This window comes from Glycine soja, chromosome 10 (genome assembly GCF_004193775.1).
Source record: "Glycine soja cultivar W05 chromosome 10, ASM419377v2, whole genome shotgun sequence".
In the NCBI taxonomy this organism is placed as follows: domain Eukaryota; kingdom Viridiplantae; phylum Streptophyta; class Magnoliopsida; order Fabales; family Fabaceae; genus Glycine; species Glycine soja.
In genome coordinates, this window is record NC_041011.1 from 46,988,568 (window position 1) to 47,132,746 (window position 144,179).

General features: G+C 31.3%; 14 protein-coding genes and 1 long non-coding RNA gene across 19 annotated transcripts; 7 read left to right on the forward strand and 8 right to left on the reverse strand.

The window, feature by feature from the left end:
- Window positions 1-1,164: 1,164 nt before the first annotated feature.
- Window positions 1,165-7,432, reverse strand: LOC114372041 (cellulose synthase A catalytic subunit 2 [UDP-forming]-like). 2 transcript variants are annotated; one of them, XM_028329425.1, is made up of 14 exons: window positions 6,918-7,432; window positions 6,180-6,375; window positions 5,849-6,084; window positions 5,667-5,766; window positions 5,347-5,530; window positions 4,925-5,191; window positions 4,503-4,848; window positions 4,264-4,401; window positions 4,055-4,180; window positions 3,740-3,952; window positions 3,378-3,648; window positions 2,959-3,155; window positions 2,512-2,862; window positions 1,165-2,142 (listed from the first exon to the last, which is right to left on the reverse strand). In XM_028329425.1, the coding sequence occupies exons 1-14, from the start codon at window positions 6,996-6,998 to the stop codon at window positions 1,561-1,563; spliced, it is 3,288 nt and encodes a 1,095-aa protein (XP_028185226.1). In that variant the 5' UTR covers window positions 6,999-7,432; the 3' UTR covers window positions 1,165-1,560. The 2 variants fall into 2 exon arrangements, with proteins under 2 accessions (XP_028185226.1, XP_028185227.1); XM_028329426.1 differs by lacking the exons at window positions 6,180-6,375; window positions 6,918-7,432 and having other exon boundaries at window positions 5,347-5,546; window positions 5,849-5,979.
- Window positions 7,433-15,680: 8,248 nt separating this feature from the next.
- LOC114370268 lies at window positions 15,681-18,038 on the reverse strand. The gene is made up of 4 exons (XM_028327567.1): window positions 17,704-18,038; window positions 17,497-17,600; window positions 16,971-17,354; window positions 15,681-15,985 (listed from the first exon to the last, which is right to left on the reverse strand). The coding sequence occupies exons 1-4, from the start codon at window positions 17,828-17,830 to the stop codon at window positions 15,923-15,925; spliced, it is 678 nt and encodes a 225-aa protein (XP_028183368.1). The 5' UTR covers window positions 17,831-18,038; the 3' UTR covers window positions 15,681-15,922.
- A 2,831-nt stretch (window positions 18,039-20,869) lies between these two features.
- LOC114372504 (G-box-binding factor 4-like) lies at window positions 20,870-24,153 on the reverse strand. Of its 2 annotated transcripts, XR_003658218.1 has the most exons (5): window positions 23,445-24,153; window positions 23,263-23,334; window positions 21,923-21,952; window positions 21,765-21,839; window positions 20,870-21,446 (listed from the first exon to the last, which is right to left on the reverse strand). XR_003658218.1 is itself a non-coding variant. In XM_028330089.1 (4 exons), the coding sequence occupies exons 1-4, from the start codon at window positions 24,003-24,005 to the stop codon at window positions 21,366-21,368; spliced, it is 744 nt and encodes a 247-aa protein (XP_028185890.1). In that variant the 5' UTR covers window positions 24,006-24,153; the 3' UTR covers window positions 20,876-21,365. The 2 variants fall into 2 exon arrangements, 1 of the variants encoding a protein (XP_028185890.1); XM_028330089.1 differs by lacking the exon at window positions 21,765-21,839 and having other exon boundaries at window positions 20,876-21,446.
- An 856-nt stretch (window positions 24,154-25,009) lies between these two features.
- LOC114371812 (UPF0496 protein At1g20180-like) lies at window positions 25,010-35,558 on the forward strand. Its single transcript, XM_028329141.1, has 4 exons — window positions 25,010-25,060; window positions 25,240-25,312; window positions 31,027-32,027; window positions 35,481-35,558. Exons 1-4 carry the CDS (start codon window positions 25,010-25,012, stop codon window positions 35,556-35,558), a joined length of 1,203 nt encoding a protein of 400 aa, XP_028184942.1.
- LOC114369468 (sterol 3-beta-glucosyltransferase UGT80B1-like) lies at window positions 35,453-44,637 on the forward strand. The gene is made up of 14 exons (XM_028326700.1): window positions 35,453-36,051; window positions 36,913-37,061; window positions 37,393-37,629; window positions 38,175-38,286; window positions 39,296-39,466; window positions 40,279-40,342; window positions 40,592-40,649; window positions 40,760-40,937; window positions 41,473-41,603; window positions 42,283-42,385; window positions 43,247-43,323; window positions 43,587-43,634; window positions 43,807-43,956; window positions 44,111-44,637. The coding sequence occupies exons 1-14, from the start codon at window positions 35,856-35,858 to the stop codon at window positions 44,312-44,314; spliced, it is 1,878 nt and encodes a 625-aa protein (XP_028182501.1). The 5' UTR covers window positions 35,453-35,855; the 3' UTR covers window positions 44,315-44,637.
- A 1,944-nt stretch (window positions 44,638-46,581) lies between these two features.
- Window positions 46,582-49,536, forward strand: LOC114372147. The gene is made up of 4 exons (XM_028329574.1): window positions 46,582-46,983; window positions 47,532-47,926; window positions 48,645-48,838; window positions 48,932-49,536. Exons 1-4 carry the CDS (start codon window positions 46,694-46,696, stop codon window positions 49,328-49,330), a joined length of 1,278 nt encoding a protein of 425 aa, XP_028185375.1. The 5' UTR covers window positions 46,582-46,693; the 3' UTR covers window positions 49,331-49,536.
- A 733-nt stretch (window positions 49,537-50,269) lies between these two features.
- Window positions 50,270-52,822, forward strand: LOC114369654 (thioredoxin Y1, chloroplastic-like). 2 transcript variants are annotated; one of them, XM_028326894.1, is made up of 5 exons: window positions 50,270-50,680; window positions 51,120-51,208; window positions 51,364-51,541; window positions 52,330-52,383; window positions 52,506-52,822. In XM_028326894.1, the coding sequence occupies exons 1-5, from the start codon at window positions 50,486-50,488 to the stop codon at window positions 52,509-52,511; spliced, it is 522 nt and encodes a 173-aa protein (XP_028182695.1). In that variant the 5' UTR covers window positions 50,270-50,485; the 3' UTR covers window positions 52,512-52,822. The 2 variants fall into 2 exon arrangements, with proteins under 2 accessions (XP_028182695.1, XP_028182694.1); XM_028326893.1 differs by having other exon boundaries at window positions 50,273-50,680; window positions 52,330-52,400.
- A 1,539-nt stretch (window positions 52,823-54,361) lies between these two features.
- Window positions 54,362-56,209, reverse strand: LOC114372648 (40S ribosomal protein S18-like). The gene is made up of 4 exons (XM_028330328.1): window positions 56,087-56,209; window positions 55,808-55,968; window positions 55,532-55,720; window positions 54,362-54,644 (listed from the first exon to the last, which is right to left on the reverse strand). Exons 1-4 carry the CDS (start codon window positions 56,087-56,089, stop codon window positions 54,539-54,541), a joined length of 459 nt encoding a protein of 152 aa, XP_028186129.1. The 5' UTR covers window positions 56,090-56,209; the 3' UTR covers window positions 54,362-54,538.
- Window positions 56,210-59,606: 3,397 nt separating this feature from the next.
- LOC114370696 (abscisic stress-ripening protein 5-like) lies at window positions 59,607-61,236 on the forward strand. The gene is made up of 2 exons (XM_028328089.1): window positions 59,607-60,204; window positions 60,920-61,236. The coding sequence occupies exons 1-2, from the start codon at window positions 59,749-59,751 to the stop codon at window positions 61,103-61,105; spliced, it is 642 nt and encodes a 213-aa protein (XP_028183890.1). The 5' UTR covers window positions 59,607-59,748; the 3' UTR covers window positions 61,106-61,236.
- A 4,171-nt stretch (window positions 61,237-65,407) lies between these two features.
- LOC114371009 lies at window positions 65,408-66,517 on the forward strand. Its single transcript, XM_028328410.1, has 2 exons — window positions 65,408-65,711; window positions 65,914-66,517. Exons 1-2 carry the CDS (start codon window positions 65,564-65,566, stop codon window positions 66,396-66,398), a joined length of 633 nt encoding a protein of 210 aa, XP_028184211.1. The 5' UTR covers window positions 65,408-65,563; the 3' UTR covers window positions 66,399-66,517.
- Window positions 66,518-70,532: 4,015 nt separating this feature from the next.
- On the reverse strand, window positions 70,533-72,781 carry LOC114372065. The gene has a single exon (XM_028329456.1). The coding sequence runs from the start codon at window positions 72,147-72,149 to the stop codon at window positions 70,923-70,925; it is 1,227 nt and encodes a 408-aa protein (XP_028185257.1). The 5' UTR covers window positions 72,150-72,781; the 3' UTR covers window positions 70,533-70,922.
- Window positions 72,782-89,650: 16,869 nt separating this feature from the next.
- Window positions 89,651-91,191, reverse strand: LOC114369936. The gene is made up of 2 exons (XR_003657739.1): window positions 90,749-91,191; window positions 89,651-89,930 (listed from the first exon to the last, which is right to left on the reverse strand). It is a non-coding gene; the product is annotated as an uncharacterized LOC114369936 (long non-coding RNA).
- Window positions 91,192-96,886: 5,695 nt separating this feature from the next.
- LOC114371279 (tubby-like F-box protein 8) lies at window positions 96,887-100,951 on the reverse strand. 2 transcript variants are annotated; one of them, XM_028328762.1, is made up of 6 exons: window positions 100,820-100,947; window positions 100,648-100,682; window positions 99,385-99,852; window positions 99,183-99,270; window positions 98,118-98,250; window positions 96,887-97,922 (listed from the first exon to the last, which is right to left on the reverse strand). In XM_028328762.1, the coding sequence occupies exons 3-6, from the start codon at window positions 99,730-99,732 to the stop codon at window positions 97,199-97,201; spliced, it is 1,293 nt and encodes a 430-aa protein (XP_028184563.1). In that variant the 5' UTR covers window positions 99,733-99,852; window positions 100,648-100,682; window positions 100,820-100,947; the 3' UTR covers window positions 96,887-97,198. The 2 variants fall into 2 exon arrangements, with proteins under 2 accessions (XP_028184563.1, XP_028184562.1); XM_028328761.1 differs by lacking the exon at window positions 100,648-100,682 and having other exon boundaries at window positions 100,820-100,951.
- A 16,658-nt stretch (window positions 100,952-117,609) lies between these two features.
- On the forward strand, window positions 117,610-121,154 carry LOC114370603 (trihelix transcription factor GT-2-like). The gene is made up of 2 exons (XM_028328001.1): window positions 117,610-118,037; window positions 118,829-121,154. The coding sequence occupies exons 1-2, from the start codon at window positions 117,727-117,729 to the stop codon at window positions 120,468-120,470; spliced, it is 1,953 nt and encodes a 650-aa protein (XP_028183802.1). The 5' UTR covers window positions 117,610-117,726; the 3' UTR covers window positions 120,471-121,154.
- A 13,980-nt stretch (window positions 121,155-135,134) lies between these two features.
- Window positions 135,135-138,658, reverse strand: LOC114370640 (trihelix transcription factor GT-2-like). The gene is made up of 2 exons (XM_028328031.1): window positions 138,140-138,658; window positions 135,135-137,308 (listed from the first exon to the last, which is right to left on the reverse strand). Exons 1-2 carry the CDS (start codon window positions 138,463-138,465, stop codon window positions 135,631-135,633), a joined length of 2,004 nt encoding a protein of 667 aa, XP_028183832.1. The 5' UTR covers window positions 138,466-138,658; the 3' UTR covers window positions 135,135-135,630.
- Between the last annotated feature and the right edge of the window lie 5,521 nt (window positions 138,659-144,179).

Consider the following 144,179-nt stretch of genomic DNA (forward strand, 5'->3'; position numbering starts at 1 on the left):
TATTTTTTAAAATGTAAACAAGTCAATTATCCATGCATATACACGAATCGGTCCGCTACATTCTTTTTTTTTAGTATTGAAATTGTACTTAGTTTAAAAAGAACAATATGCCAAAAAGTATAAAAATTGTAAAAAAAATATAAAAAATCATTTGTATTTTTTTCAAACTACTTTTTGATGAATAAAAGAGTTGCATCCTTTCTGTTACTGAAAAACATGGACATCTCCATTTTTACTTTCCTTCACATAACGCGTGGTTACTACACTTACCTGATTCGCCATGTCCCATGTATCCCTGCTGCTATTTTCTCTCTCTTTTCAATTTTCAAAATTTCCAACTTGCGGCCTGTCAACAATATAGGACAACTTATTTATTTAAAAAATAAATGAAAATGACATAAACTTTGATAGTTTTACCTTATCCAACTATAATTTTATTCATGCATCTAGCATGCACTTTATTTTCTTGGAATCACTCCATGTACAAAAATAAGATGGACACTCAAGCATTCAATAAATCAATTATTTGGTCATTGGACAATGACAGATTCCAGAAAGTATTATCAATGATATCTTGACTATTAAACTCATGGTACTGAATAGCAGGATCTATACTTTAAAATAAAATCTAACGAATTAACATTAACATAAAATTAACTCATAGTATTAATTTAACTATTAATTTAAAAACAAAATATTTGTCTTTCCCTCCCACTTCCTTAAAAACCCAACTCCTAATCAATCTTATAAAACGAATATTGCATATATTTTTAAATAATAAAATATACTTTCTTTTCTAATAAACCTTTTTAATTTTGCATTTTCAATAACTTTTGAATGTTGAATACCATTTTATTATGTATTCATAGAGGCACAATAAAAAGCCTCAGTAATGGAATAAGCCTTATAAATAAATCTTTTCCTTTCCTATCTCCATTTCACTCTAACAATGCACTATCTAATGACTAATGAGCAGTAATAGGAGTAGCATAAAAATGACTTGAAATTAATTATGCAACCGAATAACTGACGTGTGTGGTTGCACATCTTCTACAAGTGCATAGCAAATTTTACGTGTCAAAATTTTGAAACTTAGAAGCTAAACGATGTTGTTTCTGAATTAACGCGAATCATCTTACATCAAACATTATAGACAAAACATGCTGCAAGAACAAAACCACCACAGATCCCATTTTTTCTATTTGGATTTCAAACACAAGGAACTAAATTTTATTACAAAGATGATACACTTCATTCAGAAGGAAATTATAAATTACAACACCTCACTGATCTCCAAATTCAATCTTCTAAAGTCTTAAACTCACAGAATGCACACGTAACAAAGAATAATGCTCTAAAAACAAATGTTTATGTGTCAGACCATAGCCATCTGTATCTACACACACACCCTCTACACTACAATTGCCCTTTTGGCAGCAATGCCTATCACCAATAGACACTCTACTGCATGCACGGATGTCTTTGACCAAAAACTGTGCATATTGCAGTCATTTTCTGTATAAAATAAAAATATATCTAACCATCTAGGACTTGAATTTCCTAGTCACAATTCAAGCCACAAAGTTCCAACACAATGCCACCTTTTGACAAAAATGGGTTGATCCTCACCCACAGAAGTGAGAAGATTGAAGCCAGAAGAATAGCCCAAACCAAAATGATGGTGGGAACACCTTCCTGTTTTCCCATGACTCCCTTGAGGAAGGGGTAAAGATGGACAATGACCCAAAGAGCAAAAAATAGCTTACCAAATAGGGGACCCCATGAATCATAGCCGTTGTTTATTGCATCTGAAACACCTACAATAACTCCTATTATGTTTATGATGAGCAAGGTCAAAGGAGGGATCAACAATGATGTCCACTTGAAGAGGTAGAGTTCAGCAAAGTCTCCGCCGTCCGCAGCTTTTGATGTGACTGTGAAGTTTGTGTTAACTCCTGCCAGAACCTTGAGCAAACCCTGGAAGAGAGCAAAGAGGTGTGAGGAGGCACCACCAATGACCCAGAACTGCTCATTCCTCCACCAGTCATGTATGCCAACACCTCCCCACTGCATTTCAAGGATGCTAGTCACAGCTATGGAGATGAAGAGTGCCATGAAAATGATACTGGCATAGTTGCTAATCTGGTAACAAGAACACAAAGCATCAGCTAAAAGTTCTACACAATGCATCAAAAACATTCTATATTTATGGATTCCTAGAATATAAAATTGCTCAAATGGCATGAAATGTAATTGATTAAAGTTTCTATTTCATAGTTTGGGAAGTGAATGGAATGATAAGGAAACTATTAAACAATAAATTTATTCCATCCTGCATTGGATGGAATAGAATGGAATACATTCCACATTGTTTGATTTCATTTCATCCTATTTCAAGCAATCTAAGCAATAACAACTAATATCATTCCATTCCGTTTCATTTCATCTCTTTCCATTAATTCAAAACATAAAGGGTAAATGAAATAGAACTGATAGTGGATTTGATCCTACCTCAGGGACTATGAACTTTCCAGTGAGAAGACAGACAGCCGGCAAGGTGCAATAGGCAATTAAGGGAAGTGATGTCAAAGGATAAATGACCGAGTTTATGTAAGAAAAACGCTCCAGCCATTTCAAGCCACAACCATATCCATACCATATAGGACAATGCTTACTCAACAGGATCTCAACAGATCCAAGTGCCCAACGGAGAACTTGATGCAGACGATCTGAAAGATTTATGGGAGCAGAACCCTTAAAAGCAGGCCTTTTAGGCATGCAGTACACGGATCGCCAACCATGACAGTGCATCTTGAAACCTGTTAATATATCTTCTGTAACAGAACCATATATCCATCCAACCTGAAAGGAAATTGGAATTTAGTACAGTTATACAAACATTTGCATATAAATATAATAAACTCCAGCTTAAATAAGTAGCCAAGGGATATGTCACACCTCTTTCCCCCACTCTGTCTTATCTTCATAACCACAACTGATGACATGAATGGCTTCTTTCAAGAGTGATGCAGAAGTTGCTCCTTTTAGAATACCCCCATCTTCCATAAGTGTTGAGGCTATGAAAACAGCTGATTGCCCAAATTTTTTCTCAAATTTTAGTTGTGACATTAACCATGACTTCTCACTGTCAATTCCTGTGATTGGGATTTCAAGAGGAACGCAATAAGTCTCACCTACTAAGAAAATTAAAGTATGCAGCATATATATATATATATATATATATATATATATATATATATATATATATATATATATTAATAGTAGCAAATAATGCAATCACCTATAAAGAGAGTATTTTAGAATAATTTAGAAATGTTCCCAAATGAAAGGCAATGCCAATTTGAGGAATTGTGTACCTTCAATTCCCTCTTCAATATTTTCTAGTGCATGTATTTGCTTTGTAGCATCCTTGTTTTTTATTTTCTTTCTTGGACCTGACTTCACTTTCCTATTCTTGTTCCTAGATCCACAACACAGGCAGCACCATTTGGGCCAACAGTTACAGGTTTTCCTTGGTGGTTTCTTCGTAGCAGGGGCATCATATCCATAGAGCGCCTGCCGCCTAAAGACACACCCAGTTCCCACATATATTGGTCCTTGGATGCCATCTAAACCTTTCATGTTTATCTATATAAATATAATGAAACACAGATTAGCCTTTCCTCCAAAGCACAGTAAAATATATGCAAGTATAAATCCACTACAAATTTTTACTTACATCAAAGAATACAACATTTCTATTTGAGTATCTATCATGACGATCAATCCCATCAAATCTTTGAGGAAATTGTACATAGCATATTTTTTTCCCTGATGTAGGATCCATCATGAAGCACATGGCTTCACGAAGTGCTTTGCTGTTGTTTATGTAGTGATCACAATCAACATTGAGTAGGTAAGGAGCATTTGATATGACTGCTGAGACTCGCACCTTGACAATTAATCAGCCAACACATCATAAAAATTGGTCAGTAAAATGGAAAGACACAAGAAATATTAGAAGTTTATGTAAGCAAGAGGGAAGGGACTCTACTAAGGCATTCATAGCACCAGCTTTTTTGTGGTGTTCATATCCTGGTCTTTTCTCACGTGACACATAGACAAGACGAGGTAACTCATTCCCTTCAATATTATGAATACCATTTTGACCAAGGAAAACCTGTGCAAGTGCATCACAGTTGAACTTATCAAAACTGGCACAACATTTTCACAACCTAGAATTCAGACCAAAATGGTACTCACCTGAATCATTCCAGGATGATCTCTGACACTGTTCCCGGGCCACGGAGTCCCATCCTGCATTGTCCAGCCATCCTCAGGAACCTTTTGTGCCATTGCAACCAATGCATTGATACGCACTTTGAACTCTTCATACTCCCTCTGCCAACATTGAAACCACGAAGTAAAATTTATCATTGGCTTTGAGATGATAGCAACAAAGTAAAACAAAACCATAATGAGAATTGGTTCAAAGTTCAAACCTTAATAGCACGACGCTCCCTGATGAATGTTGCATCCACTTTGTCTTTCAGATAGTCAACCTTTTGAGCAAAATACCACTCAGGAGCCCGAGGTTCAATGTTGAACTTCTTACAGAACGGAACCCACTTTCTTGCAAACTCTGAAGTCTCTGAAATGGCTTCAAATGTCAGCATAGCTGCACCATCATCTGAGACATAACATGAAACTTTCTCCACTGGATAATCTACAGCAAGGATGGATAGTACTGTATTTGCAGTTATAAGTGGAGGTTCTTTCATAGGATCTACTGTACTAACAAAAACGTCTATATCAGCTAATTCAGATGGCTTTCCTTCTTTCTCATACCTGTTAAGTTTTTGCAAAGAATTAGCTGTTGAATAATTAAGTAAAAAAACTCCAAGGCACACAGAAAGATGCATACCTCGATGACAAACGATCAAGGTATGTTTCTCTCTCAATTGGGCACCATTTGGGAAACTGATCCAAAATCCAAGACACAGCAAACCAGATTTCACATATTACTGATGTTAGCCACAATGCATATGCATCATTGACCGGGTGGAGAATTCTATAATGGAAAAAGAGACCAAGAACAGCAATCCGGAGTACTATTATAATTCGATAGGGATTAATCTTGCTTGGGCTAATTGGCAACTTCCTCCACAGTGGCTGTCTGCCTTCATCCATTCTGTTAACACAGTTTCAAATCAAATATTTTTAAACCAAACAGAAGGAAAGGATATGATACAATAGAAATTGATGCATATTTAGTTGCAGATTAAGTAATCTAAAAGATATAAGTTCATGGAATAGCAATGATAAGAATTACATAATAGCACTTACTTTGGCAAATCTGGATCATCAAGCTCATCACCATTTTTCCCACCATCATTACCCCCTTCATGCTTAACCACCTCAATTTTTTCATTCTGCCTTTTCTTCCATTCCTCCATTCGTTCCTTCCATGCGACACTTCCATATCCATAAACTGCTAAATCTTTTTTAGGATCCATAGGTCTGGGTTGAACTGCATCACCACCAGCCTTATTTGTAAAAAAAGGAAAAAGATATAGAAACTAGGTTGAACATAAAACAAGTTATAATAAGGCACATCACATAAACTGTTGTGCACAAGCAAACCAAAACAAAATAAAACGACTTACCTGGCACAGATGAATCAGGAGGCATTGGATGAACCCGTTTCCCATGATGCATGAATGGGGGAATAATTAAAGCATGTTTATCAGCAGAAATCCCAACATCCTTAATAGACAAAAATCATAATTAGACATCCAGAACCCAGAAATGTCATTTACAACCATGAGATTTGAAAAATTCAATTAACCTCGTGATCATATGTCAGGAGAGGAATATCAGCCGCCACAGAAGCTGCATCAAACTCTGATGGTGTGGTGATCCCTGGAGCGTTCATTTGTGAACCACGGGCAGCATTGAGGCGAGCCGAGAGCAAGGCCTCAGCAACGTGATGAGGGTCATGCCTGATATTGCTTCCAATGTCAAACTCATTTTCCAAATCATCAATGTCCTCTTCTTCCTCATCACCCTCAACTCTAGGACTACCTGATGTTGGTTCCATTGTTACTAAAAGTATATGTCCCCAGGATATATAATATATATAACAAAGAGATCAAAGTAAAAGTTGGTTGAAACCTCACCCTTTAGGCGCTTGTATATGGTTTTGCACTGAGGGCAAATTTTGTTTCCCTCTCTCCTTTCATACTCATAGCAAGGTCTACACACAGGGAATGCACATTCATTGCAAGCAACAAATGGTTCACCATCAACAGTAACCTCTATCTCATCCCCACAGATCTGACAAATTTGTCCACTCAATTCTGTAACAGCATTCACCTGCAAATAAGGTGCACAATGTTAGCCTCGAGCAGATCATGCAAATTAGACAGTTGAGTTCACTAATAGAAGATGGAAGGTGCACATGATAGGATTTTCATTCATGCAGTTAATTATGAGCTCTGAAATTGAGAAAAAAGTAGCAGAACATAAAAGGAGCAAGAAACAAGAGGAGAAAAATAGGGACCTAATTGACCCTCGGATACCCAATTGGGTGAAACAGTTTTTCCTGTTTCTTTCACCATGAAGCTGGAGGAAAACTAAAAAGCAAATGGAAGATTCTTCGAATATCAATACATTTTATCGCAGCTTGAAACTCTCATTGTGAATAGAAAGAAAAAAAAACACATAAGAAACTATTTCCACCAAAACAACAGAAAACTCATTATGAGAATAAAATGAAGTACTTCAGAAAGGAAATCCATGAGAAAGAAAAGAGATTTCCTTCTTTTTTTTTCAAACTCTTGAGGTGGCTTTGTGTAATGAGTTACAGAGCAAAGACAAAAGCAGAAAAAGTAACACATTTAGAAGGCTACACCCACTCTTGCAGTTTCATCAGCATTGATGAGAACAAACTCATTCCTGTTATGTGACCCTGCAACCAGTCTCCCCTTGGTATCCATTGAAATCACCACTCACCACCACCTGAATCTTCAAATAGCACAGCTTCACATTAAAACACACACCCTCGGGTACCCATCACATTCACAGGGAACACCCATCCCCACACTACTATTAAGCATAGTACCCAAACAATGGCACGGAGAGAGAGAAGCAAAGATAGAAATTTAAAGGCGTGGGGCGTTGGATAGTAATTAAAGGCAGCAGGTTAATCAGGAAAGCGATTTACTTTGGTGGGTGTAATGAATGAAGTAACGAGTGAGTGAATGATTCTTTTCTTGAAAAACTGAGTTTTACAAATGGGTGTGGAACTGTGACAGACACGACACGAGCTTCTTGTTGCACACTGCAGGTTGCAACAACCAAAAACAAGGTAAAAATTTGAGTGTGAGAAAAAAAAAGGAAGAAGAGAATCTAGGCACGGGTTGGAAGTTCAACGGATAACCAAACATGGCGGGATGGGATATAAATAGTGTGTGAGACACTTCTGTTTGTGTCAGCCACTTTGTCCTTCGAGTAATTAGGTCCATTTTATTTATTATTTTGTCATATAATTCTATTATAATAATAGATAAAATTGTATTTTTGATCTTTCAATTTAACTCCAATTTCAGATTTAGTCTCTCATTAATTTAAAGTACAAATTGAGTCCTTTTATTTATATAAAATTATTTTCATTGATCAATCAAAACATGAAACATGACCGTCATCATCTAATAAAATTATGACACATGTATAATGATCAACGTCAAATTATGATCCAAAAATATTGTATAATTTTATAAAATAAGAAGACCTAATTCATAAATTAAATTATAGCATCAAATTCGATTTTCAATTTGGCCATAATAATACGGGGGAAACGTGTCATGTCTGGATTAAACTCTCTCCACGCTTTTTAGTAAATGTTAGACTAGGTAAACTGAATATTAATATGCCTCTAAATTGTATTTGACATTACTGCATTAAGTATGGTTCTTTTTATAACCCATTGCTTACTATTAATAATAGTAGTATTAAGCAATATAAACCATGCCTTCTAAATTGTATAAACTGCATTAATGTGCTTCTTTCTGGGACGTTAACGAACACATACAATAAATAAAAGGTAAAATTATAATTTTCGACAATGAAATTTCTTTCAAGTTTTAGTTGGGTGCTATGAATATTTTTTATACAATTTAGTTCTCCAACTTATTTTTTATGTCAAATATTTGTAATTATTGTTATTTAATTTGGTTTTTCAAGTAATATTTTATTTCCAATTTAATTAAAATTTCCTAAATAACAATATTTTGAGTTTGGTTTTTTTCTCTTCCTTTAGGTATGGTTCTCTATACCTAAGATATTTTACAATTATTACACTTTAGTCTAAAGTGATAAGACATAAATTTATAAGTCTTATTTTCATTTTATATTATATTATGTTTAATTTTTTTATTTATATATAATGTGAGACTTCATTTTATATTTACTTTAACTATTTTTTATAATATTTATTTTTATTTTGATGTAGGCCTAATAAGGTCATGGATAGTACAAGGCAATTCAATAGGCCTCTTAATTTTATTTTATTTTACTTGTTGTTATGTAAGCTTTTACTTGAATCCGTTCTTATTTTTCAAATTGCAATGTGTTCTATGATTGGAAAATTGCCCAAAAGTTAACTACTTGTCTTAATTAACAATTAAAGGTGAAAAAGCTAAATACCAAAATCATATATATAATTGAAAATTGAATTTGTAGCTTATTATAATAAATTATGCCGTTTATTAGGAGCGTGATTATTAATGTTAGAGATAATTTTTTTACATTAAAGACTAGAAATATTGATGCATGACTTATCAGTTGTTTTACTTAAAAATAACATTTATTCAACATTTTCATTGTTTCTGTATCTTTTTTTCATATTTTTTAATACCTTAATTGATATCAGATTTTTAAAAAATATTTTATTTATATTATGTAGTGCTTCTTTATTTTATTTACATTTTGTAGTAATAGGAAAAAAATCAAATAGAAAGTAGGAACTTGATTTTTAAAACTTAAAATAAAAAATAAAAAATAAAAATTAATTCAATCTCAATATACAGTACTCTTGATAAATGTCTTAATATTCATAAAAAAAACATATAAAAATGAGTTTAATTGATAAAAAAAGTTATAATTTAAAAAAAATAAAAATTTGAGAAATAATTTATATAATATTATGTTTCTTTAAAAGTTTGTCTAAGGCCCTAAAGTTCCTAAACAAGGCCCCGAGGCCTAATTTGCATTTTTCATAGGGCTCCTGTCGATGAGAATCATGATCGCTGTGAAAAAATAAAAAGCTTAGAATACAAACGGAATATCCAGTTATATAACTTAAAGTGACATTATAAGTATTATTAGAATAAATCTGGTGATACTTTTTTAGCTTTTATACTAAGGTTAGCCCTATTAAAGTAAATATTGCCATGATCTTGATAAGCTCATAAGCCTCAAGTTTTCTATGTCCAACAATATGTGGCCTCAAGCACAGCAGGGTCTGCAATTAACTGAGACTTTTTAATTAAACGAGTTTAATTTAAGAATAATTTATCTGCATTATAATTACTTTCATTGGTAAAATTATCTGGGTTTTTTCCCTTTCTAATTTTATAATACGAAATCTAATCTCTGTACATTCCATGAGGGACTTTAATTGTTGTTTTTGCAAAGCTAATTAATTAATTTCGTTCTCATGACTGAATTATTCAATGTGGAGACCGACAGCAAGAATAATGTTCACTAATGTACAAAAGAAGAAAAGAGATGGAAGAGAAAAGAAAAGATAAAACACATACAAATAACTGCATAGTATTTCTGTTTTGACTTGACTATGGCTTGTGAAAGTGATTGACCAACCACAACAATAAACAAGATCTTGTTCCTTTTATATTTTTCCTGAGAAACAGGCAAAACATTATTTTTAACATCATCTGACAAACCTTTGACTTGAATGTGCTAGAACAGTATAACATTAACACTATCGCTTTCTATATACCAAATATCTAAATACCTAATAATATCCTTCTTTCCACAAAACATGCACCTTGCATAACATTACCCTCTTAGAAGTAGTATATCTTTTGAAAAACAAAATGTACTTTATTTTTATATTTCTTTTGAATGAAAAAAATATAATTAGTCGGTTCTCTAACAAAAATCAATTATTAACAAAATTAATAAATATTTTTTTAAGATATCACGGTGACAACAAAATACAAACTTAGAGAATAAAAGGGGGAATTTCACATATATTTTCAACTACGAGGGTACGTCCCTAAGACATAAGTTAGGGCAAGTGGGCCAATTTAGATGACCCCTTTATCCTATAGCAGGTTGTACCCATCTATTGATGTCTTGGATATTTATTAGCATCAGACGTATGGGACATTGCCACTATCTTGAGAAGGAAAACTGTGGAATAAATTATGAAAGACCCAACAAATCTTCTAAACTAATCAAATTTCATTGTTTGAGCTCTACATTGATTTCAGTTAAGCTTTTTTTTTTTTTTAATGGTTGAGATCAGTTTTGGTATATATATATATATATTATTGCTTAAAGTGCACCTACCACCCACAAAAATTTTGGACTTAGTTAACTACTTATATGTGCTCATAATAATACTATAATAGTATATATTAACGAAAGAACTATATATTCTAATGTAGATAGCTTAACTAATAAGTTTTTGGTGTAACATACGCAAAGTAATTATTTTGATAAGCATTAGCTGATGAGTGAGTTTGGTTAAAAGACAAAGCAGGGGGACCATATGGTCTTTAATGTTGGGATAGGTCACCTTCTCCTAGTCTATGATTGCCTTTCTTAATTAGGTGGTAAATGCAGAACAAAGCTTTCGGATGGGGCACCATTGAATTATGTCATATAAGTTACACGTATGGTCCCTTTCGTGGAGATATATATGTAAACTTAGAAGTATGAAATAGACTAGCATTCTTTCAATTTTCTATATTCATGAAATGACGGGACATTTTGTCTGCAATATCATGCTCTGAACTTAGATTTCATGCGGCTTTGGTTTTCATAGTGATTACGTAAATCAGAAATTGAAGTACTCACTCTTTTTATTTTAACTACATCATAAGCGAAGAGAACACTTTTATAATGCTAGCTAGTAACCAGGGCTAGGAACGTGAAACGAAACACGCATATACACTTATTAGGCCAACGGTATAATTAGCAATTACAAAAGAGTTTAATTTTCAGTAATCTTCTAATCCTCCCATCCAAGATAAATACATGTGAAAAACTATCAATTCCATCTAATTTTCTTTTTTCCCATATCGATCTTTCTAATCCTAGCCTCCACTTATAACTTGGATTTAATATTAAAGTAATTACTAAAGAAAGTCATATGAGAAGTACGATTTCACTTTTGAAATTCACCAATCACATATAAGGTTTTCCCCACCCATAATTTACTTTTCAACCTATTATAGTCCAGTAAAGTTAAAATCAAATTGCTGAATCAAAAAACCGGCCTAGGAATTCCAAGTCACACGTTAAAAGTTAATTTCGATATATTGAAAGTATAGTAAACAAGGGCCACTCAATATTCCCTTCTTTTACCGCCCCCTGCTTAATTAGATATACTCACTTGTTGCATACAAAAAGAGACTACTTCTCTGTATCAGAAAGTTATTTCTCATAAATCATAATTTTCCTTTTGTAATTGTTCCCTCTAGGAAGTCAATTTTCAGGTGTATATATAATATACTATATGCATGTGCAACAATGCATATGAAAAACGCGTTTCCATGATCGCGGCTCTGGCTATATTTTTATTGAAGCACTTGCACTTGGTAGAAAAGGCAAAGGTGGAAAAATAAAGGTTTAAAGAAGCAAAGGCCAAAGGAACAATAATTGTATAGTATGTTCACGATGACCATGAGAATGTGGATTGGCTTTTTGGTTTCTTTTCTGCGACTCAATTCATCTAGCTTTGTTTTTCAAGGAAGTTTCAAGTGCATAGGGGAATATGAGAGAGTGAGCAAGTTTCCACTGAAAGGCAAGGGTTCAGTTGTTGGACGTCCAAAGAGAGAATCAGTTGTAAGCTTTTCACAATCAAATTAATAATAATCTGCTTTTAATTGTAGAAAATCATCAAATGGGATTGCACTAGCAAGGATCTTATTATAAGTCAATATTTATTTATGGTAATGCACTTAATCTCAATCCCAACCCATAAAATTGCAAGTGGTTAAACTTGGTAAGATGATTTAAGTTTTATTTTACACAATAATCAATGAGTGATTGAACAATTGGCCTCACCTAATCAAAAGGATGAAGAAATTGTGATAATTTTAGAACATCATCATATTAATTCTGGTACTCCTCATTATGCTATTGTCCACGTGGCAAGCATCAAATTCATATGGTAATCTTCTCCACGGGGTTAGTCCAAATTAAGTAACCAACCATGTTTTCAATAATAATAATAATAATAAAAACCAATTGCCTTCAAGGATTTTCCTAACAAAAAAATTTATACACCTGGAACGAGACCCTGTCTCACCCCAAGGTTATCCTACATTAGTCTTTATTACGGTTAACTAGTTTATTCCTTTTATTTCATTTTATTTGTTTAAAATATTTGATTATATCAATTTTATGATAAAATAATATTATTTAATTTCAATATTTTTATTCTGTAAATGATTAAACTCACTACATAGTTATAACCAAACTATACATTTATTAGTGTATTTTCTTCTTGAGTGTACTATTGAAGAAAAAATAATTCTCTGTCAATATTTTAACGTGATAAATAATCTCTGACAAAAATAATAAATGAAAAAAAATCATAAAAGTCAGAGCCCATGTTTCAGGCACCTGCACACACCACGTGGCTTGAAGGAAACAAGTTTCACACTGTTGACTGTGGAATGCTTTTCCAGTGAATTAGGTCATTACTCAATACTTAAACTAAATAGAATCCGTATGATGATTAATAAGTCTGATCAAATACTAGTTAATTAAAAAGATAATGATTGATAGTTATGAGTAGCATTTGTTTTGCAGGGGCAAGATATGCCACCTATGTTAAATGTAGAAACAGGTACCTGGTGGTGGGTCCCATTTAGAATTGTGAGTGAGGACGTGATGTGCATTAAGGCTTCATTCACAAGACATTTCTGAAATAATAAGATAGTGTGTATGAGTTGTAACAAGTATGGAGAAGCCTTCTGTTTTCGTCGGTAGAAAGGCAAACTTGTTATCATCATCGTGTAAGAGTAGAAGAAAGAACGAATTTTTTTATAACTAAAACCAGCCTAAAAATTGAAATATTTATTATATGTGTGAAAGACTTTTATTAAAAAGACAAATCTCACTTTAATTATTAATAATTTTTTTTTTCTGAAATTTAGTATTTTTTTATTTTCATTCCTACAAATTTTTTATAGTCCTTATAAAATATGATTATTTTATTTTTCATCGATAAACTTTTTTATTATTTAAAATATTTTTTTATGATTTAAAATGATATCTAAAATACTTTAAGAATAAAAAATAAAATAAATATATATTGCGAGGAATAAAAAAAATTACAGAAACAAAAATAAAAAATGATTAAATTGAAAAAATAAAAAATATATTTAACCCATAATTCTATGTAGCCAACTAAATTAGCTTCACTCTCAGCTGGGAATATGGTCGTGCACTGGAAAAAAAAAATGAGTGTGCAGTGCTTTATGTGATTTTTTGCTGATCCATGTCTTATAGTTTTCGGCTGCGCAATGCAACACAAGTTGGGCCGAGGTACTGGGTCTTTTTATTATTATGTTTGTTCTAGGATCTTTGGACAAAGAAAAAAAAATGACCACCGAGTAACTAATGAAGCCAATGTCATAAATGCCAAAGCACATTATAAACAAAACGGTTTAATTAATATTTAGCATTATGATTTATGAATATGAAATAGCCACTAAGTGAGCCGTGTTGAGTCTTCTCTGTTTCTTGATCTTTCTTTGCCCAAATGCTCTTAATTCACATTTAGCCATTAATATTTAGATACATAACTTTGGTCTTTTACACTGACTCTTCTCTTGCCTAGCTAGCTCTATATAATATACAAGGCCAATCTGCATATATAAAGCCTATCCATAAGAAATGTGTTCCACTCAAAAGAGTCATTGCTGTGACAATTCTTCTTCTTGCTGTGATCATGGCTTCACCATCATCATCCAATACGAGCCTTGTTGCACGGTTGAAGCTAGATGTTGAGTCAGAAAAATGTTGGTGAGGTCGTAATGTTCTTCCTCAACGGTGAGACGTACTTGGGCCCAAGTTGCTGCCAGGCCATAAAGATTTCGGGCCATGATTGTTGGCCCAACATGCTTGCCTCAGTGGGTTTCACCTCTGAAGAGGGTGATATTCTTCAGGGCTATTGTGACACTGAACAGGAACAACTCCATTCTCCTCCATCTCCCACGTCACCAACCACTGTTGTTCATGGTTTTGATGATGCAACGACCAAAGTCCTGCCTCCTTAATTAATGAATAGAGCTAGTCTTGTGCCTTGGTTTGGACTTTGGTCAATAAAAGATATGTACATGAAAAAAGAACTGGGATACTTCAATTCTCTGCTTTGTTAATAAAGATATAGTTTTGATCTGAAAATCTGTCTTTATGCTCTGTGAGTATTTCAAAAGTTTTAGTGTTCACTATTTCACATTGAATAAATGAGAAGTAACAAAAAAGACAGAAGAGAAGTACTTGTATTAAAAATGATTTTATTTTTTAATTAAATAAAAAACCATGATGTAGTATTTTTTTTTTATGAGATTCGTCTAGACTTGGTCAGACACTTATAATTTGATTGGATCTATTGGTGTTATTTTCTTGGTCAAATATTATCCATGATATACAACGTGATTCTCTCAAGTCTCAACTAATTTTACTTTTATTTCTTTCTACAAGTCTCCTCTACATTATTAAAAATCCATGACAGTGTTATCACTCTCCAGTCTGCACACACTACATTCATGTATAAACATTGCTTGATGTTGATGGAAAAGGCTTAGAAGTTAAATATAAGAATAAAGTACATGGTCCCTAATTTTTTTTAATTTTCGAGCACGATTTTTATCTTCTTTTTTTTTGTTTAAAAATATGACATGCTATTGTTTGTTAAAAAGATCAATAATCATTTTGTATGATATAATAATCACAACAGAATTACAGAAGTGTATATATTTCGTTTATTATTATTGAAACTGATATTCTATTTAGATAGTTGTTATCTAATCTAATTAGCAAAACACAATATTTAATTACAATTATAATTGTTTTATTTAAAAAGAAAAATTCATCAAAACAATAACAAATAGAAAATTTTCAATTTTTTTAACTTAAATAATTTGTCGCCACACCTTTCCCCAAGTTCTTTTAACAGTTTCACATTTCACAGTTTTGAAAACTACTTGCATAAAGAACCAAGCAAGCTGCCCCAACATATATAATATAAATAGGTCCAATGGAATTTTTATCTGTCATATACTTTAGAAACTGGGATGACATCAGAGCTCCCCCACCATATGGGTGTGATGTTTGATGCAGTGGTCATGTTATTGTTAGTGACCCCATATTGTACCAACAATATGAAAAGCAATGGGGAATTAGAGAGTGGAAAAGAGAAAAGTAAATGAAGCAATCGATTGCTTTCTTAACCCAAGGAACAAAAAGTGCCAACCATTCCAAAGTAGAATGTAAGAGCATCTTAATACATGGTATAATCATCACTCTTAAAGCTACTTTAGATCCAATCCACAGTCCATGTTGCTACCTCATTGGGTTACCCTCCCTACCCCATCCCCCTCTCTTTTTTCTCTACATAATTTGCGCTCCAACTCTCCCTCTCTTTTTCTCTTCATCCTTATAATAGCAGTAAAGCCATGGCGTGCAATGCAATATGAAGTCCAAATGACCCAATCATCACCTGCACCACAACCACAATAGAATCCAACTCCCAATCAGTAACGCGTCAATCCCCACTACTTGTGTCAAATAAACACATTTATGACACGTGTGCATGTTTCTGGCTAATGAATCACATTTAGGTACACACATAGATACATCAATTAAAAGACAACATAACACTTAGGATATGTGCATGTTTCTACTTTCTAGCTAATAAACCACATTTAGGTACGCCCACAGATACAAACTTTAGCTACACTAACATCAATTAGAAGACAACATAACATTTATGATTTATATGCACCTTTGTAGCTAATAAGCCACATTTAGGTACACACATAGACACACACGTAGGTGCACTGGCATAAATTAAAAGATAACATAACATTTATGATTCATGTGCATGTTTCTTTCTAGCAAATAAATCACATTAAGGCATTTTAGCACCAAAACACACACATACACCAAAATATACACACACATTTAGGTGCACTAACACCAATTAATAGATAACCAAGGCTAAAAAAAAGTCTGTCACCACAATTTTAGCCACTGCCAGATTTTTTTGAATCATTGCAACCACATTATAACCGTAAGCGTGTCTACATTAGCATTTTTGTCCGCAATTTCCTGCAATATTAAAGATTGCAAGTTTACAACAAAATTGTAACTGCCACCACAATTTAAAGCCTCAGATAACATATGGTCAAAGTTTTAAATTGCGGTCGAAGTTGTAGTTTCGCTGTGTTTCATGATATTGCAAAAAATTGTAGATAAATGTAGTGTATCCACAATTATGGTCAAGTTGCAGTTGTAGACACTCTAAAAACCGTGACATTGCGGTCGGGACTTAAAACCTTGCACATGTTCTACAATTTCTTGTTTGGGTAATCTGAGGAAAAGTGCATAACAGCATAACAAAAACAGAAACACCACATTAAATGAGTGCATGCTTTTGGAGAGAGAGAGAGAGAGAGAGTAAAGGGTATGGTAAAAATGGGAACCTGTCCTTGATGGCCAGAGGTGATGGGTAAGGGGCGTATGGTAGCAGAGTCAACTTCACCAGTAGGTAGAGGAACTGCAGGGTTGCTGTTAATGAAGGGCATGCCACCACCTTTATCCGGCACTAACGGAATTGTCACCGGCGAACTTGCTTGTGCTTGTGCTTGTGGTGCAGGACCAGGTGAAGAAGCTTCTTGTCCTGGATGAAAAGGCCATGGAAACGAAGGAGAAGATGGTACCTCTCCACCAGAAGAAGGAGCCGGAGAAACTTCTGGAGCCATTGCTGAAGAAGTTACCTCTATGGCTAGCTTTTGAGAATCTTGGCACGCTTTCAGTGACCCATTATGGAAGGTGAAGTAGAAGAAACCAGGCCGAGATGGATGCCACTGAAAGACATTAACTTTGTTAAGAAAAATTGGAAATTTTCACACTGCTGAAGATAAAGACACTGAAAAACATTAACTTTGTTAAGAAAGTTAGGAATTTTAACACTGCTGAAGATAAAGGATGAGGCTTTAAGGGACTTACCGTGTAGGGGTTGGTGAGAAGAGTGGCTTGAGTGATGTTGCAGAGCTTGAAGGCTTTCTCGTTCTTGAAAATGTAGAGGTTGTAGTGTTGCTTGTGCTTGAAAACTGAAAACAGAGGAGAGGCAGAGTAATGTTAGATGCTAGCTAGCGTTACCTATTTTGTTAAGCATTGTCTATGGAGATCCCAAATCTGGGAATTAGTACTTACTGATGGAGTCACCGATGGAAACAGTGGGGTTCTTCCACTCTGAAGATCCGTCTACTAGAATTGTGGCTGAATATGAAAACTTGAAGAGTGAAGGTAGAAGGAAGAGAAAGAGAATGGGGAAGTGCATTGTGATGAATGTGGTTTTGTTTTTTTGAAGGGAAATTGCAGAGAGAAGGGTGAAGAATTAGAGGAGGGTTTGTAGGCTTTGTGTTGTATTTATGTCTGGCCTTGCTCTCTGGGCAATTATGGAATAGCAAAAAGAAAAAAAGGATTTTGAAAACTGTGTTTGTTTGTTTGGTGTGGGCAAGAGAAAGAGAGAGAGAGTGTGTGTGGGGAAGGAGACTGTCAAATTGTCAGGTGAGTTTGGCTTTTTGATAAGAAAGAGTTTGAATGGGTGCCAGACATGGGTGTTGGGGATGGTGTGCTGATATTATTATTTTACACAGCAAAAGGTGGTGTGATTTTGTTTCTGAAAAATCTATCCTCAAAATTGTGACAAAAGAGGTTGAAAAAAATGGGCAGTGGCACAATCACAAGGGAAAATTTTTGGGGCACGAAGTATGATGATGGGGATTATAATTCTAAAATGATTAGTGCTGTGATTATATATCCCTGCCGTCAATATACTGAATGCTGATTTCATTTTTCAATTCAAAAAAACCTTTCTTCTTGGGTGGTGACAGATACAAATTTATCTTTCTATTATTTTGAATGAAGTCTTGCTTCCTACTTTGTACAATGCAATGTTGCTCACACTTTAATGCAAGCGGCAATAAATTTTTCAAGCTATCCTATTATTTTCCCCTGCTTGATAGGTAACAAAATTTTATTTAATGTGACTACTAATAGTTTTTTATTTCTTGGATTAGGGTACTTCATTTTTATTTTTTTTGTGGATGTTTAACTTCTTTGTATTACATTAAGCTTTCAATAAGAGATATGATGTATGGTCAGTTCATATAATTCTTCTCTTACGTTTTTTCTTATATTCATAATACTTACTTTTTGTCCATACGTGTGATATCATCTCAATAAAAAAAATTAACGAGTAACGACTAAACGAAATCCTGCATGCCAAAATTAGTTGGAGAATCAAATGCCAATATACGATATTAAATTTATGCAAAGAATACATAGCTCTCGTAAAGCAATATAATATGCGTTCCATTCTCTCTATCTTCGTTCATCTTACGCTAAACACTTTATCATTAATTTTATTTCTCCTTTTTTTTTGTGAGAAGACTTAAATCATGAACCTTTTGAGTAAATTTTTGGACAGCACATTTGATTCATCAAGATTTGGATTTATTTTTCTTTTGATAAATGATCTTCAGTCCATAAGATTTTAATCAAATAATGGAGTTACAATACTATTTAAGCTGCAGCTATTAACGAAGCTGGCATAAAGTTGAAAATTGGATAATAATATAAGCATTTCTTTGTTTCCGTATCTTGCTAATCTTAAAGACAACCTTGGTATGATTTCAAATATAGCATAATAACAGGATTTTGCTTCAAATCTAATCACACCGGTAGTAGGTAGTTTAAACAAGAACAATGTTTTGTGGATATTCCAGTGCCCATATACACCACGAGAGAGAGAAAAAATGAAAAGTAATAACAAATAATACTGTATGAAAAATTAAAAAAATGGAGAATATCAAATAGTTGTTTATAATATTCTTTGAACTAATAGAAGGATGATCAGAAAAAAAAAACGATCAATCTGAACTCAAGCCATGTAAAGTCGATTTTGAAAGAAATGGGCGGATTCGAACAACTCAACAGGTATTCAGGTTGGGAAAACAATTTGGGATGGGTTACAAAGGTTGGGTGTGCATTTGTATTTTTTTTTTTTCACCGGTTGAAATCTAACCTGACCGGGTTAAATGTTGGAATGGTCGGTTTGATTCAAATTGAACTTTTTGGACTTGAAATCGATCGAACCCGATCTTTGCTCGGCAAAAATATCAAATGGGGTTTCTTTTACAAATTATTTACTTAGATAAGTCTGTTTTGAAGTTATTTACCTCGTGGGTCTCTTTTTATACTACAATGCGCCTATCCGAGGGGCGTGTTCCACATAAAGCTGACACGTTGCATGGTGGGACGGGGAGTCAAAGCGGCGCTGACAGGAATTGGACGTGCCAAAGGCAAGGCGCCACGTGTCGCACTGGGCCTGCAGGCGCTACGGGTCGCGCCCTGCGTGCAGGCGCGTTGACCCACGCCCTTGCCCGAGGCGTCTTGGTTCGCATCATGGCCCTAGACACGTCCAAGCGCCCTTAAAAACGCGGTCCCCCCCCCCCCCCAAATCTCTTCTCTAAGCGTAAACTACAATTATTTATGTGTGCAAATGGAAGGAAGGAGGAGGAGGGATTTTACAGGGAAGCGCATGGAAGGAAATGCCTGACCGGCGCGTCTGGTCGCGCCTGGCAAACCAACGTGTCTGGTCGTGCCTGCAACAGCACCACTTCCTAAAATGCCAGCGTCAGCGGCACGTCCCACAACCCCTGTCACCTAGTCACGTCATGCCATGCGTCGCGATTACAATGAACGCGCCCAACAGAGAAACGCTTTGTAGTAAAAAAATAAACCTATAAAATAAATAATTTCATAACAGACCCATTTAGATAAATAATTTGTAAAAGAAACCCCAATTGATATTTTTGCCTTCTTTGCCTAGTCCAACTTTGAACAACATTCAGCCACATGATTCATTAATTTTCCTTTTAACTGATAGGTGTCCCTCATTTAACAGTCTATCCTTTTACCGTTAAAGCTCTGAACTACAGTGTCCTAAACATTTAACATAAGATTAATTTTTAAATTGACACTTGGTGACTAGTGTTATTGCTGTAGAATGTACAACCCTACGGAGGTAGGGACAGTCAAAATATAAGGCTCGATGTCTTTCCCTAAGGTAGCAGCTTTGCCCTCATTTGTTAGTCTCAGCATGCGGTCCAACTTACAGATAACGAAACCACAAGGATTGCAACGACAAAGAGGAAGCATCATATTTATTGTCTTTAGTCTATTTAATTATTTTCTCCTCCTTTGCCCCTCACTTCTCAAGAATTCTCCCAATTTATAAAATCATTATTAACTTCGATTTTCTAGAAGAGGCCTATGGATAAAACAAAAAAATAAAATAATAACAATATGATAGTAAGACTGAAACAGCGACGCATCTCCAGACATCAGTAAATTATCTTTCACATGCACAGCAGTTTAGACGCATTGACAAGATCGCTTTAGCAATTTCTATATACTTTTATCTCCAAATAAATATAGGTCTAAGCCATGACTACATTATATACTAGTCTACAAATTCCCTTTGCTCTCTACTATTACACATTGACATTCTGCGCACGGGAGATACCAGGATGTTTAATTTGTATCTAAACTTACATGGTCCAACTCCATACTTCCGCTTTTTACCTCCTAAGAATAAGCAAATGTTGTTTCTTCAGTAATAAGAAATTTTCCTTATTACTCAGGTTCCAATTCCATCAATCTCTTCACATTTTTAACCATGATTGCCCTCGAGACTAACCATTAGGCTGAGAACTATGATTTTTAAGAGATGATGATTAATTTGCTCATTTCCCACCACTGATGTGGTTAATATTCAATTCCTGTCCTGCACCCCTAGCAATTTTGATCTACCATTGCAAGGAGCGAGCCCTACGGAGTATACATGGTGGCTTTTGCTTCTGCGCAATAGGGAGTACTTTTTCCATTAGCTGCCAAAATAACACCCAGGTCAGTCGTAATCAAATTATTGTCTATAGCTAACATCTATTCTATAAACCACACTTTATTATAGTGAATAGTGATAGGCTGGTAGCTCAAAATCCAATGCTAACAAGCTTCATGAAACAAAACAACTAGGTCAAATACCATACTTGGCAAACTAGTTTTTTTGCATCTCTCTTAAATCATTCAGAATTAGCACTGGGTTAATTTACCTTCAAGAATCAATAATACATCCGTGCATTCATGATTAATTGATAATTACCAGTCATGTTGCGATAGGCAAAAAATCTAGAAGAAATATTTACCGATAACAATTCTGTCAGTAGCAACTAGCAAGTAACCAGTACCCTTCAGCTAGAGTATCAACCGGGAAAGAATTTCTTCAAAGAATATGCAAATTATCATCGTAAATATTTTTACTAAATGGTCCAATGGAAACTAAGTTTTAAGAACAAATCAGTACCTGCTTGTACCTCTTCTTTTTCCTCTCAGCCTGCACAAAAAAAATATGTTCAGTAGGTCATCAACGGGTAAAATCCATAATAAACTCTAAAGCTAGAAGGGCAGCAAGAAATACGATAAACAAAAGTAGAACTTGTATTACAGGCTACACTCAAACCACTTACATCCCCTGTTTTGGGAACATTCAGTAAAAAATGTGGGTTTTTTGCAACCCAAAATGGTCGAAGAAACATTCCAAATGCAAGCATGCTAGCAATGAAAACAAGCACAGTAGCATGTGTTGAGACAATAGAAATCGGAAATGACAGATTTAGAGACTGAATTCTGAGACAAACAAAAGTTTTCTTGCTTGGTAGTGTGAAGACTCAATACTATGGCTTGAATCTTATATATAGACCCAATTCTATCAATCAAAATGGCAAATCAACTAAGTCTAAATTCACTCCCCCCACTGGAAAAAAATACAAGCAATTTCAATAATGAGCAATGGGCAGGGCAACAATTCTGTTTATAAACACCAGTGAAGTTAGCACACTAATTATAATAGTCAGTTTGCAATTATAGTAGTGATAGTAGTAGTAAGATTAAGGATTTTCTGGAAAAAAATCAGTGTTAAATCATACATAAAAGGTAACCACAATCATTACTCAAAAAATATGACAAAAGGAATCATCTGATGTATCCTCCCCTATGTAGTACCAACACACGTTCTAAAATGCGAGACCATGTAAAAGTTGCCACGTTCAAAATAAAAGCATAATCAGAATTTTCTTCATTACTATTATCAAACATGCCACAATAAGACACTTGTCTAAAATGTAAATGGGGGGGAGGGATATTAGAATTGGATCCAAAATATTAAAAGAAATTAAGAGCAGAACCACTCAGACAAACCCGATACCCATGGTTTCAGAAACATTTACTTTTACTCCAACCAGATGCTGATAAACAAGACAGGTTACACTAGAGCAAGGATAGTTATGATTGGATGAGAAACTGAGAATGATAGTGTAAAGTGTAAACTCATTTATGAAGAGAGCAATAGAAAGAGGACTTGCAAACTAGTAAAGCCATCAATGCAATCCCAAATATTAATGGATCGCATCAAGCAGCAGAGTAATGAAACCATGTCAGGGAACGAAGCCAGGCCAAAAAAACCCAATCAATGACCAGAAAAATAAAACGAAAAGTCAGCACCGGAAGGGTTTCAACTTTGAAGTTCGACACAGAGCAAAACTTATTGTCTCCTGCGATGATTACAAAAAAATAAACAAGCAGCATGGCCATGACTTATGAAAGTATTATCCTCTGGACAAAAATAAAAAAACACATTAGAAACACCTTTTCCTTCAAGAGCTTGTCATTTTCCTCCTCTAGTTTCACCGCCAAAGACTCCAATTCCACTTGGTAAGCCTGAAACAGCGAAATTCACATCATAATCAACACACAAAAAAAAGTCAAATACACCAACACAAACACACAAATCATAATGAGATTAGTGTGTATATAAGTATATAATATACCTGTTTGCGTTCCCTAGACCTAGCAGCAGATTCTCTGTTTTTGATCATCCTCCTCTGCCTCTGTTGCGCGGCCTTATCCAACTGCTCCAAAACGGGACGCGATCTTTTACCCCTTCCGCATTCGATGACCTCGACGCCGTTTCCGAACCCTATGACGGAGCCTTCGGAGGGGTCGTGAAACGGCGTCGTGGGAAGGTGGTCGAAGGAGAAGAGGGTGCCGCTGCCGAGCCTCTCGGTGAGGGGCATTGGCATCTTGACGTCGTCGTTGTGGTAGTCGGGGTCGTGGTCATGGGCATGGTCATGGTCATGGTCAGCGTCGTCCACGGCGTCGGCCTTGGCGAGGAAGTCCTCGAGAGTCATCATCTCGTTGTCGTCGTCGTCGTCGTCGTCGAGGGCCTCCTCCTTGCACTCGCGGCGGTCGCCGGTCACGATCTCCTGCCACACGTCATCGACGGTTTTAGGGGCTGCGGCGGCGGGGATGGGGATGAAGTTGGTGGTGGTGAATTGCGGGGCGGGAGAAGGGGAAGTTTCTGATTTTCGTGAATTGGAAGACGCCATCATCTTCCCTAGGGTTTTGGGATTTGGAAGACTTTAGACTTTAGAGAGTGGAAGCTGCAGAGTGGAGACCCCCAATGCCTTGTCGCCGGCTGTTTTTCCTTTTTTCTTTTCTTTTAGAATTTTTATTGGATTTAATTCAAATATATTCTGATCTATTGTAATACTAACACATATTCATATTTATAACCAAGTAAAAGACTGACATGCCATTATTTCAGTTAGAGGTTTCATGTTCAACTATTACATTTATAGTTATGTTAAATAAATAGAGGGAAAATTTTATGTTTAAAGTGATTATATTTTGACTTGGAACATGATTGTATTTTGTAAATAATACGTGTGATTTTAAAAAAAATTATATTTGTGATAATTTTTTAGCACAATTTTTAATATAATTTTTTATATTACTATAAAATTCATATATGATTTATTAAATAATTTAAATTTCACACTTTATTTTTTTAGATGAACGGAATAAGAATTTTACACTTTATCTGTAAGTTTTATACTAATTTCCCTAATAGACGCTCACACACAAGTATTGAAAATTATATTAGTTGATTATTAATTTTGTTAGTGAAAAGGATATTAAAATTATAGATTTTTTAAAATAGAAGAAAAAAATATCTTTATTTTAAAAAATATACACAAACTTGATCTGATCAGAAATAAAACATTTTGATTAAATTGGATAACTTATTTAGATCAATTGAACCAAATCCAACTTGTATGCATTTCTATCACTTTGGATATTTATCGTCTTATCTATCAGAAAAAAATCTTTTTATTTTTTATTTTTTAAGAATGTTTGATTATTAATTTTTTTTAACTTTTCCAAAAATAAAAGTTCTGAATTTCAAAATAACAAAGCAAAACCTCTTCTATGGAAACAACAACCAACGACACCAACCACTGCCGACGACACCAGCCCCAAACGACGAGGGAGAACGAGAAAGGAGATAGAGGGAGAGTGCGGGTTGTCATTGGTCTTCTCCGTCTCGATCTAGATGCCGATAGTGGTGGTGCGGGATGGTGTTGGTATTGACGGCGACGGCGTTGTCAGGCATTGCAGATCTGAAACTAGATCTTCTCATTCTTCGTTCTCGTCCTTCGCTTCTTAGGTTTTTTGGATCCCAAATTTGCAACGAGATCTCAGAACAAATTAATCGCTTCTTTGTGCCTTTTGATTAATTCCATTGATTTTGACTTTAACAATTTTGATTTTGTTGTGATTTAGTTGAAGAATTCTGATTCTGATTTTGGCTTTAACGGTTTTATGTTGTTGTTCGTGTGGGCTGTGCATATGATTCGTATGTGTCTGCACTGTGATAGTCTAAATTTTGGAGGAAGACGAAGATGAGGTCTCTGAAATTCCTCGATCTCTCTATTATGGTTCCATTTTTGTGATAATAATTAAATTATAAAATAGAATGTTACTAAAAATAATAATGTATTAATTACATTTTAAATATGAAAATTAATTACGTAGAAAGTTGTATAATTATATTTTTATGAGATATATTTATTTTATTTTTATAAAAAAAATTATTTTTTAATCAGAATTTCTAGAAAATATTTAACAATATTTTAAATATAAGGATGAAGTTAAAATATTTTTATAAATGAAATAGAAGAAAAAAGTAATTTTTATTATTTTTGATAATATTTAATTATTTAATGCATTTAATAATTATATAATAATGTTAAAATAATTAATTATTAGTTTTAATAATGTCAAAGCATATAATATCTTTTTTGGTAATTTTAATTATGCAAAAAACCTTCTATAATTTCATCCAAACACTATATTATTTTAAATAAACAGTTAAAAGTTTATCATCTGAACATTAAATTAATTTATGAAAAAGTAATTTTTGAGATAAAAGCTTCTTAAATAAATTTTTTTTCTATAAGATCTTTTATAATAATACATCCAAATAGGGCCTACTTCCATGTTTTACTTTGAAATGAGTCACATAATTACCTTATAAATAAGTTTAGATTGTGATTTTGGTTTTTGTTTTTAACTTTTATTGTTATTTGAAAAACATCACTACGTTTTAATGCATATATATTTTTTTTTTTAATTTTTTTTGTTATATTGTGCATTTCATTAATGTTAATTGAGGTTTTGTTTTTGTAAAATCAGTGAATGATTGTCATATTTAGCATTTTTTTCTTCTTTAGATTCTTAAATGCATTTTTCTTTTATGCGGTTGAGTATCCTGTTGCAAAAGGTTGCTTCTAATTTTATGCATGACTCACTGGTCATGTCATTTACTGATAGGTGATGGTAATTGGTAAGTTATTTCTTTATACGTGGGGTCCAACCCCTATGCACCGTTAACGCTTAGTTGCATACATTTCCTTTGCGTCTTCTTCCATCTCTTTTTCTCTTAAAGTTGAAGAAGTTTGACAATAGCCCAAAAGAGAAAATTGACAAATTGTACCTAGCCACCTAACTAGGTTTAATTTCATATTTTGTCCGTCTAAAATCAACCGTTATAGATAAAGAGAGAGAGAAAAAACATGTATTCAATTAATCATGTGCAAAAATAACAAAATGTATACAGTTAGTAATACACGTGTTTGCATAAAAAAAAGGGTGTTTAATTTTCATACATTCACATAATTTTTTTAACATTATCAACTAATTATAAATATTTCTCAATATAACATTTAAAATATTGATGGTAAAAGTTAACAATCTTAACCTACATGATACATGATTAGGCAACAAACAATTTAAATAAATTTTCTTAAAGATTTAATTCAGTGATGTAAAGATAGTTGAATTTCGTGAAACCGTCCCTAATTGTTAGCCGTTAAAAATATTTTAATTGAAACTTCTTACTTATAGAGAATAAAAAAATAATATAATCTCATTATTAGATGTGTAAAAGTTTCCCGTTCAAAGGAAGAAGCAATTACCATTTGAAAAGTAGCTTCTCACTTTACATAATTCCCTTGAGCAAACATTTGACGATGTTTGCGTAGTAGATTATATTTCAGAATGATAACTAATTAACGTAACAATATAATTAACATTCTTTCAGTTTCTTTTCCACTTTGGGAATAATCACAATCAACACCTATTCTGCATGCTGTTGGGTTTGCGAAACTAGCTAGTTTTATGCTTATACACCGTGACTCATTTTATTTGTATGCATGTCTCTTTCAATCGGTTAAGGCTTAACAATAGAACATGATTAGGGGGTCCATGCCTACAATAACGACGATGAGGATGAGACCAATTAATCAAGACAAAGGGCATTTTAATTTCTAACTAAAAAGGAATAAAATAATGATTGAAGATGATTGGTGCTTAACAATGACAAATGTTGACAATGATGTGTTACTTAACGGTATATTATAATAGACAATAAACAAAATATTTGAAAGGTTTGGAAAAGTCTTATGTTCAGTGATTAAGTTTGAGGCTGAGATTCGCTAATCGTTGGAGATGGGCCACACATCAATTAACAGGTAAATTAAATTGTATAGTTTTAAATGTTATCGTGTTTTTTAATTGATAGAGTTTTTTTTTTATGATTAGATATAGTTCATTTACGTGACAAACTGTGATGAGATACTAGGATAAAAATAGAAAAGATATTAAAAATTAACGTTCTCTAGTTAAGATAAAACTGTGAAGAGATAAATAAAAAAAGGTCCCACATACAAAATTTCTTCAACATTGAGTGGTATAGCGAAAAATTACACTATGAATGTGATATAGCGAAAAATTACACAATGAGTGGTGCATTTCCAAAATAAAATTTATATTATAAGTAATTCTCTCGTTGCACATAATGTTAATACTCAACACCAAGTAAATGTACGATTATTAATCAATTTTATTGTTTTTTGATTGATAATTGGTTATTTTGTAATCCTCTCGTTGCTCACAATGTCAACACTCAACACCAAGCATATGCACGAATGCCAATCAATTTTTGTTGGTTGATAATCCATGGTGATTGATAATTGGTTATGTTGTAACCCTGTGGTTGTGCACAATGTCAACACTCAACAAGTAAACGCACAAGGGTCATTGGATTTTTGTTGGTTGATAATCAATTACGATGATTAATAATTGGACAATTAATTTATTATCAACATGTGATAGTTGACTTTTTTTTCTTCCTGATAATTGGTTGTATAATTTTTTTTTGTTCTTGAATTGTTTTTGAGTCATGATAAACCTTATATATACGATAAAATATTGTTTTTATTTTTGATTTAATTCCTCTCCTATCCTTCTCTCCAAAGCTCAATTTTTCTCTCTCCAAATTTTCTTCTATTTCTCAAAGTGAATAACCAAAAAATTCTTATATTTCTTCTTCTTTTCTCTTCTCCATTTCTCTCTTTCCCATTTCCATTCACTCTATTTCTTTTCCCGTCATCAAACAAGGTGGTATAAATATGGAACAAATCTTAAACACAAACATACACTTTTGCAATAGTAGCATGATGCATCCTATGCAATATATGAGAAATGTTAGTAATATGGCTCTCCAACATGATAAATTATAAGGCGGTCGATCCTAAACTATTATGGTCCTTGTTAATATTTTAATATTTACATAACACTTAATCAAGTGTTATTAATTTTAAATGCGCTATATAAATATTTGTTGGAAGTTGGGATTTGGGCAAGTAGTGATCCGAGATCTTTCAATAATTTATCATCCAACACACTCTTTCAAACATATCTTTTATTATGGAATAAAATTTATTGAAAATTATAACTTTAAATAATCAGCACATCATATTTAATAAATCTTCATATTGATTATGTAGTTTTCAATCATTTTTAACTGATAACAGTGTGTTAGAGAGTTTGTCACTAACTCTCCTCACACTATGTTGCTCATGCTAATAAGTTTTGTATTTTAACTAACATTTCCTTCACATAATTAAGGGCATTCATTAGCATGAATTATTATAAAAAAAAGTACTAAAAGCATTTATAAAGATCAATGTGAGATAACATGATTGATAGATAATTTTACTTTTAAAGCACGTGGTCAAAGATTTGATCCTAAGTTTACGTGTGTATGAAAAAATAAGTTATGAGAAGATAATCATTTAAATGAATATTGCTACCTTAAGAGATAATCCGGGTAAAAAAAATGGTTGATTAAGAAAATAAAAATTGAATAATTTAATTAAAAAATTATTTATTGCATTATAAATTTAAGAGTTATTTAACACTTATTATTTGAAATAATTAAAAGTATTTAATAGGGTGTATTCATCTTATGAGACATGTTTCTCTTTGCACAAAATACACGCTTGTATAGATATATCATATATGTTACAAAAAAATCTAATTGATTCACATATAAGGAACTTGGAAAGGTACGTATATATACCGATAATCTGATCCCCTTTTCTAGATAGAAATATCTTGCCCTACATGGTATACTTGTAGGATAGAATGGTGTAAGCTTGCAAAATTAAGTAACCAAATTGATGACAAAACCTACGTACGTGATGCAAAGGAAAGGGATATCTCCAGATATTTCAGCCTTAAAGCTTGCAGACAACTTGGCAAAAGCAATAATTATATCATTCTTTGTGGACGAGATTGGGGGATTCTAATATCCGAGAGAATGCTTAAACTTGAAATTAACAACAGTGAGAGAGGCTTTATAAGCAAATTAAATATGTATCAACTTCAACATACCACCTAGCTGCTAGAAATTTGATCAATAGCATTATATGGATAACCAATCATTCTTTGTTGTATAAGGACTACAATGATTGGGGGTACTGAAATTGTATAATAGCTAGGCCTTTCTCCTTCTACTTTAGTGATTGATATAGCCAAGCTTGTCCATATATATTAGTTCATTTTATTAGCTTTTGCAGATCAAGTTTTTTCTTAGAATCAATAAACCAAGATGTTGGCAAAATTAAGAGCTTGGAAAACCAGTTCTCAAGGTATGTTCTTATGACTTCAGCCTTAATTTTTCATTCGGCTTCTCTATTTCTTTCAAACCTATGAAAATCTAAACCAACATGATCAGTGTAATGTACAGTGACTTATTTCATCTTTTGTTTTTTTGCAAGTTGTGACTTATTTCATCATAACAGTGAGTTGAACAAAATTTTGAAAAGATTAATCGTCTTGTATCATGTTTAGGTAATAGCTAGTGTCGGAAAAAGAAAAAGAAAATTCGTAACATGAGACGTATTTCATCACACACACACACACACACACATATATATATATATATATATATATATATATATATATATATATATATATATATATATATGATAAGCTACTGGCGAGAGGAAACGGGTGTGCGACTAACTTGTTCTCAAATAAATTTTCTGATTTAAAATAAAAATTACTTTATTCCTCCTTATTTAATCAACACGCGACTAACTTCCTTTTTTTTTTGTTGTTGAACGCGACTTGTTAAAACTTATAAAATATTCATATGAAAATTTCCTACAAGTACAACGTATCCAATAAGGAAAAAAAATCCTAATTAATTGTTTATATTAAAATTTCCTATCACCAAACGGAAATAGATAGCCTTTGCTAGACCAAAATATTTCTCTTTTTTGTAATCAATACCCTCTTTAATTACAAACAAGCAACGTAGTACTGTGTTTTAATTCAAAATAGAATTTAATAAGTCACATCTGCTTGAAAAAGGTTACATGGTAAAACTTGCTCTTTGTTGTTTGTCCAAATTTGAAGTTATCCTTTTTCTTCACACAATCCTATATGCGAGAATGTAAATTAAACCGATCAGTCCTTGTTTGCCAAGTTTCAAGTTTGTTCCCGTCTACACTCCTCACGTGCTTTCTGGTTCTTGCATCAATTCTACCAAATTCTAAGTCTAAAACCATGTGTATGCTGATCGAGTTAATTTCTTAAACCATGTGCATAGGTTTTGACAAGTCCTTTCTTTAATGTGTACCATGCCCCTTGCCATAGGGCATTTTTATTTTCATTAATATCATATTTTGATGTTTGAATGACATTTTATTTTATTTTTAGATGTGAAGGAACGTAGAGATGACCCAAAAAGCATCAACTTCCATGAGGAGTACAATAGTGTATTAAGGACAAAATCCTATGTTAATTTCTTCAATAAAGTTCAATTACTTGCAAACCAACCTTCCTCTAATGACAACCATAACAAATTTTCAGAAATCCTCCTTGAACCTTGCCAAGAAACTATAACTTCCATTCTTGATTCAGCAACCCTTTCAATGACACCAGAACTCAAAAACCTCATGCTCAGTTACTTTGACATTAGTGCAGAGGCCTCACAGATTTGCTGTCATCTTCTCAAAAGCATCAACCAACTCCACTCCAATTATCAGTTTATTCAAAGGGCACTAGACATTATGGATGGCGACTCTTTGGAAACTTTTGACCTAATCACCTTCGGGCTTAACTCATTCAATTACTCAAATAACCCTTTTTCAAACCTTAAAAACCATGACTTCAAGCTCATCACTGATAAGCTCTCATCAATATTGCACCATCTAAAGTCAATGAGAAAAAAAGTGGGAAGGAAAATTAAGCTTATGAAGTATTTGAAGAATACATCTGAGGTTTGTGTCACAGCAGCTTGTGGCATAGTGGCAATCACAGCCATGGTTATAGCAGCACATACTCTAACAGCAGTTATTATGGGACCAGCAATTCTTAGTTTTCCATTTAAGCATTTTAAGAGGAAGCTTAGAGCCTATGAATTTTCAGGAAAAGGGTCTCAGAGTAAAGTTTATGATCAGCTTGGTATAGCAGCAAAGGGAACTTATATATTGAATAGAGACTTTGACACAATGAGTAGACTTGTAGCTAGGCTTCATGATGAAATTGAGCATAGCAGGGCAATGGTGCAATTATGTTTGGACAGGAAAGAGGACAAATTCTCTTTGCAGGTGGTGAAGGAGCTTAAGAAAAGTGATGTTCGGTTCAGGAAACAAGTGGAAGAACTTGAAGAACATGCGTGCTTGTGCCTTGTAGCAATAAACCAGGCAAGGACCTTGGTAGTTAAGGAAATTAAAAGATCGATGTGATGTCGTTAAGATAAATGTGATGTCATGTAGATACTTTTAGATATAGGAAGAAGAAAAACGTGTACATATGAACTTCTAGATGATAAATTAAATGTAATGACTGTTAAAAGTTGTTAGGAGTTAGGAGTAGTTACTTCTGTCTTACGTTATTTTCTCATTTAATAAAGTTATATATATATATAATTCATAACACACCTTCATTTCAGTACCAGGATGATTTTTTTTTCTCTTGTCATATTGTATTGACTCATACTCCACTTACACTAGAAATTATTAGACAATTATCACTTAATCTATATATAATTTTGACCAATTTCTACCTAACATGCAATCAAGTGTTATTAATTATTTTATTTTATATTTTAAACTTAAATACTCATCACATAAAAATTTATTGGGATTATAGATAAATTGTAGTCTAAAATTACCTAATAATTACTTCACTTACATCCCTAATTCTAGTCTTATATTTTCATTCCATTATTGTTATTGTGGTGTCAATTATGCAAATGCATGAATATGTGTCTAGGCTCTCACAATTTTGGGGTGTTTATTAAGAGATATTTTTTACCATAAATTGTTCAATGCAATGCTCATGTATTAATCATTGTGCTGTGTTGAAAATATTCTTAACTTGGTATGGATTGAATTGCTTATTACACTATTTGTGCATATAATCTAACATAGTTTGCTTTATTAATTTTGGATCTAATAATCACTTATAGAAATTGGTTTAACTCATAATATAAATTGATTCGGAACAAACCCTGCAAACCAAAACGTCAAGTCATAATATAAAACTTCAATTTACAAATTAACAAGTACAATTAATAGCTATTTTTTTTTTTTTGAGGTACAATGAGTCAATGACCTTTTTTTTACTAGATAATGAGTCAATGACTAATTAATATAAATTGGTTAAAGTGATAAAAGTTTATTTTCTTAAATTTAAAATTTCAATCCAAAAATAAATAAAATAGACGTTATTTGTTGAGCTTTCACATAATTTTCAAGGACCGGAAGTCTAAAAACAATAAAAATTATGATAATTAAGCTCTTTTTTGGTACCTTCTCTCTCATATATTTTTTTTGGACATAATTAAGCTCTTTTTTTTAGAGAAGCATAATTAAGCTCTTCAAAACAACGTAGAAGCCGACATTACTTTTCTGTTTACATTCATCATAAGCTGCTATGATTACTTCAGATGGAACTTCCATAGCAACACATGAATCTCTGGATATGGAGAATGAGGTAGTAATAAATAATCGTCTTCATTATTATTATTAGTTTGTTAAATTTCCCATATTATTATAATAAAATTAGTGAGCAGTATTATATTTCCATTGACTGCCTTAGACATTGGACGTACGTTGCAATTTCAGCCAACAAAGTTGCCTCTCGCTGTACGTAGGCCATGTTCTATCTTGGTAGTCATTTAGAAATCCAAAGTGAAGTTAACTTAAATATATAATACAGCAATATTGATTTAATTTTTTAATCATTACAAATTAGTATTAATGTATTTTATAATTTACGTGGAAAAATTCTAATTTTAACATTATTTTATATTTAAAAACTAAATTATGATGACTTTTATTATCTTTGATGATGAAATCAAACTCATTGTCTGGATGTTTCCGTCCTTTGCATATAACAATAAAAATGGTAAAAATGTCATCTTGTTGAATGTATGAGGTTTTATGTTTTTTGATAGAAGATTGTATTGGGTTGTTAACCCACTTTTGCTATGTCTTTTCAGACAATGAAAAAAGTCGTGTCCAAAGCTACTACCATTTGGAACTCATTAATTTCTGTACCGGATGAAGCGGTGGCACTATTGGAATGGACAGAGATCATAAATGAAATGAGGCTAAAACAATAATTTTCTGGTGAGTACGTAAACATTTGCCTGTTTTGTGAATTGTGATTACGGGCAATGGCAAAGCGTGAGATTCACATATTAAGTCTAAGATAAATTATAGGAATGAATTCTTTTAAATATATTTTTTTATTAGTTGAAATTGAGTGAAAATTATAAAATGTTTTACTACGTTTTGTGTTTTATTTTATATTTTTATAGGTTTTACTAAATTTTAGTGATGTGTTGGAGAATATATTATTAATATTTCTCTTAAATGCAAATACTATATACACACAGATAATGTAAAACTTTTTTTTACATTGTTACTTAATTATATACATATATATATTCTATAAAAGTTATACTAAAGTATTAAAAGTATTTTATTAATTAAAGAGAAAAAATTATATAATAAAAATATAAAATTGTATATAGTCAATTATAATCTATTTAATTTTAAAATAATTATCTTAAAATAATTTAAATGATACTTTTTTAATTAAATAATGGTATAAAACTCTTTTATACAGTCATATTAAACTCTTTATTAATTATTTTTTAAGAATAAAATTTTAAATATGTTTTCTATCTTTTATATGGTGTGCTATAAACTCAAAAAATACTCTTAATCAAATGTTTAATTTTTTTAATGAATTAAATAATTATAAACACATTTTATGTTCGGTATTTTTTTAATGATTAAAAGAAGACAATATTTTTTGTGTGCAAATAAGTAAATATAAATACTATCAGTGTAATTTAGATCCTTTAAGCATAAGAGGTATTGAGGTTTTTTTTATTTGTTGTTGAAGTAATCTTTTTCCAATTGGTTGTTTTATTCTGAGATAGAGGGATATCCCTTTTTGTGATTTGATGTTCAAGGCAAAATCAAATTTTGATTAAGAAATTCAAATTGAATCATTTTTATCAATAATTTTTTACAACTAAATAATATTTTTAACACATATTTATCTTCAGAATTAATACAAGAATAAAACAACTAAAATCTAAGTTATAGGTCTACTAACAAAAATATATTTATTATTGGTGTTAATAAAATAAAAAAATGTCACATATGTAACAAAAATATCACATATGTTTAAAAAGATTCAAACATATAACTTTTTTTTAGAGTGTAAATTTATTTCTTTAAATTTGCTTTAAGGACCTCATATCGTTAAACCGACCATGATTGTCTTATTAAACAATTCTTATTGAATTATTGTAGTCAACTTAGTAGTAGAAGATTTAAATAATATGGATAAAGACTTAGATTAAATTCGTAATGTCTTAGTTGTTGTATGAAATAATTCTTACCATATTTATAAAAATAACAAATCAAAATCTCAGAATACATAAGAAAATAAAAAAAAAAATTAAAACTTAAATTTGAGCTTTGCCAGTGAAAGAAAGAATGTAGTTGCAGTAGAGATGGGTCCTGAAAAAATTAATCATGGAGAAAATTCTTATAAACTTTCCATTTACGATAAAAAAAAAAATTTAAAAATAAATAATTTTGACCCTATGTGGTAGTATTTCCATTACCATGGTTACATTGCAGCTTCAGCACATAGCTGGTGTTCTGGGCACCTTCTACCGACTTACAGCTTCTCGTGAGCAACGTGAACTACACCCATGAACTGGATTGGAAAAATGGTTTGAACTTTAGGTTTACCAAACGTTCTTACAGTGCTTTCATGATTGGTGGGTCTCTGTGCCAACTCTTTTTTTGTTACAAAAAAACCTATCAACTTTTCAATTCTTGCTTTGCTCCTTCAACAAGGCCCACACTTACCACCTATTTGTCATGGCTTCCTCTGCTTTATTGCAACCGTTTCCTTCTGCTCCTTCTGAGCTGCTTCTCTCATGATTGGGGCTGCTTCGGTTTTGTATCGTTTGCAACGAGTAATGGACTGAGAAAGACAGGTTTTTTTTAATGATGGGTAGTAATGAGATTGAATATTTATCTGAACAAGTGTTAGATAGGGGTTTTGAATTTGATAGTCGGCAGAATAAAGATCTCAAGCAAATGGATATAGAGTCTCGGGGTGAGAAGTTTTATGGAGCTTCTTCTGAGGAGGATGAGGATGGGAACCAGTCGTTGCCGCAAGTTGCTTCTTCATCAAGAAGAGGTTTGTGCTAGTTAGTTTTATAGTTTCTTCTGTTAAGTAGTTGATTATGACTATGACTGTCAAATAGGCATTGCTTTAGGTTCTGTTGTTATCTGATGAATGCTTTATTGATTTAGCTTGAAGGAAAGCTAGCTCCAGAGCACTGTATAATTCTAAAAAATCTTGCGAATTTAGTTGCCTTGTCTGAGGAGGGAAGAAGGGGAGATTCATATGTAGATAACAAACATGTCCTAGCTCTACAAGATTATTCACTGAGCCTCTTCTTCGAAAGCCTTTATGCATTTATTGAGTCTAAGTTAGTTGCCTTCTGTGTAAGGTCTTATCCAGATTGGCACTTTCATATTTATGAAATATGTAGTTTCCATTGTATTTTTAGTTTCTGTTAGAGATTCCCAAGCACCAACAGTTAGTTAAGCAAATAGGTAGTTAGTAAGAGAGGGTGGAAAGAAAGGGGTAGAAAGGAGTGGTGACATTCTCTTTTGTATCGATTGAAAACTGAGCATTAGCTTTGTTGTAGAAAGGGGAAACCCGAAACCCTTTGGGAAAGAGAGACTCCTCTTGGAGGAGAGATCTTTCTCCTTGCTCTATTCATTTTTGATCAGGAAATAAAAATCTGTCTTTTCTGTTCTTTGTTTTCTATCCATAGCTCCTAACAGTTTCACAAGTTTAAATCTAAAATACTGTGTTCCATTGAAATTAGTTTCAACCTTAATAGCTTTATTTCCTTTTAAAATAATTGTGTGCTCACCTCCTATCTTGGTCAAATGCTATTGGTCCTGCCCTCATGGACTACTGTTTCTAACTTGCTTCTTTTGGAAGATTAATTTTATATGTCTTGTCTGTCCAATTCTGTTCGTGAAGGTTTGGAACATTGCATCACATCCCCTGTTGGAACTGAGAGGAACCCACTTATAGTTGGTGATGAGATTTTTCTTTCTAGATCAATGACAGGAAAGAGGGAATTCCCTAGGCAGGACACAATATTGGACAGGCTGTCTGAGAGGGCGAAGGTATTGCAATTATTACTGTATGTGGAAGATCTTAAGTTCCAAAGTTGTGTTTGTTTATTTTTATTCTAGTTGGGGTAAGTTTCACCAAAAAGTTGATATTAATATTTCTTTGACTGTTCTGTTCAATCTTGTTTGAAATATGTGAATTGGAACAGTGTTATTTGTTCTTTTGGGTGTTGGACATATCTCAGGTTCTTGACATGTGGTTGGGTTATTTGAAATATGTGATTTGTAGCTTTATTCTTGAAATTGTTATCTGTATTTGTGATTTATGCATCAGAGCTTCCAAATTATTTGCATGTTCATAACACTTTATTGTTTTGCCACTCAGCAACTGATTACTAACCTAGTGAAGATACAAAATGATGGCACTGTTGAAGTTGATATAGAAATGAGTGCATATGTTGCTCCAGAATTGTTAGAGCTCCAATCTTTTGTCGAGTCAACAGTGAGTGGAAGTCTTAGTTCAGAATCAAAAAAATCTGTTCCACGGTTACAAATTGTCATACTTGTGGTTGGAACTAGAGGCGACGTACAACCTTTTCTGGCCATTGCAAGGAGACTTCAGGCATGTTTGGATATTTTCATTCAATTCATTTTGATGCACATCAGCACATGAGAATTGCATTAAATCATTGTTATCTTTGTATTGCTTTCTTGCATATCTTATGGTGTAGGAGTCCCTAATATCTTGATATTTGTGATTTACTTTAATACGAGGCCTAAATGAGAATTTGGGATTATTTTTCTTGGAAATCACATCATATATAGATTTCCTTTCAGTTGCTTTGTTCAGAAAAAAAAAATACTGTTTGTAATGTATTATTATCATGATAATTTGTCATATTGGCATTGGTGATAACAACTTGTCATTGAAGTTCTTAATAGAACTTTTAATTTTTGGGAAGGAATTATTCTGGTCTCCTGTAGTTTTAGTTGCCTTTAATTTTAAAATCCCTAGGTTTTCCTAATTATCTGATTGCTGTCACGTGATTTGCACCGCTGATCTATTTGAAAGGGTGCAAATCTTGATTTTTAACTACTGTTGATGTATTGTATGTCCCCGCAGTCAATTTTGTTGCTTCCATAGATGAACTAAATATTTACTTGCAGGAGTATGGTCATCATGTTAGGCTGGCAACTCATGATAATTTCAAAACATTTGTGAAGTCAGCTGGTGTAGATTTCTATCCTCTGGGTGGCGATCCTCGTGTATTGGCAGGATGTAAGAGGTTCCTTTTTTATACTTTCATTAATATCCAATAATTTATTTTTCAGTCTTCTGGTATTTTGTGCTTAACTTGACTATAGCAGGATGTAAGAGGTTCCTTTATATTGGTTCACCTATTAAAAATGGTATTTAGATTAGAAAAATGCTGGAATTTACTGATATTACATGGTGCTCTAGTGCAGTTACTCTGTACATCAGAACAACTTCGGAAAAGACCAACTTTTTACAATTTAAATATTTTATAAAATATTTTTCAAGTATTGGTGTAGAAGGTCCTTCTTTTATACCTGAAGTTGTTAATATATCGTAAATTGTCTAAATTTCCAAGTGTTAATAATAGATTCAACAATGTAAAATAGATACTTTAACATATCTGGCCTTTCTATAACTGTATATGAACCTAAAACAGATCTGAAATGGATAAGGATGTATCATGCATGCTAGCTATAATAATTACCAAGAAAAGAAAATATCAGTTCATGGAACAAGGATTTCAAATACAATTGGGGCATCTTAAATAACCAATTAATTGTAGGGTAAAGAGATGAGAGTTGATAGAGCTGAATAAAAATTCAGACCTAACATAAATATTCCCTTAACAAAACTTCAATCCCAAAAAGTCATAAGTCTGATCAAAATTATTGAAGCCTTATGTTCTCTATTTTTATACAGTTAATTGATAGATAGTAATTATTATACTCATAGTCATATGAAATAGCAAGCTGTAAGGTAATGAAAAATTGTCAAAAATATTCTCATCATTCTCCAATTGCTAAATTTACAAAACATTCTCTGATTCCTCCACTGTAGATTAAGTTAACTTAGGCCATGACTGTGATCTTTCAAGCTTTGGCTCTTTTATCCTCATGGCTCAGTCTCCCCTATTTTTGTTTTGAAACATGCTAAAACAATGATGTATTTTTGTTTGAATCTTATTCTGCTGCTGCTCTTATTCATTATATACACATATAATGATATACTAAAAGAGATATTTAAATTATAGACATGGCAAGGAATAAAGGTTTAATCCCTTCTGGACCAGCTGAAATATCTGTCCAACGAAAGCAGCTGAAGGCCATCATTGATTCCCTTCTTCCAGCATGCACAGCACCTGATATGGAAACTGGTGTTCCTTTCAAAGCTCAAGCTATTATTGCCAATCCTCCTGCTTATGGTGAGTGGTTAGGACTTAAGATATTAGTGTATCATGTATTTCTTTATTAAATATCTTTCTTACGATTGATTTATGTTTTAAGGTTTAATTATCCGTAGTTTTTTTTTTTATTGAAATATGATATTCATATAACACATGATTTGCAAGTATGACATTTGGCATTAACCTTGAGACTAGGATCTGTACCTGTAGAACATACTTCTAATACCTGGATGACAGTTAAAACAATATAAATGGTCTTCATATAGTAATGCCATATTACTAGACCATTCAAATGGTGACCCTGATGTTTGAGTCATACTTGGCTACTTGGTATTGACGGGTTGAAGTGCATTGGCATTTTGCACATGTTCATTCAATTAATTTTCAATGTTCATAAACACAATTTAGGGTTGGACTTATCTCCTTTGATCAGGAGCATAAATTGTTTAAGTAGAAATAAAGAAAAATTAAGCTATTTTAGGGTTTTTTTTTTTCAAATACTCATTACATGTATACCGCACTCAAAGATATAAACAAAAAGTGCTAACCATGTACGGGGTAAGGAACAGTGGGACTACAAGAGTAACTACTGATATTGAAGTAAGTTTTAAAGCCTGAAGAATAATGGATTTTCTTTTTCTCGAATCTGTTTACCAAATTCATAAGAATGTTGTTGAATTCAGTAATTTTTTCAATAAAAAAATCTTTTCATTTTAGCGGAATATTTTTGTTTGTTTATCACATCATTATTTGCAAATTTGCCTGGACTTGCATATGTTTATTTTTAGAATAAAATAGATAGAATTATATCTTTGGATCCTGGCTTGCAGGACATGTACATGTTGCTGAGGCCCTTGGGGTGCCCCTCCATATCTTCTTCACAATGCCATGGACGTGAGTTTAAATTGTTATAAAAGTTGTCACTTTTTATATGTTAGCAAGATAAAGTTTTATTAAGATATAAATAATTTTCTAATTCTTGAATTGATTTTCATTGTTCATACAGTACAGAAATGTTTTAATTAAAACCAGTAACAACTGTATTTTCAAATATTCAGATAAATGCAACATTCTTTTATCATCCCTTGTCAGTGCTTTCTTTAAATATTTGAGGTCAATTAAATATATTTTTTCAATATGCAGGCCAACATATGAGTTCCCCCACCCTTTGGCACGTGTTCCTCAAAGTGCCGGTTATTGGGTATGTCCTTTGCTGACACTATTTTTTTAATCTGATTTTGATAATTTTATAAATATTTGCTGAACTAACTTACCAACATACCTGTTTCAATATTTCCTTGCCGTCTCCAGCTGTCCTATATAATCGTGGATTTACTAATATGGTGGGGAATGCGAAGAATTATCAATAACTTCAGGAAAACAACACTGAAGCTTGCTCCTATTGCATACTTCAGTATGTACCGTGGATCAATATCTCATTTACCGACTAGCTACATGTGGAGTCCTCATGTTGTTCCCAAACCAAGTGGTATGGATAAGGATTAAATTATTAGTTACATTATCTGATGTCCTTGTGATACTTTTTTTAAACGAGTAATCATTTTAAGTCATTGAAGTAGCAGATAAGTTCAAAGCTGTTACTGTGTAGAACTGAATGCACAATAACTATTGACTTGGATTGTGAATGTATATTATAAAGTTATCTGTTGAAATTTAATAATTGAATGGATTTTATTATATTATATTATATATGACTTTGTAAAGGAAGACTTTTGTAATTGCTTTGGTCCGAATCAGATTCCAATAAAATTTTATCTAAGTTGTTTAAGCTTTGAGGAGACTTCACAGTTCACATGCATAATGTATAAACTATAAAGTACAGTTAACTTTTCTGTGTTGATAATATTACTATTTGTAAATGTTAGATATATAAAATCATGGATGGGCCTCCACTTAACATCTTAAGCTTTTAGAAGAAATGATCCTTGAGAGTAATTAGTAGCATGTTTTGCTTGGAGTCCCAAATTTGTTACTAGCACTAATGACATTTTACAAATTTGCAGACTGGGGCCCTTTAGTTGATGTTGTTGGTTATTGTTTCTTGAGCCTTGCATCAAAGTATCAACCCCAGGAAGATTTTGTCCAATGGATTCAAAAAGGACCACCTCCTTTATATTTTGGGTTTGGGAGCATGGTATGGTAATTGCATGTGAATTACAAGTCATTTTTTATGAATTGTCTTTGATAATCAGCTTTTTTTGTGAATTCAACTTCACTATTTGGATTTATGGATTGTACTACCACTACAAGCCTTAGTATTGTTACTATTGTAGATAATCATTAAATCCCCAATCATAAATCCTAATTCCCCATCAGCGTTACTAATGGCGGGTTCCCCAATCAAAATTCTGCCATATAAACACACCATTGCGCCTTATGGTGGGTTTCCCTTCACAAATTGCCTATGGTGGTTGGCAAAAAATCTGCCATAGCGCCGCCATGGCCACTATTTAACAACACTGTTCCCCATTTTTCTTGTTGAATATTTGGTGGATTAGTTTTGAGATTAATTCATTTGGTGTGTATAGAAAATAAGACACTACTTATGATGATCCTGACCTTTCTGGACTAGTTGATGCACAGATGTGACTTTGGCCAACATAATTTCCTTCATTTGGTAATCTATTATTGTACATGTCATATAAAGAGGCTTTATTGCTATCATAGAATCAGTGCAATGACATTTTCATCAATAACTGTTTCAGCGATAATCATAAGCTCATGAACTTGACATTGTATGAGTTGACACTATAAGCAATTTTTTAAAGAATTATTTTTGAAATCGTCTAAAAATACTTGTTTTACTTTTTCAGCCTCTTGAAGATCCTAAAGGAACAACAGATGTTATATTGGAGGCACTAAAAGATACAGAACAACGGGGAATTATTGACCGGGGTTGGGGCAATCTAGGGAACTGTAAGTATTTTATTCCAATTTTGTTTTGAACCTATTTGATTCCTTTTTATCAAATACTCATTGCTGTTGAGGAAGTTATAATTTTTGGTTTCATGTTCTGTTATTTGTTTGTATGTCAGTGCCAATGAATGAGTGAAATATGTGTTGTTTATTACCAAGTTTAACCTTATGACCTTATGCAAATTGTCCATCCCCTCCCCACCAACCAACTAACCCCTTGCTATTGACGTTGTGTTTGTTTAATCGTAGTTCTGATTAGCTTTTCTGAAATTGTATAGTCACATGCTCTAACTCCATTAACCGATTAAAAAGGTATCCTTATCAAAAGTATTTTCTTTTATTCTGTTTCTGGTTTACTTTCAACAAGAATATTCTTTTATTGTTTAGCAATTGATCGATTTTATTCCAAAGAAAAATCAAGGAAAAATTGAAGACCAAGATTCCAAAATAGAATTTATGGGTTTGTTTAATGGAAAAAAGGAGTTATGTGTTTTCACTCATGTCCTGGTTGGCATACATTATTTGGCTTTGCAGGAGCTAAAGGATGAATGAACTGTAAAAATCTCCATATGAATGTTCTTCCTAAAATTTCTTTGATTTAATAATTTATAAGGAGGATGAGCAGAAATGAACACTTAAAGGCTATATTACCCTGCCAATGGGCAAGTAGCCTAGACACTGACTATTTCAGTTTATTTTCATATGCTTTAACGTCTACCCACTTGAATATGTTTATATATGTTATGTCAGCTAGTTTATCTAAGACATGCCTGCAAATTTTTTCTTAATATCATCATTTTTTTCTGTGCATTTTACGTAATTAGCATTAGTTTTATTTTCATTTTGTTTTCCATTATGCAGTGGCAGAACTTTCTGACAATGTTTTCCTTCTGGAGGAATGCCCTCATGATTGGCTGTTTCCTCAATGTTCTGCTGTGGTGAGTTTTAATTTATGTTTTCTTGTGGGTTTATTTGGCCAAGAAAGAAAATGCTTTGGAGTTTGTCAGAGTGTTTTTGTCATTGCTAGTTTGAGCCTTTTTTATTTTGATTCTCAATTTCACAATTCAAATTTTAGCTGTGAGAACTGAAAAGTTCTTCCAAGAGAAAACTAACAGAAAGGGGGGCAAAGGGGTTGGTTTGGAATATCCACTCAGATCTGGGGATGAAATAACTGGAAGATATTTTTGGCACAAAATTGCAGGTGCATCATGGTGGAGCTGGAACCACGGCTACCGGATTAAAAGCTGGGGTAATTAATGTTCAATAATATCTTCTAAGATATTTTTCTTTTACATAATCCAAGGATTCGTTTGAATGTCTTTAGAGTTTTAATGACATAATTCTGGTGCTTATAAAAAAATAAATCAGTTTATTGCTTTTTAATTTTTTATTTTTTTTTAATATGAAACCATAACTTGTAGTGTCCAACAACCATAGTTCCATTCTTTGGAGATCAGTTCTTTTGGGGAGATAGAATATATGAGAAAGAATTGGGACCAGCCCCAATCCCAATATCTCAGCTCAATGTTGAGAATTTATCAAATGCCATAAGATTCATGCTCCAGCCAGAGGTGAAACTAAATTCTATTCATCCCATTCTTTTGTTTTCTCCTGCATACTCTATAAACATAATGTGTAATAGTTGTGCAATTGTTCTATGCAAACAAAGTCACGGGTCATGGTTTAGTCAATAGTATTGATAGTTAGTGGATTATAAATATTCAGGTGAAATCTCTAGCAATGGAAATTGCTAAGTTGATTGAGAATGAAGATGGTGTTGCCGCTGCGGTTGATGCATTCCATCGACATCTGCCTGATGAGCTGCCACTGCCAACTCCTATTCCAGTGGAGGAGGACCACTTGAATCCTTTGCAGTGGTTTTTTCTCCAACTTGGAAGGTTCTGTTGTGCACCTTGTGGTGGTGTGTAGGTTTTCTGCATTAATTTCTTTTTCATTTTCATTGATTCATTGTAGAATACATGTTGTAGGTTGCATAGTGTTTTGCTTTGGCATTTCATTCATTGTCAAGTCTCTAGGGTGAGGACTTGACTAACAGTTAATATTCATGTATTGTGTATATTTGAACCCTCCCCCTCCCCCCACAACAAGGTATAGGTTCTGTCATTAGTGATAGATTAAGAGATATAAAGAGCTGGGTAACATCATTCATGTAGCGGCTGCTCCAAATAGTTTGCTTCAGTATGTTTCCAAATTTGATAGTTGATAATAATTTCATGCTAGAATTTTGTGTAGATTGCCTTTTTTTTCTCCTATTAGTTTATTTTGATCTTTTAAAAGGTGGGAGATATTTTCTGTTGTATAGATGTGTAGTTCATATCACTGATCCTAATCTTAGGGTAATGACAAAAAAATAAAGTGCACTATGCCACTATGGTAGGGTAATTTACTATACCATCAATCATAGTAACAACTATTACAATCTCATTCGGAAAATTCTAAGCATGCCACTGAACCTTTTTTCCCCCATTGACACTTGACAGCATTACTTGAATTTTTAGTACTATTTGACTAGTTAATCGAGTAGAATTACTATTATTGTATGTGGCAAAACTACAAGGATCCTTTGATACTTAAATTAGTTTCCAAGCATAGTGATAGGGAATAAATGATTGTGTTTGTACAATTTGGACAGGGAGACTCTTACACCTCCTACTTTCAATTAGACACTTTCAACATTCTCTATTCTCTTCTTTGGATATATATTTTAAATCTTATTCTTAAAATTAGTAAAAAAAAAATCTTTTTTCATTGAAAAAAATATCTTTTAATCATCTAAACTCAAATTACTCTTTTTATTTATATTTTTTTAGTTGTATATTTCTTTTAAGTTATCCTTTTATTTTTATTTTATCTCTAAAGTCTAAACTAAGTTTTAATAGTTTTTAAGTTATTCTTGATCATTATAATATATATATTTTAATATATTTATGTATTAGAAATTTAAATTTTAATATATTATATATTTAAAATATTTATTTAGTATGGATTTTAATTATATAAAAAATTTATCTCATACCGCGTACATATTAAAATAGTATCAAGTATAAAGATAAATCATTTATCTCTAAGAAAATAAGTTATATAGTAAAAGTATAAAATAATTGTATATTATCATTTAATCATATGATAAATTTCATTAATGATAATAACTTTAAAAATTAAATTAATGATAATTTATAATTAGAGAACTGTCTAAAATAAATTTAGATTATCATTACCATCATTATTGAAGTCTATCTCTAAATAGTCTAATGTATAGTTCTCTTTAATTTTCTGTCACTATTTATTGGATTATCTTTTCTCTGGTCAACCTTCCTTACTAATAAGTAATAATTCTACAAGGCTTTCTCAAACATGCCTGCCCAAATAATCTAAAATGCATCGTAAAATGTTTATTAACCAAAAAAAACTTGTTTTTATCTTTCTTGTTTCTTTATAAAGATTTTCGAAAAAAGAAAAGAAAATTAATCAATTTTTTTTAGAGGATTAACATCTTTTGCTAGGCCAACTCTGGTCGATTAATTTTACAAGGTTTGATCATGTAAAGGATTATAAATAATACTATGTAATAATGGAGTGGCTTATTACAAATTAAAAAAAAAAGTGATTTGGATGTAAAATAATCTAGTAATTATATTCTAGAGATAAAAAAATATAAGTTAATGTTATTTGTTTACAATCATAAAAATTACTTTTTAAAAAATAATATTTTTTTATAAGAAACTATTCAAAATAACTTCAGATTTTAATTTAATATTATTTTTTAATCATTTTAAAAGTTGACTTTAAAATATATTTTTTTATGAAAAATCTATAACAAACAAACCCGATATATTGTCATGCTTAGAGCAGACAGATAAATTAAAGTTTATATCATATTAGGACAAAAAAACATTCATATCATAAGGTTTAGTACGAATGTGGTGCAGGAATTATTATAAATCCTCATTATAAATGTACATTTTAATTTAACTATCAAATTCTGAATTAAATATTAATTTGGTAACCAGTCGATTTAAAAAATGAAAATAAACTCAACTTATTAAGGAATGTTTTAAAAGCATGATAAGAAAAATATTGAATTCATAAACTAAATAATAATATTACTATATAGGTTTTTCAAAAATCTAAAAAAAATTATATTTAATATTTTTAAACAGCAACTTCCCAATGGTCAAAAAGACTTCCCCCAAAGGTCCGCTGCAAGAGCAAGCCCGCAACTGAATTCTACCTTCACTTGGACAGTTAGTCACTCTCCGATTCCCTCACTCGCAGTAGTCAATACGGATGCCGGCGCCGCCGGCAAACGCCGGCCTGGGCGTCGCCGCCATGTCCTACATCGCCGTCGACTACCTCCGCCACCTTTCTCCGGTGTGGCACTCGCGTCTGCAACCGGCACTGTGGTCCCTCCTCGCCCTCGCTGCCGTGGTCCGCGTCCCCTCCTACCGGCACTGGTCCGCGGAGTTCCGGTCGGCGATTCCGTTCATCGCCTCCATGTTCTTTATGCTCGCCGCCCTCCTCTACGAAATGATCTCCGTCCGCTCCGTCACCGCTGTGCTCGGCCTCGACTGGCACCTGTAACTGTCTTCCACTCCAACTCGGTTTTCTTGTTCCTTTTTATCTCGTGATTCTGTATTGATCTTGATGGGGTTTCGGGAAGTGAATTGGATCTCGTTTGAAATGTAGGTTTTAATCTGAATGCGGATCTATAGTTAGTTAAGTTTTAGATTCAAAGGCTTCACATGCTTCTAGAGAAATGCTAGTAGCACACTTAGCTGAAACTTGTTGGAAATTACAAATTTGTGTAGAATGAATCTCACTGGTGATTTTATAGTTTTCAATAAAATTTCAACAATAATATAGAAAGTGTTAGAAGGAGTGTGGCAGAGAGTGTGTTACCAGCACTCTTCATATATCATATGGTAGCAAATAGTAAGTATAAACCAGTTAACACAAGTTCAGTGGCATTGGTCATTTCAATTTGAAAATCACTATTAAAAACTGGCTATTAGGTTTTGAGTAGTTCTCTGTTAACATAAATCACAATAAAAGATCAGCCAGAGTGTGTCTTGGTTTATTTTACATATAAAAAAATGATAACTCATTTACTTTTTTTTTCTGACAGGAATACACCTCCTCTTCCAGATACGGGGCAATGGTTGCTCTTGGCGTTAAATGAGAAACTTCCTTCTCCAATTGTTGAGATATTAAGAGCTCGAATCATTGGACTGCACCATTACTTGATGCTGTTTATGATGCTGGCTTTCTCTGTGCTATTTGATTCTGTGAAAGCTCCAGGCCTCGGATTAGGTGCTAGGTACATGTTTACCATGGCAGTTGGTCGCCTTCTTCGTGCCATAACTTTTGCATCTACAATTCTGCCATCAGCTCGCCCTTGGTGTGCTGGTTCTCGGTTCAGAGTTCCGGGATATCCTCATCGTTGGGCTCAGAAATATTATGTTCCCTATGCTACAGATCATGATGCTATCAGCCGGGTGATAAAGGTCGATACAGCTTATGGTATGCAGAATATAATTTTGCTGGGTTCTAGTAACTGCTTTTATTAACTTACAAAGTTATGTTCTCGTACTATATAACGATTTAATCCGGGAGTGTTTATGTTATTGCCCATAATTTTAACAAATTTATAAGCCTTGTGATGCTGGTTAAAGATCCTCTTCATTTATTTGGCATAGACTTCGTTGGCTAGAAATATTACCTTTGAATTGAAACTGCAAAATATTAGGTTTTGAACCCAGGAATTATTTGCAGCCACTTGGTGTTTCTTAGGTGCCATTTTTATTAAAAAATCTGAACTTGCCATTCTTTGTGATTGTTGGAATTTAGATTTTCTTATTTCATGTAGCATCCATAAATATGATATTTGTTGGAAAAGTCACCTAAATTGTGGTCACCCCTAGATAAAGGGGTGCGTTGAAAGTCTCACATGATGGATAACCGTGGGCAAAATGAGACATGTTGAAGTCCCACATCGACTAAAGATAGTATGTCGAGATAAATTATATAAGTGGGGAGTAATCCTTACTTTACTAGCTGATTTTGTAGGATTGGGTTAGACTCATAACTCACTTTCTGACAATTTTTAAGGTTTTTCATCACAGCTGGGTAATGTTTATCATCAATACCTTCCTCTATGTCTATATGAACCTGTCCATCTTATAGGGACATTTTGCTTGTATGAGAAGGTCCTACAAATTAACGTACGCTTCTTTCTTAGTTGACATTGGAAAACCAGTTGGTGACTACCAGCCAAATTGGGGTTCGATGAGCTTTCTAATTGATTTTATGCGACCCACTGTCTCCGAAGGACCTTCATGGTACAGTCTGTTAAAGAAAGCTGGAGGTGGCTGCAATGACCTCCTATACAGTGGCCACATGCTTGTAGCCGTACTCACAGCCATGGCTTGGACGGTAAGATTTGAATTAAATCCAAGACTACATTGTGTTATCATCTTGTGATTGTTTGCATTTGATTTTAGAGTAGGAGCTTAATAATGATTGCAGGAAGCATATGGAGGATTCAGTTCTGCTCTTGTATGGCTTCTTGTGATGCACAGTGCCCAAAGAGAAATACGAGAACGCCATCATTACACTGTAGACTGCATTGTGGCCATCTATGTGGGGATTCTCTTATGGAAGATGACAGGTTTTATCTGGTCACGTGAAGCTACATCTAGTAATAGGAGGCTGAATAAGTTTGAGAAGATTCAAAGCAGACTAATCCAAGCTTCAAAAGACTCGGACATTGATGAAGTGAGGGAGCTTCTCAAAGAGTTTGAGTTAAGCAGTGAAGAGAGCAAGAATCAGATTGGAATTAAATATGCACGGTTGTTTCGAAGTGCCACCATTGTCTTTGCCCTCACCATTGTTGTTCTGGCTTTCACATTGACAAGTGATGGATGATCTTCTGGTGATCCGAATTTTTTAGATTGTCACGCATGGTTTTAAACTTGCAAGTTATTTTGAACGTATTCTGGTGTTGTCAGTAGTAGTTTTGGAGTCTTGCAATTATGTACATCACGTAATGAGCCTATCTGTAATGAATTTAAAAAAAATGTTATTTTTCGTTCGTGTCTCTTACATGTTATTAGTGTGTGTCAAACAAGAAATTATGAATTCTTAATTAGTTTGATCATCAAATTTTAAAATATGATTTGTAGTATTTTTAAACCGAAGGAGATGTTAAGAAAAACAAACAAAAAAACAAAAATCAAAACCCATATCTGAATAAGATGACAAAAAAATAACTAGATCTAAATAAGAAAAAAATAAAAACCAAATCCATATTTAAATAAGTAAATTCCCAAAACAGAATCTCAAATCTTAATAAGGAAAAAAAATGAAAATCAAACCCACATCAAAACCCTTAAATCTGCAGTATAAGACTCCACGTTCCCCTTTTAGTATGAGAGTCTCGACCTCGCATTCTAAATCAAAAATATCATATCTAGGTAAGAAAAAAAAACAAAAGTCAAACCCAAAACAAAACTGTAGATCTAAATAAGGAAAAAATGAAAATAAAACCCTCAAATCAGAATGGTAATAGCTCGATTGACGTTGATGAGATACTATTGTGTTTGAACCGGACTGTTAGGTCGAAGCTCTTATACAATAGTGTCATAATCAAATTATCACATTTTTTCATATTTAAAAATTAAATTTTAATTTTTTATCTTGTCGTGATTAATTATGTTTTTTTAAAGAAAAAAAATGAAGATTTACCCTAAAATACTTTTATTTATTTTAATACAAATGGTGATTTCTAATTTCTTGTACATCCTAGCATTCCAATGTCACGCGGAAAATGTTTTTGGCTATGATTTAATGAATGGAAAAGAAAAAGAGATTAGGGATTGGGAGAGAGAGTGGGAGTCAGAGAGCAAATGAAAGTAGCTGATTGGACTTTGGGTCCGTTTGTTCCTTCGCTTTGTTTGCTTCAGATATTTTTCTTTTTTACGTTTTTTCTGTTGCTTCATCCCAAACAGAGATATTTCGGTAACCAAACATTTTCTCTTCCCCACCAAAACAGAACAAACACGTTCGTCTCGTTTCGTTCCCATGGCGGTCTCCGTTTCCGCGTCCTCCGCGATTGCTTCTTTGAACTCCGAACGCTCCACGCGCTTGGCACCCTCACTCGTCTCCGCATCTTCTTCCGCCAAGCAATCCTCGCTGCAATTCACGTCGCCCACGCGCCTTCTTCGGATTAGTACTCCACGCGCTCCCGCTCCTTCGCGACCTCGATTCCTTCCTCTGGTAACAAAAACAACACTTTCTGCTTTCCTTTTCCATTGCAGCTGTTCACGGATTTTAGTAAATCAAGCAACACGCGTGATTATTTTTATTATTATTATTATTATTATTATTATTATTATTATTAAACTGATTTTGAGGATGATAAATTTCGTGTAAATAGTTAAATTAGTTTCTGGAATTATATATTAGTTGTTTAACAATGGAAAATACATTTGTCGTCCCTCAATATGTATTTAATCGTGAAATTAGTCGTTGAATGTGTATTTCATTACTCAAGTTAATCCTCGAATTTGTGAAGTGAAGACTAAATTGAATGAACAAGTAAAGAAGACTCAAGGACCTTGAACATTAATTTGACAATTAATTTAATTCTGTTAAACTGTTCAACATTTTTAGCAATTAAGATCTTATAAGCATTTGGTATATTGTTTTTCTGTAGGTTCAAGCGAAGAAACAAACCTATAACTCGTTTGAAGATTTGCTTGCCAATTCTGAAAAGCCTGTGTTGGTTGACTTCTATGCAACCTGGTAAGTTCCTCCCTCTCTGTTTTGTCTTTCCTCCGTATCTGCGTGTTGTGTGTTATGCTAGGTTTTGTTAACTGATGTTTTTTGAGGTTGAAGTTGTTTTGTTAACTAGTTATATCATATAACACCTAATGAGGAACCGAAGACCTGGTTTACAGGTGTGGTCCTTGTCAATTCATGGTTCCCATACTCAATGAAGTTAGCACTCGGCTTCAGGATAAGATACAGGTGGTGAAGATTGATACTGAGAAGTATCCAACCATTGCTGACAAATACAGAATTGAGGCGTTGCCGACTTTCATCATGTTTAAGGATGGAGATCCTTATGATCGCTTTGTAAGTTAGATCATACTTTTTTTTTTTCATTTGAATTATGCTTTCCTTGCACCTGGTGGTAAACTGTGTCTCAGCACTTTATATATATAATGTATGGAAGCTTCATCTTCTGCTTGTGCAATGAACTCCTATCCTAACACTCACACATGGCCTGAAATGGCATGACATTGTATTAACAATGTTGCAATGTTCTGAGATATACTTAACATGGATCTTACAATGCTTAATAGTCTTCTTTAATTTTGTTAGAAATTTGAATTTGTAATGTTAAGGATACGAACAATCTTAATACTTGAATTGATTACTTTACCAACTAAAAAGAAGTAGAAATCATTTCTTTATGGGAACTGCCTTAAGTTAGCTCTACTTGACAACAATTTGTGGAGGGCTTGCATCTAGAGGAATCATCTAGTTCCTAATTTTGATTAAAACTTTGATGTTTGCATCTAGAGGAATCATTTATTTATATTCACTTAGGCTTGTTGACTTTGAAAATGAAAATGAGGTTGCCTTGATTATGATGTAAAGAACCTAATTGCTAGTTTGGTACATCCGTTCAAGGATGTTTAAATAGAGACTTCTGCCTGCAGTCAATATAGCATGAGAATCTTGTAGACAGATTTTCTTGGGCTGAATCTGTTATTTACTTGTGAAGTTTTGTTGTGAAGCTATTTAGATGTTTGTTTATTTGACAAAACAAAACAAGGATGTTGACTGCTATCTTCATATTCTTAAGAATCATCTCCACCTTCTAAGCAAGAAAAACTTTTGGTCTTGATGACTTCCAGGAGGGAGCATTGACTGCAGATCAGCTCATTGAACGCATTGAAGCTGGCCTCAAGGTTAAGCAATAACCCTAGTAAGTCTTTAGTGTGTTAAAGATGCTCGAGAACATCTTAAAATTTCTTGTATATATCCCAATAATCCCTCCCTGTAAATTCCTTATTGTTTTTACCTTTTTCAGCTATAATGAAGACACAGAAGCTTGTCTATTGGAATGTTCGATCACATACATGATATGATTGACTGGAATCACTTGTTGTTTCAACATCATTCAGACATTTTTTGAAGAGATTAATGTATCTCAAAATGCATAGATTCAGCCCTAAAATATTTGTTGTTTACTTATTAGCAGTGGCATTTTTTTTTTAAAGAAATCACGACTAAACCTAGTTGTGTTTGTGAGTTCCTTGAACGAGCTAATTCTTGTCTCTTCTTTTGACTCGTTCCACTTTATCTATTTTCATTTTCTGAGGTTTAGAAGCACTGCAAGTATACAGAGATCAGTTGGTTATTGTTTGCTATGCACTGATTGAATTGCATGGGAAATGATTTAACATTAGTAACAAAAAAAATTCTCCCGTTGTGACTCTATAGTAAAAAAAAAAGTATTTTTTTCTTTTTATCCATATGAATTGAACATGGTGGATATTAGAGGTTTTATAACATTTACACATTTTATTCAATTAATTGAGTTATATCTCTTTGATAAAAAAAAAATATTATATCTTAAAATTAATTTAGATACACATCTTAATTATATTTAATGATTTTAAAATAACTTTATTTAACTTTTACCCATGCAAAAAGTTTGTTGACAATGTTGTAACATGAAAGGTTGTTACATCAAATGATCCATTATGTATGTTTGGATGAGTGTTATTAAAATTATTTTTAAATGAAATTAATTTTGTAAAATTGATGTTAGTGAAAATTTATTTTAAAATAATGTGATTTGATTAAATGTTTTTTATTATAAAAACAAGTTAAAACTAAAACTTAATATAAATTTTTTATCCAATGCAAAATTTTTATCTTGTTACATATCCATAAAAGTTATTATAAATTATTCTAACTCGTTAATTAGTTATTCAATTTTTTTTTTCAATATAAAATCAAACATGTGAAATGTTATTCAAAATCAATTTTAAACTTAAAATTAAATTTTTTTCGCGTGAATTAAATATACACTTAATGCGTGTTGTATTAGTATTGTTTTGTGCGAGTCAAGGTTAGAAGCTTGTGCAACACATGCACCTTCCAGGGTCAGTTTTGCACCTCGATGTGTTTGTTGACTTTGGAGTGCACAAAATGAACAGTCAAACTAAACTTGCAAGGTATAAATATGTGGATTTTTTTTTTTACGTTAAAGAATAATATAAATTAAAGGTGGGAAAAATTGAAAATCATTAATTGTTGCTTCATTATAAATGTGGAAACTTAATTTATTTTTTAATGTCGGCCAATTCAAATATTTGAATGATAAAAAGGCTTAATAATAATTACATAATAATATAGTATATTAAAATATATTATTTTCTCAAATATAATAATATAAATTATTGGAGGATTAAATTCATAAATAAATTTAAAAAAAATTAAAATCAAAATTAAAAATAACTAAAAAGATTAAAATATAATTTTACCTCAATTTTACATGATGTGATTTGTTTGTAATATACATTGCCGATCACACATCGCACGTTAGACAGACTATAAGTTTAATAAGTTTAAATATTCTTTTAATCCTTACAATTTAAATTTTTAAAATTTTTCGTGCATATAAAATTATTGTTTTACTTTTAGTCTTTATAAATTTATTTTAAATTATTTTTAATCTTTAAAACACTTATAATAATTTTTTTAATATAATCTTAAACTGCATATTATTTGAGCTTATAAACATTTTCACATAAGAAATATTTCACTCAAGCATTATGCTTCTAAGATAGGCCTTGGGTAGTAATCATACAATAACCTTGCTCGAGATTACTAGATTAGGGCATATTTAATGGAAATCAACATGGTCTCCAACACAAATTGGACCAAAAAGACATAGGATTAATAAGTAAAATAAATAAGATCAACCAACCCAATCAAAATCAACGTTCGAATGCAACAAAATCCAAATCCGTTCTCAATAAAATTTTGTCGACTTTAACAAAACAAAAATATATCTCCTTCAAAAAACGGGAAAAAAAGAAAGGAAGTGAGAGCTCAGCGCTTCTTGGACACACCAACAGTTTTACCCCTACGACCAGTGGTCTTGGTATGCTGGCCACGTACACGAAGACCCCAGTAGTGTCTCAAACCACGATGGTTCCTGCATGCAAGTATAAATATCAATTTCATTGGATTTAATAGAAAGTAATTTGACATGTGTTTCCATATATTTCTATACGTTTTTATGAAAACAAATGAAGAGGAAGCCACCCCCTTCTTTTTAAATGGACGATATATTGATATTGATACCAATCAAGGGAATGATGATTACTACACTTCACTGTTCAATCCTTTTCCTTCTTTTTTTCTTTTTTCAATTCCCTCCATGATACCAAACGCAGCTTAACATGCAGACAAGAGTGTTGAAGCCATACAAATCTAATTCATATGGTATTATATCTAACATCATGCCGAAAGCACAGTATTAGAAAACTAAAATGTATCAACAATTAACAGCTTCCTTTGATTTTCCATTCTTTTCAGCAATACAAGGCTTACCATTCAGCCAAGCAGAGCATATTCTGAATGTCAATACCTTTAACTGCAACTACATTTTGGCAACAACGAAGAAGAGAGAACACCGTGTATTTCCGTTCATACCCACACACATTATTTAATACTTTTGCAGTTTATGACATTTGATGAATGACCAAAAAGAAGCAAGCTATGCCATATTATGCAAGTACACATACAATAAAAGATCTATTGGAACAGCTGGACAATGTCTTGTTTAGTTTACATGAATTTTTCAGTTTTCATTTGGAAACAGTTCCAACACAAGTTAGGGAAAGAGCAGACACTCAGCGCACTCAAATTCAATATATTTGAAAGAATGTATGTTAGGGAGGTTAGCAAAAAAATGTTAAGATGAATCACAATATCATTTAAAACACAGCAAGATTAAACAGGTTGATTTTCACAAAACAGTGTATCAGTTATATCTAAACATTTTTCCATATTAATCCAGAAAACGTCAATCTTCATTACCTGATTTTCTTGAGTCTCTCGAGATCATCCCTGAGCTTCATATCAAGAGCATTAGACACAACTTGAGAGTATTTGCCATCCTTGTAATCCTTCTTTCTGTTCAAAAACCAGTTTGGGATCTTGAACTGCCTAGGGTTCGCCACCACAGTCATCACACTGTCCAACTCAGCAGCAGTCAACTCACCAGCCCTGACAAACAAAAATCCCAATTTCAACAATAACCACAAAAATGTGCGAATTAACGAGCAATTGAACTCAACCAATAAAAAAAAGCACCTTTTGTTCATGTCAACATCAGCCTTCTTGCAAGCGATGTTGGCGAATCTCCTTCCAATACCCTTGATGGAGGTCATTGCGAACATTATCTTCTGCTTCCCATCCACGTTGGTGTTCAGCACACGCAGAATGTGCTGGAAATCCTCGTTCGCCACCAGAGACTGCAACACACACAAAAAAAGAAATCAGTTATCGATTAAGGGTTCCTCAAAATAGAATCCTTTTATTGTTCAATCAACGTTGTGAAGGGAGAGGTGCAATAAAATAATGGGAGCGCACCATTTTCTGACGAGGAAGTGTTGTTGTTGGAGGGTTACGCCGCCGACGATGCTGTTGTAGCTGGCTGATTGAGGATCTGAAACTCTAATATAGTGTGCTGCGACTGCGCTAGGGTTTTGTTGTGTGCGCCACTGAGAACGACGTCGTTTAAGTTAGGGAATTTTTGGGCTTGGTCTGCTCCGTTGGCCCATTTCTGACCTGGTTTTGGGCTTTCTTTTCTTCTTTCTTAAAAAAAATAAGACAAATTTAATTTTGTTCCATTATTTTTTAAAATTTAAAATTTTGATTTCTTTAATTTTTATTTTAAATTTTCATTATTAATTTAAAAAAATCCAAAATTTTAATTCTCATAATTAAATTAAATTCTGTTTAATTTTTTTCTAAATTAATCCTAAAAACAGCTAAATAATTAAAAAAAATTGTGACATGACTAATAAAAATACATATGTTAGTCCATGTTAATCAAATACTTAGATTAATATTTGAAATTAATGAAAGATACTAAAATTATAACTTTTTTGTGGTTAAATTCCATATTTAGTCTCCTTGACTTTTCAATTTTACATTTTGATCCCTCTCATATTTTATTGTAACATTTGATTCATTGGTTTTCAGATTTTGTGATTTTGATTCTTCAATTAATTTCAAAGCATTGAAGGTTAAGTGATTATTCTTGACCGTCAATTAAATGATATGATATATTTAATATGAGTTTATTAGAAATATAAATATGATTATTGTTTAATTAAATCAAGTGAAAAAAAATAAAAAAAGGGATGGTCGAGGCCCCTTTCCACTTCCCCCATAAGGGTTCCATCGTGGTAAATTGAACTGCATAACTTTCCTCTTGGTCTTCTACGACAGTTGCATCCCAAAACTGAGTGGAACCTGCAATCACATTTCTTAAAACCAGATCAATACGATGTAATAATAAAAGGAGCTAGTTGAGATCTGGATTTCGAGGATGTGTGCTGTTGGTGTCCCATGTCACCATTGTTTCTTTGACAAATGCCAAGCTAGATTTCATGTGCTCTTTTTTCTTGTTGGGATTTTATTTATAGACAAACTTTATTTTTTAGAAAAAAAAAAATCTAACTCTGCATAGACAGTTCATATTTCTTCATATATAACTACCAGATATATCTGCGTTGGCATAAACCAGTTGAATTTAATTTAAAGTATATATATTTTTAATATTATGAATTATATTATATAAATGAAATTAAATCATTTTTATAATAGCTATTGTAAAATTAATATTCAACTTATTTAATTGGTTGATAACATATCAAAATTATATTTATCTTTTTTATAATTAATTTTCTCCTGAGAAAGAATATGCTTGAACTCATGGGATGGAATGTCCTAAGTTGCCGACACTAAGCAACAGTTCAGCTAACAACTGCCATTCAAATGGGTCCCAATCCAATCACCGCCAATCTTTTTCTTTGTAGTATTATTTTTCAACATAATCATTTTCTCTGACTTTAATGTTACTTTGTATTTTTTTATGTAAATGTTCTAAAATTAACTTTAATACCACGTATTTCTATTTTTTAATTACTGTAATCAGAATTTTTAGTTTTCAATAAGACTTTGAAGTATTCTTATAATTTTGATATTTTTGAGTGGATTGTAAAACTAATATTTGAACCATGATTTCTTAGAATACTGTAATATTAAATGAGGTGGTAAGTACGGAATTCTATCAAAGTAATTAGAATAAACATAGAAAAAACTCAAAAAGATAATAAGTAACACAAAAAAAGGATTACAAGCTAATGAGATAAGTTAGTATTATCAAATACTTTTACTTTCTTGAAAGAAATTTATAAACTAATTAAAAAGAAGAATTAAGTTATTTGAAATGACCTGTCAAATGCACACTGGAATTATTTTAAAATGTAATTAAATAAGATATAAGTTAGTTGCAGTATAATTTTATTTAATATTTAACAAAGAGAAATGAGCTAGTAACTTGTCTAAGTTATTTTCTTAAATATAATTTTTTAAAGAAGGAAATGGCATGTCAATCTAAGGTATAAGAAACATTTAAATTTAAAGAGTAAATAGATGTATTTATACTTATTTTGTCTAAATAGATGAGTAGAGTCTAGAACTTATGATTTGTTAGATAAAAAATTATGTCTTAGTTCACTTGACTAACTTTTTGAAGTTGCTAATATGTCTAATACAAGAAATTAAAAAAAATAAAATATTTATTAAAATAACAATAAAATTATATTTAGAATTCTATATATAGGACGAGTATATCACGATTTTTATAAAAACTTTTATTTCTTAATTTTTTGATCGGTATACTAAAAAAAATTATTACTAAAATTTTTTAATTGATTAATGATCTCCAAATATTAATATTTATTTAATAATATTTTTTGTATCTCAAACAACAATTTATCTACCTTAACATGCCTGGTCGCTGATCCGCTGCTGGACCTGTCTTTCTAGTATCGATTTGTCGTACTCGTACAGTGCCGTTCTTTTCAAAAACAACATTATATCATTTTCATTTTAATTTCAATTGTGCAGACACAAAAATGTCACATGGCTACGTGTTCTTCGTTGCAAACATTACAAATAATAATAATAGAAAAAAAAAGAGAAAGAGAAAAAATGGAAAAGAACAAAGAATTTGAAAATGATCATAGCAATCTTATCGACGAACAAATTACATATCACAAAATTTAGAATACGTGTTTATAACATCTTAAGTAATTGTCTGATTTAGATTTTAATAATAAAAAATGCAAATAACTGAAATAATAAAAGATGTATTTAAATTATTTTTAAAAATGAGTATTTTATATTACAATTCAAAATATAATTAAGGAAATTTATTTTGATCTTAAATCAAACCACTCTTGTTAACATTATAAACAATATAAAGAAAACACGTGAACGCAAAGATATGATAAAGTTTATAACATACTATAAAAACTGAAACACTATTGAAATTTACGTGTGGATCATATTTAAGAATGTAAAAAAGGGAGTCATGACATTATCTAATTATCACTTATTTCAATCTTTGTACCAAAATGGACTTGGGGGGAAATTTGGCAAGCAAACCCAATAATTAATAATATTGATGTTATAATATATGGAAAAAAATCATATTTTATTATATATTAATTAGAATAGTACGTACTATTTTTTAGGGATAACTTTCTCATTTCTTATCATCTCTTAAAATTTGTTAATTACCACATTTTCTTATCAAACGCATTTCTTACTTAATATATATCAATTCAATGTTTAATTCATTCTCTTTCATCTCTTATTCTCAACACCTAAAATTATACCATACTGTAACTAATTTTAACAAAAGGGTGTGTATATAAAGTATATATGATTCATCCAAAGTTAAACACTAGTAAATACACATTAGGGGAAAAAAATCATGAAAGCATAGTAGGACCCAGAATTTGCAATCTTCCACAAGATAATTTAATGCCCTACCAAAAAATCAGTAACTTAAGCAGCATGTCTAACATGATCATCGTCACCAACCCTTTATAAATAGGCAACTAGTCCTTCCCCAAATATCACATCCCACCTGCTTAAACCCATTTCCATAATAACTTTTTTCTACTTTCTTCTCCATCCATTTTGATTCGTAATTAACTTGATTCACAACCACCATGGCTGAAGAGAAACACCACAAACACCACCTCTTCCACCAGCACAAGGACGAGGATAATAAGCCCACAGAAACCGAAACTGGTTACGACAATACATCTTACTCTAAGCCTTCTGATGACTATGACTCTGGTTTCAGCAACCCATCGTATGAGACTTCTGGCGGTGCCTATGAAACTGGTCACAACAAGACATCATATTCTAGTGATGATCAGCCAGCTTCTGGTGGTGGCTACAAAAAAACAGGTTATTCTGGTGGCATTGATGAGACTTCTGGTGGCGGTGGATACGGCGGTGGCGGCGGTGTGTACTCTGACACTACCACTGATGGTGGATACACCAGAACAAGTGGTGGTCGGTATGGTGATGAGGTTGACTATAAGAAGGAGGAGAAGCACCACAAGAGTCTTGAGCACCTTGGTGAGTTAGGTGCTGCAGCTGCTGGTGCTTACGCCTTGGTAATCTTCTTTACCATTATTATTATTTTGCTTTATAATATATTTTCACTAAGTTAACATAAAAATGATTGTCATTTGTCAATTAATGTATGTATGCATGCAGTTAAACTTTTTACACAGACATAACACTTTTAGTTTTATGCTCATGCGGTTCTGAAAATTCGGAAAACTAGCTAAAGGTTTATTACAAGGACAAAAATTTAAATGCAGTTTTATAAAGTTTGATATTATTTTTCATTTTGATATGTTTTTGAAATATCATAAAATTTTCATTTTAATATGTTTTTTTAAAATAATTTTATAACTTTTGTATTCTTAAATAATTTTATGAGTTGAATCAGACAAAGAATTTACGGTTCCTCTCATTTCTAATTTAATTCAAATTTATTGAAAATATATATTTTTTAAAATTATAATATTTAGAATGATTTATGATTAATTGACATTATAAAAATATTTACATATATATGAAATTAAACAACTCATTTAAATATGTCAAGGGCATGCTAGACTTCTGTGTCTATTTCCCTTTTGATATTCATTGAATAATTAAATTTATTTAAATATTTGTGAATAGAGAGATAAATTTTTTTTATTATAATTAAACCAATTATCATCACACATATAAGTGGGTCATTGTCAATTTTCACCGTACATATGTTCGAAAAGCAAACTTAAATAATTGAAATTTTGTTTGCTGCAATTGGTTTGATAGCATGAGAAGCACAAGGCAGAGAAAGACCCAGAGCATGCTCACAGGCACAAGATAGAAGAGGAGGTTGCAGCAGCAGCTGCAGTGGGATCTGGTGGGTTTGCTTTTCATGAACATCATGAGAAAAAGGAAGCAAAGGAGCAAGATGAGGAAGCTCATGGAAAGAAGCACCACCATCTCTTTGGCTGATGAAGCATAAGCAACCAATTATGAGCATATCCTTCTACTTTAAATTGTCTTGTCTTATATATATATATATATATATATATATATATATATATATATATATATATATATATATATATATATATATATGCTTTTGGCTTATATGTGTGTGTGTCTTTAAGTTAATTATATGCCAGTTTATTTTGGGAGAGTATGGTTTGGAGAATGTTTCCGTGATATATGCTGCTGCTTTATACATGCATATGTATTGTGTTAAGTGATATATATATATATATATATATATATATATATATATATATATATAATTACTTGATATTTATCTTATCGATCAATAGATTTTTTTTTCCACACATCTTGAATTAGGAGTGTATACATTGAGAAGAAAGAAAAAAAAGAAAGAATGGTAAAGTAGTGATAATTGTGATGAATAATTTCATAAAACAAAAATAGGAGTTTGTAAAACTTTTTTCTATCTTATTCATCAAGTACACCATGCGACATGCGTGCACTTATTTTCGAAACAATTAATCAATTCGTTAAATCTGTTGTTCCTTTAATAGTTTAAGCTGAGCGATATATATATATATATATATATATATATATATATATATAATGTAAATTAAAATTAAAACCGATCATCTAATTAAAATAGCTGGGGAATTAAAATGGACCACACACACGTACCATATGAAATTTTCTTTCTGTTACAACAAGATGTGCAGTCACTATATTGATTGTGATTTAATTGTTTTATCACAAAACACTATGTCATTTAACATGAATGTTGTCTATTTAGGTTAAAGCATCTAAAGCTAGAATTCGCTTCAGATTAAGATATATTGTTGTTAATTAAAGGACTAACTAGTCAATAGTAACCGAAATTATTAGGATGTATGCTGATTTTGCAATATTACGAACGATGGCCATAAAAATTAAATGCATGTAATTCCACTTAAAAATTCACAATCACATATGCACATATCAACGCTACAAAAATTAAAAGAGGGTTCAATTAGGGCAAGAAATGGGGTCACAGGATTGAATAGCGTTGACAAAGGTATTAGTTTGTCAGAGTTCGATCAGTTTTGAAGGAAAAGAAAAGAGGATAATTTTTTATTTATTTTGAGTAAATATTTTCTATTTTTTTCTTAAAACAAACAAACAAACATATAAATAAACGATCGTGTGTGTATATATATATATAAACGAATAAATATATTAAATATAAACTTAATGTCTTAACCTTTTAGCTTTTTACAAATATTGTATCTCTTAATTGAAAAATGTATTGTTTGCTTTACCTTTGGTTTTCCTTCAAAACCCTACTTATTATTTTGCTTTATCGTTATCCAAATTACCGGTTCTCTTGAATTCTTGGTAATCGACTGGATGTGTCATTCATCACTAATCACTCATCAAAATCCCATGTTCCCATTCAGATTCACCTAGACATCAGTTTAAGAAATGCTAATTTGCACGAAATTTCGTGAAGTTTGCGCGAATCATCGTTTATTCTATCACATAGTAACATCTTTTATATATATATATATATATATATATATATATATATTTATAAATTAATGTTTACTTAATAGATGGCTGGTTTATTTTATCTCACGCACGTCTCTCATTGCAGAGATTCACATTGTCTCACCCTCCTATATTTCATGTAACTAACGCAGAGCTGCCTTCCACATCCTGTTAACAAACGTCTTCACATTCTCCCGCTGATTTCACGCCACACACTTTGATCAGCACATTGCATAAGCCTAGCTCAATATATACCGTGTATACAATAGATATAAGTTTGAATGAGTGATTAAAAAAATATATAAAATTGATTGGATGATTTAAAAAAATATGATGTAGATTTAATTTTTTCTGACAGACAAAATTAACCATTCATGACTAACATTCTCGATAAAAAAAAAAAAAACATATCCCACAAGAAACAAATGTCAACACAAATCAAACTTGCATCGAGCTTACCATGACACACCATCATTCGTGCTAAGCTTCGAATCAGATATGATGATGCCAAGAACCATCAAGCTACAGCAAGCACCATCCTCAACCAAACCCACCAAGTCACGAACCCAGAAGACACAACTCCATTTTAAATTATTATATAAACTCGACCATATATCAAATTGATCCAAACCGTTTTTAAATTGATTTCACTTAGATTACAAATCCAAAATTAACTTTAATAGATGCAACTCACTCAGTTCCAATACTTAGCCTGTTCTAGCTAGCCTCTAATGATATTATTGCTAAATCGGAGTTCATTCTATTCGTGTGCACCGGTAAATAGCTAGTTACTCACCTTAACCCAATCTCATTTGGCCCATCCGATCTATTCCATCTAATCACTAGGATCATCTCTGATCTCTATTGCCACCGAATATTCAGTTGCTTCATTCTAGAATACTTTCTCGTCAATAAAAGAAAACGTATCAAGTACTTTGTGTGCGCCCTTTAATCTTAATATTTTTAGCCATTTTTACAGACATTGGTTTTTTTAATCATTAAATAAAACAATTTCTTTTTAAGAATTTATTATATCAAGTACTAAGATCTCTTAATACATTTAAAACGAATTTTTTTTTCAAACATTATAAACCAGTATTTATTTCTAGTTCAAAAGTTCAATTATGAAAATTTCAATTTTTTTATTACTAAATGAATGAATAGTTAAAAGGAAAGCGATGGAGAAGTCATTGGCAATCACTCGTATACATTCAGCAAGTGGTGGACATGTGTGCTGCAATGAACACACCCACTGTGGGGGCAACCTGGATATTAATGAAAGTCGAAATTATCACTACAAACCTTAATAAATTGATCATAGAGACAAAGGTCCTTAATTGGGGCAATGAATTATCCATCTCATGACTCATCGACGGATGGAGATTGGGTTGGGACAAGACAACTTTCACATTTCGATCTAATAATCGCCACGCTTCTACCAAAGATGTCTTTCCCCATTTATTCGGAATGCTTGTGAGATAATGGTGCATTGTGACTTCAAAAACACGCTACTATGTCACAGTTCATTGATTTAACTAATATCAAAGTATTAATTAATAATCACAACACTTAAAAAAATTAATAATCACAAGTACACAACTATATACGAACACCAGTGCAACTGTTGTTACTGATTGTCCGGACTCCGGAATCAATTCAAGGCCATTTCCCTTCCTGAACTTGTATAATCAACCTCTGTACCATACAGCTATATACGAAACTTAAATGTTGTAACAATAAAATACTTTGTTTGGATAAGGGAAATAAATTAGTGAGGATATTTTAAGAAATTTATTGAAAAAGTAGAAGGGAGATATATTTTTTTAATTAATAAAGGGTGGTATAAATATCATTATTAGCCTAATGTTGTAACAAAAAAAATACTACACTTGAATGTTTTGCAACCCGACCGGTAGCTAGTGAATGGGCACAAAAGTAACCCAACCCATTTGGGATATAAGGCTTCATATATATTAGCCCAATAGTTAAGCTAAATTCTGTAATTGTACTACTGTTTTCGTAAAATGTAAATGAATAAAAGGTTCAATATTGCACCACTGTATAATGATTAATGAATGGTGGAATTGGGTACAAGATTTTTCTATTTGCTATTTATGAAAAATTACTCTAATAACGTTCCTTTTTCTCCTCCTTTTCAAACATTACCCTTCACTTGTTTGTTTCACCGCACTTTCTCCCTCTGGTTTCACTTTCACCATACTACCCTCACCTATGATTTCACTTCACTGATCCCATCTCGTACATCTTCTCATGAATCTTTTCCCAAAAAAACCTCATGATTAAACAAGATTTAATCGAGTGAACGGCTTCAGCAATAAGATCCACTTTGCTGATGATCAAACAAAATAACAAATTCCTCTAGTAAAGCTGCATCTATCGTGATACAACAGTTAGTCGGTGAATAGATAAATGGTTCTTTTTGTTTTGTAAGTACCCTCAGTCCCGAACAAATTTAAGGACACAGTTAGATCCTTAATTAGATGTTTTGTCTATAAGGCTTACATTCGACTATTCGAGCAATTAAGGTACGTAGGAATAACACATATTCTCAACCACGTCAGATCGAATTTTATGAAATTGTACCACTGTATAATAATATTCTAGGACAACCATGTTTTCTACGCTGTTGATGTTGCACTTAAGTGTCCAAAAGCAATAGTAGATTCCCTCGAAGGCAATAAAAAATAGGAATAGTGGCAGTGAAGCAACTCACCAACGCTATAGCAGCTATGCCCATATACACAATATAGTGAAGAAATGAATATGTGCTTTACTTGCACATTTTCTTCTTAGTGCCACAAAACTATACTGGGATACTCTAAAAATTGCTGGCATCATGTCTATTCAAATAAATACAAAAAACTGAAACATTTGACAAGGTTCCATTGTTTTCAGGAAAAAATAAGGATCATGGAGGTTGAGTTGGGGCTGAAAATCACAACGACCAGAGATGATACCACTTCCGTTTCCGATTTTCAATTTGCCAAAGACAGATCAGGACCTGTCTTCTTGTCTAAAGAAACTGATGCAAAGCTCATCCTCACTGCACATCTTAAAGGTTTTTTCACTCAAATTTTAGTTATTCTTTGTTAGTCACTGTTAAGAAAAATAAGAAGGAAAAATGGAGTTTTCATAGAAGCTCTTTCATATAATTTCTCTAAAAGTTGAAATGTATAAGTTGATTTTAATTTATGCAAAAAATTAATTCAATTTACCTTCTTACGTAACATATACAATATTATGTTAACGTGCAAATGCAGGATATAAGAAGGAGAACATTGACATCAATATCAATAAAGATGGTAGTGAGATTTCGGTGAGTGGAGAGAAGGAGGTGCAGGAAATGCAAATGATACCGTTCAAGAAAGTGCTAAAAACCATAGGGTTTGAGAAGAAGTTTAGTATTCCTGATGGGGTGGTTTTGGATCAGATCAAGGCTAAGTATAACGAAGGGGATGAAGTTTTGACAATTGTGATGCCAAAAACGGAAGTGGGAAAAGGAAGTAGAGAAATTGAGGAGGTGAAAGAAGAAGTACCCGAGTCAAGTGTACAAGAAAATGTTGTTGATAGCGTGACACCAGAGCCACAGGAAAGTGTGCCAGAAAAGATTGAAGAGGAAACACCTGCAGTGAAGAAGCCCCAAAAACCATGGACACCTTGTCCTCCTTTGGTTTTTGGAGGATCAACTTTGCTTGTAACTCTAATATTTCTTGTAATAAACTATATTAGAGCGAGAAAGAGATAATTTTGTTTTTATTTGTGATGCACTATAGTGCTTGGGGACCCGATGTTAGTAGAGAAAGAGTTAATTTTTAAGTTTGGTTCAAAGATGTTTTTTTTTTAAAAAAAAAATTATTTTTGGGTGTCTCCACCAATATAAAGTATACTATATAGATTTTTCCTATACTAATACTGCATCTCTCTACTCTCCAGGTATCGCAATTTGATAATTGTACTGAATTATTATGATTTTAATTAAAGGACAAAATAAAAAATATTGGCACATTATTAGATGATGAATAGCTGACCACGACCACAAGGCAAACTTCCGAAAATACTCTTTTAGAATATCTTGCATACTAACACTAGTGAAAGTGGGGCTTAATCTCAAATCTCAATATTCAAATCATATAGTGAGAAGTCACATGTGCTCAAAGAACACAATCATATAGTGTATACAATTGGCAGACGTCATTGATGTAAAATTAACAAATATGAACTTCAAGAAATCAGGTGGAAACCAATTTTGAATAATCACAATTCCAGAAGCATGTCAGCTATGTCATGATGTTGGAAATTCCACATCGTGATAAAAATAAAAATAGAAACATCACGATCCGATCTTCAACGAATAAGTTTTTGTTCAATGGGTTGTATTGCCTTAAGTAAAACAGGCCGAATAATTGATCTAGAACTCTCTTGTAACCCATTAAATATTTGCTAACCATCTACAACAACTAGGACTATAGGTTTGCACTGTAAAATGACCAAAAAAGAAAAGGCTGGTACTCAAATGGGCAACAGAATTGGCCTCCCTGCTTTGGAAGCACAGCAAAGCAGCATGCTTATTTCTTGGAGACACAGTTCCCTTCTGAAGCATCTCAATAATATGCAGATTATCCATTTGGCAAACGACATAGTTCCTATGGCCTCTGTCCCACGGAAAATGTAAGCCATGAGCTCAGCCACTGGTACTCAAATGACAAAGCTAGTTCATCTCGCTCAAGTTTGGTTCATTTTTTTTAATGGGCATTTTGAGAACGCTGGTTAAAATTAAGAATTTCATGTGAATATTTTTTTTGGATTAATTATATTTTTTGTTTCTAAACTTTTTTAAATTCTTATTTTTAGTCCCTCTATGAATATTTGACCCATCAAAATCCCTAAACATTACTTTCGTTACTTTTGGTCATGATAACTTGCATTATTTTTATTTTTTTTATGTTTTATTACAGTAATTTTTTTATTGTTCAAAATCACTAAGAAAAATGCTTTGTGGTATCACTCTTTGTTTGGAAAGAAATTTTAAAGAAGCAATTTCTAACGGTTTTGCTTTTCAAAATTCCTTTGCAAACCAAGAATAGATTAATATATATATATATATTTGAGTTAGACAATGACATAACAAAAAGGTGTATCTTGAAAGAAGCATTTTCATTAATTAACACGTGTTAAGGTTCTAATCAGTGTTGCTTTATCATAGAAAAGACTTTGGTATATATAATTTTTAGGATATTAATTAAAAAATAAATAAAACTAAATATTAAAAATATATTTAGTTTTATCAATATATTCTTACCGTAATTTTTAATACTATTTTTTTATTTATTAATTACGCATGGTTAATAAAGTGAAATAGAAATAGGTTGTTTTGGACGTACAAAAATAATTAGTGTTGAATAGTTCTATTTTTTGGGCTTTTTTATCAAGGGGTAAATTTTTTTTACAATTTTTCAACGGGGTATATTTTAAAAAATTATTTAAAATGGGATTTAAATCTGCTTTTTTTACTATTTGTAACCATGTGTTTGTTATGTTAACCTACTTTTTTTTCGTAAATCTATTTTTTCTTTTAAATTTAATATTTTTTACGGTTTGATTTTTATTTTAAATAAAAAATTTAAAAAATATATATTTAAAAATGTAATAAATAATATTAAGTTGATTTTATTTTATATGTTATTATTTTATTTTAATTTTTTATTATTTAAAACATGTTATATATATTTTTAATATAGTTTACTTTAAATGTTTTTTATTTAAAGTTTAAATAATGTATCAATAAAATTAAAAAAACAACATAATTAATACATTGATATAAAACACACAATACAAATGAAAGAAAAATATAAAAATTACAAATTATTTTAGTCATGTACTTGTTTGTATAGACAGTTAGCCCGATTATGTCCTTCACTTCTACATAATGAGCATTTCTTAGGCCTAATTGAAATTTGTTCATTCATCTCATTAAAAATATATATAACATGTTTTAAATAATAAAACATTAAAATAAAATAATAACATATCAAATAAAATCACAATAAATATACTAATAAAATCAACTTAATATTATTTTACATTTTTACATATATTTTTGTTAATTTTTTATTTAAAATAAAAATCAAACCGTAAAAAATATTAAATTTAAAAGAAAAAATAGATTTACGAAAAGAAAAAAATAAATTAACATAACAAAAACATGGCTACAAATAATAAAAAAACAGATTTAAAAAAAAAAACTATTTAAGACTTTGAAGTCGTGAACCTTTAAAATATTAAAAAAAAGTATTTACGACTTTAAAGTCGTATTTTAAAAATAAAAAAAAATACGACTTTAAAGTCGTAAAATAAAATAAGCTTTGTACTGAAGTCATAAATATTTTTACAACTTCAGTTAAAAAAATTAAAAAATAATAAGTCGTAACAAGTGTTATGACTTCTGAGTTATAAGTCGTAACACTTGTTACGACTTATCCCATTTTGGATAATTTTTTAAAATATACCCCCAATTAAAAAATTACAAATTTTTTTACCCCGATTGGTAAAAAAGCCTTTTTTGAGCAACTTGTTGAGTAGACTAATTCATCAATCAATTGCCAGAGTTGAGTGGACCTTGTCCAACCACCATATACGTAACAAACTCTAAGGTGGGCACTAAGCTATTTTCAAAGAACAGAGATTTTTACTTTATTAGCCAGATACAACATCAACTTGCTAGAAATAAAGGGCCATACCTTCAACTTTAGTCCTTCTATATCCCATATAAATTTATTCTTTTATTTAAGACTACATAACATAATCAAGAGCAAACCATTTCCTTGCTTAATGTATTCACATTGTATTGAGCTGGAAAGACAATAGTTTGCTACTGAAACAAAAATCATAAGTTCTTCTAAACCTACGCATAAGTTGCAGACATAGCACGTGCATACAGATGGATAAAGATACTATACTTATAGAAATCATCATGAAGGCACTGTCCACATATAAATTGCATGCCTTAACGGTTGAATAAAATTGTTTCAGTGACACTTAAAAGACATAAAAATAGATTGTAATTATTCAGATAACATGAGAAAAAAAATTGATGTTCAATCAAATAATAATAACAATATATTATAGCATTACCTTAGCCGCTGAACCAAAACTATGACATTTTAATGCAGAAAATGAGAGAGACGCCGTCAGAAAAACCTTGCAAACACTTCCAAGTTCTAGCACAAATGTTACCCCAAAGCCAAATCTTTGATGACTTTATGAGATGTTATAAAGAATAAAAAATAATGCATTGACATCTGGTCAACAAATTTTACCTTGACCAGGAACTAGTGTCACATTGCCAAGAAATTCAATTCTGGATGGCAATAAGCCAGGTCAAAGTCCACCCACTTCAATGACTTGACTGCAAACTCAAAACGTATTTAAAGATTCATCTACAACACTAAACAATTGCGGTAGTATTTTCAATACCCAAATACATAAGACCAAAAAAACAGATTTACTCTCTGACAACGAATGATTCAAGGGTGAGTGAGACACTGGTCTGTGGTATATTTTGATTTGCCTTGAAAATTTGATTTTGATTGTATTAAACCCACATGCTACAGCAATATCTTTGTAAGACCATATTTTCTTAAGAAAGGTTGTAAGGACGGAACAGAAAAATATACTTGACCATCGTCAATGTCATTAACAATTCAAGTTTGGAAAAGATAATGAAAGAAAAATATAAAACAAGCAGTCTAATGGAGACAGAATCAATATGTCCTTTTTTGATAGTTAGGTCTTTAGAGTTTAATGAAAATTAAACAATCCCAAGCTCCAACGGAAGTCAAGATTTTACAATAATCTGCTCTTCCAAACACAAATGTAAGTATATGAACAAAAAGGAGATTTATCTAACACATATTCATAAACAAAATCAGCTACAATGAGGATGCAGCAAGTTACAGAGAAAATTGAACATCACGAGACAAAATCAAGGGGAGAGGAAAACAAAACAGACCACAAGGATCCACGTCATTGTGATTTTTAGGTACAAGAATCCCCCCCCCCCCCCCCCCCCCCCCCTTACCACTTCATTGTTGGTATCATCTTCATTTCAAATCACCAGCCTTTCTAATTCTTCCACTTTTTATCTCCATTGATCGTTCGCTTCTTCATTTTGTAATCTTCCATTTCTATAGAAGCATAATTAGGCTATGATATCATCTCAGCTTCTATTTTCATTACACAGCACCCACAAATAGAGGATGGGGGCAACAATTTACTCAGCATTGCTTGGCCTGCCAATAGAGTCAAGCCCTTCTGTACGGCTGCGCACAATTATATGGAACACATCCCTCACTTGGCGCTCCAAAGGGTCTAGTCCACCTTTCAAAGCATCACAGACTAGTGAAACCTCCTGCACTATCTGTCTAACCTCCCGTTCTTTCTCCTCTGTCAAAGGAAAGTGGACAGAATCAGCCAAATCATTCATCACTCTAGCACATTTCTCAATCTGATGAATCTCCTTAAGCAAGCCACAAGAATTCTTCCGCTCCCGCTTCTTCGACTCCTCCATGATCCTTTCGTGAAGCGAGAGGATTGCAGCAGCCCAGGAGTAATTCCTGGGAATGGTAAAATGGACATGTAATCCGCGGTCCTGGCATGGAATTGCAGCCACAAGAGCCCACATCACAAACAACAGGATCGAATTCATGATGAACACAGGCATTGCAAGGCCACCAGAAGCCATAAGCTCATTTGCCTTAGGTGGATAAATGTTGTTCCCAATTGCTTGGAGCTGCCTAGCAGCAGACCAAGTTCGAGAGACACTCCACGAAAGTGATCGAAAATGCCCCAAAGACCGATGGTGATAGGTATTATTACTGCTATTATTGTGACCATGGCTATGGCCATGACTATGATGGTCCCTGCTACCAGTGCTGCGGCCAAAGGACCGGTTTCGATGTGCAATCGAGGCGTTGGGATCCTTATCATCAAGCATCCCGATGTGCAAATCAATGAGAGCCTTCTTGGCTCTACGAAATTGGCCCTCACCAATGCTCCTCTGATGCCCCAATGCATAGGGCACAATCTCCAATAGCTTCTGCCATTGGCGAATCTGCTCAATACCATCACGAATGGCATTGCAAACATCCAAAGCCTTCACACTTCGCTCAAAGTAATCAGACACCATGCGATCCAAAGGGGGTCTCAACACCTGAGCCCTGTGGCTATGGAGAATGGCCTTGAATTCCTCTTGGCAACACAAGAAGCAATGAAGGAGCTTCCCAACCCACGAGAGCGAAAGCAAATCATCATGAACAACCGAAGTGAGTTCAAGGAACCGGTTAGTGACGTGTTGCTGAAAGGATTCTAACTCAGCCTCCAAGCTTGACCCTTCCATGGAAATGGAGTGAACCTGTTCTCGACGAAGACTCAGAATTGAACGGCCAAAATGGATTAACGATGAAGGAGAAGACGAACCTTGGTAGTCCGTCGCGGGCATTCTCACACACAACGCAACTTATACAAAACCTCACTCTCTCTTCCCCCAATACCTATCTCGTAGACCCAGTGGTACCCAGAATTTAAAAAAAAAAAAAAAACCCGAATTACTCTCCAAGTTGACAACTTTTTCACCTCAATTACAAAACCCAGAAATCAAAAATCAAATTTCACACACCCATTTCCCAAAATCCAATTTTGAAAAAACAAACCTTGAAAACAACAACAATAATAATCTCAAGGTTTAAGACTTTTACAACTGCAACTTGACGTCCCGAGAATCGAAAACCCAAAATTTTCCTGAAACCAAAAAATTCCCCTCCAAATTGAAATCACTCCAATTGGAAAACCTAGAAGTGAGAACCAAAATTGGGCTTGAATTTGAACCCAGTGAACCAAAAACAACAACAAATTGAGAATGAGAATTGAGAATCTAAAATAGAATTGATAGAATTTCAAAGGGTGAGAGAGAGAATCAGAAAAGGAAGTGAGAGAAGAAGAGAGAAATGTTGGGAGAAGTGAGGTATGGAACCCTAGTAGGAAGAGAGGGATTATATTGGGGACAATTGGACCGCGTATTATGGTGGTTGAAAAATATAAACAGCGAAATACGCAGAAACAAAAACACGAACCCAGACAAAAAAAGGAAATTTATTTTCCTTAATTCGGAGTAATATTGAAGTTTAGGTTCTTAATCTGTGGTTAATTAGTGAAAAAATTAAGGTTGAAAGAGAAGCTTTAACGCGGACCGAACACGTATCGGACACGGTGGCAAGAACCAAGATTCTCAGGTTTAGTGGCGTAGATCCCAATGAATGCGTACGGATGATATTGCACCGTTGATTTTGAAACAGTGATTTTTCGGTTGTCCCCCCTGTACGACACAACCCGAAGCCAGGGAAGGGAGTTTAAACGTACTGTGTCACCTTCATGCTGATTTTTTTTATACCTGAAAAAATATGTTTGGATAGAGAATTTTAACTAAGAAAAATAATTTATAAGAGAATTTAAATTTCTATAATCTAGAATTCATTATTTGGATGTTCTTTTGTGAAGAATTTAAAATTTTGGAATTTTAAAACAGAATTTTAAACAACTAAAAATCTGAAATTTCAATTTTCTTGTGAGAAATTGAAATTCTCTTCTTACCGTCTTCCTTAAGAAACATTGAGGTTGTGGAACATCAATCCGGCCTGAGAACGTAGAGGAACACGTACAACTAGCACACTAATCATATCTTTTCTTTTTTTTCATTCATTTTTTTTTTCACCCTCATAATTTTAAATTTTTTTATCCAAACACAAAATTTTGAAAATAAAAGAATTTCAATTGAAGTATTTGAAATTCGAATTTAAAATTTCTCAAAATTTTAAATTCCTCCATCCAAACACACTCTAAGGGAAATTAAGAAAAAATAAAGTTAACTTTACATTTTTTTTAAGTATTTATTATAAATTATATTATTATTAATTTTTATAATAAATATTTTAAGAAAATCATGTCAAAACAATATGATAACATAAAAATTTCTTATAAACTCATTTTAAAATATTCTTTCTTTTTCAGTTTTTTTTAGTAATATTATGTATTATGAGCCTAATATTCTAAAAAAAATTGAATAAAAATATATTTAATGTATTTAAAATATAAAAAACATTAAATATTTAATAAGCAAAGAAGTATAAAAAATAGACTTAATATCACTTTTTTTTATCAATTATGTTTTTAGTTATTTCATTCTAGTAAATTAAATTTTAAAAAATTTATTTTTATCTTTTATGTTTTTGAAATATAATGTTTTAATCTTTTAATGGTCCGTTACAAATAATAATATTCTGTTAAATTTTAAATTTTAAAATAATTTAGTATTACTGATTTATATATTTCATAGTTGTTTTTATTTTAATGTGTAAAATTAATTATTTTAAAAAAACTTAATGCTATTTTTTCATTATTATTTTGTTTTATACATTAAATTTTAAAAATTTTATTATGGTATTTTATGTTTTGTAAATGCATAATTTTGATTTTAAAAAAATTAAAAGTTAAAAAACTAACATTTTTAATGAAAAATTAAAAAATGATATATTTAAAAAGTATGAAAAAATTAGAATAGCTTTTTTAAATTTTAATATATTAAAATAAAATAATTGTGAAATATAGTGAATAAAAAATAATATTAAACCTGGAAAATAATCTTAAAATATTATGATAAGGTTTAGAATTATTATTATTATTATTTTATTCAATGATGTGAGGGTTGGAATTTTGGAACAGCCATACATGCGGCACCACGTGGTGGAATGATGTGATTTGGTGTCACGTTGGGTCCGGGTACGGCACGTGGAAAAATGTGGCTCGATCGGGGGCTATTGGGATGTGGGGGTATGTTAAGAAAAGGGAGAAAATTAAGAGAAATTTTTTTTAAAATAATATAAGTCCAAGACCTTTATCTTTTTTATTTAACTTAAATATTTTTTTCTCTTTTCTTCTATTCTCTTCTTCTCTCCCAAATAGATCTTAATGTGTAAAAAAGAAGAAAAATAAGAAAAAAAAATAATATAATAGTATTTTGTTTTTTACAATCCAAGATTTGAAAAAAATAAAAAAAAAGGATCAAAATCAAGCAAAGTATAAAAAAGTATGGGTTGAGAGAGAGAGAGTCTTTGTTGGGTCACACGTGGCTGATACAACCAAGTCTACGCTCGCACGTGAGGGACTGGGTCGCCGCTTTCTTTCAAGAAAAAATGAAATCACAAGCGTGATGCTCTTTAATGTTTAATGGAAATGACGAAAATAAATCCGTGGGAGCAAGACGGAATTTCAAAAAAAAAAGTTGTGTATAATAATTATACTGAGATTTAAATTTAAATTTAAGATTTCATGCCTATTATTATAAACCATTACTCACTGGGGCGAGTCGACTTTAATGATTTCAATCTCCATTAGTTTTAAAGATTAGTTTTTTTATTTAATCCAAAGATAAGGTATATTTAAGTAGTCTTGAAAGCATTCTTTTAGTCCAAATGATTTTCTTGTTATAATTTATAATTAATTTATTAGCAATAATAATTCAATGGTCCAAAAGTGCAATGTATCTCTCTCTTGATATTGGGATTGCTCAAGCAACCAATGGGTAGGGTAGGGTTGGACCATTTCATTCATAAACGTTTTGTCATATTATTGTTTGTATTGGTAATATGATGTGACACTAAACTCTCATCGTTCATGACTTTTTCTTTTTTTATATATCTCTTTCTTTACAGATAATGGATTTTAAGTGATGACTTAGGTAACGACATGTTGCATCAGCTTTAATATATCACTATCTCTTTATAATAATAGTGCCAATTAGCTATAATCTTCTTATGTTTTAAAAACTATGTTGACTTAAAAAATATATAAATATATCAAAATTGTCCTTTTTAAAAAATATTATTTAAACGAATCGGATTAATTTATTTCTTTAAAATTATTGTAAAATGATTTACATAAAATTATTGTAAAATGATTTACATATGTAACTTTTTCTGGTGTATGTAACTTTGGAACGATGTACCCTAGGATATCTTATTATGTAGTAAAGAAATTAAAGTATTATTTATAAATTTTGATAATATATGTAACATGATTTCGCGCAGGATATTTATACTTACAACGTAGATGCTGCACTGTTCAATGACTTCCGTTGTCTTGGTTGTGGCTGCTGTATAATTGCATTCGTGATGGCTATCAGGATGGATTCCGGAGTATATTAAAAAAGGAATCAATTTTTTATATAATTATTTAAATATTTAGTTTTTAATAAATAATTATTTAATAAATAATAATAATAAATTAAAAATATTTATTATTAATTTTATGTGTAAAATTATATATATATATATATATATATATATATAATCTACTACTAAAAGAAAATTAAATATATATCAACTTAAAATATATTTTTCTTATATATTTTCTTTATTAATATTTTTAAATTTTAATTTTTTTTTCAACTACAGTATAAGCTTATACTTCTTTTTTTTTTTTAATTTTTCTTCATTAGTTTACTTGAAATTCTCTTTTATTCTTTTTATTTTAAAAATGTTTTTTTAGACCATCCTACTCGGGGAGGATTAATCAAATCTTCATCATTTTATATACATACCTAGTTATAGTAATTAAAAAATTAAATATGTTATGTTATTATCTAGCATTTATCAACTAGTTTATTAATAATTTAATATCTTTTATGTTATTTAACATTTATTAACTAGATTTCCTTCCCTGTATATAAAAAAAAAATCCATCAACAAAATAAATATTTCCTTTCCTACGAACATCAGTTGCGCTTTAGTGCATGGTAAACTTTTTTTTTAAGAGGCGCATGATAAACTTTTAAGGGTTATGCACTTATACTATTTATACAATTTATTTTTTTTAGTATTTTAGTATATACTCTTTTCTCTTATTATTCATCTTTTTTGTATTTTTTTTGTAAAAAATGTATAAATACATTTTCTCCACTTTTAATTTTAATTTACGTTTCTCAACTTCCTACCATTAATTTTTTGTAATTTTGTAGGAAACTCTTTTTACTTTTTTTGGGTACGGTAAGTACTTTAACTGTATGTATTTTGGTTTTTAAGACTAGGAGAAAATTTTAGGCGGATAGTATATTTATATACGTCAATGGTTTAGATATGGTTTGAGTATATAGTAGACTTTATAAAAACATTTATTTAGTCCATCATCTACACAAAGTATCTAGCCCGATCGAGTTAAATATATCTTTTAAAGTTGATAGAGTACATGCACCAATGAACTTCACTAAAACTAGGTGATTAGGAATAGCAATTAATTAGTAGAACTAACCCAAGCAAGCAACAGGACCTAATGAATTTGTGTAATATTGTTATTCAGATCAATTTTAAGCAATCGCCAGACATATTTTAATGCTAAATTGATCCGAGAAACATAAGCTACTTAACAAGCAAAACAAGTACCCGAAGTAATATGTCATATGTATTACTGCTTTCTTAAGCACTTTGTTGAAAATGGTGACGAAGTGAACCCTAATTAAGCTAAATTGGATAACAAGACGATCAATAATCTTTAATCTCGCCACCATTACAACAGTGATTCTAATTGTCTCTCAAGATTTGTGTAGCAATTAAATATTTGCCCCTCTCATATTTTTAATTTGTGCGAAAGGTTGTAGAGGGTAAAGATACATACTTAACCTATGATTTTATAAAGAAAACGAAGATATATACTTTAATCCATATTAGTTGCCCGTTAAATAATTATATATGCATACATGCCTGGGGTATCAACTGGCAACCTTAAAATAATAACGAAAACTAAAACAGACGAAATAGCCAGCAATGATTAAGCCGAATGTCACACCATTTTTCTTCCGGCAAGATGTGTCTCCTCCACTAATTAATATTCTTCTTTAGAATGGGAAATTTTAATGCAACTTTAAGTTCCTTTCAGTGACGTTCTAGAAGTGAAGTTCTTCCATGGATCTTATCGACACAGACAAACTAGGGTCTAACTAATAATGTTTGGCACTTTATGAGTAGCTTTAAGGTCAAGAAATTAATTAAAGGCTTTTTTATCCTATTAAATTAAATGGGTAATGTTGACATAATATGTGAGGTTGGCTGGCAAGTGGCAACCGGTTCTTTTGGTTTTTTTTTTTATCAATAATTAAATTCAACAGGCCAGACATTAATTTTTGTTATTCATATATCTTAAGGACTTACGGAGGGGTTGCTGTGATGGATTCATACAGTCATTTTTTCTTCCATCTAATTCTTATGTCATTTTTCTTCCTACATTTCTATCATTTTTTTTAGCATCATTTATTGCATCTGTCAATTTCTTTATTTTATTTCTCTATCTCTTCTTCTCATAAAAATGAGGTATATAAATATAATTATCTGAGTTTTCATGCAATCTTATTGTGATATTATATCAAGTTATTTTAGAGACGTGATACGTAACATATAAAATTTAATTACAATATATTAATAGTATAAAAATTATTAATTTTATAATAATTATTTTAAAAGTTTATTTATAGTTATTTTTAATTAATTCTTAATATAAAAGACTTATATTCACAGTCAAAGAAAACTAAATTCTAATATATTATTTGATGGGCCTGTAAAAGAAAATACATTGAACCATTTGTATATAATGCATACAAGTAATTATATAGTACTGCTAGCTTTTTTTTATGCTCGAGTGTTAACGTGCATTTCATGCTGAAATACACTTTGGTCAAACCCTCTTTCTTTCTTATTAAAAGAGAAAACTGATCTATAAGTTGCCACTTGCCAGTGGAAAGTGGAAACTAGAACACAACTTTCATTGTCTGAGGAATTGAGTTTCATTCAATTTTTTTTTTTCTGAGAGGGACATTCAGCTCTTCTGACTATTACATCTTCCAGCAAGCTCTTAGTTGGTGTTGAATGGCACCATATCTTTATATTTATTTATGCTATTAGAAAAATATAAATAAAAAAATAGAGAAGAAAAGGATTAAAGAACAGAATGGAGCCCCACAATTGTAAGATGGAGGAATAAATTAGAGCATTCAATTCAAAAGGGAACCTCAGTCTTTCTCTTAATTTTCATGGTCTAATAAGAAAACCACATTATTAGTAAACAATCTCACGTGTGGGTTGCTCTTCCAGTCTTTCCTTAGGTTACGGTATCGATAGACATATGGCTTGTTCCTTGAACTAGATGTGCCTTTTCTTGTTTAAGCTATGGACAAATCACACTTATATGTGTGTGTGTGTCATGTGATTTCCAAATATTAATTAAGTATAAATTGATATGTCCACATTTCTATTCTCAAGGTTTTCTATACGACAAATGAAGGTGTATTTAAGACATTGACTCACTGGAGTAAGGCTGGCAAGTTCATCTCATTTTGTTAGACGCCAAAGTAACCCAAAGTTTATGTCTTGCACATGTATTAAAAACAAAAAGGTTGGCTCCCCAAGTATTTTTAACTTGCCATTGTTTTCCATCTTATGAACCTATATAGAGTAAGAAACATGACGGATAGTTTTTGTGGATTGTTTATATCTACTTGGAAACCTGCGTTGTTTGACATATGTGCATGATTCTATAATACTTTATGCACAAATTAGATACATGAAGATCCCTTAAAATTAATCATGTGATGCATACCAAATTAATTGTGTACTCTAATGAGAAAGGCCAGCAACAATTTTTTTCTAACCCTATATATATATATATATAAACTCTTTAGTATTAACCGAAATATATTGAAACTTACAATAACATTAACTGAGTCAACTCCTTATTTAATAAATTCTCATAATTTCAAGATTTCCAATAAATTTTAATACAGTAAGTATTAAAAGGTAAATTAAAAATACATTAATATATTTATTATTAACTTATTATATACTTGGACGCTAAGCATTAAGTTGAAGTCCAAAAAATAATAATTAATGGGCACTTGATGAGATATATGAACATTATTTTTTTGTCTTTTTCTCGAGAAACTTTTTTTCTGTATTTAAGTTTAATTCAATTTCAAAAGCTAGTTCAAGTAAGAATGTGAGTTTAGGATTAATTCAACCCCAAAAATTAACTCAAGGAGTGAGGATTGTCTTTCATTCTTATATTTTAATTTGATTTTATTTTTAGCTAATGTGAAACTTGAATTTTTTTTAATATAAATGCATATTTTTTTATTGTCCTGTGGCATTTAAATTTTAATTCAATATCGCTTTTAACCATTTAAGACTTTTTATATGATAAAATTCTTTCTACTCTGCAATCTTTACAACAAAAAAGGAAATAATATTGTTTATGTTCGTCAATAAAAAAAAAAGGTTTGAAAAAAACGCTTCTAGAGCAATAGGAGGCTATAAAGAAGTGAAGTTTTACCTGGTGCTTTATTATGTATTAAATTCAAATATATTTCTCCTTAAAGATTTCACGACATTGGGCAATAATTGCGTTGCAATTAGATCACTATTTAGTGTAGAGCCCTACTTTATCATACAAGTTACAAAAGTCATCAAGGTCGTCCGGGTGAAAAATTAATATTTTATTCATCATATATTTCCCTTTTTTTATTAAATTTTTATTCACTCTTTCTCTCTTCTCTACCAAATAAAGAATTAGTGCACAGGAAAACACTTGGTTCACTGATTCGCCATCACCCATAGACAGTAGATACAAGAAATATAGAAAGGATTTTAGATGGGTAACCTGAAAAAAGAGTTGTTTATAAATTAAAATTTAGTTCTTCAGCAAATAAGAGTATTTGCAGAGAAAGTTATGAAGCCAGAGGTTTTTTTATTTTTTCTGAATTTAGCCAGAGATGTTTTCCCTGCTCCTCTTTCAACACGATTGCTGGAAATGGTTAAAAATGCCACAATATTTAGTGTGCTTGGATTGATGGTAAATTAAAATCATCATAATTTTTTAAAGTAACAAACAGATAAAATTATAATGAGTTCACCACAAAATAACTATTTATTGCTTTCAAAAAATTTAGGAATTCAATCGTCTTGTCTTAATGTAAATTTTACCGGCCCCGTCCAGTTTCAAAAAAAAAAAATGATAAGTTAAACTCAAAGTACTGATTCATTCACCCTCTAATTTGTTCCGTAAACTCTTATTGTTTGAACATGATGATGTAACGTGATTTTGTTTAAATTTATTTGTTGAAATAAATTTTTATTTTAATAAAATTAATTTTTTATTTGTCTAAATTAATTTTTTTTTAAAATTTTCTTATTTTAAAAAACATATCTAATTTACTTCTTAAATTTTTTTTTTTTAAGTTTAAACAAATTTACGCATAATCAAAAGCATCTTTTGACTACAGTAGAAATCAAAATTGCAAATAATTCACGTAATATATACTAAAACAAATCTCCAATTAGAGGACATTTAGTAGGAAAATTCTTTTCTAGAAATCATGTTTCTTTGGGAACAAATAAACCATTAAAAATATTTAGATAAATTTTCAAATAATAAAAAAATTACATTATTTTTATCATTCACTTTAATTTAGTAAATGAAAGATGATATTTTTATCATAATAAAAAAATTAAAAAAAATAAGATTCCTACATTAGTGAAAAAATGTTTAAAAAATATTTTCAGAAAACATTATTTTTTAGGAAGGTTAATTTTTTAAAATAGATATCAAACATGAAAAAAAAAAACTCCCAGAAAACTAAAAATCTTAACCGTATCAAACACCTCCATTAGTGTCTAAGGTGACGATAATGTTTAAAGCCCTAGCTAGAACGACACGCTTTCAAAGAACAACAAATATTCGGATTTTGTAGTTGTTGGTTGACAAAAGAGCATTTTGAGCCCAACATTACTCTTATTTACTTTTTACATATTTTTAAATAAGATACGCACCTGTTAATTTACAACTTCAACTTTTCTCTCCAATCAACCAAATAATTTCAAACATGATCTTACATCCCACATTCAGACAATACTAGTTTATCATTTTATTTTTATAATCTAAAAATGCATCAAATTAGAAAATGTTAAATAATTTAAAAAAAAATCCCCCTCTTCCTACTCAACCCAACGTTTAAGCATATCACAATAGGTCTTAGAAAATGAGGGCATAACCACGAAATCATCCCATTCCCTCCATCTCCAACAATATCTCATAGCTTCCATTTCTCCCTTTCCTTGTAATAGATATACACAAAGTTTTAGATGTAGCAAGTCAACAGAAGAGACAAAACAAAAACAAATAATAAATTAAATAAGTGATGCATTAATGTGCTGAATTGAACATGACAAATTGCAGCTCTAGATATGATTGACTATTTGATGCCCCATTCCTCCGCCATAAAAAGGGGATGCAGGAATAAATGTTGGTTAGTTGCCTTTCAAATACAAAAACCTCAAAGTTATGACCCTTTCTCTTGTTTGTCTACTATCACAACCATCAAAACCTCACCTAATCCCTATATAGTTCTTCAACAAGCCAGCATGATTCAATTTTCCCATCCCGGAGGTAGCAACCCTCATTGACCATCGCCTTTGAAGGTTCCAGGAATTGAAGCACTCAACAGCACGCCAAAGAAAAAATTTAGTCAAATGCGCACTGCTCAGTTTTGAATTTATCTACTTAAATTCGGGGGCGAATTAAGGTTTCCAGAATGAGAAAAATGAGAGTTAAAATAATTAGATTAACCCGCTTCCATTCCATCAATAAACACAGACAATTGCACAAAGAGATTAGAAAAAGCCTCCAAGATCCTGTAAGTTCAAACAGATAGACAGACAAGGATAAGTCAACAAAAGCTTAAAAATGGTTCTGAGATTATTCTCTGTTTTAATTAGTAATCTCAAATTCAAAGTCTTGAATATGTAACTACATTAAAAAATTAAAAAGAAAACTTTATCACCTATGATAATATTTTCCAACAGAAACAAGTATATTTCCCATTAAAATACCTGTTTTACATTACAAAGAAAAGAAACGACAAAAAAATAAAAGCATTCATTATAGTTGTTCATAAAATTGAACAAGTATCCAAAAAGTCATAACTTAAAAAAACTTATTTAGTCTACGTGTACAAAAAGTAGTGTTATGTCGTTGCTACAATGGAATGGTACAGAATAAACTGCAACATATTCAGTATCCTAGTGTCTTAAATTCGGACCCCGTAAACAGTCTCCTCTACAAGGTAGAAAAAATTACAGATCAAGAATATTTCCGAGCCAGCACCTTTAGCCACAAACACAATGAGCAATAGCCGGACCTGCTGCTGAAGTTTAATATCAAAATTTAAAACCACCTTTCTGGCTTTCTCTGTCCATCTCATCAAATATATCTTCCATAGATTTTTAAATTTATATTGCCTCTACATCGAGGATGGCGTAGAAATTTAAAATTACAAGCAGAATAAGAAAAAAAAACGAGGGCAGATGCCAGAATCAGGTTGAAAACACTCTAACCTTCTATATCCTCCCCATCAACCATTACACATGAATACGAAAGGGTATCAAACATAACACAAAAAGGAGGAGAAGGCGGAAGCAGCACCATAACACATTAGTCACAAGACATTACGAAACACAAGAACAATCAAGTTAGCAAAAAGTTTAGCCAAAAATAAAAAACATAAATTAGAACATGCGAACCCCATAGCTTGTTTGTTTTGTGGAGACAGGAGAATTTGACCAATGAGTGGGATATATTTGACCGATGCCACGCCTATTACACTAGGAATGCATAACATAAAAGTAATGCATGATAATTATTCTAACTCCAAGAACCAACTTTGTCCTCAGATATCTCCAATTGGTACTTTCTCAACATCCATAAAAGCCTCTCAACATCCATCAGAGCACACAAGACCCACAACCTCCACCATCTCTACCCACTGCCAGCAATAAACAACAACAACAACAACAATAATAATAATAATAACAAGAAGAAGAAGAAGGAGGAAGAGGAAGATGAAGAAGAAGAGCAGCAGCATTAGTGATGGCAGAGGGAAGAAAGCAGAAGAGATGGAAAGGCTTTGAATAATATTCACAGTACCATATCTCACAATCAGCATTCGTCATTGGGCATATCCAGAAGAAACATGACAATCAATTCATCCAGAAGACATTTGAAAAGTTAATTAGCACCTCTTCTAGCAACATACAATTTCAAGGAACTATCCAAAAGTTTAAGATAAAGCAACTTTGGGCAACCCTAGGTGAAAGTTCTGATACAAACATTGGGAAGGACAGAAACAATTTATAAGTTATGTATAACTTGCAAGAGCAAGCAGCTTGATAGTTCTTTAATAATCAAGATGGTTCTTTAATGCAAGCTCTTTTTCCCTGATTATTTGAAACAAAAATAATCAGGGCTCTTATAGCATCAAATCAGATATATAAAACCATACTTTTTTAGATGTTAATACAAAAGTATGCAATCATATTTACATGTCTAAGAAGATCAATTGAAAAAAACCTGCAAAAAATAGAGAACGACTTGTATAGTCCACAAAAAACTGGAATGCATAGCCCTCAGATCTCATAGCTAAAAAAATCATCTACGGCTTTAGTCACAGGCTTTGTTCACAGCCTTCTTGCACCATCCCACATTAATTAGTGTACATATATATATATAGAGAGAGAGGTAGTGAAAGAGAGACGCACACACACACACAGACGGGGAGAGAGAGAGAGAGAGAGAGAGAGAGAATGAGAATGGTGCAGATCCAGTTACGAACATAATCATGTAGCCGTTCAATAGGTTTATTTTTCCATCACTGGGCAGCATAAAAGACAACTATCTACACTTCAATTAAATCAATTCATAAAGTAAAAATGTGTTCTCAGCTCCAGAAAACCCTAGACCAAAATTTTGGTAAATCAATTCATATATAACAAGCTAAACCCTTTCAGATTTTACCATCTTACAGGTTTTAATTGTTATTTTATCTGTCAAACCATTAGAGAAAAGAAAGAACAAAAGATGTAAAAAAATACCAATCAATGAAGAAAATGGCTAAGGCAAATCTAACATGATGCTATCATAGAGCCTACGCAGTGCTACTCAATCACCAGGCAAATGCAAACTAAACAAATCTACTTAAAAGAAAAAAAGGGAAGGTGAGGCAAAAGCGAGAAAATGCCCTCAGACCTCATGACTTAGAACAAATCACGCAGTTTAAAGACAATGGTGTTCATCAATAGCCTTCACAAACCACCACACATGTGAATAAATAAATAAATGAGAAGGAGGTGGTGGTAGTGGCAGCGACGGTGGTGAACTGGTGATTAGGGAAAAGCCAATGAACAATCAAAAACCATTGAGAAACTGCTCAATGCAGTTTGAGTTGTGCATCATTGGGCTTCATCTTAATTATGAAAATATTACTCCTAATAAAATCCCCCTCTCCCTATCCAAAACCCATGAGGTCTGCGAAAAAAGAAGGCATAAGCAAGTGATCATCTCATTCCTTCCAACGTTAAAACAATATCTCCTAGCTTTAATTTCTCCTTTTCTTTTAATAGATACCCTACCCATGTATGATAATTATTCTAACTCAAAGAACCAACTTTGCCCTCAGATATCTCCTATTGGTACTTTCTCAACATTCAAAAAAGCCTCTCAACATCCATCAGAGCACATAAGACCCACAGCCTCAACCATCTCTACCCACTGCCAGCAATAAAACCAACAACAACAACAACAACAACAAGGAGAAAAAGAAGCAGAAGGAGAAACAAGAGGAAGTGGAAGAAAAGCAGTAGCAACAGCAGCAGAGTTAGTGATGGCAGTGGGAAGAAAGGCAAAGAGATGGAAAGGCTTTGAATAATATTCACATTACCATATCTCACAATAAGCATTCGTCATTGGGCATATCCAGAAGAAATATGACAATCAAAATTCAGGACATTGAAAAAGTTAATTAGCACTCTTCCATGAAGCAAAGATACCAGAATTGAAGAGTGAACACTAGCAACATACAACTTTAAAGAACTATCCAAAAGTATGAAAAAAGCAAAAAGGAAGGTAAATTCACTCACGAAAATGAAATAATGGATAACCAACTGATTTATAATTATACAAAATCAAAATAAAAGGAAATGAAGTGAAAGCTTTGTGTGAGTGAATCTCTGAGATGACAAAAGAAATTAAGGGAACAAAAACATGAGTCTTCTTGTGTGAGAACAGAGCCATTGCCCATTACCAAAGGGTTTGTTAAAAACACAGGCTACCGTCAAGGACAGAAAGCTGCTAGAGAAGTCCAATTTTGCTGATAACCATTTCAAAGATATCAAGATCTCAATATGAAAAGCATGGCCTTCAAAAGCAATTGATATATGCTGAGTTTGGGCACCCACAAGAGATTGTTCAGATACAAACATTGTGAAAGGCAGAAACAATATGTAAATTATTTGTAAGTGTTAACTGCAAGGAGACAAGGATAAACAGCAGAGCGCCCAAAAGATAAAGACAGTTCTTTTATGCAAGCTCCCAAACTGTCCATGAGATAATTCAAAATCAAGATACTACCACAATGCTACACTATGCAAAGAAAACACTGTTCCAAATTTGCTCATAGAGACAATTCCAAGCAGAACAGGATGAAAATTGGAATATTATGGCATATCATATGTCCAAGGGGCTTTTCCCTTTATTTTTTGAAACAAAAATAGTCAGGGTTACTAGAGCATCAAATATATAATGCCACACAGTTTTCAAATGTTAATAAAATAAAAAACGCATGTAAGCAATTAACATGTCTAAGAAGAACAATTGAAGAATGGTCGCCGATGATCGAGAACGACAAGTATTGCCAAATAAATAAATAAAACAATGGGATGCATAACCCTCAGATCTCATAAAACGGATCATCTACGGCTTTAGTTACAGGCTTCGTTCACATCCTTCTCGCACCATCTCATATGATTATATGAATGTATGTATGTATGTGTGTGTGTATATATATAGAGAGAGAGATAGATAGATAGATAGAGAGATAGAGAGAGAGAGAGAGAGAGAGAGAATGGTGCAGGTCCAGTTATGAACATAACCATGTAGCCGTTCTCCAGTTTATTTTTCCATCATTGGACAGCAGCATAGAAGACAACTTGCTACATTTTCAATTAAATAAGCTCAGAAAACCCTAGACCAAAATTTAGGTCACTCAGATATATAACATACAAAACCCCTTCAGATTTTACCATCTTACAGGTTTTAATTGGTATTTCAGCCGTCAAACAATTTGAAAAAAGAAAGGACAAAGTATGTAAAAGAAAATGGCAAAGGCAAAATCTAACGTGGTGATATCAGAGCGCCTACACAGTGCTACTCAAGCATCAGACACATGCAAACAGAACAAAACCTTATTTAAAAGAAAAAAAAACGGTGAAGTGAGGTAAAAGCGAGAAAATGCCCTCAGATCTCATAGCTTAGAATAAATCACGCAGTTTAAAGACAATGGCGTTCATCAAAAGCCTTCACAAACCACCACATATGTGAATAAATAAATAACATTTTCCGATTAAAAAAAAAATAAATAAAGGAGGAAGAGTTGGTGGTGGTGGTGGAGGTGGTGGTGGCGGTTAGGGAAAAGCCAATGACAAATCAAAAACCATTGAGGAACTGCTCAATGCAGTTTGAGTTACGCATCATTGGGCATCATCTTCGTGTTAGAACAATACATGAAAATATTAAACCACAGAAAACCTAAAGTTTCAACGAAAAAAGAGTGAAAAGTGCAAACAAAAAACGGAGTAGTGACGGAAAGGATTTGAGTTTTTGACACAGGGACTCCTCGTATGATCGCGTGGGCTTTAAGTCGAGCCAGCTCGTATTTGGGCTGCTATGTATATGGGCGTTTTACAAAATCGACCAAGAAATAAAAAGAGTAACGCTCTTTTTATTTACACCTCCATTTTTTCTAAGTACATCCCCGCACCCCCCTCCAACTACCAATTTTACCGTTTTCCTTTAAAATTTGCACCCTTTTGTTTTCCAAAAATGTATTTCTGGAATTAAATATACCTATCATGAAAATATATCTCTAGAACTATAATTTATACTTCTAGAGATATACTTTTGAAATAGATATGTTTTTTTTTAATAAAATATCACTCAGGAATTAAGATCGTTGATGAGAAATACAAAAAATAAAAAATCATTGACAAGATAAACAATTATATTATATTCATGTTTGTTAGTCTTATTTTTATTCTATCATTTTAGTTCTTTAAATCTTATCTAAAATCTTATTTTCATCCTATCTTTATTATTCTTTAAAGCTTAATTTTAAACCATCTTCATCATATATTCATTATATAATACAATGTTTTCTTCAATAGCATACAAAATTTTGTATTTTTTTTCATGTGGCACTAGGTTTCAAAGTATGTTCATGACTAACTTCATCTATTATATACCTTAATTGTAAAAGCAAAACTTTTGACGATGGTATTTTCCTTTAAATGCATTCATTCATTTTCTAATCCAAGTCTACACCAACGATTTAGGCCTCAAATCTCAACGACTATTAAGTACTTTGATTGATGTATGATTTGTTATTACTGAAGATGTCTTTCTAGAATAACGTATATCATTTTGAAAGTGTATCTCCAGAACTATAAATTATATTTTCAGAGATATATTTTCGGAATAGGTATATTTAATTCCAAAAATACATTTTTGGAAAACAAAAAAGGTGTACCTCTTTAAGAAGAAAAAAAATAATATAATGGATAGTTGGGAGATAGAAAGGAAACATAGGGGTGTACTTAGAAAATGAGAGTGTAAATAACAAGAGCCAACGAGTAAGGGCAATTATTATATCCACTATCCTTCTTTAGTTACACACACCCCTTTTCAATTTTTTTTCCATAACTATCCTCTTTAAAAAAATACACTCCCTTATTAATAGAAAAAATCTTGTACACAATACTATCTATCAACGTTTTTTTTTAAATTAACACGATGCACTTCGTATTTTGGGTATTAGGTTTTAGGCAATGAGTGAAATACTAGATGGCTTCTTTTTTGTCCATTTTGGTGAATGGTGATTCCTACTAGTGGAACGGAAAAGTGTGTACTAAGTGACAACAATATCTTCCAAAAATATTTGCCGGAAGACCGACCTGACCACCTTCTGAGTCCAAATCCAATGAAATTCAGGATTTTTGTGAGTGGGGTAGCATGCTATTATATAAAATCTAGCTCTCAAGCTAGTGCTCCACCAACCAAGACCATATCACAAAAGAAGTTTTACTTTCTTTTCTTCTTGGTACACATGCGCATGACATTCTTTTGGGACCACATATTATTTGAGAATCCACTCAAATATGGTCTACAAGATTTACCTTTTTGCATTATAGTTGAATGAATGAGAAACTTGGCCTTTCAAACATGTTTCGGTTCATAATATGTTTATGATTCTATCCATGTAATTTTATATTTGTATATAGTATCATCTTTACACACATACACGCTCACGTATATAATAAGTAGCAAAGTTCATGATTAGTAGTCTTAAAAACTTGTAATGGAATAATTGAGCTACAAATTAAGTAGCAGAAATCTAATTAATTTACATTTAATATAAGTTGTAAAGAGTTCGACAGTTTTCAGTAAAACCTTTACAATTGAATCTCGAAATTGGGACAAAATTTAAAGATACTCCAAAAACTTTATCAACTTAAATAAGATACTAACACTGATTCAAATACATCATATGTTTGTGGTTAGTTGATTCAAAAATCACAAAAACAATTTCTTTTTATGCTTAAGAGTATTCTGTTCTAATGTATGTTTCATGCACTATATATAAACAATAAAAACGTTCTGTTCTAATTTATTCGTTTTTTTTTTTGTTTATAATTTTCTAAGATCATATCTGTTTATACTCTATTTTTAAAATTCACTAAACATAAAATAGCACATATGACTATGATTCTATCCAGTCTTAGCATACCTTCCGTCTACCAAAAGATATTTAAAACACATCAATTTTCTATCTTTAGATCAATTACATATTCAATCCTTGAAAACCTGCTACGGCTAATCAGGGGGGAGGAGATTTGCTAGACAGATTTGGTTCCTCTGAAATGAGACAGGGGAGGGGTCTTCTTGCGATCATTAAACAATCACGATTCTTTGTGTGGAATCAACGATTTTTCAGGTGCTAGTGTTTTTTTTAAGGCAAAAAAGGGTGAAACCAACAAGTTGGAAGATAAAACGATCTCAACTAGGTTAACACCTCTGAAACTTCCACCTAGACACACAAGACACCCCAAATATATTAAATAAGAAAAAGGAGAAGGATGGACAAAAACATCATTGGGGGACAACAACCAAGCGCAAACAAAGTTAGAGACAACTATCTAAACCTGCAGCTAGGTAAATCAATTCTATCATTTACAAAAAAATAAAATAAACTATCAACTAAGGGATAGAGTCATACCAACAAAAACAATGATGATTAGCATCATAGGCAACTAAACAATCAGCACAAGTGTTTTTTTTTTCTCAAAAAAATATGACTAACCATAGGTGCTAGTGTTTATAAAATTGATTTTGGTTTAAAATATTTTTAAAGTAAAATGATTTATGTTTGAATATTTTTATTTAAAAAGTAAGTTAATAATAAAATTTAGTTTATAATAATATTCTATCCAATGCAAAAAATATGTTTATTTAAACTCAAAATCAACTTTGAATTTAGAATAAATTCCTTAGCATAAAACTAAACATGTAATTTTTTTTCTAAAATAATGTTTAAGCAATATTTCAATATGATTTTGAATGAACCAATTAACGTAAATCCAAAGGAGGATATATGATAGGGGTCGTGATCATATATAACAATCCATAGCTAGTTGTCATAACAAAACTGCCATTATAAGTAAACTAGCATCAGTACGTAACTAAGTCATTTAATGGATAACTAACTCTATTACAATATAACCACTGATAAGAAACTAGAAGCAGATAACGAACAAGGGGCTGCATCAAAAAGAATAACCACAAAGTCAAAAACAGGGCTGCAAAAAAGGAGAAAAGCCCAAGAGGAAAATTACAAAGCCATCTTACCTTACGGATTTCATATGAGAAAGAATGGTTGTGCTGTGCTGGTAGTGTGATCTTGCTAGGATAATACTTGTTTGCCAATAGGGAACAAACATAACAAATTTTGTTATTTGTAACATTCCTGTAAGCAAGAAGGGACAATTCTGTTACTAGGAATCACTATAAATAGCAATGTAAATAAAACAAGATTAACGAACAAAATTACTTTCCTTCCACTATTCTTCTTTCCCCTGGAGGCCCTGGCCCTAGAAGCCAGTTTCACATTGTGCAGAGTCTATCAACTACCATGGAAGAGCAATGGCAAATGCAGATAAACCTGAAAGTCGGTTTTGATCATAACAAAAAACAAATAGTATGGTTCAGTTTGGTGAACCACATTATTTCTATTTCCTACTAATGGTTAAAACCTTGCTTTTTGATAAGCTGCAAGACAGAGAAAGTGCAATTTGGTCCCATGCACTCTACAACTCTAGGCCGAAGCAAGTTTTTTTATTTTCGTACCTAATTTAGTTTGGGAGGACTGTTAACCTTTACACAAACAAGCACTAACTTTTTTTTATTAGTCCAATATTACATAAAGAAAAGTGATTGCATTTATAAAGTGATTTTTTCGTTCAACTTCATACAAAGTTTTCGTTATTATCTGAATTTGCACACACCTAGTGTCTGGATAGGAAAGTAATAAAAGAAGAGAAGTGTCTAGATCAATTTTTTACATCAAGTGTTGCTTAAACGTTGTAGAAACATGTCTATTTTCATGCTCCGTCAAACTAATTTCTCGAAATCAATAGAAAGTAGTTTACAAAAAATATTTATTTTGCCACAAATGGGCTCAACCGTTCAATAATTGTTATTCTTTCTGCTTTACAAAATAGTTTCATCTTTCTTTCAATTACCCATTTTATTAGTATTTGTTTAATTATAAAGTCAACCCTCACTGCACTTCACTTGATCTTTGCCCCGCTACATTGTGGTTCAATTGTCGTGTAGGTATGGGTTTTCTCTATAATGCATTTTTGGTATTAGTAGAGGCCGAAGATAATACTATTCTTATCCATAAATTGGTTGTTTATTTACTCATTCTTGCACTATCAAGTTTCGCCTTTTTTAAAAAATAAAATAAAATTCAATGCACCACATGCTAAAGGAAATTTATAGTTTCAGCAGTCAGCAATATCAAAATTTACTTCTTTTTTTACTTTATTTGCTTATTTGTTCAGAGCACTATGAGCTTTGTCATTCAAAATTCGGTTGTGATAAGAGGTTAATTTTGTTACAAGTAACCTAAGAGAAAAACGTTAATATTTAGTAAACTTTTCTTTTTACCATCTTTAATGTGTTATTCAGTTTTTATTTTTGGTACACTTTAAGTCTAAATAAAGCGAATTATGTCAAATATATAATTGCACAACGTTAATAAAATAAAATTGTACAATGAAAAAAATCTAATGATCGAAGATAATTAATTTTTATGCCTGCAGTCTCTATTTATTGTATGACTGTTTAAAGCAGAAGCGGGTAGCCCACCTTATTTATTTATTGATAGGCACCGCTCTTTCTAGACTACTAGGAAGGAGGATGGAATATTTAAAAATATATTTATATACAAATTACAAAGAGTAATTTTGCATAATTTAAAAATTATTTAGAATTGAGTTTTTTTTTTAGACTATATGTATTTTTCATTAGTTAAGCTAGAGTTGGAAACCTCTGATTAAACTGAAACAATTCTATGTTAATTGATCACATACATGTAGTTATAATTGAGTTTTTATTTTAATTAGCAATAAAAATGTCATTTAAAAAATACCATAAATTTGTTTTACCGAAGGTTAATATTTATCTATAATTTCTATTTTTAATATTTATATAATGAGTAAATATATTCCATTTTTTTCAGTTAGAATGCAATGACCAAGTTTAACTCTAAGTCGAGTAAGAAAACATTTCATAAAAAAAATAATATGCATGGGTTAGTGAACTTAGAAATAAGTGAAACCATACCAATATGATGACAGATTTATTTAATATATTTTCTTCTATTAGTTTATTGTAAATTACAAATTTATGAGGTTAAATAAAAAAATTAGGGTATTTTCTAAAAAAATAAGCAGTCAATAATAAAAAATATTAAAAAAGTGATTAGCAAATATATTGCTAGCGTGTATCTAATAATTTTAAAATGTGTAAAACAAATTCTATACAAAAATTACATGAGAAGGCTCCCACAACGTGGAAGAAGCTAGCCACCCACATGCCATGAAAAACTACAACTACTGTTCAAATTACATTTAAGAGGGGTATTTATATTTAATATTTGACAATATCTTAAACAAAATTGTCTCCAAAGAGAGAAATTATTAACTAATCTGAAATCATATATGCATGGTCCCTGTTAATTTTTACGTAACATGTATTCAAGTTTTTTAGTTTACAAAAAAAAAAAAGTCGACCTTTGTATCATGCAAAAATTAATGACAACAATGATAAGTTCAAAATACCTAATATTTTATTCTTGTCCAAGAAAAAAAAATCTAAACCACAAATATTATTTACTTGAAACAATGTTATTCAAATTGAATAAGATAATTATAGGTGATTGGCTCAATTTGTTGGGCTTCTTGTGCTTGTTTCTTGTATTTTGCGTGGCGCCTGTTTTATATATATTTAACACAATTCTATATCTAAAATTAATGGTTAAATTGTAAGTGTTCCGTCTAGGGAAAAAAATCTTTTGAATCTGTGTACATCTTAATTCTTAACCTAACTTTCTTTTTGAAATTTAATTGATTAGCGTTTTTTAAGACCCACCGAATCGAAGGGAGCTCTTGGTAGTACATACTTTATAGACTCTGCTCTGAACCCCATAAAACCACGTGGCCTTTTACTACATTTATTTATATACAATGTACCCTGCATCCATTTAGAACCACATCCAGAAAGGGGAGGAGGAAATGGAGATGGAAGAGACATTCAACTCATGCTTTCTCCATGTTTTCTTAGCTACTATAACTCCAATAGTAAACCATGAGGACCTTCGAGTTGCTGCTGTCTGGGGATGCACATCAACCTCCATGATCACATCAAGTGCACACATGAAACAACATCATAATATCATAAGTTTCTAGAACTAGTTAGGGGTGATATATATGCAAGCTAGCAGTGCTCACTTCTCGTAAGTCTGTCAAGGGGTTCAACAGATTTTGGGTATGCTCTCATCTTTTCTATTTAATTAATTATAGGATGATATTTTCGAAGACTTTAGGGTATGAGATTATCTAGGGGAATCTTTAAGTATTTTCACAAATTTCACTTCTTTCTAGACTACTTCTATTTGATGCTCAACTCAGCAAAAAAATTATTCGATCCTGCACTCTTGTGCATATGTACCATGTACCATGTTTTCCTATGTGTATCACAGGTTGTAATGTGTGAATAAAATAGTTTATTTTAAATGGTTTGTATAAAAAGAAGAAAAAAAAGAGAGAGATTTTCCATGACTGAGGACTAGGAGATGTATTCTATAATTATTATGTAATGGATTTGTTGGGCTAGTTAATAATCTTCCACAATACATATTTTTAATCAAAAGGGGACTAATCCAAGTGTATAGGTCTAATGTATATGGGATTCTAAGTTAGTCCTCTAGTTCTCGGACTATATGGCTTGGATGGTCATTATATCTTAGCAGTATGTTGGCAAAAACTCGACAAATTTAGGGAACGTGGCCATTAATACATTCAATGAAGTAATTATGACCCATATCAATTATTTGCAAAATGTTGCACCAATTTTTGAAATACTGGCACAGTAGGCATCAAATAACCTGGAAAAAATTTATTGCGCAACAACTTTCACTTTGATATGGTTGGATACGATATTGATCTGATAGGATGAGAATCACTATATACCAATATAATAAAATATGCTGTGCACTTGATAAATACTTATATTAATTGTCTCAATGTTGATGACTATATAAAGTTAAGTGCGATAACTTAAAAAAAATTACAAATGTTAAAAAACAATGTTTTAGGATACATATGTGTTTTGATTTGCGTTGAAAATGTTGCAAAAATATATTTAAGACAAAAATTAGTTAAAAATTATATTTAGTTATCTCCAAAAGTATGTTTAAGGGTGAATGTTTTTTAGAATGCTTGGGGTGTTGTTTTCAGGTGCAATATTACATACGTGTTTCCCCTATTATTGTAAAAAGAATAAAATTTTGCTTAAAAACTAAATTTTATAGAAGCAGTTAAGACGTATATACTTTTACAAATTCAATTCAATTTATAAACTTAAGTTTAATTCAAATTTAAGTTTACAAATATTAATCCTGCACTTAAAATTAGCGTTTATGATAGTGATTTATGGTTTCATGCATGATTTGACCAATATAAATATAATAATAATTAAATAATACATAAAATAATATTCAAGAAACATAGTATTATAAAGTTATATGCTAAAAACTAAACTTAAAACATTGTTTATACATTCTTAACATTTAAAATCTAAGCAAAAATTTAAATGAAATATAGTGGAAGTGTCAAATGAAGTTTATAATATTGGATTTTCTATATATGTATTAATATTCTTAAAAGAATTGCCGTTAAGTGATGATAATTGGTGGAGTTTATGTTGTCTTTCTTGCACAAGTTTTCTCCATCCAACATCTCAACATTACATTATCTTTCTTTGCATGAGTGATGCAAAAAATAATAGATACAGAAGAAAAAGAAGAAAAAAAAGATAAAAATGAGATATGATAAAAAGTAAATTTATGTTTATAGTTTTTCTTCCCGTTATCAAAACCTGAATGGGGGTGTCAATGCAAGTTGCGTCGATTAAACTAGATTTTCTTTTAGCTGTACCACTTCGTAAGCAGCGGCAATAAAAATAATATCATAGCAACAACACCTTAATAATAATATTGAAATACAAAAGAAATCAAGCACCAAACAAAAATTTGGCAAGTCAACATATAAAACGACAAATGTACGAAAACTGGCCTATACAGCAAACTTTGGCTTACTTACATTTTTATTTTATTTTTTAGTTTGAATTGTGAGATTTTGATTTTTCAATTGTTTTTTTATTAACTAAATTTTTTAATTGTTAAAAATAAGTATATTTAATTTTATCATCAATTTTATTTTACCTAAAATCTTTAAATTATTATTTTCTATCCAAATATGTATGGATTTATGAAGAATTTAAGAAAAAAAATTGTGATGAAATTTGATAATAATTAAAAGATTTATAGACATGGGATTAGGGTTTAAAGAGAAAAAAAATTAAATTTATTTTATTTTGTATAAATTTTGATGTTCTAGTTGATGATTTCGAGTAAAAGAATGTTTCATACAGTTAGTCGATTTTATTTGTGAAGATATTAAGTATAAAATAAGAATTTGAGAGTTTAAGTCTTAAAAGGTAGGAAAAAAACTGTAACAAAATCAAATTTACTTACTTTTAATAAGAGAAAGACTTATTTTTCTATAAACAAAGGAAATATTATTAAATGCATTCTAAACTAAGCTCAAAATGAGCAAGGATTTGGAAGCCGAGGACAAAATACATAGTTCAACATTTTTTTTGGTTCTCATCCGATTCTTGTAACACCATTCCAATTTCATGACCATTTCAACAGAAAATACAACTATTGAAAGTTGAAACGCACTTTTCTCTCTTTTGTGGATTAACCTTTGCAAAGCAATGTCTTCACTCCTTTACACGAAGAACTTGTTCTTTCATATTCTTCATTTCAATACCAATCCAGCTCTGAGAAGAGCAGATCTCAATTAATAAAATAAAAATAATACCAAATTCACATTTCTCCAGTTTTTCTTAATTACCTGCCATTTACTTTAATATTAAGTTACCTCTAGACTTTACAATTGTTAAAAAATCTTATCAATTCTTTCTTTAGAGCACTGTGATGACTGTCAGTCTGTCACACTTCTATGGATCTAGTCTCTTTCTTCTGTTCACCTTAAAATCTCAAAAATATTTAGTGCCCGATTTTAAATATATAGCATAACTTAAACTAGAGCCATTTTCGGTATTTGGCATTGTGCATTGGTACCTGTCAAAGTCTTCGAAGTGAAATTAAGATTCTTTGCATTAGAGCAAACAGGAATTGAATGCTACTAAATTTTCATTACATCTTTATACAAAGTATGGAAGTCTACATCATCAAAGTTTGACAAAGATAGTTCAAACTTTAAAGCATACTAAATTGACTGTCCGAAAGAAAAGAGCAATGGCAAGAAAAAAGGAACATGTTCAAAAGAAAAAGGGCAATGGGCAAAAGAAAAAAGGTGCACTGGGCAGAGATTGTTGCATACTTTACATGGGGAGAACAATGACTTAATGAAAGCTTCAACATCCTACAGATATCTAAAATGGAGATTAAATCCTATTTTTCTTACCACATATCTCTTGAAACTATTCACAAGCCAGTTTTGTGTCAAAACTAGTCAAGCATATGGCAAAAGCCTGAAATGCAGAAAGGGGGTATCGATAGTCCATTGTAAACATATCCTTGCCAACCTTGCCAAACTGAAGAATAATCTTGTCAGGGTCAGAAGAAGACTGTGTTGGCTGAGATGGTGTAGGTCCTGTTCCTGTAGGAGCAACGGCTGCTGGCGGTGTTGAGGCAATCAGCTGAAAATTCTTGACAGAGGCAACAGTGACCCTTCCTCTAAAGTTGAGGCACCAACATTGCAGCTGTTCATGCCACCTTGGAGACTTGTTCTTGAGAACTAGTGGTCTCACCTTTCCCTCCTCGTCTTCAATGCCAGTTCCCATTATGTCAGAGAACCTAGAGCTGCTAAACTCGGTTGAATTGTCGATTGATTTTGAGAAGGATATACTCCGGAAAGAATCCTCAAGGGCACGGGGAAGGAGCTCTGGCTGGCCTGGGACAACGCCATTAGGCTCCATGGATGATGCAGGAATTGAGTACATTGTGCAATTCATCCTTCGTGGCCCCCTAGTACCAAGGACATTCAACTCATAGGTGACCTGGGCAATATTGTAGCTGCCGCTAGGGACCTTTGGAGAAACCTTTTTTGAAAACCTACGGCTGCGGCCAGGTGGAGACAGCATAGCATTGTTGTAGGGAGGTTGCGTATCATAAATTATAAACTTGGTGCCAAGAAAATTAGACCTGAAACAAGAAAAATGTAATATAGTATAAGTACATCATGACAAGAAAGCACAGAAACAATTGATTTCTTGCACAACTTCTTGGATTATGGAAAAACAATTATGCATAGCCTAAGATATTATACAAGTCAATGATTGTAAGTGCAAAAATGAATGTCAAGTAAGCCCCAAACGAGTACCCAAAATTAAGTCTTACCTCAGTTTTCCAATATAAGTACTACTAGATCTCGATATGTTATCTGCATCCATTGATATAACATACTCTGTGCAAGTTGTTCTTCTTGTCCGTTTTGCAGAGAGAAGAAACTTTCCATTTTCAACAAGCAAGGCTGCAGGAGCAGAACTGACTTATGAGTCCAAAACAGGTCCCAAAGACAATGACTGACAGGAACATAAAATTGCCAGATGCATAATTATACAGCATATAGTAACATCAACACAATTGTCAACTCAAAATAAGGAATTACTTATGATAACATAGCAATAATTGAACCAATACATTAAGTAGGATAGACCACAAAGCATGAACTATTTGCTCATAATTATAGTGAACCTAAACCATAGACATGCATCACCCACCACTAAAACATTAGCGAAGTGAACAAGCAAAAAGAAAAAATAAATACACCTAGTCAGCAAGGTTGAATATTTAAATGGATTATATGACCATTTGTAAACAATAAAAGTAAGCAATTAAGCATGAAGCGGCATCAACACCCAATCCTTGAGTAACTTGGTAAACCTTAGTTATTATCATAAACTTCAATAAATAAGCAGAAGAAACTCATACGTGGGCCACAGCAAAGAATTTGACCATCATATGTGACACTTGCCAGATATCTAAATTGCACAAATAAGAACTCAGTTTCAATAAAAATTTAATTCGGGCAGGCAATTCCCACTGTCACTTGGAAGCAGTTAGTAAGATCTAGTTTATTGTAACAAAGGTTGCATTTATTGAGTAGATTTGCATTCCAACGTCATAGGCCTATCAATACAAGAAAACAACCACTTGATTCCATCACTTTTTACCAATCCAAAAAAAGAAATGAACAATGTATTCAATTTAGCAGAATTGAAAATCAAGGAAACATAAATAAATTCTACATTCAAAGATGACCTCAACCTGGATTGACAAGGGGGGAAAAGTCAACACATATCAAATGCCATAAGTACATAAATTATACAATAAAAAAAATCACAAAACAAGATTATTAGATAAATCCATATATGTTATAGGTGTCAACAGCATGAAACTTACCAGGGCTAAGGCCAAGGAAGAGGTGGTATGTCAGCTTAGATTTGTCTCTCTTGATGAAACACTGGATGGGTCCATCCCTATGCCCAGGCTGTGAACAAGAATCAACCAAGCATATAAATGTAAGCTTCGGTCATGGTACAAATTTCATATCTTTTTTTGAAGCAATTATTTTAAACATATTTTAGGCACAAAAAAGTCTTACCTGTTTCAAGGAAACAGGGAAAGTAATCTTCCCACAGAATTCAGGACTGCTGACAATTTCTTTGCACATTTCTCTCCAGGACTTGCACACGGCAGCACACGCAACCACATGCTTACGACCAGGCCATGTACTCTCGCTTGCTTCCAATCTATTAATAACATCGCGAAGAAGCTCAGGAGGAAGGCTAGCCCACCGGCTGTTCTGTATAACTGGTGGCTGATCCTGCAACTCGTGGACCAAACTACGTGACTTGCCCCTGTTATGGCCAGGAAGCCTTACCTCAAAACTCCTCCTTGATAGGCTTCCAAATCCATCCCTTACTTCACGAACTATACTGCGGAAGGACATTTGTTCTAATATACTCACAGCCCAGAATTTAATATATAACCAAAGTGCCACTAAAGGAATGAATGTTCCACTCTTGTCACTTGGAGGATGTCACAACTGAAACCTTTGAAAAGTGAGGAGCTGCAAATAAACCAAACTTTATTTTAAATTCCATCTTCAATGCTTAGTGATCAAGAAACAAAAGAGAAGGAAGACAGATAGGGTAAAGCACAAAGTGGAATGAATAAAAAATAAAACTAAAGATTCTCATAAAAAGAAAGCGCCCACATGGACCTAAAGGTTAAAACAACCTAAAATTCCATCCTTTTGTCAGAAACAAGTTTTAAACCTGATTTTGTTAGTCCTCAATCTAACTTAACAAAAGAGCAATTGAAACAAAATAACAAAAAAAAAAAAATACCAAAGATTCTATTTTGTATTAACTTCAACTATATGTAACTGTAGAAGGGAATATATTTGCCCTAATTTTAGTCTATCTTTTCCTCTTTCCTTTGATTTTGACCGGGAAGTTACAAGGTCGCGAATCGAATGAAATGACCCCTCACACGCACATGAGTATAGACACACAAGCACATAAAAAGAAAATAAAGGTCGTCTCTCTAAAACACAGAGATCAAAGAACAAGAAGAGATCTTTAAAGAGCACAAAAATAGATCACAGCTCTAAACAACAACTTTACTATTAACCACATAACAAGAACCCAGAAGAATTCTAGAACCAAAACGCAATTTTTTTTATTATTTTCTTTTGTTTTTTGCAAATTCCCAAAATTACACACCAAAAACAGCACAAAACCAGGGGCTACCCAAATAAATTTTTATAAACCAACAGTCCAAGACTAAAAAAAATAGAAACTTCCAAAAGCAAAAAATTAAAACCCAGAAGAAAAAAGAATCAAAAGAATACAAATCATACCCTTAAAACACCTGGGTCTCGAAGTTTCCCACACCCTAATCTCGGCGAAGAAAAAATAGAATAAATGGAGAAAATTAAAAAAGATAAGAAATTTAACAGAAGAAAGGTGCGTTGATAAACATGGCATCACAGAAGGTGCATCATAGATTAGATGAAGAGGTAGCTGACTAACCGTGATGTTCCAAAGTCTTGTCAGATAACACGTTTTTAGATCCTGTGCTTCACAACTCTCTTTCTCTCTCTAACTCAAAGGCTGACTCTGGACGAGACGCGGACTCCATGCCTTCATTAAATCCAACCCACAAACACGTAGTAAAAACAAAAGTGCTTTATTATTAATTATTAATTACCTTTTTTTTTAAAGGGCTACTATTAATTACCTTTAATATTATTAATCATAAATTCCTAGTCAAATTGTAAATATTAATAAAACCTAACTTAGGTACAACATTTCAAAAAAATTTATTGTTGTTTTTAAGTGCAATAAATTTGTACTAGTACAAGAAAAAATAATAATGATAAAGTTAACATTGGTTATTAATTACTAAAATTACCTAAATTACTGAAGGACTACTAAGATTTTATCTTAGATATCACCGATTTTGGTCTTACGGTATAATAATGAATTTCTTTATTGTGAAGTTGCGGAAATTACGGTTTTGACCTTGACAGTTGACCTATAGAACTTACTATTACTACAAAAGGTAACCGACTAACGATATGTGGTGGGGGATGTGGGTGCTGTGCTCACACTTCACGCTCTGCCTGCGAGGGGGTCGGATAGCATGCGATGCGGTATACGGAGATTTAAGATGGGGACGCAACAGTTTGTGATTGTGACATTATTTTTTGAACAAATAAATAGTGTATCTTCATATTTAATTAATAACTATAAATCATTATTTTATAGTAGATTTATTGCTTTTTATAAAAAAATCACCTTAAATTCATAATAATAATTTTTATTGATTAAGAATATATAATTTGCTATTAATTGTATTATTAAAATTATCGGTTACCATCACGTGTTGGTTTTACAATTTTTTAAATTCTTTTTATTTTATTAAATTACTCAGTTTGTTATTTTTTGCTTTTTTCTTTTAAAATCCGTGCAGGACATAGGTTTTAATGTTAGTTTATTAATAAATTTGTAAGCAGACATCAATCATAGATATTCATGATTATTTCTATGTATTTGTTGATGTTTGTGAATTACATAATTGAGTTTTATATATAAAAATAAAGGAAGTATATTAGTATCAATTAATTATTTAGGATATATTTTTAAAATAATTAAATATATTAATTCGGGAGTAAATGATTTTTATATCAACAAATAATTTTTTTTTTTAAATAATGATGAAAAAAATTAATTTATCATTAGCATATATGTTTAAAATAAATAGAAGAAAATCGTTTCACTTTTTTTCATTTAAAAAATATACATTTTAATTATATTTTTGTTTCCTTTCTAATTTTAAATGCTTTCATTTCGTTTTTATTCCTTGTTTTTTCATTTCTTGTATCAAGTGTTCACTACAAGCCGCCAAGATATTCACCAAAACAAAAAATTTAACTCGAATATAACCAATCGAATGTAATAGTAAAAAAGTTTGAATGTATACATTTTTTTATTACAAGACAAATATTTTGATATAGCAAAGATTTTATACTCTATCCAGGATTGGGAGGATGTCCTGATCTGCATAGAAGTCAGTCAAGTCACAGATACAGGCAGCAGTAAGAGAAAATTTGATTTACAGATAAGTATGAGTTTCATATATTACGCAATTTATGAGTTTATGTAAACAAAATTAATTTTTGAACTTATATTTTACATTTTTTACTCACAAAATGTAAATATACTATGATATAAGTTTAAAAAAATCATTATTCATAAGAAACTCTAAACGCACAAAATGAATTCTGACAGATAATACATGAGAGAAACTTAAAAAAAAAAAAAGCTTTATATTTTTTTATAATAGAATTATCTTTTTTCCACTTTGTACTTTGAGCCTAGTTTACAATCTCAACAGATATTGCAGTCTTATTATGGACCCGTCTGTTTAACTTTATTTTTTATTTAACAATTAAATATTTAGTTTTATTAAAATAAAATACACAGCTTTTATTTATTTTTATTTGTTAATCTAAAATTTTTAATTTTTAATTTTATTTTTTAAGAAGCAAATCTTATTTACTTTTTTAAAAAAATATTTTGTTTAAAACCATTTTTTTCTAAGTTTAATCAAACTGACCCCATGTCTTACATCCATGATCTTTCTTTGAACAAAGGTAGGCATGTAAGCAGAGGAAAAATCATTCAACTTGTATATGATGGAACTATGATTCTATATTCTTAATTTGTCATTGTCTTTCAAATAAAAAATTTGGATTAGAAAACCAATTGGAGCTCAGATAACAGTTTGGTTTTGAAGAGAATATTATCCCATTTTTTTAATTTGGTCAGGCTGATTTTTGTCGATGTATTTGACACTATCGCACTTTAAAATATTTTCTTCGTTTTCTTACTTTTCTTAGGCATTAGCTGTTTTTATTTATTGAAAATCATTTATAAAAGACTGATATTATGACGTTTGAATTTTTCAAGAGATTAGTTCAATGTCTATAATTTTTAATGGATTAATATAATGAAAAGTAAGTTTTTTGATGTACTAAGCTGAATTTATACTTTTGATTTTACAACATGTATACTATCTTCAGATTCAATTATAAATATAAATAAAATAAAAATTAGACTCAAATCTCACAAATATCATTCAATTACAACTCCTTAAGATTAATGGCTTTTTTAAAAAAAATTATGATATCAAGTTTTGATTAAAAAAAAGTATTTTGGAAAAAAGTTTAGTTTTAAATGTGATTATAGTAAGTTTCAATGACATTAACACCAATATCCTTCAACTAACTGTTTGACTAATTTCTTTAAGGTGTAAAGATAACTGATATAGGTGCTATATTTCTTTTCTATAAAAAAAAAAGTTACTGTTTTTTTAATAAAGTTTTCCCTACATACATTATTAGGCATGCTCTAATAATATGCTTAAAAATTCAATTATCTAACAATTGTGACGGTTTATAACGTTATACCATTTTTGTTATTATGGCATTTATTGCTCAGTCATAAATACAATTTTTTCTCTCTTTGTAATTAAAGCTCGACTTTATTTTCTTTTTTTATTAATGAGTTCAACTTTATTTGATTTAACATGTGTTGCTGGTAAATAATATAATGTCTAATTATGATCCGGAGTCTCTAGTAAATTTCCGGTAGTTGGCATGTAAAAGAATTGAAAGAAGGAAGAAGAAGAAGAACATTGCAATTTGTGTAATGGGACTATGATCCATCCGACAATCAAATTAATAGAATCAATGCATTTGTAGATGAAAGTCAACAGGAGTGGTCGTATTCGTACACACAAATTAATCCTTTCATATTGCAAGGATTGGAAATTTTAAAAGTGTTTAAAGGAACTCTAACACAATAGAGTAAGTCAACTTGTAGGGTGATTCAAACTGAAAACAAAACAAAAAAAAACAACGATGAGATGGTGGCTTTATAATTGACTTTTAGTTAAATTTATATACTATTATTTACGCAGCTTCCATTTGTGCAATATTTATGTAATAGAACACTAGTATCTGAAAATATATATGGATAAACATGAATCATCATCATTTCATTTTATTTCTAAAAAGGAAGATGTTTGCAACTTGGTTTCTGGTTTCAACACACCGACGTAGGGGCAATACGCGAAAAAGGCGTTTTTCACGAGACACATTTCTGTGGGAGCGTTTTGTCAATGGATTGGCCCATCGTTTGCTTCGTTCATAAATAATTTTGACCAAAAATTTAACCTTTTTTTCATTAGACCAAGAATTTAATTAAGATATACTGTACGTATACTGATAACGGTTATTTTATACTTTGAAATAAAATATAGCTGTACTCGCATAAAAAAATTTATAGCTGTACAATTCATATTAGGTGTCAACTTAATAAGATAATAATGGAGGCTTTTGTGGGTTTAAGCAGCCGCTTTGAGAGTTGAGATTTATTTCATTTATTTATTATTTATAAATAAATATTAATTACTAATATCATTAGTTTTTTTTTTGCTAGTATAGAATCAGAATTCATGACCTTTCCTTTATTTATTTTTTTCTTCACCGCTAAACTAATCTTATATTTCCTTTAAGTGTTAATATTAACTAAACTTATCAATGCTATACGGATTTTATCTTATTTATAAATTATATACAATTTTAGAAAGTGACCTTTGGTTTTAATAACGAACGGCCATCAACTTAACCTAGCCTGATAAAATAAGAGTTTGCACTAAGGTTATAAATTCAAAACCACAGACAAAGACATGCTATTTAAAACAATATATTTCTTCAATGAAATAAAAATAATGGCCATCTTATTGAGATTATCACAGAGACGAGTTAAAGTAATTTTAGTTTTTATATATGTTACGATGTGAACTTTATGCATTATTGTGTGTTAGGATACTAATCATAAGCGTGCCTTTAGTTTAAACTTTCAAGAACTAAAACATCGTCTTTGAAGATTTAAACCACCACAAGTAGAATGCTATGCATACTGTGTCAAAAAAAAAATGCCATGCATACATCTTCTAGAGATGTTAGAATGGGTCAAATCTTATGGGTCTATTTAAATGTCTATAAGTTTGGTTGGGTTATATGGATGAACTCCACTAATCAGATTGACCAAGTAAGATTGAATTTTGGGTTAAATTTTTTAATTCAATAACAAAATGAGTTTAACCTAATTCAATCCTTTTTTTTTTTTTTTTACAAATTGAAGATGAGTTGGATTGAGTTGCTCCATTCATTAAAAACAAAAAGCTTGGTTATAGAGATTTCTCCAACAGAGGGTAAATAAATAGTGGTTGAAATGGGGCATCACCATGAACTAAACTGATCTAGCTACCAATCCCAAGTTCCTATTGTATGTACAAGGTTGGTTTGGATTGTTCTAACCTTTTGGGACATGCTAGGTGCACCCAACAACATTGCTGGTACACCCAACAATTAGGTGAATGAACAAAAAAAATAATTTCGGAAGAACAATTTGTATTATACTGGAAGAACCTTCTTCCGGAGAAGCTATCGGAAGAAGGTTCTTCTGGATAAACAATTTGTTCTATCGGAAGAACTTTCTTTCGGAGAAGCTACTGGAAGAAGGTTCTTCCGGTAGAACAAATTGTTCATCCAGAAGAACCTTCTTCCGGAGAAGTTACCGGAAGAACTTCTTCCGGTAGCTTCTTCAGAAGAAGAAGGTTCTTCTGGTAGAATAAATTGTTCTATCGGAAGAACCTTCTTCCGAAAGAAGAAATTATTTTTTTAATACAAGGACAATTTTGTCCATTTACCTAATTGTTGGGTGTACCTAGCATGTCCCTAACCTTTTCTATAGGTGACCCAAAGGTTGGAGAAAAGGCCATTCAAAGGCTCTATTGGTGTTTGCCACTCATTGGGCTTCAACTTCCGATAACTCAGCTGGTATATGCGCTTCTCGAAGAAAATATGGCTTTTACTTCCTGCAACCCCTTTTTGATACCTGCACCCTCAGAAAATCAAAATGGTAGTGTATTAGTTATACAGGGGAGTGGAAATAGTAATAGCCTTTTCTTATTTTGTTTTTGACAAAAATTATATCCTTTTTTTAAAAGTAAACCAAAACATGCAGATAACTTTCGGGATCTTCTTGCAGTAGTGTAGTTTCCTCTCGGTTTGTCTTGTTTTCTTCCCTTACTGTATCCAAAAGAAAAAAGTAAACCAAGAACATCATATTCTTTTTCTGGGTCCATATTCTAGTACATCCTTTGAAAGATAAGCACAACACAACTCTGGCTGTTGTTTCCTGCACTTCCCAAATTGCCTCCTGCACTTTTTCCATAATGTTTTTTTTTTTTTTTACATTATGGATTAGTCATTATGGCAGCCGAAAGAAAGTGCATTTCAGAATTTAACTTTACATTTGGGATTGGTCATTCCAGAAGGCAAAAAGGGAGTGCAGGAAGCAATAACCTATAACTCTCAATATAACCCGTTACTGTATCATTTTTTTATTGGGTTTCATCGCTTATGTATGTAATCCATTCGTGGTTTTAGTGTTTAGTAGCTATCCAAAAACTATTCTTGGTACATTATTTGCAAGTTTTTTCAACTTCAGTATAATCGGCATCATGAAAGCAAGAAGAGATGTGCTTATTTTTAAATGTAATTTCTTTGATTTCTCATTAACATTATATAAACATATTCAGTGTAAAATATGAAATAAAAACAGGGATATGTTAACACGGTTTCTCTTTCTAAACTGATACATACTTTACAGAATAATTCTAACTTGGGAAAATAATTTTCTTTCAATTTTTATAATTTTATAATTTTTCTATTTTCATTTTTGTTGTTTAAGTAATAAACAAGATAACTCGATCCAGCTTGAACAAATTCAAGTTGGTATAGCACTTAATGTTACCTTTAATTTAACCCGATCAAATTTTAAAACTTGAGAGGAGTAACTAGGCGGATTATTCAATTTAGTAAAAAAAAATTCTATAATAAGAAATAATGTAAATTAATTTAAATGAAAACAGAAAAGTGAATTCTACAGCTTTAATGATGACACGATAATATTAAAAAAAGACGTGTAACATAGTATTTTAAAAAATATAGGAAGTTTAATTTAGATGCCACATTAAATAATAGTAGTAGTTTGTACAAAGGAGGTTTAATTTAAATCATTCAGGTTCACCAAAAAAAAAAATCATTCTTAGTTTTTCACGTGAAAATTTAATGTTATTTAAATTTACACAAACTCTTACCAGAATCAAACTCATTGTACATGCATTTACTTCATTTGAATAAAAAATAACGATAGCAAAGATGGAAACCGTCATTTTCTGTTTCTCTTTCACATTATCAAGCAATAAATTCCGTATCTCTGTGAGTGAATGCATAGCTTAGCTAGCACAGCCCTGCAAACTAAGGTAGCTGAAAATTACTTATTCGAGTTGGCATAAAATTCCTCTTGGGGTCCATTTGGTAGAATAAAATGAAATGAAAGTGTTATGAGATGAAAAAATTCAAATAAAATAAAGGATAAAAATATAAATTTCATCTTATTTTACTATTTATTTCATTCATTTTTTGTTATCTTTAATGCAAACCAAATAATTCTTAATCTGGTATATATACGAGTGACTGTTGAAGCAACACATCATTACCCCAAAGTTTCATCATGTGGATGGGTCCAAATCTATGACCTACCCTTGGTTTGGCTTCAAATGGTAACCAAACAGTAACATATGGTCCCTTCAAGTTTAAATTGTTCGACACTGCACTTGATCCTCCTAAGATTTATGTCAAGGAAGAAAATAGCAACATGCATTAGTGGTCCTTAAATTATGTAAACACTAGCTACAAAAGTAATAATGCTATCTCGGTACGTATATGTAGAGCACCATCCAATGCCGTAACCATTTCTGTGTGTAATTAATTTTCTCCTGCTTAAGCATGCTATTCAAATTTGACAGCACAAATAAATATTCACCAGTTTATTACAGTTGGTGGGCGCAAGGGAGATGCATGTGCACTATATGAACTACTTTATTCTTTTGTAAGAATATTTACAATTTTTTCGACTTTAAATTTATATTTAAAAAATTAACCCAATTGAATCAATAGCTCAATACAAAAAATGTGTTTTTCTGTTCACCAAAAGGTTGTGGCACTAATGAACTTTTCTCATTGATTAGTTGCATTAGCCCCTATTCTTGTTTTTATTTTATTCTTAAAAATGATAAGAGAGCATTTTCAAGTCAATTATTAAAGATTAGGTTAATTGACAATCTTGCAGAGTATTGCAGCTTAATTAATGTATTTAGGAGGATTAGTTAATTGCCTTAAGTGGTTAATGCTTATTCAAGACTCAAAACAGAATAATTGAGATATGAAGCAAAAGAATTATTAATGACTAAATTTACGTTTGGATTATGTCCTCCGTTTGATCTCCTCATATTCGTGATGTTTACAGTGTACTCACCTTTTTGGAAACATGAAACTTGAAAAATAATCTCTCAATTTTCTAACACATTCTAATTTGAAGTTATTGATAGCTTTAATAATATAGCTAAGTGATAGCGTTCGCATAACTGAAAGTATTAATTAGCTAATATTATCCACCGCTAATAGATGGAATATGTATCAGTGATTAAGGAGCTTCAAATTAATTTTGCTTTTAAAGACGAGGAAATTATTAATGCGAATAGTTATCTCCTGTTTTCTAAAGTCTAAACTACAGTAGTATGTTGCATCACTACACTTTAATTTACATAACGCATATATGCATCTTTAATTTATTCTTATTAAATAGGAGTTAATATGTAATTGAATGTACTTTGTCATGTACTGCTGCATCTTTGAAATTAATCGGTTAATGTATCTTGGGAATTGCCAAATCAATTTAAGGAAATTTATTCCATCATTTTTGTTATTTATCGTCAATATAGCAATTTCAGTCATGCTTGTATCAATAACATGATTTGAGATGAATTGAAACTCCTACGTATTGCTACTGTCTCCGTCACGGGCAATTTGTTTACAACTTCATAATGACTAATAAGTCTATACCAACCTTTATTTATGACTACGTTGGGCAAAATATTTCAAACAAGATTCTAGCTTTTTATTTTTTTTATAAATTAAAATGTCTTTCCCACGAACAAAATCTGTTCTATAGGTTTGTGTCTTTGTTTCTTGAGTTCCAAGGTATCATTCAATCGAGTGAAAAGAAAAAAAAAAAAAGATGAAAGTTTTAAATTAAAATAGTGTGTAAAATTATGGGTTTTATATTATTTTATTGTTTAATGTTTTTTTTTGTGTTTTTTTTTGTCTGCAAACGAAGGAGCCTAAGAAGAAAAGAATTGCTATTCAATTTGATTTTAAATAGGTAATCTTAAAATTTTGATTGAGATAAATTTAAGATATCTCTCTCCCAACGTATCCTAAAAACATCCTAGCTTAATTAAAGCCTTAAACGTAGAAGTTTAAACAGTCCTAGTTGCCAGCCTAGACGACGCCTTGGGTATGAAGGTAAGCTAAAAAGCTACAGAATCGTTAAACTATGGGAATTATAGAATTGTTGGCGGCTTTCTATATAATACTATTAATTAACTTAACTGTGACGTTTTTAATTACTTCAAACGAGAACTGAACTCAACAAATAACTTAATATATCCACGAGTTTAATTTTTTTAATATATGTAAAACACTAAAATTGGTATTTTATCCTGTACATTATATAGAATACGTGTTTGTTTTATATAACTAAAATTTATAATAAATATATAATTATAAATATATAATAATATTATTATAACTAAAATTTGTAAAAAAAAAACTATTTTTGAACATATAAATTAGAATTTAATTTTATGATAAATAATTTATATTGTAATGCAGGGCTATTTTAAATTACTAATAATATTATTTTAAAATTCAAGTTAGAACCAAAAAATATAAAAAATAATTGATTAAAAGAGAAAAGGGATACAGAAAAAATTCCAAAAATATTTTCATTGAAAAATGATAGCTACAAACACTCTAGAAAAGTGTGTGTGACGCTAGTCAGAATAAAATAAGATTAATAAATATACATAAGTATCTTATCTTTGTACTAATTAATGATAGTTACTTATTTCTTTTATAAAAACATTATTTTAAAAAACTAAAAGGTATAAAATATATTTTAAAATATTTTCATTATTAAAATTTTATGTCTAAGTTATATAAAACGAAAATATATTTATTAAGGTAGTAATATTTAAAATAGATGTTTATATAAATTAAAATGATATAAAATATGTATAAATATAAAATTTATTATAAAAAATTTAGATACATATATTTATCACAATAATAAAAAAATATAAATTATAAATTTAACAGGACACAATATATTACACTAGTTATCTAGATAATATATAGTTTATTATAAGTCAACACACAACAGATTAATATCCTTAAAAATTTATAAATAAGGATAGTACTCCAACTCAATCTCTTTCTTTCTAGTTAGAAGCTTTTTCTTGTGTTGGAAATAATCGTTATTATTATCAATTCCATAACAAATGACTAATCTCCACCATTATCTTAATTCAACAATATCCCTAGCTATCTTTCTTTATTCTGAGTATAGTTTTAAGTTAGACCAGTATATGTGCGCGCGCGCATTGCGTTTCTGGACATGCCGAATGGAAATTACCTGGTACCTTTCCATGATTTAATGATTAACACTAAGCCAGACGGGAGGCAATTAGTAGTATCAGTTCAAAAAACATTGTTTATTTTGTATGATCAAGCTCCATATATATTAAGAATCTCTCCCAAATGACCATGATTAGATAAAATTATGATATTAATGCAATTGTTTATGTAATCCTTCGTTAATGGGTCACAATCATAAAATTTCCTTCACGGAAAGATAACCGATCCTGATCATTAGTCTTATATGATAATATATTCACTTAGGATTGCGATTGGATCAACAAATCATCCAACGCGTGACTCTCCTTTCAGAATTTATTAATTACTTTCTGGTTATACATGTTCACCACAATTGACATAAGAATAATAATTATTTGACAATTGAGCTAATTAACAAATTAAAGGAGAAGCATATGGTAGGGGTTTTGAGTAAAAGCCATATAAATTTTAAGGTTAAACCACATGGAAGACATAATTTCCTGGGAGCATTCACATCACATGCCCTCCACGTTAAGCATCACCCCTCAGCCAGCAAGGCACATATCAGGTAATAGTTGTGCCATGCAACTGTCCAGGCTAGCAAGGTTAATGTCTGCTGAGTTATATAGGGAGAATATTGTTCATCCACATAGAAATTGTTAATTCACTTAATTGTATATTAATGTTTTTAAGGGTCTTCTTAATATATATATATATATATATATATATATATATATATATATATATTGTTCATCTAGTTCATTAGAAAAAATGAATCTACCTGATTTAAAATTTGATCGAAAAATAAGTATATAAAATCTAATAAATAATTATTTTTGTCAAGAATTGAACTTGAATAATAATCAACGATTCAACTTTAATTTTAACACATTAATCATTTATGTCTATTGTCTAATAACTACGTTAATATAATATCTCAGACAAATTACATCAGAATGAGAGAATTGGAAGAATGTATAGATATGAGACAGTAAGTTAAGGATAACTTAAAAGAATTCATTAGTATTATTTATGCTGACAAAATACAATTACTTTTTTATATCCTATAAAATTATGGGATGAATGATCTTCTCAGAAGTTTATAAAAAAGTATGTGAGTGAAAATAAAATACGTTGAAAAATCCCTTATTGATTTGTGGGATCATTCATGGATCCTAAAAACAAACATAACTGATTGTAGAGGTCTCGGAAAGGATTATCTATAAAGAGTTCTGATTGATAGAAGATTCATTCTAACCAACAAAAATATTCAGTGATATATCACCATGTGAAATACCGTAAAATATGAGCCACCGAGAAATCAATAATTAGAAATGTTACATCTACCGTCCCATAATTAGTTTAGCTAATAAATTTTAGGGTGGATTTAATATATTGGATACGATTGAATCCTTGAGAATATAAAAAGGTCTGGTGTATAAGCAAAGTATTATTAAGAGATCAAGTACGTACAATTTTTTTGTCATAAAGATATACACGGATAAAAAAATATTAAGCAAATTCCAGTTATTTTTCACAAAAGTGAAAAAGCAGATCGGGCATACGAACTTATTTCTTTATATAGCTTGGCATTTCTATACCTACCAACAAGGGTCGACAAGCATGATCGAAAGTTATGTATGAACTGTATAAAACAAAATTTATTTTGTGATTAGTCGAACTGATCACTACGTTAATTAGTCACGTAGATGGACATTGGACTTGAACTTTAATCGCTCTTGAACCGTCTAGACAAAGATAGAAGGTGAGTTGGCAATGGTTGAAGACAAGTCATTCACAATTGCAAAGCACTGTAATACTTAAGTGTGAATGGTTGCAAACTGGACGGAGGTGTTTGTTTCAAGCACATTGACAACCTCTATAGTCTATTTCAGCGTGTTTGCAGATTTACCGTCTGCGATCTGGATTCACTTGATCCAACGCCCACGCAAAACACTATATAAATACAAGTAGTTAAGATTATAATTCTACTCTTGTCCATCTTATAGGACAAAGGATAATAATGCTAGGGGTCAACTATTATCTTGCAAGGTAAAACTATCCATCATGTTATATCATAAAGTGATGATTCTATTAAATACAACGAGGATTATACTCCTAAAGATAACTAGAGTTGTTAAAAAAGACTTGACTAATTAGACCTAACAAGTCATACTCTTATTTTGTTGTCCAAATGAAATTGTGTTGATTTGGCTCGGCTTGATTAACCAAATAGGTCAGGTCGATTTGATAAAAAGTCTAAAAACTAATAGATCTATTTGATACGATATTTTATTTATTTTTATAAAATATATAAAAGAAGGAAAACGAGATTGAGTCAATTAGGACGAATCAAAAAATTAGTGACTCATAAAAATTATATTGTATCATATCAGACGACGGCCAATTTTAACAACTCTAGAGGTAATCCTAGCTTGTTCATTATAAAGGATGATAAGATCAACTATTATCTTGCTAGGCAAAACTTGCATATATGAGCTAGATACAAAGCTAAGGTGATGAATTGCATATTAATAGACTTTTGTATATATATTTGAAAAGACCAAAGTATATAAAGAATTAAATATTAATAATAAAATATTTATTTTTATTTTTATATATTCTATAAACATTTTATAGGTAATAGCGTGCGGACACATCGTTGTTAAATAATAATAATATAAAATTTTGTGTAAATAACTAAAAAATTAAGATTAACTAAACTTAATTAATAAGTATAATTTTAAGAAAATAAAGAATAAAAATAACAAAACGTGAGATATGTTTAATTACATGAGACATTAAGAATGAGAAAATTTAAATAATTTAGTTACACTCTACTTTAATCAGCATGTAGAGTTTAAATTTCAAAGATTGTTAACCAATTAATAATGACTTTAAATATTGTGAATTTTAATGTTATTAATATAAAAAAAAATTCAATACAATCCATGATTGAATTCTAAAATACGAGAGTTGATTAATTGTCTTGGTGAAAAACTAGTTATTGATTTCTAAAATTTATTTATTCTTTTAAATATTATGTTTCGATATTTTATTTTAAACAGAAAATAATGTCTTTTTGTCATTCATTGTTTTTGTTGATTTCTTGATTAAAATTTTTGTTTATATTCCATCCTTGCGATTATTTGATGTGGTAGGATGAATGTTATTATCACACTTGCGACTAAAGTTAATTTCTCTGCCTAAACTCCCACTTCTTTTCTATGGGTTCATTCATATCATTATGATTCATGTCTTCTTTTTTGGCTGCCACGAAACTTTTGTAGATTCCTTTACCCTCAATTAATGTTTCATATGCATGCACATTATGCAGGTGGTTCAAAGATAAAACAAGGGGCTAATATATTGAGAGGGAAAAGCCACACGGAATAATATTGGCTGTGAAAAGCTTTTCTTTTTGTGTATTTACAACGCACAATAGGGTCGACAATACGAAACAAACCAGCTAACATACGCATAAAAAAATTGTACATAAACAAAAGGAAATGATCTCTCTCTCTCTCTCTCATTCACTCACTTCTCAATTATTTAACCATATAATATGATTCATTATATACCGCAATAATTTTTACATGGTGTCACACCTTGCATCATTTGATAGATGTTTACCTACCTTACTTCTCCCCCTACAACTCCCACTCTTCAACATCAAGTACTAACATACCCTTTTAATTTTCTAGCTTATCTTTTCCTTTTACTTTCTCTTTTCCCTTTTAAATTATAGTATGCGCTATGAACATATTCTACTGCGGCGGTATATTAATAACTTCAAAGCAAACTATTAAAAATAAAGAAACAAGGAAAGAAAACACAAAAATGGTGATAAATGCGCTTATAAATAATTAATTATTCGGGTCCCAATCTTTGGCATTATATCTTACCTTGATCCATGTCATCCGTTCAATAATTGAGTTCTAATGATTTTTTGTTTCGCGGTTCTTCGTATGCATATAATACACATATACGTATTTATCATTTCAACGAAATTATATTTTAATAAGAAAATTGTATTTTCATGGCCATTGACATTTTCCTATAAAAAAAATATGGTCCTTGATATTTAAGCCAAATAATTACTTAGAAGATCTTAGAGGTTAACAAACTGAGCCAAATCGTTTTTTTTTTTTTTTTTTCTCATCCTTCATTTACTAAGTAATATGTCTAGTCTCCGTAACCCAAAAACTGTACCACCAGAGAGGAAGACACTTACAATTTCATGTGCATAGAGAGATAGACAAAGACTAACCACATGATATATATATATATATATATATATAATGTAGTTTATTTTATTTTTACATGTTTATACTTTTAATACCTTGTGATCTTATAGGAATTCAACAAAGTAAATATTCGTATTCATACTTTAAAGAGTCATGTATCATTAATCAGGTTAATTCTCATTTATAAATTCATGAAATTGATAATATTTTATTTAATTAAAAGACAAATTATAGATTTTAATAAATGGAAATTGATATAATATTTATATATATTAACTTAAAATATATTTTTAAAAGGGGCTTATATTTTTTACTATATTTTTCTTAAAGAATGAGACGTGTTATATATTTTAACCAATTTTTAAAATAATTTTAACTAATTATGTATGTATTTTTACGATTTAAATATTTTCTTTTGGAATTCCATGTAACTAATTATATATTTTTCATAATTTAATTTTTTTTTTCTTCTAAATTTAGAAATATTTGTACAATTGTATACTTGGTCTTTACTTGTATGGAAGACGAACTGAACAAAACGGTCATTTCGATTCAAGTTCAATTTCTAAAAACATACAATTTTCTTTTCAGGTAAAATGCCAAAAAAATAATATTGGCTCATAAAGTCTACCACGTTGAAGCACGTTGTGGGGTCATTACAAGTTAATGGTGAAGTCTTAGATCCAAAAAAATACAAAATATAAAAATAAAGCTCACTTTATCACCTTCTCCTCTTTTACATCTAATATCTAATTGGACATTTATTCACATTGAAGAAGAAAAGGGAAGAATTGACTCAATAACTATATAGTTAGTGATAACCATTGAATGTACAATCACCTCATATTGTACACACCGTAGCCGATGGTCCCTAATACAAATTTTAATAATTGGTGAAACATGAGGCGTTAGAAGATAATTAATTATTGAAAAATTCATTCTATTTATTGTGTTAGGTCGTAGCTAACTGAATTTGTCACCGGTTACTTCCCTTCATGAATGGTCTTTGCCTTCACAAAGTGACCTACATCTACGATCTATCTAACCAAAAGTAATTAATTCATATCATATAAGAAGACAATTAATTCATCAGCTTCAACTAACTTGACCAAAATTAGTAAAATACTAACGAATGCGTTTCCTTTAAATATTATGGATAAAGAAACAAAAAAAAACATTTAATATTTACTTTCTTAAATAATTGAAATTATTTACTAAAATATGAAATAGATTTTAATTAGTAATCTTTACAAAAAAGAAAAGGACACCTGATAACAACGCCTAATTAGTATTAATTTCTTAACTACAAGCTTGAATATAATCAAAATTAAAATGTCTTGTAAGAAAATTATTTTTGAAAATATTCTTAAAAAATACATTTGTTAAAATTAAGTTAATCTAATTGTAAAATATCCTTCATAAATAATTTATTAAACTAATTGAGAAATGCAAAAATAAGTTAATAATGTGACTATGGGTTTAATTTTAGTGCATAAACTGAACAATCATAAGAGATCATTCTAGATATAAATTATAAGATATTTGTTTTATTCATCGTATCTCTTCTTAGTGGTTTTCTTAAAAAAATTCTAGGTTTAGACATATTTAATTCAATTTCACAGGCATTATAGGGATGTGGTAAAAGCACCTAATGATAAGTACAAAAACAATTGAAAGTATATCCCCCTGAGGCCTGAAGGCTAAGGTCATTATACAGCCGTTAAAGGAAACTTGGGACTGAGAGTTGTATGATTAATTAATGGTCAATGATATCCATCTCAAGGGGGGCAATTAGGTAATTTCAATTTATCCTTTGCCACTGAAATCCAAAAGCCCCCAATAAGCAAAGCTGACCTACATGGCCCAACTTATCATCTACATCGTCCCTATCTGCAGGCTGTTCCCACTACTACATATATTAAAATTTTTCAAAAATATATATGATATACGTATAGAAAAGAATTTATTAATATTAATATTATTATTATCTTTTCCATTTTTATCATTATTATTTTCTCCTTTAAAGGATCCATGTTATAATTTTATCCCTTCGCTTTTCTTTTGCTTTTTCCAGCACTTACGTATAACACACATTAAGAGAGAACCCCAAACCAAAGCCACTCATCTCTGTAATATGGTGTGTTCTTTTTTTTTAGAGTCGATGAAAAATGAAAAAAAATAAAAAATAGGCGAAGATTCCACAGCCCTAATCAACAAAAATAAAATAATAAGAACAATAATAATCATACACACATACAGCAAGAAAAAGTTAAGTGAGGCTGAATCAAAGGCTAATATTTCTATTTTTCTATGATGAAATTGACAGATCCCACCACCTAAAAATAAACAAATCTATTATATTCAACCCTCCCAAAAGGGTCCCCTTCTCCATGCGCATAATAAAACCCCTGAAAGACGATACTATTCCCTTTATTTTCTGATATATTCCCTTTTTCTTTTCTTTCTCAAGCTGCTGTAATATTGCTTACCTAGCTAGCTAGGTAGGGACATCTCTCTCTCTTTCTATCTATCTATGGAGCTTGGAGACACTACCACAGTGATGGAAACGTCGTCCGGTGAGGCTGTGGCGGCGCATGGCGGTGGCGAGGTGATTATGATGGATGCGAATTCCGGTGAAGAAGAGAATAATAATCATAATAATAAAGGAAAATTAGAAGAGGGTGGTGGAGAAGAAGAAGAAGGTGACAATAAGATCAACAACTCATGCGGTGGAAACAGATGGCCCCGCCAAGAAACTTTGGCTCTCTTGAAGATAAGGTCCGATATGGATGTTGTGTTTCGAGATTCAAGTCTTAAGGGTCCACTTTGGGAAGAAGTTGCAAGGTACACAACACACATATAACTATATAATTCACTATTCATGTATGTTTATTTTCTGGTTTTTGTGTTTGTGTGCCTCAGCTTCTCCTCCATCTTTTTCTATTCAGCTTTTTCTTTTCACTTTGTTTTGCTAGCTTCTTCAAGATCATGCATGAAGATTTATGAGTTCGTTTTCAATTTCCAAACCAATCAGTTTGTGAAACCCATTTGTTGTCAGTGGATTTTTATTTTTTATTTTAATGAATTATTTGGGAGGCTAGGGAGGGAGCGGGGGTACCTTATTATAATTTATATTTTCTAGTATACATAATTAGATATATAATAATTATTTAATCATACTCCTAGATTCCGTAGTAATAAGATTACCCAGATGCCATTCAAATCATTCAGCTGAAATCCTTTGGGAATAATATAACGAGTCCATATATAGTTGCAACAAATCATGTTGTGATGACAGAGTTAAACATGTATTCTGCAGGATTTGCTCAATCAAATTTAATTTGTTGAGTTTATCTTCTTCTTAATTTCTTGGTTTCATCCCTTCATATGATCGGTTGATTTGTGTACGTCTTATTTATTGTTCAGTTCTCTTTTAGGTATTAACTACCATCATGTTTTTATTAGTACGGCAAGACCGTCTAAAATTTTACCTTTCTTTAAGTGAAAAGAAGTAGCTTTATTTTTTTGTTTTATTTTCACTGTTTCCAATTTTCAATGGATATATATGATGATGATCATAAAATTTGATCATTCTCTCTCTTTCTTCTCTCTCTCTCTCTATTATATATGTGTAGGAAACTATCAGAACTGGGTTACCACCGAAGCGCTAAGAAGTGCAAGGAGAAATTCGAGAATGTGTACAAGTACCACAAAAGAACCAAAGAGGGCAGAAGTGGGAAACACGAGGGAAAAACCTACAAATTTTTTGATCAATTACAAGCTCTTGAGAATCAATTCACAGTCTCTTCTTACTCGCCAAAACCACAACCCACTTTGGCAACAGCAACAACAACAACAAACACAATAACATTACCACCCCCAACCAGGCCAAGTGCCATAACACCAATCTCTTATGTCACCACCACTGTTCCGTCCACAAACCCTACAATCATATCTCCTTCACCACCACAACCACCAACCAATGCCACCACGACAACCACAATCACTTCTCCAACAGTAGTAACCAACCCTAGAAACCCTCCACAACCCAACAACAACAACAACAGCAATAACATCCCTTACTCTTTGCCCAACATGAACAACCTCTTCTCAACAACTTCAACTTCTTCTTCCACGGCCTCGGATGAGGACTTGGAAGAGAAGTACCGTAAGAAGAGAAAGTGGAAGGACTACTTCAGGAGGCTCACGAGGCAAGTCTTGGCCAAGCAAGAGGAAATGCAGAAGAGGTTCCTGGAAGCCATTGACAATAGGGAGAGAGAACAAGTGGCTCAACAAGAGGCTTGGAGGATCCAAGAAATGGCAAGGATCAATAGAGAACACGAACTTCTTGTCCAAGAAAGATCAACTGCCGCAGCCAAAAATGCTGCAGTTATTGCTTTTTTGCAACAGTTATCTGGTCAGCACCAAAATTCCACAACACAAGCCAATTTCCCTCAACAACCACCTCCACAAAAAGTTACAATAGTACAACCACCACCACAACAAGCTCCACAACCACAAGCTCCATTGGTGTTGTCAAATAGTGACAACATGGAGATTCAGAAAATGAATAATGGTCACAGTGTTGTTACTGCTACTGTTACTGCTACTGCTACTCCTACTCCTACTACTACTTTCGTTGCTGCTGCTACTGCTATTACTACTACTCCTTCTTCATTGAGTTCTTTATCTTCTTCTAGGTGGCCAAAGACAGAAGTTCATGCTTTGATAAGACTGAGGACAAGTCTTGAAACCAAGTACCAAGAAAATGGACCAAAGGCTCCATTGTGGGAGGATATATCAGCAGGAATGCTGAGGCTCGGGTACAACAGGAGTGCCAAGAGATGCAAAGAGAAATGGGAGAACATCAACAAGTACTTCAAGAAGGTCAAGGAGAGCAACAAGCAAAGGCGCGAGGATAGTAAGACATGTCCCTATTTTAATGAACTTGAAGCTTTATACAAAGAAAAGAGCAAGACTCAGAACCCCTTTGGCGCTTCGTTCCACAACATGAAGCCACATGAGATGATGGAGCCATTGATGGTGCAACCCGAGCAGCAATGGAGACCTCCCTCTCAGTACGAACAAGGTGCAGCGAAGGAGAACAATAATAATGAAAGAAAAGAAAGAGAGGAGGAGGAAGAAGATGAAGAAGAAGAAGAAGAAGAAGAAGAGGATGAAAATGAAGAGGGAGATCTAGAGAGTGTGGAAGATGAAGGAGGTAACCGTTATGAGATTGCGACAAATAAACTTTCTTCAGTGGACACCGTTGAATGAGACAAGATAAGGAAGTTTCTGATTGGATGGAGAGTTTTAATTTTAATTTTAATTTTAATTTTAATTTTAATATATATTTTTTTCTTCTTCTGGGGGATGGATTTTTAATTATTATGTAAGTTGATTTTAATTTTTCCAAAATTGGGGTTAGGAGATGTCACTGAAAGGGCATGATGATGGCACAAACACCGGCACTATAAAATTCAATTCTTTAATAATGAATGACCCATCTAAAAGCATGGTGGTGCAGAAGCAGAAGCAGAAGCAGAAGCACAAGGTACCTATCTGACACACTTTCTGATCATGGGCCAGCTTAAAAGCAGATCATTGGAGCTGTGGGTCACATTCCGGCCGCCATGAACTGGGATCAGAGATCGTTAATTAACACTAAGAAACAACAGTTCACATGGGCCAGCAAAGCAGAAGCATAGCTATAGTGGGTGTACATGTTTTTGCGCTCATAAATTTATGTGTAAAGTGTAAATTGAAGATGAGAGAGAGAGAGAGAGAAAAAAAGAATACGAGGTCCCATAGCAGTTTAATGAAATGAAATAAAATAAAAAAGTCACATGCATGATGCAACTCTTGTAATTTTCCTTTACTTTCATTATATATCACGGAACCACTGTGTGGTACTGCTTTCAATTTCTTCTTTCAAGTTTTAATTAGTTGTGTGAGATTGTTTAATAGTAGTATATAGCTGGTAAGGAGAAATTTGTTATTTTTTCACCATTGACTTTACAACCCATGTAATGCTGTAACTGCAGAGAAAAATGTTGAGTTTGTTGAGAGGGGATAAGTGGTTTAGTGACAAAAGATAGGACACATTAAATATGGGTTTAGCTTGGCCAGGTGTCCATTGTTGTCAATTAATGTTAGCCAGCTTACATTTTGTTTTGTTGTCAAGTAAAGAGTTATTCATTCAGTTTAAAGAATTATTCATAATTTGAATTTAAGATTTTATTTAAAAGGATTAAATTTAATATTATTCAGATGAATGATTTATTGATAAAATAAATTGTAATTTAAAACTTTTTAAGATAATATAAATTATTAATTTTCAATCATATATTATCATATGCAAGAAGAGATAATATTAATTACTATTTTTAATTAACAAAAGAAATGATTGCAAGGAAAATATATAAAATAAATTGATGCTACAATAAGAAATTTTAAAATAATATATTGATTATATTTCTTAAACATAGATAAAAAGAAATAGAGAGTCGAAGTCATTTTTTTTATTAAAAATATCACATTTGATGTTATCAATGCATTTTTACCATATTATTAACAAAAATATATATCTATCAATATCTTAAATGTTGTTTTTAGGTATTCACGAGAATACCGTAAGCATTAATCCTTTAAAAAATTAGTATGTGCAAGCTAGGGTTTATATATATAAAGGAATAACTCCTGTATTTTTTGGTGCTGAGGAATAATTCCTGTATAAAATTAAAAATCAATCAATGCCGCTTTTATTTATTATATAAAAGTAGTGTCAGCAGAACCCCTCTATTCTCCTCTTCCCATCTTGCTAGCTACTTGCTACATACAACATGACAACTTTACAAGAGCCATCCTGTTCAGGTACCACAGGAAGGAATCTTATTACTCATGTCCTCTAAAAATCAATTAAGCTATTCAATTATAATATTCTTTTTCCATGTTAGTCCGTGTTGACTTTGATACATCAATTATATATTGGGATTCTCCAGATCAACATGTTCATTATTGGACCCGTGCGGAGGTTGAAAATGCTATTCACCGTAAAACATAAGGAACAAATTAACAAAGAATACGTAAGTAATGTTGATGATTTCTATTATCCCTTGATTAACAAGATACATCTCAGGAGCACAAGGAAAAGGATTTTCGTATTTTTTTCATAAAATATATTTCAAAAAAAAAAATTGCTACCAATAAAATAAACTATATATAGGAGTCAATATTATATATAACTCTATGCATGACTATATTCGAGTTGACGTTGAAACTTTTTAATAGTAAATTTGCTTATAATTGGGGGTGATGAACAATTTCAATGTCCCCATGAGAGATCAACAAATAACAAGTAGATGGAGAAGGCCCAACTTAAAAGTTTAGAAACAACTAATTGGCTAGTTTGGGGAGATTTTTAGTATTAATTTTTTAAAATGTGAAACCAATAACGACCATTTTTTAGTGTTTAAAATTTAATTTTAATTTTTTCTCTAATTTTTAATTTTAAAATAAACTCATTTAAAAAAAATTTCAATCCTATTTAAATTAGTCCGAAGGTGAAATTGTAATATGGTAACAATAATAATGATAGTGACAATGTCAATAACAATAACAATGTACATAGTTGATGATGATAGTAATGACAGTACTAAGGTTGATAGTAATGATTGACGATGGTAGTACTTGTGACAATAATAATGATGTCAATCACAACAACACTGATCATGCATATGGTGCCAATAATGATTTGTGGGGGTATTAGTTGTGGTGGTGTTAATGGTAGCTGTGATAATAAGGGTCATGGTCAGTTATAGAGAGACTGTTTTTTTAAAATTTAATGAATTAATAAATTATTTTTTCTTTATTTTGAAAATAAATATAAAAGTATTTTAAAATTATTCTAAAAATCATTTTAGCTCAATTTGTATAAAATACATGTTTTCTTTTAAAAAATATATTTAAAAACAAAAAAAAACTTACAACTTCCCCAAATGACCTCAAAATTTTAGAATAATGTTAGTTTGAATACACTTTGATGGTCCTACAAATAAATTTAAAAGAAAAAAATAGTATTTTATCGGTGTACTTAATATATTTTTTCTTTATTACTTCTTCAATCATGATTGAATGATAATAAAAAAATTATTCTTATATTACAAACACTATGATTTTGTAGTAGAGTGATGATATATTTGTTTATCTATGCTCACTAATATTTGGTGATTTTCTCTTTATATATGAAAGGAGAATCAATATTGAAATAGTTTGGTCAATTTAAGTGAGGTTAACACAGTGTTTTTCACAGTACTTGGGAGTTTTAAAACTTTTATCATTAACTAAATAGTTTATTTTCAAACTATTATTTATCATTAAGATTTATAGTGATGATCAATTAAGATTTTATTATGTATTCGTTAATACTTATGTTTTTTTTTTTACAGCAAGTTAATACTAATGTTATGCTTTCGAAAAAATATACATACTCATAATCAAACTCTAGACTAGCTAATGACAATAGCTAATAAAAACACATGCAACTTTGACTCCCCTTTATATTCCATACTAAAACTAGACAATCCACACAGCTTTTGTGATTATAAATAAAAAATCTTAGCTGTTCCTCTTCCCAGCATGAAACTCATCTATCATAGATATTATTTGTCCCCCACCCATGCACGATAGAACAAGCATCAGGATCCAAGTTGAGTTGTAAAACTAGAACAGGAGATAATGGAGCATGCCTTCATAAACATCAAGCTACATCCTCCACAACTTAATTAAAATCACCCTAAATATTTCTTACTTGAGTTTTTGTGACATCAATGTAGATTCCTAAACACGTAACCTAATTCATGAACCACAGAAAAATACATGGTATTAATTGGATCCTTTTGATGTCTGCCACCTATATATGCACACTTTAAACGGACTTGTTTTTAGTACAAAGGGAACCAAACCATCATCCACCACGTCTTTATATACCTAGCTCGTCACTCTTCAGCAAACCTTCAACTGAGAAAAGTAATGCCATATTCCAAAGGTCAAGAGGGATCTCTTTTTGAAGAAGACTTTCGTCACTTTTTTCTATCTTGCATGTCCCTTCACAAACCAAATTTAGAATACAATTTATGTATGACTTGATTTTGAGAGGTCTTACCTAATAATATTTCTGCTCATTTTATTCGGTTTAGTTCTTTATTCAAAAGGGAAAAAATCGTGTCCTATATTCTTCATCTGTTTTGTATTTGTGCTTTGGTCCATTTGAATAATAATGTGTTAAAATTCCATTTCCTAATTCATTTTTTATTTTATTGTAATTAAAAAGAGATCGATCGAACGTCATCAATATTAATGAACGTACAGGTAATCCGTCATATCAAAGCATTAAGATTAGAGTAAAGCAATAACTTTTAATTTATGGCCTCAAATACGTATATGACTATCTATTTAAGTAAAAAAAAAAAAAACGATATTGTTAACTTGAAATTGTAATGGGTGATTTTTTTTTTAAAGTGAAGTCATGAACAAAAAGAATAACTTCTGAAGTTGTGATTCGAGCCTTAAAACTTTTATACTATTTTTTTTCTTTACTTTATTTTTTGGCTAAATCTTATATCATGAATAATTGAAATATAACTCAATATTAATTAAAAATAATAATCAGAAGTTTATGTCAAGCCCAAAATTAAATTAAATTAGATTAAAGATCAGGTTAAATGATGTTTAATGTTCACGACTTTGGTAAAAGAAATTCGATAATGGCTGCTATAATGTCGTTGTTAATATTTATGATTTATCATGTTTCTATCATTTTTAAAAAAATTCAAGTTACATCAAATTGTTAAATTAAAATAAAGACAACGCACCAATTGATTTAATATTAAAACCCATATATATCTTATCATGGCAAAAATAATATTAAAACATGAGTCGTTTTCAGATAATCAAGATATACTTTATTAAACATAATCCTTGCTTACTTATAGATCCCAAAGTCGTGATTAGTTTTAGTGCCCCTAAAGTGTGTTCACATTCTCTTTTATTAAGCTTTGAAATTCTCCCATTACTTGACAAAACGACGATTTTGTGACCTTGAAAAAGATTACTTAGTGACTAATGATGATAGCTAAAGTTAATGACAGGGACACGCGTCTTTTCTCTAGTTTTGTCAAGTGATTACCACATTCTGCCAAAAGATAAAAACCTAGACAGATACCCCAATTTGGTCTCTTGAAGCTGATCATATCACTGTTGGACCACAATATATCCGTATAAAAATTATACCTTAGTGGATCTGCAAGAGCATCTGATTTTGGACTTGATGCTTCTACCTTCAATCTTGTCCAAATTGATAAAAATTATATATCAATTTATGTCAGAATCAAAGTCGTGCGCGTGCTAATCAATATTTTTCTAGTTATAATACTACTATAGTACTAATGTATCAAAATTGCATCATCTTAGAAAAATTGATAGTCTAAATGTATGATAACAACAACTTAAAGCTAATCTATTTGTTTTAAAATCGCTTAATGATATGCATCCTTTTCAAACGACTCCCGCATGCGTCCTAATTAAGTGGCTACATATAAATTGTTAATTTGACTTTCTATCAAAAGTGATTGAACCCATAATTCATGGAGCCAATCCAATTTGACAAAGTGCTGGCTAAATGTATTTATAGGTCTTACACGAAACCTATGGATTTGATCTCTGGTCTTCTTTTTAATTTCTCTTTGAAGAAATTGTCTACATTTAACTTGAGATTAATCCACAGAAATTAATCCAAAATCTTTAGGATTGAGATCGTTACCCTATTTAATTAGTATTTTATTGAATTATTTAAAAGAAGTTTGTTCGAAGCATTGCCCCTCTGAGGTTCTCTAGAGATGGATATAATTATATATATATATATAAATGTGTGTGGTACAGAATCAAGAGAACACCTATGCTTTAGTTGAATTTCAAAGCAGGGGGATACAAACAAAATCAAAGCGATATGACTTACATTGTTCAAATGCAATTTGTTTTTAAATGGTTTCTCCCACTTGAAGCATAAATGTGAATTATTTTTTTTTTTTTTTGACAAACTGATTCATGCTATTATTCTTGTGGTCCTGAGCAATGCATCCGAAGACCATATGGGCACCTTTGAGGGAGTCCCTGCTACCTTGCTGGTTGTAATGAAACCGTGGCTGCACCTTGGAGATTAATTCCGCAACATTTGTTTACAAATTTCTTTAGGTCTTTTTCAAACAGTAGTGTTTAGAAGTCAATCATAGATTCTCAAATCTCAAACATATACTCGTTCTATATCAAAGATGCTTTGTGTGTTGATTGCAAGCACCTGCCGCCTGCACTGTAAAATGTTACTGTGTCATTCAGGGAAGAATAGTAGCTGTGTTATATGCTTATTACATACTTTTATTTTCGCATGTATGATTGATAAATACTATGAAACACTAAATATGAATATCTCTTCTAAAAAAAATTAGCCTATTCCTTTAAAGTTTAGAGTTAGACCCAACCCCCTTAGAAATGATTACATACTAATCTTTACGATATACAATGGATAATATAATATTCATTCATAAGTATGTTTGAGCCTTCCTAAACCCATCCTAACAAGACCATAATAAATACCAATAAAAGAATACAATAATTCAAACAAATAAATAGACTAGCAATTATTATAAATGTGCTTGTGTATGTATTCATCCTAACATGAACATAATAAGTACATGTGTTGAAAAGTTGTTTTACAACCTTCAAAATTATGTTTGAGACAATAATAACATAAGTGTTACTTTCAACAACTTACATTTGACACCAGCAAACAATCCCCCAACACATGTTTTAAATACTCAAAAAGAAAATATTCAAATAACTCAAATAAGTGTGTGTGGGTTAACTTTTCTTCTCCTACTAATATTGACTTAGGTCAACACTTGCGGTTTTAGAGTGCCTCAAGGTTATTTGGACATAAGAGAGCCATTATATAATTATTATTAAATAAAATAAATATAAATTATTTTTACATTGGTATTTATATTTTCTGACTCTAGAAAAATTAAAGTCACCCAATGGAAATAACTAGCTGTAAAAAAACTACAGTCTTTTTGGTAGGTATGAAATTAGAGGAAGGGAATAGATGAAAATTATTAGGCTTATTTGGTGGAGAAGATTTTGAAGAGAATTAATATTAAAATTGATGAAATTTACTGTATTATTTTTTATCTGTTTTTACTTATTTCTTTTTTTAATTTTTTTAATCAAACAACTTTCTTTTCTATTTTATTTCTTATACACTTCTACTCCTTATTTTTACTTTTATCTACCTTATTTCTTTTTTCTATGCAAAGACATAGATGAAACAAAAAAAAAAAGCATCACATGATTTCATTAGATTCTAGAGACCAAGAAAGTGGAATATTCACTTTTATTTGAAAAGTTTCCTACCAATGTCTTGGAATAAAGCTATAATAAGGACGATACCACTTTTTTTTATCGCGCTCCTCAGTCCTCAAAACAGCATTACGCATTAATGATGTAACCAATTTTTTTTCCCCTCACAGTAACTTATTTCCTTGTACTGTATTACTAACATTTTAGTACTTTATAAAAAAAATTAAAAAATAAAATAAAATACATTCTCAATTAATTTTAAAAAAAATATTAAACTTTATCAATTAAACTCTAGTCCCAACATATTTATTTAAGATACCACCAAAAAATAATTTAATTAATTAAAATATAAGTGAAACTGAAGATTGAACTAAAATTAAAAATTTTAAAATATTAGGAGACTAAATATGTATTTTAAAATGAATGGTCAAAATTGCATATTGAAAAAATAGAAATACCAAAGTTGTATGCCTCCTAATATTTAATATAATTTAATCTATTTTAATGTAAAAAAAATTGGGTCATTTATTATATGAATTAAATAAAAAGAAAATATAAACCAATTGCTAATAAGAGAGGCACACACACTGAGAATTGTGAAGATTTTCAACTCCTAGAAAATATTATGTAGCACATTCATATTTCCCTTTTCTGGCACGGCCAAGTGGTGGCCAGGTAGGCGTATTTCTATTATTAAGACACAAAAAGCGAGTCATCAACTCCATCTATTGGCTCCACTCTCATTTCATTCCTTTGTGCGTGATATCTCTATTCAAGTTTAGTAATGATCAGTGATCACACATTAAGCAAGAACATGGATTAAGTCTCCAAGAGAAAATAATCTTGTCTCTGTTCAACTTCTACGTTAAGAGACCCAAGTTGAAAGATATTTAAGTTTTTTTTAATCTTCTGCCAAATAATTTTAGCGTTTTGCATGAGGGTAAAAATGGATTTAGGTAGATAAATCAACTCAATTTGACCTGAAATTAAAATGAAAAATGGTTTGACGAAATACTCAGGTTAAATCAGACTAAAAAAGTGTAGCCTAATTATTATTGGGTAGAATATTAGGTCTACTAAACTAGCTCAAACCTATTAAACTTGACTTAATCCAAAAATTTCTTTTTTTTCCTTGCCAATTTTAATGCACATTAAAATTTAGATTTTAAACTATGTAATATATGCTAAATTAATCAAATATATTTTCAGATTTTTATAAAAAAAAAATCAAATAAAAATACACATATAACTATGTACAAGTAGACATGATGATACTTGGTATGATTAGTAAATTATCATATCCTTTGAGCACATGGTTAAGAGTTTGATTCTCCAATTGGTGTGTATGAAATAACATATGTTATGAGATATCAATTTCTTAAATGAATCTTAATGCATTGAGAGATTAATTTATGTTTATCAATCAAAATATTCTGAGTTTAGAGTAAAAAAGAGCTTCTCACCCGTCCATGACAATTAAATGCACGTTTGTTTTACAGCTATAATGGTTGTAGCACACATTCTAATGCACCTCCAACGAATAAAATCAAAATGAACGCAAAAACAATAATCATGATCCATTGACAAAATTACTTGTCTCAAAACGTAATTTTGCAATGGATTCTCAAACTTGCTCTAAATCTAAAATCTTCTCAAATTTTGACAAAAAAATCCACTTTCATAATAGTTGAATTTAAGTTTTTCATGCATATGTTTGGGCTTAGTTGGGATCTGGGCCATTTATGCTCATATTATTGGTCAAAAACGGATAAATTGTACTAAATACTATTAGAATATTATTTTCCATTATAATCATCCAACTTGAACAATATTATCTACAATAAAAAATACTTACCTTAGGTCTCTGTCAAAAAAAATTAAAGTCACCAATCAAATTAATTAAGTAGTTTAAAAAACTCATGTATATACCTCCACAGATGGTAATTTCTCCCTTACTAAGTAAAAAAATATGTTTGAATTTTTCTTTTTAAAAAATGATGCAAAGTAGAAGCAAACAGAGACTCGGATGAAAACAAAAGTAGGTGTGAAATTTGGAGTCCACGTGCAGCAAAAATTGATTGGAGTTGCCAGCATTGTCATAGTGCTTTGATACATATGTTTTCCTGCTCCTAATTTTATGTGGCTATGAGATTTTTGCATCAACACCATATATAGAAAAGCAATAAGAAGTTAAGAGCTAGCCTCTGAAATCCAAAGCTAAATTTTAGCATCCCATGGACCATCAACATTAATATTCTGATCTTCTTGTTTTCCCACCCACCTTTTTCAGATGGAAGCACATTCATTAATTCGGTCCAACCCATCATACACAACATATATACATAATATGCATCTGCACCATCTCTAAAAAAGACAATGATTACACTACACAAATTTAAATTAAACAAACAAAACAAAGTAAAGACGAGGCAGAGCCATATCTATATATATATAAAGGAAAAGTTGTTTGGATTCGTTATACAAAACTGAAAAATATTACTACTTACTAAGAAGAAAATCCACCATGATAAATTTTCCCAAAAGGTTTTTCCTATATAAGGTTGAGATCAGCACGTTCTTCCAACTACTAGCTAGTTTCGGTGTTGTTTTTCTGCAGAAGCGAGAATTTTCCCTTGTGAAACCAAATACAGGTAAATATAGAGAGAGAGAGAGAGATTCACGGTGGATTTTATCATGAAAGTTACCTACAGACACGAGTCTCGTAATTCTTACTTATTTTTTTATGTAAATGTTAATGGTTAATTTTATTAAAATGTTAGTGAGAGAAATTTGAATTCAAGATTTTTTTTAATCATCTAAGTTAATTTATATTATTTTTTTATATTTCATATTAATAATATATATGTGTGGAAAGTTTAGATTCAATTATAGGGATATAGTAGTATATTATTGGAACTTAATTTATATCGTTTACGAAATATTGAAATTATCGCTATCAAACAAAAAAATAATTAATTGCACCCGTTGATAATTAAATAATTAAATTTATGAGGCACTGATACGGTTCGATGCTTATTTTATTATGATTTTCTATGCTAACATTTCGATCATATCATTCCAAAGCTTTTCTTCACTGTACCAAAAAACAAAAGCTTTTCTTCAATAGAATCTTTTCACTTCATGATTAAAAGCTTCATTAAAACACTGCCGGGGTGCCGGTTCTCAATTGAATATTAATTCTGTTATCCTTCTCCATAAATGCACAATATTATTTATTTGGGTGCATAATGCAATACTACTTCTTTATATAATTACAATTGCTTCCTTTTGTACTTTTAGTGGTTAAAAAATTATAATTGTTTATATGATTCAGAGAAACTGTTGCTGACCACGTATCCGGCAAATGCACATGCTAAAGTTATGAATTGGGTGGTAATCAGATTCCAAAATCTTTCACGGTTCCAACCCCCCTCCTCCACAATTAATTTTCAACTATGTGATTTTTTTTAAGTAAAGAAATTTATATTTTAGCCTTTTTTTTTTACGTTTCTCATTATTGTGATATGAAGTCTTATATATTCCATAAAAAAATTAATGAATAGTATCAACTTGTTAATTGTTCACCTTTATTTAAGTTAAGAAATTAGTTTTTTTTATCTTAGGTCAGAAATCATGAATTTCTCTTAATTTATTGAGTTATAAACTAATTTTGATTTGTAATACATTATTATCGTTGATCTAAAGAAATTTTACATATGATAAGAATTAAACATAATTTTTTTAGTTAAATAAATCATTTTCATTTATGTATGGAGCAAAACCTATCAATCCTTTGAATTAATTAAGAAATTAATTTAATATAATAAACTTCATACAACAAAATTTCTATTTTTATACCACAAGATTTCTATTTTTACTATAAAAGTTATTAACAATATTGACAGTTGAATTCTTTAACGAAGGTTTAAAATTTAATTCTCAATTTAGACCTAGAGTTACTTTATTCTAAAATGAATCAACCAGATGAAAGATAATTAATTGAATTCAAATAAAAAAACTCAAGATACATTGTTAAACCAAAATCATACAACAAATAAAATGTGGTACATTGCAATTGAACGGTTTTTCAATTAGACAAATACTCCATTTATTGCTTAGATGTTACAACAATACGACTACCGCCGTCATTTCAATCACAGGTCAATCTCATTCTCAATCATTAAATCAGGTTCGTAAAATTGAATTTCAATTTAATTAATTATTATTTACAATACTATACTTATAATTTATCTTTTAATTAAGACTCACAGCATGCAAATCTAACCGGAGTTTAGTAGTCTAAAGAAAAGAGTCAATATCTTATAACCTACGTGTTAAATAAAAGCTTGAATATTTAATGAGTAAAATATCTAAATTTAATTAATGTCTCTGAATAGAATTTTGTTATAAAACACAGGGGAAAGAAAAAACATTAAAAGGTCATTCTGTAGAGTGAAAAAAACAAAATAAAAATAAATTGAGATAAAAGTTTTGAATTAAAATAAAACAAAAAATGTAAATCTAATCTTATTTTGGTGTTTTTTTTTTTTTTCTTTAAGCGAAGGAAATCTGAGTAACAATGGCAGAATTGAAGAATTTTACACTGAGATATAGTTTGTTTTCCAAGTGTGGGAGTGGCAATGAATTGAATTTGATTTGGGTCCGACAAAGGAATAGGGTCCGTAGACTTTTTTGCATGCACGTATATGAATGAAGGTACTGCAACTGTTGGTGTGTAACAGAATTATTATTCCTATCCCTAGGAGGTAAATGCCTGTGGGGCGCATCTTTAACGCGGTATTTTCATCAAAATGGACTAAATTCTAGGGAGAGACTAGCATCTGCCAAATCGCACCATTTCGTATACAACTTAAATTAACCTTCATTCATTCCCCTCGCTCTCTATTTTTTATTTTCTCACTTTATGTTTTTTATTTCTAATTATTCTACTCAAATTATACAAGTACCTAGACTTTTTTTTTTATATTATCTTAACCATAAAATCGAGGGTTTTCTTTATTTTGAGGCCATGAAGTGGGATTTTTTGTCAGTAGCGATTATTCCTTGCGTGTCCCATTTTTGTCAGAATTTATAAATAATTAATGGATAAGATTACAGGGTGTAATTCAGATTTGAAGTGATGAACTCGATACTAATGATGATTTTTTTTATTAAAACCATGTAGAGATTAAACATAAATGCTATTGACAAAATTATTAAAACCGTGTAGAGATTGGGAAATATGGAGGCAACAAGCTTCATTAATAGTGGGAAACGGATTATTAATGCTTGTCGATTTAAGTGGCAAAAAGTTTGATTTTATCCTTAAAAAAAGTTGAGTACAATTCTTTTAGATAAAAAATTGAAAAATTACTCTTTTAATAGATTCACATGATGACTAAATAAATTAGTCAAGATTCAATCAGTCTTCATACATTAAAAGTCTTTTGCAAAAGAATCCCAAATTTATTGATATTAAATCATTAACACACAGCAATATGATCGTCTGTAAAAAACTAAAAATAAAAACTCACAGCAATATGATGTAGAGTATAAAATACATTGCTATTGCTAGATACAAAATAATTCAAAATTAAAATAAAACAATATTTTAGCTTATATAGTAAGGATAACATTTTATTTTTATATAATTAAATTTTATAAAATTATTTTTAACTATTGATATTTTCTTTAAATTTAGAAATAGAAATAAAAGAAAGTGGATTGAAAATGATATGCAAATAAGAAATCAAATGGAGGGTAATTTGAGATGGTTGAAAGATGATTTTTTACTAATTGAAGGATAGTATGTAAAATGTATATCCAAATAATAATAAAAAAGATAGAATATTACAAATATAGGGAGTGAAAAGAATAAAAGTCTCACTTTCTAAATTGTATATACGAAAGTAAATATATAAAAAGAAAATAAATTAAAGAATATAAGTAAGGAGAATTGGATACCCCCAATCATCCTATCCTTGTAAAAAGTTCAAAGGAAAAATATGAAACCTATAAATGATGCTGCCAACCAAAAATGAATTTGGAAGTGATAATTTAACACGGGAAAACGAGAAGTATGATTTGCACAGACAAGAGTAAACCGGCCTCAACATTTAGTAAGAAAAATAACCAGAAAAATAAAACAAAAGTGTATAAAGAGGAGAATTAGATACCCACCAAATCATTGTGCATATGAGTTCAAAGAAAAATATGACCTGTTTTATTCCAAGCGAAAATTCCTTCATCATAGCAAACGCACATATGTGCAAATATGTATATATATAATATACCAAAGCACCACATCATCTCTCCCATTCCATCACTTATAAACCAATTAATATATACGTCTTTTTAGAGAAAAGAAATTGAATAAAACACATTGATAATTTTTTTAAACAAGTACACATTTTGTTTTCAGAAACGGGATCTCAGCATTAGATATTTGGATCGATGCTGATGAAAGCCTGACAATAGCACATTAAGAGCAGAAAAAGTTGATCCATTTAGATGATGATCATGATGATGATGAACCTTCATCTCTTTCTTAGGACTGACACCCATGAAGAGAAACATATCACCTTGTGTGCACAGTACCACAGAGACAACAACTGCATGCTAGTGTTTTAGGTTCTTTTCAGAGTGAGGTTACTCACAACTCACAAGATTCCTCTTGGTGGACCCTCCCCTTCAAGGGTTTATGACTCCATGTGTGATGCTGCTGGCATTTTCTGCTTTCGGAAGGGTCTCATACAATGCAAAAATGTAGGGTCACTATCCCAACAATTTAAGGCTCCTTTAATATTATTTTAATCCATTTTTTTTATTTACTTCTCATTTTTCACTATTAAAATTTAAAACCTTGTTTTGCAACCCATTTTTTCTGCGCCAATAGTTAAATTCCATAATTTTCTGATCCCTCTTTTATGATATCTGACAAATGGCTAATAAGTTAGTGCATAACGGAAAACGGGGCAATTTTTTCACCAAAATCTCAACTCTTTACTTTTCCTCATCAAGTACTGTACTTTTTGATTTTGAAATGAAAATATTAATGAAATAAGTACTCCAACATATGATAAATTATTTTTATATATAATTAGAAGTTAAACTTTAAATAAATTTTAATATATTTGTTAGTCGCTGTAAATATAATAAATTTTCATTTTACTGTGAAAAAAATTATTGTTGCTTATAAATCTTAAAAATTTCAAACGGTACTCATTATTATTTTATGATAACAGAATATATATAATATTATATTTTATTTCACAGTAATTAGTAATGTGACAGGTCTAAATGCAAGTCACGTAATTAATAAATAATGATAAAGACTAAACTTTTGAAGAGAAAAAATTGTAATGAGCAAAATTAATTTAAAAATTAAAGGAATAATGTTCACAAAGTTGATTATATTTAGAGAGACTAAAAAGTATTTAAATATTTAAATAATATATAATTAAAACTTAATTTACACCAACTTATAAGCTAAAATAAAAATAAAAGCTAAAACAAGAAAAAATGTAGGAATTGAAAGAGAAGTCAATGTCAGTCATTTGAAGAGTAACAAGATGTCAAAACTTAAAGAGATAAGAAAAGGACAAAACCCGAATTAATCTCTCCTCCCATTTACAGCACCAAGAACGAACATTAAAAAAAAATAAGATGAAGATAAAAGAAAAGAAAAAATACAACCTTAATTAAGGTCCCTCTCTTCTTTATTGGTCTGTATCTTAAATTCCCTCTCTCATCGGACTTTATTTATTCTCCCAAAAAATAAACAAACTGTTATAAAACAGAAAAGAAAAAAAAAAATCTAATCTTACTGATTATATGCTACAACAAAGTACCAACCAAACCTCATCATCCTCCTTCCACCACAGGTCGATACCATAACCATTGCCATGTGTAACTTCACCGTACGTGAATATTCAAATTCTTAATTTCTCCACCACAATGGCCACCTCCGACAACCCCTGCACTCTCTCTGACCCACCCCCACGCTAAACCTGGTTTCTTCACACTACTACTCCGTTGAAGCCCCCACTGAAGCAGCAGAAGCACCACCACCACCACTTGTTTTGTTTGCCACTATCTCATAGTTCCCACCACCACCACCACCTTCTTCATCCTCTTCATCTTCATCATCCTCTAATTCTTCCTCTCCTTCCCTCTCTTCTTCATATTCATCATCTTCGTTCTCCATGTCTTCCATTGTGATGTCCCTATCCTGCTGCTGCTGCTGAGGTGGCCATTGCTGCTCCGGCTGCACCATCAACGGCGCCACCGCGCTCTCCGGCTTCGCCTCCACCGCCGCGGGGCTCTCTTCGCCCCTGTGCTTCTGCCTGTACAGCGCGTCCAGCTGGTGGAAATAAGGGCACGTCTTGGAATCTTCCGGTCTCCGCTTGTTGCTTTCCTTCACTTTCTTGAAGTACTTGTTGATGTTCTCCCATTTCTCTTTGCACCTTTTCGCGTTTCGGTTGTACCCGAGCTTCTTCATTGAGGCTGAGATCTCCTCCCAGAGAGGACCCTTTGGTCCATTCTCTTGATACTTCTCATCCATGCTCGTCCGAAGCTTTATCAATGCCTGAACCTCCACTTTTGGCCACCGAGAAGAACTTGGTGCCAAGAAATTCTCGCCGTTATTATTGTTGTTACTATTATTATCGGCTTTCACTATCTCCATATTCGTCACTTGTGACACCACTGGCAGCACCACGGGCTGTGTAACAACCACGGGCGGTGGCTGTTGTACGGGAGGTTGTGCTGCTGCAATACTAGGTTGTGTCACTTGTTGTTGTAGTGGTGGCTGCGGTTGTAATTGAGGTTGTGGTTGTTGTACGAGGTTGATGTTGGTCGATACTTGACCGAGGTTTTGTTGTTCGGCTATTTTTTGAAGGAATGACATAACGGCTGCGTCTTTGGCTGCGGCTATGGATCTTTCTTGTGCTAAGATTTCTCTTTCCCTATTGATTCTTTTCATCTCTTGTACTCTCCATGCTTCTTCTCTTGCTATTCTGTCGTCCTCGCGTTTCTCTATGGCTTCCAGGAACTTCTTTTGTAGCTCCTCTTGCTTCTCGATCACTTCTTTCATTAGTCTCTCGAAGAAATCTTTCCACTTGCGCTTCCTCTTGCGTCTCCCTTCCAATGTTTCCTCGGAGGAGGTGGAGGAGGAGCTGGAATTGGAGAAGGTGTCGGTGGGGAAAGAGGATGGTAGGGTAGGGTTTGGTGGTGGTGGGAAATTGGTAGGGTTTGTTGGAGGGTAAGAAGGGATTGTGAGGTTTATTGATGGGGAGGTGAGAATGGGTTGAGGAATGGTTATAGGGAGTGGTGTTGTTGATGGAACAGTGATATTGGGGACACTACTAGTGAGTATAGCGTTGTTGGACAATATAGGCTGCATTGGCACTGTTGTTGGTGTTGGAATTGGTAGTGACACTGTTGTTGTTGTTGCAATTGGTAGTGACACCGATGATGCTACTACTCTTGATGGTGCTGATTGTGGGGGTTTTGGTGAAGGGTTGGGAGAATGGGGTGTTGGAGAGTGGTTCTCAAGGGCTTGTAGTTGATCAAAGAAACGATAGGTTTTGCCATCTTGTTTCCCACTTCGGCCTTCTTTGGTTCTCTTGTGGTACTTGTACACGTTCTCGAATTTCTCTTTGCACTTCTTGGAGCTTCTGTGATACCCAAGCTCTGCCATCTTCCTGATGCACAAGGAGAAGACAAAATGAAAAAAAAAAATAATAAGGAGAGAGGAGAGGAGAGTGTTTTCTCTGGGTTTATCTTATCTCATCAAATTCAGCTAGAGGACAAAGGATAAAAAGCATTGGGAGCATGAGATAAACATAAAATAAAAATATATGCGGTGAATTAATTAAGCAGTGGGAATGCAAAGGAAAAAAGTAAGTGAAAAAGTGATGGGAGAAAATGTAAAAGTTTCACGTAATTGAAGATTTGGGTAACAAAATGGCATGAATTGATGATGAACAAAAATGTCTCCCATGAGAAACACATGAAGGCGAGTTAGAAGATTTGACAGATAATCTTCTTCCTTAATTTCCCGTAGGAGTCGGTAAGCGAAATAAAGGGGGAAGAAAAATCTCGCTTTTGATAACTCAATTCAAGTCGGTAACTTATTTGGAAAATAGGACATGAATCAAAGTGAATGTCAGAAAAGCAAATCATCACACCCAAATCATGAACCCTGCACATCTAAATTCTTTTATAATTATTTTACTCTCAAACTCCAAAAGAAATTTTAAAAAAATCACAAAAGGAACGGGAAAAGGAAGCAAAATCCAAGAGAGAGAAAAGATGGAAATGAATTTGAAGCTAACTAACACATTTGCAAGAATAAAATTTAAAAGCAAAGCAAAATTAATTGAATTCTCAGATCTCCTCAGCAGTCTCAAAATTGACACGAATTGAATGAGAAGAAGAAGCAGACTGAAAAGAAATGATAATTAAGATAAGGATGAAAGAAAGATTAATATATATATGTATATATATTTGAGTAGTAGTGAGTGAAGCAGCACCTGGATACTTCTTCCCACAAGGGACCCTTGACACTTGCATCTCGAAACGCCACGTCCATATCGGAGCGTATCCTTAACAAGGCCAAAGTCTCTTGTCGTGGCCACCGGTTACCGCCGAAGCTACGTTCACCTTCTTCGATTCTACCCCTCTCATCGTCCCCCGAATTATTTGATCCACCACCGCCTCCTCCGGTTGTCGTCGCCACATCATGTGTCACGGTCACCGTCGCCGCCACTGCATCGGCGGAGGCACCACTTTCTACTCCTCCTCCGCGGCCACCACCTCCTCCTCCTCCTGCTCCCAGCACAGCTGAGTCCCCGAGCATAGTCTCTTTTGGGTCTCTCTCTTTTCCGAAACAGCGCCGCAGCAATTACTTACAGCAGTTGAGACCAAGAGAAAAATTAAAAATATAAACAGAGCAAAAAGGGTGGTGAATTCTTTCAAATTTTTTAGATGCCTTTTTATTTTATGTTATGTATATGTATATATGTATTTGTGTACTGTATATACATGCCAAACCCCTCTCTCTCTCTCTCTCTATATATATATATATACATATATGCAGGAGGTGAATTTATTTTTATTATTATTATTTTCTAGTAATAATTAATTGTAATTGTAATAAGAATAAATAAATATTTCCCTTTGTCTGCTTTTTTATTATATTTAATACTAGTAACTTTTTAACGTGTTTCCTTTTCTTCTCTCTTTTTTAGCTGTGGAATCTTCAGTTTCTTTTTTTCTTTTTGTTTATCTGTACTCATACGGTAAATTCACCTGGCTATGTTCTTTATTTATATGGTAATCAGAAAAGTGGCACGAAAAAATAGATGCAGGTATTTAGTATATTTATTTATTTGTGCGTATTTATTTAATTATTTGTAAAAAATAATAAATAGATGCATAGATTTTTGAACAGCTGCGAAGAGTGACGATGGAGATAACTGTTGGTTTTTGTCTGTCCAGCTATATTTAGTTAAAGGCCAGCTCCTGTAGATCGATCACCTTTTTTGTTTCCCTTTTTTATTATTTACTCTAATTTTTTTTTTCTATTTAAAAGTATTTTTTAGCCTTTTCCCCCCTGAAATTTACGTTATTATTAATTTGCCTTTCTTGGGATGAAGATGAAGATGAGCTTTGTTGCTTTTTCTTTTGGGATGTGTTTTTTGGATTTCAGTGGCGGTTAGGCATACTCATTGAGAAAAGACCAAACAGGCCCTAACGTGGTTCCTGCATTGACCTTTAATCATTGAAGCTAATCTATCCTATATTTTATTTACATCAGCTTGTTTGTGATCTGGGTTTGTCCCTCGATCCGTTTCACAGTTTCTATATTTTTTTATTTTGATTTTTTTACAATGTAGATCTATGGCTTACCCAAAATGCCCTTCTTTTCAAAATTTGTTTAACTGGGGATAAACATTGGGGTCTTGATTTTAATCTTCAACTTGTTTCCTACAAATGTGGTACTCTACATGTGGCCTTTGGGGTCCTACCCTGATTGTGACAATTGCAATTTGGACAAATTTTCGTTCACACGCTTGATAAAAGAGAATTGACAAAATAAATAAATAAATAGGCTTAAATTAAAATATCTTTTTGTGATTCTACGCGGTGTTATTTGGTATTCAAAGTTTCAAACTTGGTTTGTGATTAAGAAAAAAAAGAGTAAATAGTGTAATTCAAGTATTTTATAATGGAGAAATTTGTTTATCTTATTAAGTGGGAACCACTGTTGAATAGAACTAGTTTGAAGGAGGTCATATTATTAGGCCAAGCTATTTATGAAAAGAAGTAAATGGTGGCCAGTTCTGTTGGGTTTGTGACCTACCATAATAAATGGCGTCAAAGTTTTGAGGGCCGTGATATTGTGGATCATGGGTGATTCCAAGAAAAATTATTGGTTTGTTAAATTTAAACAAAGTAATTACTCTAAGGATACAATTTGGTATGTTAATGTGTTGAGGCTTTGTTATGTTAGCTCATGTTTTTTTTTTACTATGACATTTGTTATGTTAATGTGTTGAGGCTCTGGCTAAAGAATCAAAGTATTAGGAATTCTTTCCGTTCTTATATATAAGAATAAATTACTTAATTTGTTAAAATTAAGAAATTTAATTGATAACAATAAATTTATCTTAAATTTTTTATTTTTCTAAAATTATTCATGTAATTAATACTTCTTTATCTTTTATTTGTTTGTTAATATATTTTATCTTTTATATAAATTAGAAATATTTATAATCTAAAAATAATTAATATAAGAAACATTATAGATTGAGTATTATAAAAAGGTGTCAATATAATTTTAAACTCAGGTCATATAAATAGAAACGAAAAAATATTACATAATAATACAAATATTCAAAACTTAAATTAATTAATGAAAATTTTAGAAACAAAACAATAGGAATTAATATTTGGGTAAGGAGTAAGGACTAACAAGAGATATGATCATTCTTTTAATGTCTTCATGTATTAATTTAATTAGTATTAGAATCATATGAAATACTTTTTTTAAAAAATTGCGTATTTTTTTAATTGCTTAAAAAACTAAGTATGATAAGAAAATAAAATTAGTGATATTATTAACTTGATGCAACGATTAATTCTTAAGCTTCTATACATTTTTTTTTATCCATTGCTTGCTATCGTGGAAGTTCGATTTTCATATTCCTGTTTTTTTTAGTGAATTTTACTTTCTTGCAATTCTTAAATGTTAATTATGTAATTTTAAATATTCTTTGACTTTACATCAAATATTTAATAAAAATATTAACATGACAGTTTATTGCAATATCATGTTAGCTATATTGATGTGACACTGTCACAATATTAGATCAACATTTTTTTTTAAATATTTAATGTTAAGCTAATAGAAAAATCAAAATTTCACAATTGAAATAAAAAATCATAAAAAAGATTAAGATTAAAATCAAATTTTGACAATAGAAGGAGAGTAAATATGCGATTAAGCTTAATTTTATTTAATAAAAAAAATATTTAATTTCTCAATAAAATTTTACATGTTATTAAATATATTCGTGATTATTTATTAATTATTAGTTCTTATATTAATGAAATTAAATATATTAAAAGAACCAAACAACAATTAATTCTCCTTTGATAAGAGAGAAAGTAATGTGGTATCATTTTTTTTTTGCTGAGTGTAATTATAATTGTTTAAAACAAAATAAAATGTTAAACAAAAAACATGTGTTTGCTTAAATATTTTCTAAAACATACGTTTCTCACACGCACACAAATGTAAAACCATATTCGGCCGCAAAGGGGGGGAAAAAGGCGGTCCATGAGTTTAAAAGACCTATTCCAACTTTTTTCAACAAACTAAATTTTGAGCATTTTGCGATAACATGAAGATTATTTTAGAGTATTTAAAAAAAATCGAGATAAATACTTTTTTCTCCTTCAAAGAAATAACCTTGTAATATATCTCTACTTTTTATAATTTATAATTTTTTAATATGTTTAACTATCATATTTTGATTAATAAAATTTATTATTATTATTGTAATATTATTTAAGATGGTATTTAATTATTTATTATTATTATTATTATAATAAATATTTACGATAATTTAATAGAATCATTATAATTAAAAAGTTATCATCTTTATTAAAAATGTATTAGTATTAATTAAATATAAATTTAGAATAGAATCAAAATATATTTGTGTTATTATTTGATTTGAAATAGAAAATACAATTATCATTCTCTAATTTAGTTAGTTGAATAAAATATGTATTATTGTAAATCCCTTCGCACGTTCTTTAATTTTCATGAATAAAAAAACACAATTATTTATCTATTAGAATATTCTAATCATAACCTAAAAAATTATAATGTAAGATTTAGTTACGTTCACATAAGTGAGTGAGAATGACAATTCATTTATGTAAAATTTTCTTAAACTAACAACAACTATCAATTACAAGTAAAATTAGTCTATGGTTCAATAAGTTGAAAAACACATGTGATCTCTAATATATGATCAAATCGAATATTCTAATCATTATTGGTTACTATAATTAAAAAATTTATCTTAAATAAAATAAATATATATTAGGGCTATTAATTAATTTTAATTATAATATATTTATAAGTTTAATGTATATGCGTTAACAATATAAAATAATTTTATATTATTATTTAATAATTAATTATCATTTTAACTACTAGTATATAATATAAGTATCAAACTAGAAGAGGGTTTGGTTTTCTAAAAAGACATCAAGCTTTTAATTTTCTTTCCACTGATAATTAAGATTATTATTAGCCTTATTCATTAAGAAGATGCATGTAAAAATTCTCCATTTAGAATGCATGCTAAATTATGTTGTTGTTTTTTAAACAGAAAATGATATTACTTGAAAAGTAAAAAGCATGAAATAACATAAAAATATTTAATACTTTCTTCTATTGATAAAATAAAACTTAATAAGTTAATTTGTTAGAATTATATAAATAAGAATATTGCAGAAATATCATTTTTTTAGAGAAATATCGGTTTAAAAAAACTTGGGTGTTGTGTTTGTTATAATTTTTTTAGTATTTAAATTTGATTCTTATCAATAAATAAAAAAATTGAGAGCGGAGAGACATATAGGTTATGGTGTGTTATATTGGATGATTTCCTATATACATATATCCACGACAAGTCGACAATGGCTCCTACCCATATACAATTATGGCACCACCGCTGAGCTATGCTATGTGAACGTTGCATTTCTCTTTCCAATTTTAAATTCCAAACTTCTTTGATGGTTGCACTTGAAAATGACTTGATATTGAGATAAGGCTGTTGAATACTGATTTTTTTTTTTTCCACTTGTATTTCATTTTGTAAGGGTGTATATTTTTGTCAATTGGAATCCGTTTTGGGAACCATTGTTTTGCTTGAGACAAAAATAAAATTTCTTTTGAAAGACCGTATGTATTTCTCAGAATTAGTAACCAAAATAATCAACAACAAAGATTGAGACAAGTGAAAATATTATTTGGTCCTTAAAATAAATTTTGTTGAAATAGAAATACTTATCTTATATGTACTTATAATTTTCAACGAAAATTTATCATTACTTTTGTGTCAGAAATAATTTCGTTAGAGACATAGGTGAATTGGTTTGAGTTGAGTTCGATGAAACCTATGATCCAATCAATTAAATTTGAACAAGTTAACTTGGATCGATTTTAAAAAAAAAAAAAAAATCGAAACCACCTTGTTTATTAATGACGTGGTTCGGATTGAGTTAATGTGTCAAAACAATTAAATTTGTCATTTATTTCTAAATTTTTTTATTAAATGAAATACTAAAATATTACTTATAATTGTTATGTGCATTCAAATAGGGAAAGAAAATATCACACATTATTGTTATTAGCATCACATAAGCTAACATACTATATTAAACATGATTTAAAAATTAAAATATAATAAACAAGTTTAAACACCACACGCACAAAGACTAAAAATCCAAAAATTAAAATTATTACCTTAATTTTAAAAAATTTAATATTCTCAAACAATGAAATGAGCTGTGCAATTGAAACTTTAATTAAATCTAAAATACTTTCAAACAAATTTTAAAGAATAAAATAGATGTTTTGCAGCCAATTAACAATTAAAATCTTAATTTCGTGAGAATTAAGTAAAGAAGAGACAATCGTAATAATAATATAATTAATATTTTTTAAATTTAAAAATACATGATATAATAAAATAATAATAATAATTTGATACAAATTATCAGTTTAATGGATTAGTAATTTTAGATATTAAAACTAGTGATTCAATAAAAAAAATTGACAAGTTTGAACTGATTGGATCCAGTTTGATTTAAATTCAAATAATATTCAAGACAAATTATTTAGATTATTTGAGACAATTTAAATTTATGAATGAGAAATACTCTTAATATCTCTAAATTTTACAACAATAATGTGCTCGGAAACAAAATAAAAGAAGTTATCATAATAAATGTTTACGAATTCATTCTTTTTTTCTGCGGAGAAATGCA

Bases quoted from the DNA above. Each gene is read 5' to 3' on its own strand.
- LOC114372041 (XM_028329425.1), bottom strand. From the start codon at position 6,998: ATGGATACCAAGGGGAGACTGGTTGCAGGGTCACATAACAGGAATGAG. The intron at 6,376-6,917 runs GTGGGTGTAGCC...CCTTATTTGCAG, and splicing joins ATGCTGATGAAACTGCAAGA to GTGAATGCTGTTACAGAATT. The intron at 5,192-5,346 runs GTAAGTGCTATT...CTGTGTTAACAG, and splicing joins GATGATCCAGATTTGCCAAA to AATGGATGAAGGCAGACAGC.
- LOC114370268 (XM_028327567.1), bottom strand. From the start codon at position 17,830: ATGCACTTCCCCATTCTCTTTCTCTTCCTTCTACCTTCACTCTTCAAG. The intron at 17,601-17,703 runs GTAAGTACTAAT...CTCTGTTTTCAG, and splicing joins TTCCATCGGTGACTCCATCA to TTTTCAAGCACAAGCAACAC. The intron at 17,355-17,496 runs GTAAGTCCCTTA...AATGTCTTTCAG, and splicing joins TTCTCACCAACCCCTACACG to TGGCATCCATCTCGGCCTGG.
- LOC114372504 (XM_028330089.1), bottom strand. From the start codon at position 24,005: ATGATGGCGTCTTCCAATTCACGAAAATCAGAAACTTCCCCTTCTCCC. The intron at 23,335-23,444 runs GTATATTATATA...TCGCTGTTTCAG, and splicing joins GGTCTAGGGAACGCAAACAG to GCTTACCAAGTGGAATTGGA. The intron at 21,953-23,262 runs GTGTTTCTAATG...TTTTTTGTGCAG, and splicing joins ACAAGCTCTTGAAGGAAAAG to GCTGAGAGGAAAAAGAAGAG.
- LOC114371812 (XM_028329141.1), top strand. From the start codon at position 25,010: ATGCCGATAGTGGTGGTGCGGGATGGTGTTGGTATTGACGGCGACGGC. The intron at 25,061-25,239 runs GTCAGGCATTGC...GTTGTGATTTAG, and splicing joins GTATTGACGGCGACGGCGTT to TTGAAGAATTCTGATTCTGA. The intron at 32,028-35,480 runs GTAGTTAAGGAA...GTTACATTGCAG, and splicing joins TAAACCAGGCAAGGACCTTG to CTTCAGCACATAGCTGGTGT.
- LOC114369468 (XM_028326700.1), top strand. From the start codon at position 35,856: ATGATGGGTAGTAATGAGATTGAATATTTATCTGAACAAGTGTTAGAT. The intron at 38,287-39,295 runs GTAAGAGGTTCC...TTTAAATTATAG, and splicing joins TCCTCGTGTATTGGCAGGAT to ACATGGCAAGGAATAAAGGT. The intron at 42,386-43,246 runs GTAAGTATTTTA...TCCATTATGCAG, and splicing joins TTGGGGCAATCTAGGGAACT to TGGCAGAACTTTCTGACAAT.
- LOC114372147 (XM_028329574.1), top strand. From the start codon at position 46,694: ATGCCGGCGCCGCCGGCAAACGCCGGCCTGGGCGTCGCCGCCATGTCC. The intron at 46,984-47,531 runs GTAACTGTCTTC...TTTTTCTGACAG, and splicing joins CTCGGCCTCGACTGGCACCT to GAATACACCTCCTCTTCCAG. The intron at 47,927-48,644 runs GTATGCAGAATA...CTTCTTTCTTAG, and splicing joins AAAGGTCGATACAGCTTATG to TTGACATTGGAAAACCAGTT.
- LOC114369654 (XM_028326893.1), top strand. From the start codon at position 50,486: ATGGCGGTCTCCGTTTCCGCGTCCTCCGCGATTGCTTCTTTGAACTCC. The intron at 50,681-51,119 runs GTAACAAAAACA...GTTTTTCTGTAG, and splicing joins GACCTCGATTCCTTCCTCTG to GTTCAAGCGAAGAAACAAAC. The intron at 51,542-52,329 runs GTAAGTTAGATC...GATGACTTCCAG, and splicing joins GAGATCCTTATGATCGCTTT to GAGGGAGCATTGACTGCAGA.
- LOC114372648 (XM_028330328.1), bottom strand. The intron at 55,721-55,807 runs GTGCTTTTTTTT...TTTGTTTGTCAG, and splicing joins GATGTTGACATGAACAAAAG to GGCTGGTGAGTTGACTGCTG. The intron at 54,645-55,531 runs GTAATGAAGATT...ACTTGCATGCAG, and splicing joins GAGAGACTCAAGAAAATCAG to GAACCATCGTGGTTTGAGAC.
- LOC114370696 (XM_028328089.1), top strand. From the start codon at position 59,749: ATGGCTGAAGAGAAACACCACAAACACCACCTCTTCCACCAGCACAAG. The intron at 60,205-60,919 runs GTAATCTTCTTT...TTGGTTTGATAG, and splicing joins CTGCTGGTGCTTACGCCTTG to CATGAGAAGCACAAGGCAGA.
- LOC114371009 (XM_028328410.1), top strand. From the start codon at position 65,564: ATGGAGGTTGAGTTGGGGCTGAAAATCACAACGACCAGAGATGATACC. The intron at 65,712-65,913 runs GTTTTTTCACTC...GTGCAAATGCAG, and splicing joins CCTCACTGCACATCTTAAAG to GATATAAGAAGGAGAACATT.
- LOC114372065 (XM_028329456.1), bottom strand. From the start codon at position 72,149: ATGCCCGCGACGGACTACCAAGGTTCGTCTTCTCCTTCATCGTTAATC.
- LOC114371279 (XM_028328761.1), bottom strand. From the start codon at position 99,732: ATGTCCTTCCGCAGTATAGTTCGTGAAGTAAGGGATGGATTTGGAAGC. The intron at 98,251-99,182 runs GTAAGTTTCATG...CTGCTCCTGCAG, and splicing joins CTTCCTTGGCCTTAGCCCTG to CCTTGCTTGTTGAAAATGGA. The intron at 97,923-98,117 runs GTAAGACTTAAT...TTCTTGTTTCAG, and splicing joins ACTTATATTGGAAAACTGAG to GTCTAATTTTCTTGGCACCA.
- LOC114370603 (XM_028328001.1), top strand. From the start codon at position 117,727: ATGGAGCTTGGAGACACTACCACAGTGATGGAAACGTCGTCCGGTGAG. The intron at 118,038-118,828 runs GTACACAACACA...ATATATGTGTAG, and splicing joins CTTTGGGAAGAAGTTGCAAG to GAAACTATCAGAACTGGGTT.
- LOC114370640 (XM_028328031.1), bottom strand. From the start codon at position 138,465: ATGCTCGGGGACTCAGCTGTGCTGGGAGCAGGAGGAGGAGGAGGTGGT. The intron at 137,309-138,139 runs GTGCTGCTTCAC...CTTGTGCATCAG, and splicing joins TTGTGGGAAGAAGTATCCAG to GAAGATGGCAGAGCTTGGGT.